Here is a 144,179-nt window from a genome sequence, read left to right as displayed (position 1 = left end):
CCTTGCGTCAATGAGATGCAAGGTAGGCGTTCCTATCTAAAAAATGGTGCTAACCCCATGGACCCATATTTATCCCCCATGCTAACATGACACAGAGGTGGGAGGAGGGGCTAAATAATGGTGCAAAGCTTGCTTAGCACCATTATATAATGCCTGGGTCAGACCAGGCCTTAAGAGATCTGTGGACCCATTTCTACTGTTAAACCACATGGAATAGGTCGGTAGGTGCCCTCCTCAAGCCACAGGAACACCCCCACCCACACCAGAGGGACACCGGAGGATGGGGGACCTCATCCCAGGTAAGTAGGGTAAGAATAGGTAAGTATTTTGTTTTTTATTAACTTGCCATCGGGGGCCCAACTTGGGGCCCCCTGCATGGCACAAGGTGCAATGGCCATGCCCAGGGGACACTGGTCCCCGGTGCTGGCCATTTGGGTGGTGGGCATGACTCCTGTCTTTTCTAAGACAGGAGTCATGTGATTTATATGGTTTTGCATCAGAAAATGACACTAGGCTGGTTAGAGTCATATTTTTTTACTCTAACCAGCCTGACGTCATTTTTTGGTGCAAAATCCCTTCTTCCATACCTCCAGCCCTACTCGGCTAACATAATTTTTTTTTACACTAGCCCACCCTTTGCACCGGCTTGCGCCATTCCTTAAATATGGCGGCAGGCTGGTACTCCGGAATGGCGCAAGCCGGTGCTAAACGTTTTGGTGCAAAACTGCATTAGTTCATTTTTGCACCAAAAGTATAAATATACCCCTGAGAATCCACGTAGACGAAACACTCTATATTCATTTTTTTCCAGGAATACCCCAAATTTCATAGTTTGAAAGGCAGTTTTAGTTTGAATATAAGGTGGCTTTCATTGCATTCTGTCCATCAAGTTTCACTCTTCAAATAGACAGTGTAGGGACCTGTTATAATAACTCCTTTGTGAAAAACGATAGCTAGAGCAGTATAGGTTTTTCCAGCAACTGAAATGTGTCCAGCTTTGAAGTTTGTAATTTCGTTTTCCAATTTTGATCCATCTGCTCTGCAGTGTTGTTACATTAGTATATGATATTTTCAGTTTCTTTGTGGATGCAATGTAGACACAACATCTGATCTACAAATTTGGCAGCTCATATTTTTGCTTGCATTTTTAATCAATCTGTCAAAACACTCTTTTCATATCCAGAAATGTTAAATACAGAAATTGCTCAGAATTTAGATGAGTACCAGATGTAAAAGAACAACCTTCATAGTCATGGATTCATTTGTAAGTTAATCAAATAAGTCATCAATATTTACTTCTTATTTTTCTAATAAGCACGGATGACCGTTATAAAGTCGTGTGCATCTTGTTGACTGTTGGGAGTAAACACTATAGATTAATGTATCTACGAGGTCTTGAATGCTTGAAGCAGAACTGATTATGGTCCTATCAGTCAGTAAACGTAACAAATGATATAGGGGGTCATTACAACCCTGGCGGACGGCGCAAAAGCGGCGGTAAGACCGCCAACAGGCTGGTGGTCAAATGTTTGCGATTATGACCATGGCGGTTACCGCCATGGTCATCCGCCGCTTCTCCGTTCCGCCCGCCAGGGCGGAGAAGACCGCTGGGCTGGAGACCTAGGTCTCCAGCCCGGCGATCATCACTATACCGCCGGCGGTATTTGGACCCGGCTGACCGCCATGGATTTCATGCGGTTTGGAACCGCCATGAAATCCATGGCGGTAAGCACTATCAGTGCCAGGGAATCCCTTCCATCGCACTGATAGGGGTCTCCCCCACCCCGACTCCATCCCCTACCCCCCCACCTCCCCTGCCACCCCCCAAAGGTGGCAGGACCCCCCTCCCCACCTCGACACCCAACATAACATCACTCATACACACACGACACGCACGCAGGCACCACCAACACACATACACGCACTCACCGACATACATGCCAACATCCACACACACAGTCAGACACGCACACCCACATTCAGACATACATGCACACATCCATACAGACATACCTACAGACATACACGCACTCATTCCCAAACACACAACACCCCCGCAAGCATACACGCACTCACACACCGCCTCTACATATACACACACACCCCCCCATGTACTCACACAACACCCCCCCAACCCCTCCCCTAACGGACGATCGACTTACCTGGTCCTTCGATCCTCCAGGAGGGGACGGGATACATGGGGGCTGCTCCGCCGACACCACACCGTCAACAGAACACCGCCACACCGAATCACAGGACGTGATTCGGTGGGCGGTGTTCTGTTGACTTGGCGGTGGAGGTGGAGCAACCTCCACTTCCCCGCCGACCGCCAGTATGGCTGTTGGTGGCTCTCCGGCCGAAAAAGGACGGAGAGCTGCCAACAGTCATAATACGCTGAGCGGAAAACCGCCACCACTGGCGGTCTTCAGCACGGCGGTCCCTCGGCGGTCTTGACAAAAGACCGCCGAGGTCAGAATGACCTCCATAGTACAGAACACAGGGGGTCATTCTGACCCTGGCGGTCTTGGACCGCCAGGGCGCAGAATGACGGAAGCACCGCCAACAGGCTGGCGGTGCTTCAGAGCCCATTCTGACTGCGGCGGTAAAGCCGCGGTCGGAAAACCGGGGCCGGCGGTTTCCCACCGTTTTTGCCCCGGCTGGGCGAATCTGCCAGGGCAGCGCTGCAAGCAGCGCTGCCCTGGGGATTCTCACCCCCTTACTGCCAGCCTGTTTCTGGTGGTTTTCACTGCCAGGAAGAGGCTGGCGGTAAGGGGTGTGCTGGGGCCCCTGGGGGCCCCTGCACTGCCCATGCCGCTGGCATGGGCAGTGCAGGGGTCCCCTAACAGGGCCCCGGCCAGCTTTTCACTGTCTGCCTAGCAGACAGTGAAAAGCGCGACGGATGCAACTGCACCCGTCGCACGGCCGCAACACCGCCGGCTCCATTCGGAGCCGGCTTCTGTGTTGCGGCCTCATTCCCGCCGGCCCAGCGGGAATGTTGGAATGCCGGCAGCGGTCTTTTGGCCGCATGGCGGCGATTGGCGGTTCCCGACTGGCGGGCGGCTACCGCCGCCCGCCAATGTTGGAATCAGGGCCACAATTCCTTATCTGTATTTTGTTGGATTTAATTCACAAGATGCTGTAAATGAAAGAGTGCATTGAGAACAACATTTCAACAGCAGTTGACACTTGGGGCCTGATTACAACTTTGTAAGGAGGAGGTGTTAATCCGTCCCAAAAGTGACGGTAAAGTGACGGATATACCATCAGCCGTATTACGAGTCCATTATATCCTATGGAATTCGTAATACGGCTGGTGGTATATCCGTCACTTTACCGTCACTTTTGGGACGGATTAACACCTCCTCCAAAGTTGTAATCAGGCCCTTAAATCTGTTTTCCAACTGGTATCCTACAATATCTCCTTAATTTTCCACTTTTTTCTTCTTAACACCTTTCTAGCTTGTCGTAGTTTTTCTTCTTTTCCTTAACATCTGTTGACTCTAAGGCCAATATTTATACTTTTTAGTGCTGCATTTGCGTAATTTTTTGACGCAATAGCAGCGCAAACTTACAAAATATAATTGTATTTTGCAAGTTTGCGCCACTTTTGCATCAAAAAGCGGAACAAATGCGGCGCTAAAGAAGTATAAATGTGGGTCTTAGTTTTGATTTGGACAGATCATCCTTTTCTCATACATAGGGTATTAACCTAAATGAGGAGCACATAGACTTCCTAATCAATTGCACACTCTTACACAGCTGACTTCAGCACTAATTTTCCTATCAACTAAATCAACCAAAAGCAAACCAGAAAATGTTCTAATGCGAGATAATGCTGCACATGACATACCTTCTTTAAATACTGTACTTCCAAAATCAATAAAAGCTGGACTACACTTCGGCCCTCATTATGAACATGGCAGCAATCACAGCTCCACAGGTGGTGGCGGTAACTACCGCCAACAGGCTGGTGGTCCGGACCGCCAAATAATGAAGCACATGAAAAACAAGTAGTGGTCCATCCACACACCACCAGCAGTGGAGTGGCGTGGAAACGCTGTACCGGCCCACCAAATAATGAAGCACAAGACCGCCGTCAGATGCGGGGCAGGAACCACTGTCATGGAAAATGTGGCAGAAACAAACCAAATTAAAGGGAACACTCACCGTAGGCACACACAACACACCAAAGAAGAGATGGAGAGAGAGTTGCAAATAATGCCAGTGCTGCTCCTTGCAATATACCTCCACGACCGTGACTGCCGACAAAGACAATGACGGTAAGTACTGCAACTGAGTACACATGGGAACAAAGGGCACAGTTACACACCCACCCTGCAACGCACTCCCAACCCCTCCCACCATCCCACACCATACACACCAGAATAAGGGGTACTCACCAGACACAAGGCAACAAAGACCTGCACCAAAGTACACACATGTGCACACCACACCCCCTCAATGAAACAATGAACCATGTCACCATATTGTGCCAACAGCACCACTGGGCACACAAACTTTAATAGAACATTTTTTTTTAAATGTCCAAATAAGGCCATTGGCCAGTCCGTGAGAAATAACCTGAAGGGCCCAAATAGGCCGGACTTGACTCCCACATGTGCACAGGCTACTCCACTGTAAAGGGACATCAATTGGGCAGCCAGGCACCTCAGGGAACAGGGGCAGGGGGTGGCGGGTGGGGACCTACACCTGGAAGGGGGGGCTTGGGCTTACTTTTGGGAGGTGGAGGGGGTTTAGGCTTGCCCTTGGAAGGTGGGGAAGTGGGCTTGGGCCGGCAGTGACAGAGGGACCTGGTGCAGCACAGGGCTTCTTCCTCTCTGGGGAAGGGGCATGGGAATAGGAAGGGCAGACAGGGGCGGACTTGGACGAGGAAGGAGTGGACAAGGCAAGTAGATGGGCACATTTAGGGACGAGACAGGGTAGGCCAGTCTGTTCAAACAGGTCAACACGGGAGAGGAAAAAGCTCTTAGTGGCAGTTGGGGTGGATATGGAGGAAGGTGCAGGAGTGGAGGTAGAGGGAGTGTTTGTACCAGGTGTAGGTGTGCTGGACGTGGATGCAGGTGCCGTACAGTATGCTGATGTTAGGTGGATGTGTGTTGAGTGGCTGTCTGTGAATGTTTGAGTGTCTTGGTAGGAGGGGGGTGGACACAGTGGGACAAGACAGGCTGCCAGTATAAATGGATGTTGTAGGGGGTCTGCAGGTCTAGTGAGTGTGCTGCATGTGTCAGTTAACTTAGTTGTGGTGAGTGCAGGTGTGGTGTCTGGGGTGAATGACTGGATGTCAGATGTTGTGGTGACTGCAATAATGGGGCCAGCAGCAGTGACTGAGGGTGCAGTGCTTGTGGGTGTGCATGTTGAGGTAACAGACAGAGAGGAGGGAGAGGTGGACACACTGGGGGAAGTGGATGTTGTTGTGTGTGCCTTTGTATGATGGGTGTGTGTATGCCTGTAGTGGGAAGTGCAGTGCTTGTGTTTCTCTGTGTGCTTCTTGTGTGTTGAAGTGTGTGCATGGCTGTCTGAACGTGTGCTTGGGATGGGTGAAGGGAGTGGGGTGCTGGAAGGGGTAGAGGTGGTTGGTAGTGGGGCGGAAAGACCAGGGACACTGGCTGCCATCAAAGAGGAGGCCAGAGCCTGAAAAAATCTCTGTAGGCCAGAAATGGCACAGTGAATGCCTTCCAGGTATGCATTGCATTGCTGCATTTGGGATGCTAGCTCCTGGATGGCATTCATGATGGTTGTCTGCCCTACTGAGGTGGTCATCAGGAGGTTAATCGCCTCCTCTGTGAGGGCAGCAGGGCTGACTTGGGCAGGGGATGAGGTGCCTGGGGCGAAGGAGATGCCCACCCTTCTGGGTGAGCGTGCAAGGGCAACTGGGTGGGGAGCAACTGGGAGAGTGGTGATGGCATGGCGTGGAAGATGACAAAGAATGGGTGACCCTCTAGGGTCCACCACCACCAGGGAGCTGCCATCGGAGGAGGTATCAGAGTCACTACCTCCATTGGTAGTTGCCTCCCCGTGGTACTCCCCTCGCCCTCCAACCCACTGGTCCCCTTGGGCTCCACTGACTCTGCCTCCTTGGAACCATGCGCTGCTGCATCCCACTGGCCAGTGCCACTGCTCCCTTGCCAGATGATGCTGATGTACACAAAGAACACAAGAGCACAGGGGTGGGGAGACAAAACATGAGAGAAATCTGTAAATACCAGAATGAATGTACATAGTTGGTGCACACACAACCACATCCAGCTCACACACCTACACCCAGCACCTACAACAATAGTCATGACTATGCCTCTGACTAGTGGCCACTACCCCAGCATACAACTCATTTCCCACATGAAACACGGACCTGATGAACTGTGTGGACTACACACATGTGGGACCAAGACCAGCCAATGCACCCCCTAGTCTATGGGCCCACTACCCCCATGGGCCTATTTGGACCATTGAAACCTGCCCCACACCATTTCCGTGTCCATGTGGGTCAGGACTGCAGGAACACACCTGTCAGAGTGCCAGGCACTAGACAGCATACATACCACAGCACCCAAATACATCCATCAAAGTGGTATTAAACAGTTATGGTACTCACCCCCTTGTGGCTGCTGTGCTGCCTTCAAGCACCCATCCAAATTCGAATAGGCCACTGCCACAATGCGGGCCATTAGGGGGTCATGGTCCGACGAGCACCCCTTCCTCATTGGGAGGCCTTCCCTAGCTGGGCCTCGCAGGTCTTCCTGGCCCAGTGCCTCAGACCCTCCCACTGCTTCCTGCAGTGGGTGCTTCACCGGTTGTAGACCCTCAGGGTCCACACCTCCTTAGCGATGGCTTCCCACAGGTTTTTCTTTTGATGGGTACTGACCTGTATGGGACGCACAGAGAAGACAAACAGACGTCAGGATATGGCCATCTGATACAGCTGACATGTTGTCCCCTATGGGACGGAAACTTCACAGGATCATTTTACCAACTCACTAACAGTACATGCCACACAATCTACTCCTGAGCAGTTAAAAATCAAGCACACATGCATACAGGCATCTGCCCCCATCACACACATCCAAGCAAGACAACCGCCAAATCACCTGCTCCTCTGGTCGCCCATATAACTTAGCATACAGGGGTAGGACCCCTTCCCCCAGCTTCTCAAGCTCCTTCATGAAGGCCAGGGCCTGCTCCCCTGTGATTCGTTCCACTGGAGTAACCAGAGTCAGGACACAGCAGCACACTCAATGGAGTACTTGCATGCACAGGAATCAGAAGTCAAGTGAAATTGGTGTGCCGACATGGCGTACGCTCCGCGGCGGTGTGCAACGTCACCGCCGGCGGCGATCATGATAGGCCCAGTTTCCCCATTGACAACCATGCAAACCAATGAATGGGTGCACGGCGGTGAACACCGGCTTCCACCATGACAACTACCGCCAGCGGAATGATGTCACTTCCACTCCCTCAGACCTGGATGGCAGGAGGCTGCCATTTTGCTAGCACCATGTACATATTTCCTGGTCAGGGGCCTCATCTAGGGCCTACAAATCCCAGCCCTTATTCGCATGCTCACATGAGTGACTGATCCTCACATTCACACATCTCATGAAATGTATCCACACTCGTTTGCCATTAGACCAGAGGTATCTCTGCATACATGTGCCTAACGTTGTACATAATAAATAGCTTGTTTGTGTAACCTACGTATTGCAAACCAGTTGTTCATTCACAACATGTTTTGCACATGTATGTGTGTCCCTCATATGTGTTCTTTCCTTCCCCATAGGTACAGACCCATGTGGCAAGGGAGGGCCCCATCTGTGTACAGACTTCTTGTTGATTTGGATACCATGTAGGAACGTAACATCATTGTTACCTACAGACTCAATCATTTAATAATCCATGACCAATGTGGTTTACTGGATCCTGTACTGAGACTGGCTAATCGGAATCAGCATGTCATCCAGACTGAAGTGCAAGTGCTATCTGTACTCCATTTTTTGGCTACGGGCTCATTTCAGGTGGTAGTAGGCATGGGTGCTGGGTTCTCACAGCCAATGTTTATCCTCGTCCTGTTCAAATTCCTGGATGCATTTGTACAACACATGCAAACATATGTCCAGTTTCCCCAAAGGGCTGAACTCCCTGCCATCAAGTCTGGATTTTATGCCTTTGCTAACATCCTCCATGTGATAGGTGCCATTGATGGAACCCACATAGTTCTCATCCCCCCAAGAATGAATGAACAGATGTACAGGAACAGAAAGAACTTCCACTCAATGAACATACAATTTGGTGTGTACTGCTGATGAGTACATATCACATGTGAAGGCCAGGTTTCCAGAATCAGTCCATGATTCCTTTGTCCTGAGGAAAAGCAGTGTACCACAATTGAAGGGACAACTACAAGGGGACAGAGGGTGGCTCACAGGTGAGTGTGTCTTACACTGTATCTGTACATAGCTGACAACCTGCCTGTATGCAAGTTATGGCATTATGTTAAGGTCCTCTGTCGCTCATTTTTTCAGGTGATTCTGGGCACCCCAACTTGCAATGGATCCTGACACCTATGAGCGCACTATAGGTCTCCTGAAGGCTAGATTCGGTTGCCTCCATCTCTCTGGGAGATCCCTGTTCTATGGCCCTGAGAAGGTGTGTAGAATAGTGGTGGCCTGCTGCATGCTGCACACCTTGGCTGTGAGGAGAACTATCCCCTTCTAGAGGAGGAAGGTGCTGTACATCCAGACCTGAAAACTCTGAGAGGGGATGAAAGTGATGGTGAGGATGAAGAGGGGGAAGATGTCAACTCCAGGAACCAGCTGATCCGACTATACTTCCAGTGACTATTAGGTACTGTTCACTGATGCTGTTGTCTGCACTGCATACTATTAGTCTGACTCATTTGCTTGGGGATGTGGTGTCTGTAGTCATTGACAGTGTTACCTGAAGACTGAGGTGGCATGTGTCATGGTAACATACATGGTGTACATTTTGACTTACTTCAGACACTGTTGTGCTTGGGGTGTCATTCCTGAAATTTAAATATGATTATGGAATTGACTGGCTAATGCATACACACTAACAATTGTATACTCATAATGAAAGGGACATGTGGTTTGGTGTAGATGTGTTTTATTATGTGTTACAATTTCATAGGTGTGCTGTACAGTGATAGGGAGTGGGCTCATGGTGCATATCCATCCCAGGTACATGGGCTCAGCAATTGGTGGCAGTGGGTATTGGTACATATGTCCCTTGCTAGTTTGTATTTTGGTATTGGCGGGTCAAGATGATAGCACAGTGACACACTTGGGAGACAGTTCACGGCAGAGTCACTTCTTAGCGGGGGCCTTGGTCTTAGCAGGTGTTCCAGTGCCATATCTGGGTCTGAGGTCACGTTTGTGTGACTGGTGCTGAGCTGCAGGGCTAGGGGTGTTGGTCTCCTGTGTGTCCTCATGCAGTGCCACCAGTCCAGTAGCTGTTGCAGGTGTGGATGGCAGGTCTGCCTCCTGGGCAGTGGTAAGGGCTTTCATGTGTGTGGGGGTCTCAGGCTCGCTGGGGTAGTGGTACTGCAGCACCCCTGCAATGGTGGCCATGGTGGCATTGAGCTGCTTCCATTGCTCCATGGCCTCTTGGTGTTGTGCTATCTGCAGCCTTTGATTCTGCTCCAGGGTGGCCAGGATCTGGCCCACCCGGTTTTGGGTATGGTGGTATGCTCCTAGGACCGCAGAGATTTCCTCCTGGGCTGGCTGCAGCATCCATCCTTTGGCCTCCCCCTGGGCCACTGATGCCCTCCCACTGGCCCTAGCACCCTGTGCCTGTGTACCCTATACAGTTCTGGCAATCCCACTTGCACTGGGGCCATCATCATCCTGCCTGTTGGTTGGTGGAGACTCTGTCCCCTGTACATGTGGTCCACCAGTCTGTGGCCTGGAGACACTGGTGAGGGGTCGTATGGGCAGAGCTGATGTTGGTGGTTGGGTGGTAGGGGTGTCAGTGGTATCTTCGGGGGCTGCTGGAGGGTGACAGACCAAGACTGTGTGACAGTCTGGGTATTCCCCACTGTCCATACATCCCTCTCCAGTCTCCTGAGTGGGGCTTCTATCTCCATTTGGGGCACTGGCACTCCCTGGCCTTTCCGTCCGGGTGGCATAGGTGGTGGTAGGTGACTGTGCATAGGGGGAGGGATGTGAGCCTATTAGTGGATTTGTGTTCATGCAGGGTGACTGGATGTGGATGTTGTGGCCTGGGTGGGGATGTGGTCCTGGTGGTAGTTGGAGTGGTGGGGTGGTAACTGCATTACAGGTGTGGTTGATATGAAGTAATTGTAGATGACGTACCCGAGTCCAGTTCGGCAGTGAGTCAAGTGAGGCCCTCCAGGTGCAGGATAGCCAGTACCTTCTCCTCCCAGTCGTTGTAGTCAGGGGGTGTAGGTGGGGGTCCTGCCCCAGTCTTCTGTACCGCAATGTTGTGCCTTGATGCTCTTGCCCTCACCTTCCCGTGCAGGTCATTCCATCTCTTGCGGATGTCAATCCTTGTGTGTGGATGGTTTCCCACTGTGTTGACCTTATTAACAATCGTCTGCCATAACTCTATCTTCCTGGCGATGGGTGTGTGCTGCACCTGTGCTCCGAAGAGTTGTGGCTCGACCTTCAGTATTTAGTCCACCATGGTCCTAAGCTCCCTATCTGTGAAGCGTGGGTGCTTAGGGGGTGCCGTGGTGTGTGTTATGGGTGTGGTTTTCTGGGTCTATTGGTGAAGGTGCTTTTGTGTATATGTGTGTGTGACTTTTGTTATGTTGTGGCAAGTGCATGCGTGTAGTGTTGTCAGTCTAATTCATGCTATTGGTGTTGCAAAGGATTGTTGGGGTGTGTATGTGAGTGTTTTATAGTGTTGTGGATGTATGTCAGGTATGTGGGTTTCGAACTTGCAAATGTGTGCATTTCTTGGTATTGGGTCCCATTGCAGGTGGTGGCGGTCATACCGCCAATGGTCGTTCGACATCCACCATCCGCCACAGTGATTTGTGCATCATTATTTGGTGGGAGGAGGATTTGTCAGCTTGGCGGTGGCGGGGTGGGGTGTACAGCCTTTCTGGCATCATGGGTCCTGGCGGTGGCTGGAGGTTGCAGGATTTTTGGAGGTTTCTGATTATGGCATCATTATATGGTAGCGTGCTGTTCACCGGCACTGGCGGTTTCCTGTTCACCGTCACCACAGGAGTCAGCGGTGTTTCCCGCCATGTTCATAATGACCACCTTAATCCTTGAGATTTATTGATAGTTACAGCATATGCTCAAGAGAGTGGGAACTGTTGCTGCTTGATATATGAATCTTTTACAAGCCAAAAACATAAAATACACCGTCCAATCTGCTCCACATCATCAATCTGATAAAATTTTATAGCCAAATATTCTGCCTCCTCTCTAACTGGAAAATCTGTGAAATCAATAATTTTCCTTATTGCACCATTTACTAGTCCTTCCTAAACATTTAAATTATACTGCAAAGTTACTTGACAGTTATTGCGCATGCTTAAAAGCTTTTCTAATCCTACAGTTTTGGATACAGATTTCTATAAATAATACCATTTTGCGTGTAGTTGTTCTGTAGGCAGTACTGTCACTCCAAGATCTTCTATTTTATCAATAGCTGTAATTTCCAAACTATCTTGTTTCTCCAGTTTCCATAGTTGTTCACTGAAGTTGGAGCACTCTTCAAGCATTAAGCAGACTATCGATTTCTCCTCTTTATTGAAATTGTACATTACCTCTGATGCTGTTATGTTAAATGGAGATAGTTTCTTGATCAGTCAATTTTCTGAAGCAGATTTTCTTTCTTTTATCAGAACTCCTACTTGAATGTCCGTAAGAATATTTCCATATTCTACAACAGATGCTTGATGTATATTTTTCACTTGTTCCTTATATTTGAAGTTTAACCAAATATTTATGTTGAGAATCCTCTTGTTTCATTGTGGAGAAGTGTTTTGGAAACAGGTAGTCCCTTTACAGGGATTAGTTTCAATAGGTCACTGAACATACTTAAGTGTTTTCCTAAAAAAAGTACATCATAGTATGTTCTTAAAATCTGCTGCATTCTTAAGTGTATGAAGGCAAGCATTAAGTTCAATACCATGCTCAATGAATAAAAGCTTCAGTTTTTGCAGTACTCTTGACACCTCATGATAAGCTTCACTAGATAATTTCTGTTATTCTGGTTTATTGTCATTTTCAATAGCTAGCATAAACAGTTGATGTTAAGTAATTCCTTTAATGTTATGTACTGCTAATCCTGTTGGTGTTGTTACTACACCTGACAAATTTCATACCTTTCAGTCCTCTGTAGATAAGTGGTAAGAACTTTAAATAGAAAACGTTTCCCAGTGCCGGTTTGACCACTGATGTATAGTAGTATTAGTATAAATGAAGAACATCCACATTGTTTCTTTTCATGCCGAAATCCATGAGCTATTTTATCTTGTACTTCAATATAAATGTCTTTCTGTTGATCAATTAGTTATGTTACTAAGAGGCTAATTACGAGTTTGGTGGGTGGAAAAGACCGCCTGCCAAACTTCTGCGTTCCGGGGATCACCAGGGCAGTCTCCTTCCTGCTGGCCCTATTATGAGTTTCCTGCTGGGTTAGCAGGCGGAAACACAGTTTTCGCCCGATGGCCCAGTGGGAAATGCACAACAACATTGACGCTGGCTTGTAATACGGCTGTTGTGCATCGGGTACACCAGCAACCAAAGCAGACAGTGATTTGCGTGACAGGTCTGGGCAGGGGGACCCCCAAACTGCCCATACCAAGTGCATGAGAAGTGTTGCCCCCCCGGCCCCTGGCACCTTGTCTCCCAGCATTTACATGGCTGTCAAAATGTTATATAAACAGCGGAGAAAGGGGTCTTAATCCTGCAGGCAGTGCTGCCTGGTGGATTGGGAACGTCAGCACTGCCAGGCCGTCGGGTGGGCAAAAAGTGGTGGTGCTGGCAGTCCTACCGAGGCAGAACCTCCACGGTCCCAGGACTGCCAGACTCATAATTAGGGCCTAAGTGTTAGAAACTGTGAGAAGCTGGCCTGGTTGGTAGTAGGTACCACACCTTATACCAGGCCCAGTGATTCACCTTAGTGAAATGTAGGCAGTGTCTAACAGCTTAGGCTGTCTAGAGGTAGCTGTAGCAGAGCAGCCAAGGCTGAAGTAGGAGACATGCAAAGCTCTTGCAATACCACCATAGTCACACAGTACTGATACACAAGAAAGACAATACTCAGTGGTACCAAAAATAAAGGTACTTTATTTTAGTGACACAATGCCAACAATATTTTAGAGGCAATCCTACTTCTGGAGATATGTATTATACACAATATATACACTAGTAACCAAAATCAGGTAAGTAAACAATCATAGAATATTGCAAACAGTGAAAAACATAATAGGTTGCAATAGGCCTAGGGGCAACATAAACCATATACTAAAATAGTGGAATGCGAATGTTGGTTTCACCCTAGGCGAGTGTAGTATGCAGAGGGGCACTGGGAGTGTAAGAAAACACCAAAGGTAAGTTATGTACCCCTCCCCAGAGCCCAGGAAAGCACGAGTAAAGTACAGCAGGTTTCCTCAGAACATACTAGAAGTTGTGGTAAGGGATTAGGTAAAAACCAAGGAAGGCTACAAAACACCAGTGATGGATTCTTGGACCTTAAGACCTGCACAGAGAGGAAACCAAGTCTAGAAGTTGATGAAGAGTTCCATGGAGAACAGGAGCCTCTGCTAACCTGGATGAAGGTACAAAAGAGGATTCTCCTGTTGGATGAAGAAGTCGGGAATGCACCAAAGAAGACAGCTGTGGGCGTCTGCTTGGTGGAAGAGATGTCCCACATCGAGTCATTGGATGCTGGCTGGTTTTCATCATTTGATTACGCCAACAAGCCTTGGCTCACGCAAATGTCGGGGTTGGAGGGAAAAGGCGCTTCTTTGGCCCAGGAGGGACCTGGGCGTTTCAACTCAGACTGAGGAAACAGAGGGGACTGTCAGCACTTTAAAGAGCCCTCAGAGGACCAGGCATCACCCACAGGAATCCAAGAACACGGGGACAAAGGAGTTGCAGAATGCAGTCAGCACAACACTACGCAAAAGGATCCCATGCCGCTTGAGAGCAACTCAGGGAGCTGAGCGTTGCAGGATAGAGTGCTGGGAACCTGGGCTATGCTGAGCATGAAGGATTCCTGGAAGAAGTGCATAGAAGCCCAAGGAGCTGCAGAACAAGTGGTGCACAGGGGTACTGTCTGGCACGGGGAGGCAAGCCCTTACATCCACCATGTTTGGACAGCTGGATGTTTGGGCAGTCAGGATCACTTCGGTTCACCACCTGTGCTCCAGGGATCACGCTTGTGAATAGGAGAGGAGTCCCAGAGTACCATGTGTCATTGCAGAGTGGTGCCTGCTGAAGCAGGGAAGTGACTCAGTAAGTCATCTGGAGATTCTTTCGGTCCTTTATCCCCCATCCTACCTGCATGCCATCACAAACAACAACCCCTATCAACCCAGCACCTCACATATACCCCACTATCAGAACCCACCCATCCCAATACCAAGCTCTGCATGCAACACCATTGTATGAAACCCCAATCACAGACCTGCATGGACACCCATCACCACAGCATGCACACTAGTGACAATCAATTAGCCAAACCAATCACAACTCACACAAGCCAAAGCTGCCTTACTTATAACAACCATAGAGGGAAACATACACATGCACAAGATGGCACATGCAGAAACAATAACACTGCATTTACATCCCCACAGGACCCCCACTCAACTTCACTAGAGAGGAGGTGCCAGCCACAGCCAGTCCCCCCCCCAGAACATAAGTATTTGTAAAGCGCACGTTCACCCGCAGGCATCTTGGCGCTGAATAACAGATGTTTATTGTTACCCAATTCAATGGTACTCATTTTATCGACCTCAGAATTTTGGATGAAAGGCTGAGTGAACCTGCTGGGATTTGAACCTGTGACCATGAGGTCAAACACAGGCCCCTACAGCAGACGCATTAGTCCACTAAGCCACCAGACCCACAGTGATCACAGCAGCTCTACACGCCTGGATCATGATGACCAACCTGGCCCATCAGGGTCCTCTGGACAGTCGGTTACCCAGGCACAGTCAAAGCCCACCACAGAGCCTCCTCCCTCAGGGAACACCACCACAGCACCCACCCAGTGGGCCCATCCTTCTGTCCCCAGGGTATGTCAATCAGCAGTATGTGCACCATTACAGTGATCGCAGGCAACCCCACAAACACAGGATGATCAGGGACCTAGGGTCAGTGGCAGTGGGCACACAGTTCAGGGGACAGAGGCACAGGACAACAGGGAAGCTGGAAGGACTGCTGTGTAACAGGGGGAGGACATGCCCAGGGAACCAACTCTCCATGAGGCACTCATCAACATCCTGGGAGTATACCATCATTCCCAGGAGACCATGGGCCTGATACTGGCCAATTTGCAGGAGACCCAGCGGCTGCAGGAGGGATAGTACCTGGGAATCAGGGAGGACCGTAGGGACCGCCACACCACCCTGGTCACCATTGCAGGGGTGCTGGCAGGCATGGGCAACAGCATGAGGGAGGCAGTGGCACACCAACAGGCCCCAGACACTAGCCACATCAAAGAACAGCCCTCCACCTCCTCCGACGCTAGTGGACAGAAGGCCCGCCACAGGAATAACAGGCCACCAGTACCCCACGCCCTGCAGAAGGAAAGGCACTCCACAAACGGTCCCTGCGATCCAGGCAGAAGCCAGAGAACATTGCCAAACCCCCGCCAGGAAATAAGACTCTCCTGATTGTCGCCCTTGTGTCCCACTCTGTCACCCTTTCCACCTTTAACTACCATTGCTCCACTTCCTATACCCCCTTGAACAATGCACCTGTGATACCAATAGACTGGACTCGACCCTGGACTTTCCTCCATCAGCAACCCAGCCCATTGCAATACCCCCTCCACTTATAAGCACCTAAATAAACACCCTTGGAACAAATTCAAATATGGAGTCTGTCAATTGTTTGACATATGTATTATTTTCACAAACTGTAAACATTGCAATTCAAATGCACTGTAATATTTACATAGGTATGACCTGTAGTGGACAGCAGGAAACACACCAGGAGCCAGAGTGGGGCACAGAGATCTGAAAATAGAGATGCCAAAGGGTACAGCAAATGGGCATAGAAATAGGGAAATCAGGTTGCCACGTTCAATGTCAAACACAAAACTGCAATGGAAGGTGAAGTTACACTGTCTTATCTGTGTGTCACTGGAAGTACTGTTGAATTAGTGTAGTTCTGTTGTCCACATCTTCTTCCTCTGCCTCCTCTTCATCACTGTCCACAGGCTCCACCACTGCTGCACGACCATCCCCAGGCTCATCCTCCTGCAGAAAAGGCACCTGGAGTCTCAAGGCCAGGTTGTGCAACATGCAACATGCAACGATGATCTGGCACACCTTCTTGGGTGAGTAAAACAGGGATCCACCTGTCAGATGGAGGCAGCGGAATCTGGCCTTCAGGGGGACAAAGGTTTGCTCAATGATCCTCCTTGTTCGCCCATGTGCCTCATTGTAACGTTCCTCTGCCCTTGTCCTGGCATTCCTCACTGGGGTCAGTAGCCATGAGAGGTTCGGGTAACCAGAGCCACCTGCAAATACCGAGGGATACCTGTTAGCCACAAACTTACCCTTCGGGCCAAACCCACACCCATATACCTACATCAACTGGGTGGGGACCATGGGCTCACCTATTAGCCACACTGGAGTTGAGACATCACATATGAGATGCTGCTATTCCTCAAGATAAAGGCATCATGCAGAGAGCCAGGATACTTTGCATTGACATGGGAGATGTACTAGTCCACCAAACACACCATCTGCACATTCAGAGAGTGAAGGCTTTTTCTATTTCTTAACACTTGCAATATGTGTACCATCAATGGCACCAATGATGTTGGGGGTGTGTCCCAGTGCAAATAGTCAGCCTTCACTGTGGCCACATCCTCCACCTGGGGAAATACGATGTAGCTGCACATGTGTTTCAGCAGAGCAGACAACAGTCTGGTCAGCACGTTTGAGAACATAGGCTGTGACATCCCTGATGCCATGGCCACTGTAGCTTTGAAGGAACCACTTTCCAGGAAATGGAGCACTGACACAACCTGCACTAGAATGGGGGATCCCAGTGGGGTGAGGGTTAGCAGATATCAGGTCTGGCTCCAATTGGGCACACAGTTCTTGGATTGTGACCCTATCAAGTCTGTAGGTCAGGATAATGTGCCTGTCTTCCATTGTCGCCACGTCCACCAGGGGACTGTACATGGGGGATGTCTCCATCTCATATTCATCCTCATGGGGTGAACTCTAAAGTGAAAAACGGTGAGCAGAAGGTCATATTCACACATATATTTAAACATTAACATGTAATTTTTGCTTTACAGAAACAATATGTGAACTCGTAAGTCAGTTGATGTGCCAATGTCCGCTGTGACGCAGTTAGGTACCATGGCCTGTGCCCACCTGAAATGGCAGCTGACTGACCTGTGAGGAGGGACAAGTGGAAATGAGGTAATTCCGCTGGCGTTGTGCACCGTTGCGGTCGGTGGTCGACAACCGCAGTGCAACACCACATTGGTTATCATTGGGGCCTATGGGTTCCAGGAGCCAATGGCGATGTACGCCGGTGGTGACGGTAAGCACCGCCGCAGACGTAACCGCCATTTTCTATCTGCTTACTCACCTGTTACCTGACCTTCAACAGGAGAGGACCTACACTGCAAGTGCTGCTGTGACCTGTGTCTGAAAGCGACAATGGCTGAAGTGTCTGGGGAAAGGGCCCCTGCCTTCACTTCGGAGGAGTTGGAGAGACTGGTGGATGGCGTCCTACCCCAGTACCCTTTACTCTAAAGTCGTCCAGAAAAACAGGTGAGTACACTGTAAGCATGATGCGTGGGGCACAAATGTATGGATTGCTATGTGTGTAAGCCTCGTGTGGGGGGGGGGGTGAGTGGTCCTGGACAGAGTGCTGCATGTATGGTGGTCAATGTATGTGCGTAAGGGGATGGGGGATATGTTGGGCCATGAGTATAACAGTCTAGACGGTATGACTAATACCTTTTCTGCTGTATCTTTTTCTGCTGGTCAGAGCCCATCAGAAAAAGGGTATTTGGTGTGCAATCACCAAGGAGGTGCGGACCCTGGAGGTCTTTGACAGGCAGAGCACCCACTGCCGCAAACAGTGGGAGGACCTGTGCAGCTGGGCAAGGTAGGCGACGGAGGCCCAGCTGGGGCTAGCCTCCCAACGAGGAAGGGGTGCCTGTCATACCCTGATCCCCCTGATGATCCGCATCCTGGCGGTGGCCTATCCAGAGTTGGAATGGGCGCTTGAAGGCATCACAGCAGTCACAAGGAGTTGACTACAGATTCCTGTATTACCTGGGTGGGGGATGTGGGTTGTGGGTGACCCTCGGCCAGGGCGAACATGGCAGGGTATGTTCAATGATGGGCAAGCTCAGATGCACTCCAACCCCAATAATGTTAGTGGGCATCTACTACTGGGCAGGGTCCTGTGGGTTTCAGGTGTGCAGCTAATGGTGTTAGGCATTGTTCCCCATGGACAGGTGAAAAGCATTGTAACTGGTAGAGCATGGCCTAGTGCATAGGGCTGTTCCCTGTGAGTTGTGTACACCAACGGTAGTGTTTTTGCTGGCATTGACCAAGTATATCCTCTGTCTCTACACCCCTTTTTGTTTTGTCACCCTGTCCTTGTGTGCATTAGCATCATCTGGCGGAGGAGCAGAGGCGCCGGCAACGGAGGGAGCTGCGTCCCACATGGGCCTGGAGGCCGAATCCACCGACGGTGGGAGCACCAGTGGGACGGAGGGCGAGGGGAGCACCACGACGGAGACAGGAGGGGACAGTACCGACAGCAACACCTCCTTTGAGGGCAGTGCCCTGGCAGTGACGGACACCGCTGTGCCCACCCCAACAATAGGTACAGCCACTACCCCACATACCAGCACGGCCCTCGCAGCAGCCCCTCAGTGGGTTTCCCGTGCCCGCTCACCCAGGAGGTTGGGCATCTTCTTCGCCCCAGGCACCTCAGGCGCTGCCCTAGTCAGCCATGTTGCCCTCAGTGAGGAGGCTATTGACCTCCTGAGATCCCTCTCTGTTGGGCAGTCAACCATACTGAATGCCATCCAGGGTGTAGGAAATTACCATCTTGCCTGGCATGTTACCCTCAATTTTACTTGTATGTATGTTTGTTTTTGCCTGTGTCACTGGGATCCTGCTAGCCAGGACCCCAGTGCTCATAACTTGTGCCCTGTATGTGTTCCCTGTGTGGTGCCTACATGGATCACTGAGGCTCTGCTTACCAGAACCTCAGTGTTTATAATCTCTCTGCTTTTTAAATTGTCACAGCAGGCTAGTGACCATTTACACCAATTCTGATTGGCACACTGGAACACCCTTATAATTCCCTAGTATATGGTACCTCGGTACCCAGGGTATTGGGGTCCCAGGAGATCCCTATGGGCTGCAGCTTTTCTTTTGACACCCATAGGGAGCTCAGACAATTCTTACACAGGACTGCCACTGCAGTCTGAGTGAAATAAAGTCCACATTATTTCACAGCCATTTTACACTGCACTTAAGTAACTTATAAGTCACCTATATGTCTAGCCCCCACTTAGTGAAGGTTAGGTGCAAAGTTACTAAGTGTGAGGGCACCCTGGCACCCACATTGTTCAGGGCAATTTCCCTGGACTTTGTGAGTGCGGGGACACCATTACATGCATGAACTACATATAGGTCAATACCTATGTGTAGCTTCACAATGGAAACTCTGAACATGGCCATGTAACATGTCTAAGATTATGGAATAGTCCCCTCAAGCCAAATCTGTTATTGGTGTGCCAATCCCATGCATCCCCGGGGCTCCAGCATGGACCCCGGTTACTGCCAAACTAGCTCTCTGGGGTTTTCTCTGCAGCTACCGCTGCTGCCAACCCTCAGACAGGTTTCTGCCCCTGTGAGAAAGTAGCCTCTTTCTAGCCTTGTTACCCCCACTTTTGGCCTGTTTGTGAGTATATGTCAGGGTGTTTTCACTGTTTCACTGGGATCCTGCTAGCCAGGGCCCAGTTCTCATGGTGAAAACCCTATGTTGTCAGTATGTTTGTTATGTGTCACTGGGACCCTGCTAGCCAGGACCCCAGTGCTCATAAGTTTGTGGCCAATATGTATGTGTTCCCTGTGCGATGCCTAACTGTCTCACTGAGGCTCTGCTAACCAGAACCTCAGTGGTTATGCTCTCTCTGCTTTCCAAATTGTCACTAACAGGCTAGTGACCAATTTCACCAATTCACATTGGCATACTGGAACACCCTTATAATTCCCTAGTATATGGTACTGAGGTACCCAGGGTATTGGGGTTCCACGAGATCCCTATGGGCTGCAGCGTTTCTTTTGCCACCCATAGGGAAATCTGACAATTCTTACAAAGGCCTGCCAGAGCAGCCTGAGTGAAATAACGTCCACGTTATTTCACAGCCATTTACCACTGCACTTAAGTAATTTATAAGTCACCTATATGTCTAACCTTCACCTGGTGAAGGTCGGGTGCTTAGTTGCCTAGTGTGATGGCACCCTTGCACTAGCCAAGGTGCCCCCACATCGTTCAGGGCAAATTACCCGGACTTTGTGAGTGCGGGGACACCATTACACGTGTGCACTGTACATAGGTCTCTATCTATGTACAGCGTCACAATGGTAACTCCAAACATGGCCATGTAATATGTCTAGGATCATGGAATTGTCACCCCAATGCCATTCTGGCATTGGGGGGACAATTCCATGATCCCCCGGGTCTCTAGCACAGAACCCGGGTACTGCCAAACTTCCTTTCCCGGGGTTTCACTGCAGCTGCTGCCAACCCCTCAGACAGGTTTCTGCCCTCCTGGGGTCAAGCCAGGCCTGGCCCAGGAAGGCAGAACAAAGGACTTCCTCAGAGAGAGGGTGTTACACCCTCTCCCTTTGGAAATAGGTGTCAGGGCTGGGGAGGAGTAGCCTCCCCTAGCCTCTGGAAATGCTTTGATTGGCACAGATGCTGTCCATCTCTGCATAAGCCAGTCTACACCGGTTTAGGGATCCCCCAGCCCTGCTCTGGCACGAAACTGGACAAAGGAAAGGGGAGTGACCACTCCCCTGACCTGCACCTCCCAGGGGAGGTGCCCAAAGCTCCTCTAGTGTGCCCCAGACCTCTGCCATAATGGAAACAGAGGTGTTGCTGGCACACTGGACTGCTCTGAGTCGCCAGTGCCATCAGGTGATGTCAGAGACTCCTTCTGATAGGCTCTTACCTTTCTTACTAGCCTATCCTCCTTCCAAGGTAGCCAAACCTCCTATTCTGGCTATTTAGAGTCTCTGCTTTGGGGAATTCTTCAGATAGCGAATGCAAGAGCTCATCAGAGTTCCTCTGCATCTCCCTCTTCAACTTCTGCCAAAGGATCGACCGCTGACTGCTCAGGACGCCTGCAAAACAGCAACAAAGTAGCAAAGACGACTACTGCAACCTTGTATCGCTTCATCCTGCCGGCTTTCTCACCTGTTTCCTGGTAGTGCATGCTCTGGGGGTAGCCTGCCTCCTTCTTGCACCAGGAGTGCTGAAGAAATCTCCCGTGGGTCGACGGAATCTTCCCCATACAACCGCAGGCAACAAAAGACTGCATCACCGGTCCTCTGGGTCCCCTCTCAGCACGACGAGCGTAGTCCCTGGAACTCAGCAACTCTGTCCAAGTGACTCCCACAGTCCAGTGACTCTTCAGTCCAAGTTTGGTGGAGGTAAGTCCTTGCCTCCCCACGCTAGACTGCATTGCTGGGTACCGCGTGATTTGCAGCTGCTCCGGCTCCTGTGCACTCTTCCAGGATTTTCTTGTGCACAGCCAAGCCTGGGTCCCCGACACTCTAACCTGCAGTGCACAACCTTCTGAGTTGTCCTCCGGCGTCATGGGACTCCCTTTTCTGATTTCGGGTGGACTCCGGTTCACTCCTCTTCCAAGTGCCTGTTCCGGTACTTCTGCGGGTGCTGCCTGCTTCTGTGAGGGCTCCCTGACTTGCTGGGTGCCCCCTCTGTCTCCTCATCCAAATGGCGACATTCTGGCCCCTCCTGGGCCACAGCAGCATCCAAAAACCCTAACCGCAACCCTTGCAGCTAGCAAGGCTTGTTTGCGGTCTTTCTGAGTGGGAACACCTCTGTAAGCTTCTTCACGACGTGGGACATCCATCTTCCAAAGGGGAACTTCCTAGTCCTCTTCGTTCTTGCAGAACACCAAGCTTCTTCCACCCAGTGGCAGCTTCCTTGCATCCTCAGCTGGCATTTCCTGTGCATCTGCCCACTCTTGACACTGTTGCGACTCTTGGACTTGGTCCCCTTATCTTACAGGTACTCAGGTCCGGAAATCCACTGTTGTTGCTTTGCTGGTGTTGGTCTTCCTTGCAGAATCCCCCTATCACGACTTCTGTGCTCTCTGGGGGTTGTAGGTGCACTTTACACCTCCCTTTCAGGGTCTTGGGGTGGGCTATTTTTCTAACCCTCACTGTTTTTTTGCAGTCCCAGCGACCCTCTACAAGCTCACATAGGTTTGGGGTCCATTCGTGGTTCGCATTCCACTTTTGGAGTATATGGTTTGTGTTGCCCCTATACCTATGTGCTCCTATTGCAATCTACTGTAACTTTACATTGCTTGCATTACTTCCCTTTGCTATTACTGCATATTTTTTTTATTGTGTACATATATCTTGTGTATATTTGGCATCCTCATACTGAGGCTACTCACTGAGATACTTTTGGCGTATTGTCATAAAAATAAAGTACCTTTATTTTTAGTATATCTGTGTATTGTGTTTTCTTATGATATTGTGCATATGACACCAGTGGTCTAGTATGAGCTTTGCATGTCTCCTAGTTCAGCCTAAGCTGCTCTGCTATAGCTACCTTCCATCAGCATAAGCTGCTAGAAACACCTCTTCTACACTAATAAGGGATAACTGGACCTGGTACAGAGTGTAAGTACCCCTTGGTACCCACTACAAGCCAGGCCAGCCTCCTACAGCCCCCTTGCGGCCTGGGCGGCCCAGTCCCAGGAAGGCAGAACAAAGGATTTCCTCTGAGAGAGGGTGTTACACCCACTCCCTTTGGAAATAGGTGTTAAGGGCCTCAGAGGAGTGGCCTCTCCTGGCCTCTGGAAATGCTTTGAAGGGCACAGATGGTGCCCTCCTTGCATAAACCAGTCTACACCAGTTCAGGGATCCTCCAGTCCCTGCTCTGGCATGAAACTGGACAAAGGAAAGGGGAGTGACTACTCCCCTGTCCATCACCACCCCAGGGGTGCTGCCCAGAGCTCCTCCAGTGTGTACCAGACCTCTGCCATCTTGAATGCAGAGGTGTGAGGGCACAATGGAGACCTCTGAGTGGCCACTGCCAGCAGGTGACGTCAAAGACCCCTAAGGATAGGTTCTTACCTGGTTAGGTAGCCAATCCTCCTCTGAGGGCTATTTAGGGTCTCTCCTGTGGGTTTCTCATCAGATAACGAATGCAAGAGCTCACCAGAGTTCCTCTGCACTTCTCTCTTCGACTTCTGCCAAGGATCGAACTCTGACTGCTCCAGGATGCCTGCAAAACTGCAACAAGGTAGCAAGAAAACTACCAGCAACATTGTAGCGCCTAATCCTGCCGGTTTTCTCAACTGTTTCCTGGTGGTGCATGATCTGAGGGCTGTCTGTCTTCACCCTGCACTGGAAGCCAAGAAGAAATCTCCTGTGGGTCAATGGAATCTTCCCCCTGCTAATTCAGGCACCAAACTTCTGCATCACCAGTCCTCTGGGTCCCCTCTCATCTTGACGAGCGTGGATCTTGGAACACAGGAGCTACATCCAAGGGACCCCAACAGTCCAGTGGTCATTCTGTCCAAATTTGGTGGAGGTAAGTCCTTGTCTCCCCATGCCATACAGTAATCCTCTGTAGTGCATGATCTGCAGCTGTTAGGGCTTCTGTGCACTTTTGCAAGGATTCCTTCATGCACAGCACAGCCCAAGTCCCCAGCACTCCGTCCGACATTGCTAAACTCACTGAGTTGACCTCTGACTTCGTGGAACCCTCTTTTGTTGTGCTGAGACGACCGCCATGCTCAGATTTCTTGAACGCCTGTTCAAGTGCTTCTGTGGGAGCTGCCTGCTTCTGCATTGGTTCTCTCTGTTGCTGAGCAACCCCTCTGTCTCCTCCTCCAAGGGACGGCCTCCTGGTCCTTCCTGAGCCCTGGCAGCACCCATTATCTTTAACCGTGACCCTTGCAGCTAGCAAGGCTTGTTTGCGTTTTTTCTGCGAGAAAACCACTCTGCACCCTCCAGCACGCCGTGTGACATCTTCTGACCAAAGGAGAAGTTCCTGGCACCTTCCGTTGTTGAGGAATCTTCGGCTTCTTCCACCCGGAGGCAGCCCTTTTGCACCTTCATCTCGGTATTAGTGGGCTCCTGCCCCTCCAGACACTTGCGTGACTCTTGGACTTGGTCCCCTTCCTTTACAGGTCCTCAGGTCCAGGAATCCCTCTTCAGTGTTTTTTAGTCAGTTGTTGTTTTTGCAGAATCCCCTATCTTGACTTTACTGTCTTTCTGGGGTAGTAGGGCAACTTTACTTCTACTTTTCAGGGTCTTGGGGTGGTGTATCTTGGACACCCTTAGTGTTTTCTTACACTCCCTGCAACCCTCTACACACTACACTAGGTCTGGGTTCCATTTGTGGTTCGCATTTCACTTTTGGAGTAAACGGTTTGTGTTGCCCCTAGGCCTATTGCATCCTATTGTGTTCTATAGTGTTTGCACTAATTTTCTAACAGTTTACTTACCTGATTTTGGTTTGTGTGTATATTTTGTGTATTTTACTTCCCTCCTAAGGAAGTATATCCTCTGAGATATTTTTGGCATATTGGTGGTCATTCTAACCCTGGCGGTAAAAACCGCCAGGGCGACTGACCGCGGTTGCACCGCCAACAGGCTGGCGGTGCACCGCTGGGCATTCTGACCGCGGCGGTTCAGCCGCGGTCAGAAGCGGAAAGTCGGCGGTGTACCGCCGACTTTCCGCTGCCCGTCAGAGTCCTCCATGGCGGCGGAGCGCGCTCCGCCGCCATGGGGATTCTGACACCCCCTACCGCCATCCTGTTCATGGCGGTTCACCCGCCATAAACAGGATGGCGGTAGGGGGTGCCGCAGGGGCCCCAGTAAGAGGGCCCCAAAAAGTATTTCAGTGTCTGCCTAGCAGACACTGAAATACGCGACGGGTGCAACTGCACCCATCGCACCTTCCCACTCCGCCGGCTCAATTCTGAGCCGGCATCCTAGTGGGAAGGTTGATTTGCCCTGGGCTGGCGGGCGGTCTTTTGGCGGCCGCCCGCCAGCCCAGGGCAAATGTCAGAATCACCGCCGCGGTCTTTCGACCGCAGTGCGGTGTTCTGACGGCGGTACCTTGGCGGACGGCCTCCGCCGTCCGCCAAGGTCAGAATGACCGCCATTGTAACTAAAATAAAGTACCTTTAATTTTAGTAACTCTGAGTATTGTGTTTCTTGTGATATGGTACCTATATGATATAAGTGGTATAGTAGGGGCTTTGAATGTCTCCTAGTTCAGCCTAAGCTGCTCTGCTATAGCTACCTCTATCAACCTAAGCTGCTAGAACACTACTAATCTACTAATAAGGGATAACTGGACCTGGCACAAGCTGTAAGTACCACAAGGTACCCACTATAAGCCAGGCCAGCCTCCTACACAGGGTGTCCCAGGGCATTCGCAACAAACAAACGTATACCTGGAGGGCATTCACTCTGGCGTGGTGGCCCAACAGAGAGCATTCCAGGCTCTGGCCAATTCACTGATGGCAGCCATTGTCCCTGTCTCCAGCCTCCCCCCTCCAACTTCCTCTACCCAGTCCCCTCAACCCCATCCCAAACCAACAACACACCTTCAGACCAGCAATCACCCAAATCCACACACAGAAGTGGCTCAGGCAAACACATGCACCACACTTCAGCTTACAGGCACTCACACAAGCATCATCCACATGCAGACACACCAAAGTCCACTGCCTCCACTGTGTCCCCCTCCTCCTCCCCGTCTACCTCCCTCCCAGTAGCGTGTCCACTCACACCTGCATGCACTACATCCTCATCCACTACCTCCATCATCAGCACGCCTATCAGTACATGCCCCTCACTGGCAGTCACCACCCCCAAATCCATGCAAACGTCCCCTGTGTCCTCTCCCACTATATCTGTGACCCCTCCTCCCAAAGTACACAAACGCAGGCACACACCCTCTCAACAGCCTTCCACCTCACAACAGCCTCCAGCCCATGCACCTTCACCCAAACTCAGCAGACATACACCTCCTACAACCAATACCACACCCCCTCCATCTTCCCGTCCCAGTGTGTCTAAAAAACTTTTCCTGGCTAACATTGACCTCTTCCCTACGCCTCCCCCCGTCCTTCCCCGAGGGCCAGAATGTCTAGATCCCAGGCCAGCCCCTCAGCCACAAACTCGGCATCCGCTGTGGTCTCTGCAAGTCTGAGAGGATCGAAGAGGGCACCCGTCAGGGCTGGCAGTGTGCCACATACAGATGCTGAAGACCACCCGATTCCGCCACCTGCCAAGGTTAAGAAGAGGCCGTCATGCAGCACGGACAGGCAACAAAAGCCACCCAGCAAGGCCTCATGCTAGACAAAAGAGGACAGTGCCAAGGTCCCAGCAGCGTCTAGCAAGGTAGGGACACAAAGGCAAGGGCAAGTCACTTCAGGGCTCAGAGCCTCCAGGTGAGGGACTGGTGATCACCATTTGTCCTGACAGGCCCGCAACCAGTACCACGGTGAGCACCACTGCAACGACCACCACCTGCTCCGCCATCTGCACCACCCCCTGAACCACCGCTGCCACAATGACAGTCACCAGCATCAACCCAAGTGGGCAGCCATCTGAGGCTGCTGGAGATGGCATGGTGTCTCCCTCCACTACTGCAAGCACCTGCACCACGGGCAGCACCGGCAGCATCTCCACCGCAGACACCGCCGCAAGCACCGCCACCTGCACCATCATCTGCACTGCCACATGCTCTGCTGGTGCCACAACATTGGACATCAGCAGCAACCCCAGTGGGCAGCCTTCTGAGGCTGCAGAAAATGTCCTAGACCCTACACCCACCAATTGTGGCACCGCCACCAGCACTGGCACTACCAGCAGTTTGAAGCCTAAGTCGTCCCCAGGGTGGAGTGTGGCTCTGCCTCCATGGAGTATCATGCTACCTGTTCCCTGCATGAAGGAATGTGAACTGCCATACCCCAGGTGCTGCATCACTGGGCATAAGGCCCCCTCTAGTACCAGTGGAGAAATGCATCCACTATCACTATCCTTGGCAGGATGAAGCTTACTGGGCACAAAGCCCCCTCCAGAACCAGTGGAAAAATGCATCAACTCCCCCTATCCTTGGCAGGATAAATCTCACTGGGCACAAAGCCCCCTCCAGAACCAGTGGAGAAATGCATCCATTCCCCCTATCCTTGGCAGGATGAAGCAGACTGGGCACAAGGCCTCCTCCAGAAGCAGTGGAGAAATGCATCCACTATCACCATCCTTGGCAGGATGAAGCCCACTGGGCACAAAGCCCCATCCAGAACCAGTGGAGAAATGCATCCACTATCACTATCCTTGGCAGGATGAAGCTCACTGGGCACAAAGCCCCCTCCAGAACCAGTGGAGAAATGCATCTCCTCCCCTATCCTTGGCAGGATGAAGCAGACTGGACACAAGGCCCACTCACCCATTTGAGAGACTGTGGCTTTGCACTCTCCAGGACCAAACAGTGGGTTAACCACCCACTAGAGAGACTGGCTTTGCACTCCCCAGGAGCAAGCAGTGGGCAAACCACCCACTTGAGAGACTGCGGCTTTGCACTCCCCAGGAGCAAGCAGTGGGCAAACCACCCACTTGAGAAACTGTGGCTTTGCACTCCTCAGGACCAAGCAATGGGCAAACCACCCACTTGAGAGACTGTGGCTTTGCACTCCCCAGGACCAAGCAGTGGGCAAACCACCCACTTGAGAGTCTTGAGAGACTGTGGCTTTGCAGTCCCCAGGACCAACCAGTGGGCAAACCACCCACTTGAGAGACTGTGGCTTTGCACTCCCTAGGACATCGCTGTGGGCATGTAGCCCCCTCCAGGAGCAGTGGTGTAGTACCATCTTCCGGCTGACTGGCCACCCTTCCCCTTCCTCCTGAGGTGCCTGTGTGTTTTCGTCCTGATGCCCCTGCAGTGTTCTCTCCATTTTGAGGCAGGTGTCAAGTGTGGGCTTCGCCGATTATTTTTTTGCCCAGTGGGCCATGGACATTTGCAAAGGACAGTGTACGGCCTTCTGTACATATTGTAAATATTTGTGTATACTGGTTTTTCACATTGTTTACTTTCTCTGACCATTTCTAATATATGAAAGATTTGACTCAATTCCTTTTGTTGTTGCGTTCTTCCAGGGTGTTACAGGGGATAACTGTACTGTTGTTGCATGTTTTTGTATGGTGTTGTGGGTGAGGGTAGGGGGTGGGGTTGTTGCGTGTCACTCTCTTTTTCCTCGCCCCCTCCCCTGTGTGCTAGGTGCAGTACTCACCGTTGTCGTCGCCGCCTTCTTTCAAATTCCTGGTGTATTAGTAGATATACCAGCATGGGGAGGACCTGCAGCTCGGGCTCCATGGCGTCCTGGTTCTTTGTTGAGTGTCGAAAGGTGAGTGGTTCTCCTTCAGTATGCTGTTTCTGCCGTGCTTTTGATGTTGTTGGTACCACCCCGGAAAAACTGGCGGATTGGTGCCTTGTAATACGGTGGGCAGTACATTGTCTTCCACCTGTCTGTTGGCGGTGACCACAGCAGTGTTTGTTGCTACCGCCCTGGCGGTCGGAGTGTTAAAGTGGCTGTCTATGATGGCGGTTTCCGCTGCGGTCATGATCCAATTTTTTGGTCCGCCAGCCTGTTCGCTGACTTATTGCCGCTTTATCTCCGACCGCCAGGTTGTAACGAGGGCCTCTATCTATTCAGAATTTACATACTCTTATATTGAATATATTAAGCATTTAACTGCCAACATAATATTGTTGTGTTATTATATTATAGGTACCCTTACTCTTAATTTTCATGTTTATGTCACCACGTCTCTCACTCAGTCAGCATATGCATTAGTTTCTCCCTGAGTATACTACCATATTCATTACTGTGTTCCTGTGTATCTACCTATGTTTAAACGACTATGACTGAATGGGTCACTACGTTTTGTCAATATTTGGCTATATATTTGAGTGAGTGTATGAGTTCCTTTGTAGAAGTGCTATCAGATGTTTAAGTAAGTATGCCAGCAAATGACTGTCTCTGTAAGTAACTTTATTTGTTTCTAAAAATCTATGTAAGTGGTTGAATGAATACCTTGGTGCCAGTGGTGGTGAATACATGACTATGTACATGTGTCTCTAACCACCTTTAATATTATTGGATGTATAACTAATTTCTGAGTATTTGAATAAATGCATAAGTGCCTTTATCAATGTATCACTGGTTGAGTGACAGGTTCTATGCATTTAAAAACATGTATGAGAGTTGCATTACTGGTGGTATAGTCTACTTAGTACTGTGTATAGGGGTCTGTAAGTGTACGACTAACATTGAAACTCAAAAGGACATCTGTTACATTTTAAGCAAAAAGCACTTATCTTTATGTTATACCTACAGCCTACCTGAGAGATCAGTTATGTTGACTAAAAGGTGGATTTAAGGCTTGACAAATTTATTTTTCATGCTAATGTGAGTTGGCAGCAAAACTGCACATACATCCTCTGCAGTAGTAGGTCGCATCCATGTTTAAAGGATTACTTGTCTGAATCAGTGACTAGGTTATGCGAATACTTGACCACATATCTAAATGACTGTACCAGTTGCCAACTGGCTCTAATACTGTAGTATCCAAACATGCTGTTTGGATGCGTGCATGAATGCATAAGTGGCTCTTTCACTGTCTGACTGTGTGTCTGAGTGCTTCTGTCCTTCTGTAAATAGGTATGGGAGTTGCAGTATCGGTGGGACACTGCATATATAACTGGGCATAGGGGTCTAAAAGTGCACATCTAACTCAGTAAAACTGAGAAGCACATCTCATCCTTTAATCACAAAGGACCCTGGTCTATAGCCTACCCACAGCTGAGGGGTAAGTCGTCTCTATTGAAATTACAGTTTAAGAGTTTTCTGTCAGGTTTTCTATTACCAAGTCAAGCTGACAACAAAACTACACACTCATGCTCAGTGGTAGTATGCCCAAGCCATGTTTTACGGACTACTTCTCTGGTTTGGAAACTAGGTTGTGTTCGTACTTGACTACATGTATGAGTGATTATATCAGTTGCCAACTGGCTCTGATACTGCAATTTACACACCGGATGTCTGGATGTGTGTATAAATATATATGTTGCTTTTTCACTAACTGCATGTCTGAGTGCTTCTATCCTTTTATCAATAGGTATATGAGTTGCAGTATGTGTGGGACACAGCATATATAACTGGCATAGTTGTCTACAAGTGCACATCTAACTCAGTAAAACGGAGAAGCACGTTTCACTTTTTAATCACAAAGGATCCTGCTCTATGGCCTACCTACAGCCTGGGTGAGGAGTGAGTGTTCTATAGTAAAAGTACAGTTTAATAGTTATCAAGCAGATTTTCTAATGTCAAGTCGAGCTAACATTTAAGCTACATACTCAAGCTCATCAGAAGTAGGACTAAGCCATGTTTAAAGTGTTACTTCTCTGGATGGAACACTAGGGTTTGTCAGTACCTGACTACAAAGCTGAGTGACTGTCTCAATTGCCAATTGGCTCTGATACTGAAGTATACACACCTGAAGTCTGGATGTGTATATGAATGTATACTTGGCTCTCTCACTGACTGTGTGTCTGAGTGCTTAAATCCTATTATAACTAGGTATATGAGTTGCAGTATGGGTGAGACACTGCATATATAACTGGGAATAGGGGTCTACAAGTGCACATTTAACTCAGTATAACTGAGAAGCATACGTCTCACGTTTTAATCACAAAGGGCCCTGTTCTATAGCCTACCTACAACCTTGCTGAGGTGTGAGTTTTCTGTAGTAGAAGAATAGTTTAAAAGTTATCAAACAGGTTTTCTACTATCAAGTCTAGCTGACATTAAAACTACACAATAGGGCTCAGCAGGAGTAGGCCCAAGCCACCTTCTCTGTACAGGTGAATAGGTTCTGTCACATCTGAGTGAGTTTAGGTGTCTCTCTATAGGAGTGCCATCTGATATTTAAGTAAATATGCCAGTATGACTGTCTCTTTTACCAACTCTATGGGTGTCTAAATGTGTATTTAAGAGCCTGGATGAATAGATTATTGCCTGTGTTGGTGAGTACAGTGTGTCTGCAACTGCCTTTCATACTGCTGAATACATGACTAGTTTCTGAATATGTGAGTGAATGTATAACTACCTCTGTCACGGTTTGACTGTGTAAAAGAGAGGCTCTATGCCTTTGAAAACCTGTATGTGAGTTCAGTTCATGGTGCTATACTGTATGTAGTACTTAGCATAAGGGTCTGCAAGTGGCAGTAGTTGGGTGTATATCTAAATGCAGTATATGTACGTGGCATATATGCATATCCCTGAATATCTACATAGTTATGTCTGTCTCTCATAGGCTAGGTGAATAAGATGGCTTTTCTACTTATCTATATAAACTGGATATTTAACTATGGGTAGGGATATCAAAAATCATATGTGACTCAGAATTATTTAAAAAGGCATGCTTTACTATCTAAGCACATTCAAGCCTCCCATACAACATACCTGCATCCTATCTAAAGGGTATGTAGTACACAGGTTGCACGTTTCATATTTGAATGCGTGCTAAACTGTTCCACTATAGTATTTTTACTATGAATTTTGGAACATGTAGCATTCATTATAATGGAATAAAGGAGTCTACAAGTGCCAGCATTCAAAATCATACCTTATTCTAGATAATCACATCACACATGGACCTGTGATATATGTAAACACAGTCAGTCAACCACTGACAGATAACTATATTTCATGGTAATTGTTATAAACCTGAGATATATATATAGATTTTAAATTGCATTATAGTTAGGAAACTTTTTTTTTTTTTTAAACACTTGTGCCCTAATGTAACTATAACTTGTGCTCTCACCAGGCACAGTTTTTTAATGAAATATTTTACTGCAAATATTACATTCGTTTTATCAGTGATGTTATGGAAGATGCCATGATTGCAGTAATTTGTGCAGTAATTAGCACTGCATATTGAGGTTGTGAGTTATAGTTACCTTAGAGCATGAGTTATAGTTACTTGAGATAATTCTAACTATAACAGGTGAATTTCTATGGTTTTGTATGTTTAAATTGTAAGCCTAACTGTGACAACCCTGTAACCTCTGTTAATTCTATTTCCTAGCTATAATGTTCTTGTAAGCTTTATTTTTTTTCAGTGAATGACTATGGTGGTCATTACAACCCTGGCGGACGGTGTTAAAGCGGCGGTAAGACCGCCAAAAGGCTGGCGGTAAAAAAATTGGAATTCTGACCGTGGTGGAAACCGCCAACAAAGACAGCCACTTTAACACTCCGACCGCCACGGCGGTATGAACAAACAGCGCGGCGGTCACCGCCAACAGACAGGCGGGAGACAAAGTACTGCCCACAGTATCACAACCTACCAATCCGCCACCTTTTCCGGGGCGGATTCACCACAGATAAAAACACGGTGGAAACAGCCATTTCAAAGGGAAAACGCTCACCTCTACACACTCCACGAGGAAGGAGGGCACCATGGAGCCTGAACTCCATATTCTTCCTGCACTAGTCTTCCTGCTCCTATACGACGATCATCAATGCCGGCGGGGAAGACAACAGTAAGTACTGCACCTACAACATAGGAGAGGGGGAGGCAAAAGACAGGGACTCACACAGGCAACACCCCCACCCCGACCCTTACCCACTACAACACACACACCAATGCATATCCAAACATTACAGTAACAACCCCCAACCCACCCCGGAAGAATGCAAAGACCAAAGGAAATGAGTGGAACCATTGTAATATATCAAAATACAGGAACCAAATATCTACATATATATATATATATATATATATATATATATATATATATATATATATATATATATATATATATATATACATATATATATATATATACATATATATATATATATATATATATATATATATATATATATATATATACATTCAACAAAATATAAACCACGATTAGTAGTGCAGGTAATGCACAAGTCATTGTCTGTGGACCACTGGGCCCAAAATGCATGGGCGAGGCCCACAACAGATACCTGATCAAAACGGAGAGAACACTGCAGGGGCATCAGATACAAATACAACAGGCACCTCAGGGGGAAGGGAAGGGGGGGCACCTCAGCCGGATAAGTGCACCACGCCAGATCCACGATGGGGCTCCATGCCCATTGATGTATCCTGGGGAGTGCAAAGCCACAGTCTCTCAAGTCTCTACAGTGGGTGGGTTGCCCACTGTACCATCCTGGGGAGTGCAAAGCCACAGTCTCTCAAGTCTCTACAGTGGGTGATTTGCCCACTGTACCATCCTGGGGAGTGCAAAGCCACAGTCTCTCAAGTGGATAACAGTCTCCACTGGTTCTGGAGGTGGACTGGTGCCCAGAGTGCTTCATCCTGTGCAGGACAGACGGAGTGGATGCATGTCTCCACTGGTTCTGGAGGGGGACTGGTGCCCAGAGTGCTTCATCCTGTGCAGGACAGACGGAGGGATGCATGTCTCCACTGGTTCTGGAGGGGGACTGGTGCCCAGAGTGCATCTCTCACCCTGTGACGGTCCCAGTTGCGTCACTGCCCCTGCCGCTCATGGGCTAGCAGTGCTTGAGTTGGCAGTCCTAGCCCTGTTCGGCGGTGCTTGCCCTGTTCAGCGGTGCATGCCCTATTCAGCGGTGCTTGCCATGGCGGTCTTTGCCCTGTTCAGCGCTGCTTGAGTTTGCAGTTTCTGGCCCTGTTCAGCGGTGCTTGAGTTTGCAGTTTCTGCCTGTTCAGCGGTGCTTGCCATGGCGGTCTTTGCCCTGTTCAGCGGTGCTTGAGTTTGCAGTTTCTGACCTGTTCAGCGGTGCTTGCCATGGCGGTCTTTGCCCTGTTCAGCGGTGCTTGCCATGGCGGTCTTCGCCCTGTTCAGTGGTGCTTGAGTTTGCAGTTTCTGACCTGTTTAGCGGTGCTTGCCATGGCGGTCTTTGCCCTGTTCAGCGGTGCTTGCCCTGTTCAGCGGAGCTTGCCATGGCGGTCTTTGCCCTGTTCAGCGGTGCTTGAGTTTGCAGTTTCTGACCTGTTCAGCGGTGCTTGCCCTGTTCAGCGGTGCTTGCCATGGCGGTCCTTCATTGCCCAGCTGGGCTGGGGCTGGCGGTCCTTCATTGGGCAGCTGGGCTGTGGCTGCCGGGGCCCTCCTGGGCAGCTGGGCTGTGGCTGGTGGTGGCCTCCTGGGCACAGACTCTGGCGGTGGCCTCCTGGCCACTGACGATCGGGCTGCCCTCCTGGGCACTGACTCTGGCGGTGGCCTCCTGGGCACTGATACTGGCGGTGGCCTCCTGGCCACTGACGATCGGGCTGCCCTCCTGGGCACTGACTCTGGCGGTGGCCTCCCGGCCAGTGACAATCAGGCTGACCTCCTGGGCACTGACTCTGGCGGTGGCCTCCCGACGACTGACGATCGGGCTGCCCTCCTGGGCACTGACTCTGGCGGTGGCCTCCCGGCCACTGACGATCGGGCTGCCCTCCTGGGCACTGACTCTGGCGGTGGCCTCCGGGCCACTGACGATTGGGCTGGCGGTGGCCTCCTGGGCAGCGGGGATGATGGCGGTCTTCTCCGCCGTGCTGCTCCTCCCAGACTTTGGCAATTTCTTCTGCCCCTTCCCTACCTTGGGAGGAGTCACAGCTGAGTGGACACTCCCACGGGGACCCTTGTGAGCGGCTTTGCTGGCTGGAGTCTTCCCCCTCTCCCGCCGGGCACTGTCCAACTTCTGGTGCTTCACAAGGGGGGGACTGGCTGTGCTGTGGCTCCGTGTCACACTGGCTGCCCTTGTGCCCGCTGCACTCCACATACCTCTAACAACAGGCACCACTGGTCCCAGAGATTTTTTGGCTGAGGTGCTAGTACGGGACCTATGAATTGGAGGAGGGGGGGAAGAGGTCAAGCTTGGTCAGGAAAAGTTTCTTAGGAACACTGGGACGGGTAGCTGGAGGGGGTCTGGGAGTGGAGGAAGAGGAGGTGGTTGTAGGAGGTGTAACTTTTGTGGCTTTGGGTGCAGGAGCATGCGCTGGAGGCTGTCGTGAGGTGGATGTATGTTGGGTGGGTGTGTCCCTGCGTTTGTGTACTTTGGGAGGGGGCGTCACAGACACACTGGGAGAGGACACAGGGGACGTGTAAATGGTAGTGGGGGTGGTGACTGCACGTGAAGTGGGTGTGGTGGTGGGTGTGCTGGTGCGGGAGCTAGTGGCTGTAGAGGTAGTGCATACAGGCGAGAGTGTAGACGAGACTGGGAGGGAGGAGGGAGATGACGAGGAGGGGGACACAGTGGAGGCAGTGGATGTTGGTGTGTCTGTATGTGTGTGATGCTTGCGTGAGTGCCTGTGGGATGTGTGGTGCCTATGTTTGCCTGAGCTTCCCTTGTGTGGTGAGGTGTGTGCATGCTTGTCTGATGGTGTGCTTGGGATAGGCTGGGGTACAGGGGATTGGGTCTGGGTGGAGGAAGTTGTAGGGGGGAGGCTAGACACAGGGACAATGGCTGCGATCAGTGCTGAGGCCAGAGTTTGCAGGGTTCGATGAAGGGCAGCGTGTCCAGAATGAAAGCCCTCCAGGAATGCCTTTGTGTGTTGCAATTCCCTTTCTACACCCTGAATGGCATTCAAAATGGTAGACTGCCCAACAGTGAGGGACCTGAGGAGGTCAATGGCCTCCTCACTGAGGGCAGCAGAGGTGACAGGGGCAGGGGCTGAGGTGCCTGGGGCGAAGGTGATGCCCACCCTCCTGGGTGAGCGGGCACAGGGCGAAGGCTGAGGGGCTGCTGGGAGGGTGGTGGTGGTAGGGGGGTGGCGGCTGTACCTGTAGAAGTGGGGGGCACAGATTTTGCCGCCACCACAAGGGAGCTCCCATCGGAGGACGAGTCCGTGTCGCTGGTTGCAGATCCTGTGACCGCCGTGAAGCTCCCCTCGCCCTCAGTCCCACTGGTGTATTTAGAGTCCGTGGTGTGGCCCTCCATGGCCATGTGGGATGCAGCTCCCTTGTGCTCCGGTGCCACTGTACCTCCGCCTGATGATGCTGATGCACACAAGAACAGGGAGACCACAAAAAGGGGGGGGCGACAGAAGAAAGACATGTTGAGTGCATGGCTTACCGCTACCGTTGGCAGATAATACAGACACAGCAGCCCCCTGCACGATGCTGCGCTTTTGGGCTCTACAGATGCAGTTCCTGGGATATGGCCTACATGGCTATGGTCGACATCTGCACACATAGATGACACAGGGGCATGTATACCTGTAGTTGGCACTCTACAGAGGTGGGGTGGAGTGCCACATGGCCAGCATTACGGAGGGGCCTAGCCTACGGAACTCACCCTGGCCTAGGGGAACCCACAGCCCTCCTCCCCCACCCAGACACCTTCACTGCACGCAAAGTCCGCAGAATGATGTTGTACTCACCCCCTTGTGTCTGCTGTGATGCCCTCAAGCGCCCATCCAACTCAGGGTAGGCCACCGCCAGGATCCGGAACATCAGGGGGGTCATGGTGCGACGGGCACCCCTCCCACATTGGGAGGCCATCCACAGCTGAGCCTCCGCTGTCTTCTTGCTCCAGTGGCGAATGTCCTCCCATCTTTTATGGCAGTGGGTGCTCCGTCTGTGGTGGACACCCAGGGTCCGCGCGTCCTTGGTGATGGCACGCCAAATATCCTTCTTCTGGTGGGCGCTGACCTAAATGAAATGTACAGGGGAAGAAGAGAAGTCATTAGCAACTGCACCGTCGAAGTGAGTGGCCCACATCCCTACCCTTGCCATGTGGCACATGCATTCACAGTCCTTCATGCACACAGAACTGTGTCCCCTTCATTCTTACAATTAGACCTCTCCACTCAGACATAGCCCATACAACGTACTCCCTGTGTACTTACCTGTTGCTCTAGAGGACCATTGAGTAGCGTGTACTGGGGGAGGACCCCGTCCATGAGCTTCTCCAACTCCTGTGCAGTGAAGGCAGGGGCCCTTTCCCCAGACGCACAAGCCATTGTCTCTTCCAGACCGAGGTCACAGCAGCACTTGCAGTGTAGGTCCTCTCCTGTCGAAGATAAGGTATCGAGTGATTGAACAGATAGAAAATGGTGGTCACGTCCGCGGCGGTGACGTCCGCGGCGGTGCGTACCATCACCGCCGGCGCACTTCGCCATTGGCTCCTGGGACCCATAGGGGCCAATGTTCACCAATGCCGCATTCCACCGTGGTCTTCAACCGCCTACCGCGACGGTGTACAACGCCAGCGCAGTTACCTCACATCCCATTGTCCCAGTTTAGAGGTCAGGCAGCCGCCACTTCAGGGGTCCACATGGGTTCATTTTTAAGTGCGTCACACATACCTAGCCGTAGACTCAACACACCTACAGGCAACTTTTTGGATTATGATTCGTGTTCTGTGTAGACTGTGGATACATACCTCTGAGTTGTTTGACTCTGTGGTCGCTGTTGTCCTTCCTAGGCACCGTCCGCTGGGACATGTGAGGAGATGGCGGAATCCTCCGGTTTACCGACCGCTGATGGACCTGTTGACAATGGAGGAGTGACATTTAATCATCACCTACAGGTTTGACCGTGCCACAATCCAGGAACTGTGTGCCCAAGTGGAGCCTGACCTGATGTCAGCAATCCGCCATCCCACAGGAATCCCCCCTCAAGTGCAGGTGCTATCAGTGCTCCATTTCCTTGCAAGTGGATCATTTTAAACAACAGTGGCCATGGCATCAGGGATGTCCCAGTCTATGTTTTCCAACGTGTTGTCCAGAGTGTTGTCTGCCCTGCTGAAACACATGCGGAGCTACATCATTTTCCCTCAGGTGGAGGATTTGCCTACGGTGAAAGGTGACTTCTATGCCCTTGGCCATATCCCCAACATCATAGGTGCCATTGATGGGACCCATGTAGCTCTGCCCCCCCCCCCCCCCACAGGAGTGAATAGGTGTACAGGAACCTGAAGAGCTATAATTCCATGAATGTACAGATGGTATGTTTGGCAGACCAGTACATCTCCCAGGTAAATGCTATGTTCCCTGGCTCAGTGCATGACGCCTACATCCTGCGGAATAGCAGCATCCCTTATGTGATGGGTCAACTCCAGAGGCACCGGGTGTGGGTATTAGGGGACTCTGGTTACCCCAACCTGTCATGGCTACTGATCCCAGTGAGGAATCCCAGGACCAGGGCAGAGGAACGCTACAATGAGGCCCATGGGCGGACTAGGAGGGTGATCGTACGCACCTTCAGCCTCCTGAAGGCCAGGTTCAGGTGCCTCCATATGACAGGTGGTTTCCTATTCTACTCACCAAGGAAGGTGTGCCAGATCATCGTGGCCTGCTGTATGCTTCACAATTTGGCTTTGCGACGACAGGTACCTTTTCTGCAGGAGGATGGTCTAGATGACGGTGTTGTGACAGCTGTGGAGCCTGTGGACAGTGATGAGGAGGAAGCAGAGGAAGAAGACATTGACAACAGGGACTCAGTTATCCAGCAATATTTCCAGTGACACACAGGTGAGAATACATTCCTGCCTACTACAAGTACTTTCACACTTCTACCTCTATCCTGTCTGTCAATTTCAATCAGTATATGGTAACTGAGTTGTACATTTCCATTACGGTTTCACAGGTGTGGTTTCCAACGTGTGTCATCTGCTTAGATTCCTCATGGACTTGAGATGTGTGACATAGGTATGTTGACATTACATTTGAGAACGCATTTTGTCACTGTCATTGCTGTATGTATGTATGTATGGAGGTATTTGTAGAGCGCATTCCGGGCCAGAGGGCATCGAATCGCTGACTAAGGGAGAGCGGCAATGTCAGAGAAAGAACTCAGACAATTATCGAGGAAACAGCCAAGTCTTGACCCGTTTCCTAAAGATCAGATAGTTTTGCTCTTTCCTCAGCTCCATTGCTAATACACATTTTCAAAATCACAGACTAACTCCAGGTTGTTTTGTGCTTCAAGGGTGTTTATTGCAGTGCTAAATATTGGAGGGGGGTTGTAAAATGGTGAGGGGTGATGATGGAGGAATGTCCATGGCAGAGTCCAGTCTATTAGTCTCACAGGTGCATTGCCTATATGGGCATAGGAAGTGGAGCTGGGGCAGTTCCAATATGGACAGGGTTACAAAGTGGGACAGTAGGATGACAATCAGGGTGGCCTTATTTCTTGGCAGGGGTCTTGGCATCGTGCTCTGTCTTGTTCCTGGTTCTCAGGGACCGCTTGAGGGGTGGTTCTCTGTCTGCAGGGGGGGTGCTGGTGTGGTGGTCCTGTGGCGGTGCCTCCTGTCCACTAGCGCCGGTGGAGGTGGTGGGCAGTTCATCGTCCAGGCTAGTGTCAGGGGCCCCTTGGAGTGCCACAGTGTCCCTCCTGGTGTTCAGTATCTCCTTTAGCACCCCTACGATGGTGCCCAGGGTGGTGCTGATGGTTCTGAGTTCCTCCCTGAAGCCCAAATACTGTTCCTCCTGCAGGCGCTGGGTCTCCTGAAACTTGGCCAGTACCATTGCCATCGTCTCCTGGGAATGGTGGTAGGCTCCCATGATGTTGGAGAGGGCCTCGTGGATAGTGGGTTCCCTTGGCCTGTCCGCCCCCTGTCGCACAGCAGCCCTCCTAGTTCCCCTGTGTTCCTGTGTCTATGTCCCCTGGACCGTGTGCCCACTACCACTGCCCCCAGGTCCCTGTTGTTGTTGGGGTGGTGGGTTATCCTGGGTTCCCTGTAGTGGTGGATACACAGCTGATTGACGTGTCCTGGGGACGGAGGTATGGGCCCGCTGGGTGGGTGCTGTGCTGGTGTTACCAGAGGGTGGAAGGTCTGTGGTGGGCTGTGCCTGTGTGAGGGGAACCGACTGTCCCGAGGCCCACAATGGTCCGGGATGGTCATCTAGATCCAGGTGGACAGAGCTGCTGTCATCACTGTGGGCCTCTTCTGTGGGTTTGGTGGAGATGTCTGGACCCTCCTGTCTGGTGACATTGGGTAGTGGTCCTGCAGGGGTGTAAAGGCATGATTATTGCATCTGTGTGTTTCATGGTGTGCAATGGGCGGGTGACCGTGTACCCCCGTGCTAGCATTCCTGTGTGTGGGCTTGTGTGATGATGGTTAAGGGGGGTATCATGGGTATGTGCAGTGGGCATGCTTTAGTGATGGGTGTCCATGCTTTGTTTTTGCCTGTAGGGCTTGGTGTTGGGATGGGTGGTTTGTGATATTGGTACATTTGTGAGGAGTTGGAGTGATAGGGGTGGGGGTCTGTGATAGCATGCAGGTAGGATGGGGGATATGATAGTTAAGATTTGACTTACCAGAGTCCATTCCTCCACCGACTCCTGCGAGGCCTTCAGGATGCAGAATCGCCAAGACCTGCTCCTCCCATGTTGTTAGTTGTGGGGGAGGAGGTGGGGGTCCGCCGCCAGTCTGCTGTACTGCGATGTTGTGTCTGGAGACCACGGAACGCACTTTACCCCGTAGGTCGTTCCACCTCTTCCTGATGTCGTCCCAATTTCTTGGGTGCTGTCCCACTGCGTTGACCCTGTCGACTATTCTTCGCCATAGCTCCATCTTCCTAGCTATGGAGGTGTGCTGCACCTGTGAGCCAAATTGCTGTGGCTCTACCCGTACGATTTCCTCCACCATGACCCTGAGCTCCTCCTCGCAGAACCTGGGGTGTCTTTGCCGTGCTATGGGGTGGTGTAGGTGATGTGTGGGGTGGTGTATGTGGTGATAAGTGTGGTGATATGTAGTGGTGTGTGATGTTTTGTGCGTGGAAGTTGTGTGGGTGATGGTGTTGAGTGTCTGTGGCTGCTAGTTTGTGGATGGTGGTGTCTCTCTCTGTGCTTCGTTCTCAATTGTTGTCATAGGGGTTTGTGGGTGATGTGGGGGTGTGTTTTATATAGTATTGAGTGTGTGGGTGTGGTGTGTGTATGTGTCTCAGGTGTGTGTATTTCGAATTGTCCAATGTGGTGGTGTCTTGGAGATGTGTGTGTATTTTGAGCGCGGCGGTGTGTACCGCCAATGGAATACCGCGGTTGAAAGACCGCCGCGTGGATTCGTGGGTCGCGATAGCATGGGCGTATTTCTGTTGGCATGACGGTGGAGGTTTTGCTTTCGCCAGTTTATCAGTGACCTTTGGTGTGGCGGACTTGTGTGGGTGTCTGAATTTTGTCGGATTTCGGGATGTGGGTCATAATAGCTGTGGCAGATTTCCGCGGCCACGGCTTTGTGTTGGCGGTCTTCTGCACGGCGGTAAGCGGCTTTTACCGCCAATGTTGTAATGACACCCTATGTTTTTTAACATAAACTCATTTTCATTATTATACATTAATCCAACCGCAGCCTCATACAGCATTCAGCTGTGTTGACGGTGGCCAGCCCCTGCAGCCAACCTCCCCCTAACCACCCAACCCCATGCTGCGCACAGCCTTTGGCCATGTGCAGCAGGAGCTGGCCGCAGGTCTGTGTGGCCCACTTACCACAGCTGATTTCAGCCCCAGGAACCCCATCTCCCAGGACTTGGCCTTCTAAAATTATTATTTTTGTAGTGAGGGGCCTGGGAGGCCTCCCCCTCCAATGACCAATTTTGGCCCCAGGGGACCCCATCCCCCAGGAGCCACATTAATGTATTTATTTCTTTGGGTGAGGGGGGGCTATATTCACCCCCCTCCCCGGGCTGATCTCAAACCCAGGGAACCCCATTCCCTAAGACGCAGCCCAAACATAAATTTTTCTGTGGGGTGGGGGACCGTGCAGCCCTCCTCCCCAGGCTGATCTGGGATCCAGGGACCTCTGATGATCTAGCCATGTGACCTGGGTGCCCCCTAGGGCACCAAGTAATAATGTTGGGGGGAGCCTGAAGACCCCTGTGGTCCCAGTAAGCTCCCCACCTCTTGTGGGAACCGGAATTGCTGCCACAGAGAGCAATGTTTTCTCTGTTTCCTTGCCTGCATCTCCACGGACAGGGAAACAGAGGAAAACCCAGCTCACAGCGAGGGAGAGTTGTTTGATAGCTCTCCCTCACTTTGAGCAGAGTGTTTATTCTGATTTTGTGGGAGCTGACAGCTCCCACCAAGTCAAAACAAACAGCTTTGTCCTGGGGTGGGCACCTCAGGACATAGCAAAAGTCTGTCCTGGGGGTGGCACACCCTAGGGCTATCAGAGCCTCCTCAAGGGGAGCCACGCACCCCCCTCCAGCTTTACAATTTAGCCCCAGTCAGTTAGTGATCCCCTGGGCAGAGAGGGGCTGCACGGCCCCCCTTAATTTAAATTAGTTGCCTAGGAGTGATGCTGTGGGCGACTGTACGGCCACCTGCATCAATTTAATTAATAGCCCAATGTGGTGGGGATCCATGGGGCTGTGGGGTGCCGTGTAGCCCCCTCAATTTCTGCCCAGGGGTGGTGGCAGTCCCTGGGGCTGTGGAGGGTCAAGGCAACCCCCCTCACATTTGTTTACATATTGTGTACTTGGGAGGTGGTGGTTCCTGGGGCTGTGAGGGAACGGTGTGCCCCCGCATTTGTTTACATATTCTGCCCCAGAGAGGTGGGGGTACCCCAGGTAACAATAAGCCCGGAGGAGGGCTGTGATCCCTTTTCCTAATTTCCAGTATGTTCCCAGGACCTGACCCACCTAGAAGCATGTGGTTGCTGGCGCTTGGTATTTATTTTATGTTTTTGCTGCAAATCTACAAATTATGAGAATTTGTGGCTAAACATTTTTAAAAACATGATTTTTGTCTTTCTGGGGTCCCTCTGGGACCTCATGTACAAGGCTTGGGGTCAGGGTATTCCTACCATGGACCCTTTTCTTTTTTTCACTCTTTTAGAGGGACTTGTCCTAAGGTGGTTGCCAAAATTTCCTGGTTGAAGTGTTTGCAGCCAATCAGAGCTGAGCATTTCTCTGCAAAAGCTTGTCATCATTCACAAGTCATCTGGGAGTATCCATAGACCTAGATATTCAAATTTGTTTTCCCTTTAGTAGTTCCAAAACTACCTGACAGATTTATACCAAATAAGCAAAAGTGTAAGCTGTGTACCGAAAGCTAGCTTTCTGCCAAATTAGGTGTAATTCTGTCCAGGGGTTCGGGCTGTAGTTTTCTGATGAATGATTTTGTTGAAAATATTTTAGTGATAAGATCAAAGATGCTATAGAATGTATCATCAGTGATATAAAATGTGGAGTAATTAACTGCTCATGGCAAAGTTGCAAGTTGTAGTTACCTTAGGGAATCAGTTATAATTACTTGAAATAATTCTAACTATGACTACAGAATTTCCAAGGTTTTGTGTGACTAAACTCAGAATGTAACTATAACATCCCTGTAACCTTTGTTTTTTTCAGTGAATTTCTGTGTGTTTTTTTAGCACTCACAGATGTGAATTCAAGCAGCGCTGCATATGGCCTTTGGCCATGCACAGTGGAGTTTGGTCACAGGGCCTGGCCTGCATGCATGTCAACCCAAGCTGTGCACTGCCTTTGGCCATGTGCAGCATGAGTTTCAATACAGTGGGTAGGTTTTTCTTTCAATTTTTCCCTAGATTGGCCAATCCTCAAGTGGATTCGCAAATCCGTGATTTGTAGATCCATCGGACAAAAGCAATAATAATTGGGTAATTTATGCCCACTATGTGTCCTAAGGGGTCAGGATACCTGTATCCTGACCTCTCATGAGTTCTTTCTCTCTTCTCTTCCCACCCTGAGCCGATGCGATAAGCAATCAATTAATCATCTATTTTAGAGCGCACTACTCACCCATAGGGTCTCAAGGCGCTGAGGGGTGTATCCTCAGAGATCAGTTGAAGAGCCAGGTCATGAGGTCTTTCCTGAACTGAGGCAGCGATGGCGACTGTCGGAGGTAATGTGTTCCAACATTTTGCTGCCAGGTATGAGGATGATCTTCCGCCAGCTGAGGACTTCTTTATGTGTGGTACGTTGGAGAGTGACTTCTGGGGTGGCCGAGAAGTCTGGAAGGGGAATACCAGGTGATTGGGTGGTTGAGGTAGCTGGGTCCGGTGTTGTGGAGTACTTTGTTTGCATGTACGAAGAGTTTGAAGTTGATCCTCTTCTCGACGGGGAGCCAGTGGAGGTTTTTTCAGGTGTTATGTGATGTGTTCTCAGCAGGTGATGTCTGGCGGTGGCATTTTGAATTTGTTGCCGCTTGCTCAGGTTCTTCAAGTCTGCTTGTGATTTGGGTTTGTGTCACGGTTTTCTGGTAGTCGGTTCGTATCCATCTGAAGATGTTCCATAGGAGTAGGAGGGTGTGGTAGAAGGTGGAGGCAACAAGGTTGACCTGTCTGGTCATGGTGAGCGTTGAGTTGAGGATGATGCTGAGGTTTCATGCGTGGTCTGTAGGGGTGGGTGGCCTGCCGAGTGTTGGGGGCCACCAGAAGTTGTCCCAGGCTGATGAGAAGAATCCCAGGATGAGGATCTCGGTTTTGTCGGAGTTCAGCTTGAGGCAGTTCTCCCTCAACCAGGTGGCGACTGCTTTCATCCGGTTCCTGAAATTCTTCTTGGGTGTTGAAGGGTTCTCAGTCAGGGAGATGAACAGCTGGGTGTAATCAGCATAGAAGACAATATTCATACCGTAGTTCCTGATGATCCGGGCAAGTGGGATCATATAGATGTTGAACAGTGCAGGACTCAGCAATGATCCTTGGGGAACTCCACAGCTGATGTCAGTGGGTTCTGACAGGTATGGTGGGAGCCTGACTTTCTGTTTTCTGCTGTCAGGAAGGAATGCACCCATCGAAGGGACTTGCTGCATATGCCAGCTGTGTGGAGTCTGGCAGATAGTGTACGGTGAGACACTGTATCAAAGGCAGCTGCAAGATCAAGTAGGATGAGGGCAGCTGTTTGTCCATGATCAAGGAAGGAGTGGCTATCGTCATTAACGGTGAGCAGGGTGGTTTCAGTACTGTGGTTAGTTCTGAATCCTGATTGGAAGACCAACATGCTGGCGTGGCTGAGTGTTGATTGCTTTCTCCCTGGGAAGGGCGGCAGCGAGATGGCACAGTAGTTCTTGAGGTCAGTTGGGTCAGCTGTGGGGGTTTTCAGAAGTGGGCAGATCTCAGCATGCTTCCAGTCTTCGGAGTAGGTTGGTGACTCTAGGGAGCAGTTGATGGTCTTGCAGGGTTCAGGTGCGATTGAGACGCTGGCCTTGTTGAAGATGTAGTATGGGCAGGGGTTGGTCGGGGCTCTAGAGTGGATGCTCCTCATGATGGAGTTGGTCTCATCCATTTTTAGAGGGGTCCAGGCATGCAGGAGTTGTGGGGTTCAGCAGTACCTGGCAGGGGAGTTGTTGGTGAGCTCAGAGAGTCTTGGGGTCCAAAACTCTTTTAGATGTCTTTGATCTTCCAGTGAAAGAAGGTGGCCAGTTTGTTGCAGAGATCATGAGATGAAGGGATATGGTGGTCTAGGCTTCTGGTTTGGCAAATTCTTTGATGACTTTTAAGAGTTTTTTTGTGTTGTGTGTGATGGAGCTGCTGCGGTCCTGCAAGGCCGATTTCCTTGTGGACCTGATAAGGCTGTGGTGGGATCATGTGGTGGATTTGAAGGTTGCAAGGTCTTGTGGGGATTTTCTGTTTCTCCACTTCTTCTCCAACCTCCTGCATGAACACTTTGATAGCTGGCTTTCTTAGAAGAATGTGTCCCTGTGGTTGTCCAGAGAGGGGCTAGGGTGTCGGCGCAGTCAGAGAGCCATTTGTGGAGGTGGCGAGCAGAGGTGTTGGCATTTGTTGTGTCTGGGGGGGTGAGTTGCTGAGGGTGTTGGTGAGTTCCTTCTCTGAGATCTGGTTCCATTTCTTATAGGTGGGGTGCATTGAATGAGAGAGCGCTGTGGGTGTGGAGATGGAAAAGTGGATGATGTGGTGTGCTTTCCAGTGTAGCAGGGTCGAGTCAGCAATGGGGATGCTGCTGGTGGGGAAAAAATGGGGTCAAGAGTGTGTCTGGTGGTGTGCCTTGGTGAGGTGACCAGTTGCTTGAGCCCGAGTTGTCCAGGTTCTCGAGTACTATTGCGATGTTGTGGTCACTGAGATAATTGAAATGGAAGTTGAGGTTGCGAAGGAGAATGTAGTTGCTGGAGGTGAGTGCGTGGGGGGCTATGAAGTCGATGATGGTGTCCCTGAATGCTGGGCGTGGTCCGGGTGGTCTATAGATGAGGGTGCCATGGGGGGTGGTATTAGGGGTTGTGTGCACTTGGAAGTGAAGTTGCTTCATGATGGGGTGAATTCCTGTGTGTTTATTGTCAGTTAGAGGATGGTCTTGAGGGCAATGGCTATGCCGCCTCTTGGTCGGGATTGACAGTCCTTGCGTAGCAGCTTGTAGTCTCTGGGGATGGCAATACCTGGTCCAGATATTGTGTTAGTCCATGTCTCAGTTAAGAAAGCGATGTCCAGGTGGGTGGTGTCTATCAGATCCCAAATCTCAATAACATGTTTGTGCAGGGAGTGGACGTTAAGGAGGATGCACTTGAGGTGCTCTGGAAGTGGTTCTGACACCGTGTGTCACGCCGTGGTGGCCGCGGCAGCCGCGGCCGCAAGCATGGGCCACCGCGGCACGGCATTTGGTAAACACCGCGGCCTGCATCCAAGATGCGGGGGAAGCCACGGCTTGCAGGCGGGCCAAGGGGGAAGCCGTGAGTCCGGCCAGGGGTCGCAGCACTCGCCGCGCCCCCTTCTTTTGTTTCTGCCGCAAGGGCAGACGCGGCAGGAGATGAGACCCCGAGTTGGGTCTCGAACCTGCCGCGCATAGCGCATTTAGTGCGCTTAACATTCTGGCATGTGGGAAACCTTCTTCTTCACCACTTACCGGTCACAACAGGCAAAAGCCGGATACCTGCACATGGTTGTGTTTTTATGCATGCCTTTTCCCTTTCCCAGAATGCTGCTCACTTCCTCTCTTCCCAGCATGCATTGTTTCTCTTTGTTTGGACGCATGTTCATTATTCATTGTTATACTCTCTTCCCCAATCCAAGATGGTGGTGTTCCTACTTCCTGTTTCCTACTTCCTGTCTAGGGGTATATAAGGGGAATTCAGCTTCTTGCTCATTGCGTTGCAACACTCCTTTGGTGGTAGTCACGGCTGGTTTCTCCTTGTGGATCCAGTTATTCCTGACCTGTCTTCGTCTCCAGTTTTCCTGTGCTCTCGGATCTTCAGTTCCAACGTCCTTGTGTCCTCCCTCTGTTTCAGGGAGTTCCTGTTGGAGGTTTTTTACCCTTTTGGGGTTTTTTACTCTGGGACTCCTTCTGGAGGGCACGGACTGTAGTGGCTTGCTATTGTCAAACAGCACCGTGGCTACCGGAAGGGGTCGCCCCTACCTCAGCCAGAGCAGAACCTGCCGGAATCGGGGTCGTTCCCCAACCCTCATCAACTTCGACGGTAAGCCCAGTGAAAACCGTGACAGATTGCAACGCCCAAAAATCCAGTTGCAGTCCAGAACCATGGATAATCCAGTGGCAAATACGGAACCCACCAGCCAGACCCTGCTCATGACTATACAACAACAGGCTCAAGAACTCCAACAACTACGTACTGAAAACACCGTCTATCGACAAGCCTTTGCATCCAGGACCACTGACGTCCCCTCAGTATCTGCCACTACACCTCGTTTCTCCGGGGATCCTAACAACTTGAGAGAATTCCTGGATGCCTTGACGGTTTATTTTGCCTTTTGCCCCTCACAATTTGTGCAAGACAAGACCAAGGTGGGGTATTTGATTAGCGCTTTATCGGGGCCAGCCTTGGCTTGGGCCACTCCTTTAGTGACAAAAAATGATCCCTGCCTGTCTAATTATTCCAACTTTGTCACTACCTTTAAACAGATGTTTGAGCGCCCTGGACTCGAGTCTTCAGCAGAAAAAGCTCTCTGCGATATCCAACAAGGAAATCAAGATGTATTACAATACATCACCCGTTTCAGACAATTAGCAGCAGAAACATCCTGGGTGGAGCGTACCTTAGTGACCCTGTTCCGCAGGGGTCTCAGAGAGGACATTAAGGACGAACTGGTGCACTCTGCTAGAATAGAGAACCTTAAAGGATTGATGGATCAGACCCTGATGATAGAATATTGATTGAATGAGCGAAAAATGGACAAAAGAAGAGTCGTTTGCCATCACATTCAGTAACGTCTCGCACCTTCCCTCATTGTACCGAAGAAGTCCGTCCTGAACCTAAGGGGGTTACCGAGGAAGAGCTGATGCAAATTGATATGACTCGAGGACCTTTATCAGCTAGTGAAAGAGAAAACAGACGAAAGAAGGGACTTTGTCTGTATTGTGGTGCAGCTGGTCACCTGATTCGCACCTGTCCCGTTCGTCCAGCCAAGCCTTTGGGAAACGCCAACTCCCATCCTCAGTGAGAAGGGTGAGGACGGGATATCGTGAAATACCTTCCATTTGCTCTTCCAGGGAGGAAGAAACTGCTCTTTTCCTTTTACCAGTTATCCTTCACTTAACTGATGGCCGGGAAGAAAGAACCCTAGCTTTATTAGACTGCGGAGCCAGTGGCATCTATTTAGATGAAGCATGGGCCAAGGAACAACAGATGACACAAATACCTAAGGAAGTACCAGAACAAGTCCACACGGTGGATGGATCACTCTTGGCCTCAGGACCCGTACAGTAGACCTCCCCTACTTTCTGTCTACAGTTTGGAAAACACCAAGAAAATCTTTCGTTTGATTTGATTTCATCACCACACCACGTCATGATCCTGGGAATTCCATGGCTCACACGGTACAACCCTTACATCAACTGGGAAACAAGAACTATTTCTTTATCCTCTCACTTTTGCCAACACCACTGCTACCTAGAAGGGGATTATTGGTCCCCAAAAGGTCTCTTAGCAGCATCCCCTAAGGTGGGATGCTCTATTAACTTCCTACAGGGAGTTCCCAGGCATTATCATGAATATGCCGATGTATTCCAGAAGCCAGAAAAACCTGAGCTGCCACCCCATAGGTGAATACAATTGCGCGATTCCTTTAGAACCAGATACAGTGGTTCCTTTCGGGCGAATGTACTCTCTAACAGAACCTGAGAAGCAGATTCTTAGGGAATACCTTGATGAGAACCTACAGAGCGGATTGATTGCTCCTTCCTCTTCACCTGCAGGGCCTCCTCTCTTCTTTGTGCCTAAGAAGACAAAAGATTTGCGTCCCTGTATTGATTTCAGAGGATTAAACAAGATAACTATTAAGGATCAGTACCCGTTACCCCTCATTAAGGACATCCTGGAAGCAGTCAGAGGGGCAAAGAGATTCACCAAGCTGGATCTCAGAGGAGCCTACCATCTTTTAAGGATCAAAGAAGGTGATGAGTTGAAGACCGCTTTTAGAACACCTTTTGGTCATTACGAATATCGAGTAATGCCATTCGGACTCACCAATGCCCCTTCCATTTTTCAAAGGTTCATGGATACTATCTTTTCCGATCTTTTGCAACAAACAGTGGTGGTTTATCTCAACGACATTTTTATCTTTTCAGTCCACCCAGAGGAACACTTTAAGCATGTTCGCCAAGTTCTAGAGAGACTCCGACAACACCATTTATTCTGCAAACCCGAAAAGTGCGAGTTTGATCATACAGAAGTAAAATACTTGGGATATTGCATTAACCAAACTGGAGTCGCCATGGATTCAGACAAGGTGCAAGCTATATTGGATTGGCCATCTCCTTCTTCCATCAAGGAGACTCAGGGGGTCATTCTGACTCCCGCCGGCCGCGGTAACCGCGGTGCCGGCGGGAGCCGCCAGAATACCGCTGCGCGGTCAGAAGACCGCCACGGTTATTCTGTGTTTCCCGCTGGGCTGGCGGGCGACCGCCAGAAGGCCGCCCGCCAGCCCAGCGGGAAACCCCTTCCCACGAGGAAGCCGGCTCCGAACGGAGCCGGCGGAGTGGGAAGGGTGCGACGGGTGCAGTAGCACCCGTCGCGCTTTTCAGTGTCTGCATGGCAGACACTGAAAATCTTTTAGGGGCCCTCTTACGGGGGCCCCTGCAGTGCCCATGCCATTGGCATGGGCACTGCAGGGTCCCCCAGGGGCCCCACGACACCCCTCACCGCCATCCTGTGCCAGGAACAGGATGGCGGTGAGGGGGTCGGAATCCCCAGGGAGGATTCCTCAGGGCAGCAGAAAACCGGCGGGAGACCGCCGGTTTTCCGTTTCTGACAGCGGCCATACCGCCGCGGTCAGAATGCCCTTGGGAGCACCGCCAGCCTGTTGGCGGTGCTCCCGCGGTCGTTGACCCTGGCGGTCAATGACCGCCAGGGTCAGAATGACCCCCTCAGTGTTTTTTGGGATTAGCCAATTTCTATTGACAATTTATAGCAGACTTTGCCCAGAGAACCAGCTACATTACTAAAACCCTTAAAAAAGACCATCTAAAGAAGGGCTTTTGTTGGACATAAGATTCAGAGTTAGCCTTTCAAGACTTAAAGAAAGCCTTTATTCAAGCCCCCATTCTACGACACCCAGACACCAGCAAACAATTAATTGTTGTCGCAGACGCATCTGAAAGAGCCATTGGGGCTGCCTTATTGCAAAAACAAGACGATGATGAATTAGAGCACCCTGTATTCTACCTGTCACACATTTTATCTGATTCAGAATGGAACTATTCCGTGCTAGAACGTGAATTACTCGCCTTAAAGACCGCATGCACAGAATGGAGACACTTTCTGATGGGCTCAAAAGAACCCTTTAAAGCCCGGACAGACCACAGAAATCTACAATGCTTAAGAAATTTTCAGTGTCAAAATAGCCGGCAGGCCCGATGGGCTTTCTTTTTCAGCCAATATGACTTTTATATCACATACATCCCTGGTTCTCAGAACATCCTGGCGGATGCCTTGTCCCGACGTTACCCTGAGTGCAGCGATTCTCCTGTACAGAACCTATTTGACAATAACAAGATCATTGGTTTAGTACAGACCTTTTTAGACCAAGTCAAGTCCGAATATGCCCGTCTAGAAGATACAGAGCTGAATAAGTTGCGTCCGCAACTTCATATAGATCAAGGGTATTATTATCATGATGAGGCCCTGTTCTTACCCACTAAACTAGTACAGACTGAAGCCTTACGTATGTGCCATGATTCCCCCATCGCAGGGCATCGAGGAATGAAAGCTACCCAAGAACTTCTGCTTCGCTCCTTCTGGTGGCCAACTCTCAAGACAGATACTGAAGATTATGTATCATCCTGTCCTATATGTGCTCAAGCCAAGACACCCCGTACTAAACCAGTAGGATTACTTCGCCCACTACCAGTTCCCCCAGGTCCATGGCACACTATCTCCACAGATTTCATTTGCTCATTACCCTCTTCAATGGGAAATCACGTAATTATGGTAACCGTGGACTCCTTCACTAAAATTGCTCACTTCACGGCCTTAAGAAAGTTACCAACGGTAAAAGAATTAGGTCAAATCTTTCCACAAGAAATCTTTCGACTTCATGGATTACCTCAGGTCATTATATCGGATAGGGGTCCTCAATATATCTCCCGATTCTGGAGACAATTCTGTAAGACCTTGGGAATCAAAGTGGCCTTATCATCAGGGTTCCATCCTCAAACTAACGGACAAACAGAACGACTTAATCAAGGCCTCAAACAATATTTACGTAGTTTCTGCAATGCTACGCAGAGTAATTGGTCTACCTATTTACCACTTGCAGAATTCTCATACAACAACTCCATACACAGTGCCTCGAAAGTCTCCCCTTTCTATGGTTCTTACGGTTTCCATCCTAGGGCCTTCCCGACTCCCCTGAAAGATACCTCCAATCTTCCTGCCATCTCCACTTATGTTCGACAGCTACGGGGTGTCCAACGTGTTATCCATTCAAACCTTGTGGCCACTAAGTCACGCATGAAAATGATGGCTGATAAGAGACGTTGTGAGGCTCCTCTCTATCAGGTCCATGATAAAGTTTGGCTTTCCTCTAGATTTCTGCCTCTCCGTCTTACTCAGAACAAATTTAAACCCCGTTATTATGGTCCCTTCCTGATTCTCAAAAAGATTAACCCAGTGTCTGTGCGTCTTCGCCTGCCCCAGACTTGGAAGATACACCCTGTATTCCATGTCTCTCAACTCAAACCTTACCGCCCTGATCCTTTTCGCAGACAATTCTCCTGTCCTCCCCCTCTGTTGATTGATGATGTGCCTGAGTACGAGGTCCAGGAGATCTGTGACTCTCCGTTTTTCCATGGCCGCCTCCAATACCTTATTCATTGCAAGGGCTACCCTACGAGTGACTGTTCCTGGGAGGATGCCCATTCGGTTCATGCCCTCTTTTGGTCCGTCGCTTTTTTCGGCTTTTCCCTCACAAACCTTGGGCCTCGGGGGGACCTACTGTCACGCCGTGGCGGCCTGCATCCAAGCCGTGGGGGAAACCGCAAGTCCGGCCAGGGGTCGCGGCACTCGCCGCGCCCCCTTCTTTCGTTTCTGCCGCAAGGGCAGACGCGGCAGGAGATGAGACCCCGAGTTGGGTCTCGAACCTGCCGCGCATAGCACATTTAGTGCGCTTAACATTCTGCCATGTAGGAAACCTTCTTCTTCACCACACCGGTCACAACAGGCAAAAGCCAGATACCTGCACATGGTGGTGTTTTTATGCATTCCTTTTCCCTTTCCCAGCATGCTGCTCACTTCCTCTCTTCCCAGCATGCATTGTTTCTCTTTGTTTGGACGCATGTTCTTTATTCATTGTTATACTCTCTTCCCCAATCCAAGATGGTGGTGTTCCTACTTCCTGTTTCCTACTTCCTGTCTAGGGGTACATAAGGGGAATTCAGATTCTTGCTCATTGCGTTGCAACACTCCTTTGGTGGTAGACACGCTCCGGCTGGTTTCTTCTTGTGGATCCAGTTATTCCTGACCTGTCTTTGTCTCCAGTTTTCCTGTACTCTCGGATCTTCAGTTCTAACGTCCTTGTGTCCTCCCTCTGTTTCAAGGAGTTCCTGTTGGAGGTTTTTTACCCTTTTGGGGTTTTTCCTCTGGGACTCCTTCTGGAGGGCACGGACTGTAGTGGCTTGCTATTGTCAAACAGCACCGTGGCTACCGGAAGAGGTCACCCCTACCTCGGCCAGAGCAGAACCTGCCGGAATCAGGGTCGTTCCCCAACCCTCATCAACTTCGACGGTAAGCCCAGTGAAAACCGTGACACTGTGAGTTCTGGTGTTTGGTGTGCAGAGAAGGGAAGGTGGCTTTGGCAGCAGGAGAAAGGTCCGTGGGTGTGCTTGGGGGAAGAAGGGTGACAGGTGCTCTGGCGTCCAGGGTTCAAAGAGTGGAGGGTCCTGGTATTGTATGGATGGGTGGTGCGATATCCAGGGTCCGTAGTGCCGAGCACGGTCCAGGCGCAAACGGGCGCAGATGGACGAAGATGGGCTTGCCTTTGACGCACCTTCAGAGTGCCATCAGCGCGGCCTCACAGCAGCCACCCTTAAGAAGGGGAGGCGTGATTGGTCAGCTGGGAGGGAAGGAAGTACTATGATGGTGGTGGTGCGGGTCCACGGAGGCAGCAGCAGCAGGGGGCTGGGAAAGTACGAGAGCAGAAAAAGGGTAAAAGGAGAGAAAAAGAGAGAAAAAAGTTAAAGTACAGAAAAAAGAATGATAGGGATAAAAGGCAGAAAGACCTGACAGATGCAGATGGCCACTAGGCCACCAGGGATGAGGCACAGGCTGGTGCCTGTGGGCAGAGGCGGGCATCATACACAGAGCCAGTAGACTCTGTGAGGAGACCGCAGTAGCAGTTGCCACGCAGGAGGGAGCGACGGGGCCAGCCAAAAGGTCAGTAAAGTCACCCTTCACTACGCAGTGGCCACTCTTAAGAAGGGGAGGGCGGATTGGTCAGCTGGGAGGCAGGAGGGTGGGAAGTACTACAAGCATGGGGGCAGGGCCACAGGTGCTGCAGGGAGCAGGGAAAGTGCAGGAGCACGAAAAGGGTGAAAGCAAAGAAAAAGAGAGAAAAAGGCAAAGTACAGAAAAAAGAATGAAAAAGGGAAAATGCAGACAGACCTGACAGACACAGATGGCCACTAGGTCACCAGGGATGAGGTACAGGCGGGTGCCTGCAGGAGGAGACAGCAGCAGCAGTGGCAACACAGGAAGGAGTGACAGAAGCTGACCAAAATGGAGGCTCCAACTTTTCTGTCAGGTTGTGGCCAGTCAATCAGGGCCTTGCTTTTCTTAGTATGAATCTGAATCCGAACCTGGATCCGTTGAGCTAGATATCTATATTTTTTAGACTCTAATATCTCAGAAACTACTAAACAGATTTACACCAACCAAAAAGAAAGTGTGATCTGAGGACAGAATATAGCTTCATGCCAAATTTGGTGTAATTCCATACAGCAGCTCGGGTTGTAGGAGTGTCTAAAGAATTGAAAACTCCATAGTCACAGAAAGAATAAAAAGACTCCCCATTTATTTCAGACCCCGATTTACGGATCACCCTGAAACTCTAAGGACAGCAGCTGAACTGACCAAAGTATAAGTTGTGCTAATCTCATAAAGTTATTGGCAAGAAAAAAAAAGCTCCATCTATGGAACTACCTACTGGTATATATATATATATATATATATATATATATATATATATATATATCTTTCAGGTTTGTAGTGCTGTATAAATTATGCAAAAAAGAAGCAGAGAACTCTTGGTAGTTGGGGAAGTAGTTGGTGGGCAGCTCCTGTACAGAGCACCCTACAATACCAGGGGCACTCTAAGATTGCTCCTAAAATTGCTCACATCGAATGTTTGTTTTTCTAGCAAAATGTGTGTATGTTTTTATAAGCATACAACAGGATTTATGTGATTTTTTTAACGCCATATATTATGTATAAGATGTACTACTTTAAAATGTGTATGTATTAAAAAGTATTTTTGTATGTTTTTGGACGATATTTGTGTCAAGAATATGTTTTTCAGATATTTTTGTAGTTACCATCATAAGTAAAGAAACACAATATTTTTGACACAATATATTGGTAAATGGGTTATTAGCGAGGGCAGGTAGACACTGGCACCTAGTAACCGGCCACAATAATACACTAAGGGGGTCATTAGAACATTGGCGGTAAAAGCTGCTTACCGCTGTGCAGAAGACCGCCATCACACCACCGCGGCCGCGGAATTCCGCCATGGTCATTATGACCCACAGCTCGGAATCTGCCAAAATCCGGACACCCACGCAAGTCCGCCACACCAAAGGTCAGTGATAAACTGGCGATAACAAAACCTCCACCGTCACGCCAACAGGAATATGCCCACACTATCACGACCCATGAATCCACGCAGCGGTCTTTCAACTGCGGTATTCCATTGGAGGTACACACCGCAGCGCTTAAAATACACACACATTTACAAAACACTACCACATTGGACAATTCCAAATACACACACCTGATACACATACAAACACCACTCCCACACACCCAATACAATATAAAACACACACCCACATCACCCACAAACCCTTACAACCACAATTGCGACAGAAGGCCAGAGAGAGACACCACCTGAAGAACAATAACATCCACATGCACCCTACACCATCACTCACACAGCATCCACGCACCTCACACAACACACCTCTAGATATCACCCCTCACATCACAACACACACCACCCCATGGCCCCGCAAAGACACCCCAGGTTCTCTGAGGCGGAGCTCAGGGTCATGGTGGAGGAAATCATCCAGGTAGAGCCACAGCTATTCGGATCACAGGTGCAGCACACCATCATAGCTAGGAAGATGGAGCTATATGCAGAATCGTGGACAGGGTCAACACAGTGGGACAGCACCCAAGAACTAGGGATGACATCAGGAAGAGGTGGAACGACCTACGGGGGAATGTGCGTTCCGTGGTCTCAAGACACCACATCGCGGTATAGAGGACTGGCGGCGGACCCCCACCTCCTCCCCACAACTAACAACATGGGAGGAGCAGGTCTTGGCTATACTGCATCCTGAGGGCCTCACAGGAGTAGCTGGAGGAATGGACTCTGGTAAGTCAAATCTTTCATTACTTCATCCCCCACCCACCTGCATGCTATCACATACCCCCACCCTTGCCCTCGCCCCATCACTCCAACTTCTCACGTATATCCCAATATCACAAACCACACATCCCAAACCCAACCCCTGCATGTAACACCAAAGCATGGCACCCATCACCAAAGCATGGCCACTGCACATACCCATACACCCCCCTTAACCATTATTACACAAGGTCCTACACAGGAATGCAAGCACTGCGGTACAGGGTCACCCATCTATTGCACACCATGGCACACACCAATGCCATAATTATGCCTTTACACCCCTGCAGGACCCCTACCCAACATCACCGGACAGGAAGGTCAAGACATGTCCACTCCACCCACAGAAGAGGCCCACAGTGATGACAGCAGCTCTGTCCAACTGGATCCAGATGACCAGCCCGGGCTATCTGGGACCTCGGGACAGTCGGTTCCCCTCACACTGGCACAGGCCACCACAGAGCCTCCCCCTCTGGAAACACCAGCACAGCACCCACCCAGCAGGCCCATACCTCTGTCCCCAGGACACGTCAATCAGCAGTGTGTCCACCACCACAGGGAACCCAGGCTAACCCACCACTCTAACAACACCAGGGACCTGGGGGCAGTGGCAGTGGGCACACGGTTCAGGGGACAGAGGCCCAGGGAAACAGGGGAACTGGGAGGGCTGCTCTGTGACAGGGGGAGGACAGGCCCAGGGAACCCACTCTCCACGAGGCCCTCTCCAACATCATGGTAGCCTACCACCATTCGCAGGAGATGATGGCAATGGTACTGGCCAAGTTTCAGGAGACCCAGCGGCTGCAGGAGGAACAGTATTTGGGGTTCAGGGAGGAACTCAAATCCATCAATTCCACCCTGGGCACCATTGTAGGGGTGCTGAAGGAACTCGTCAACACCAGGAGGGATACTGTGGCACAACAAGGGGCCCCTGACACTAGCCTGGACGATGAACTGCCCACCACCTCCGCCGGCGCTAGTGGACAGGAGGCACCGCCACAGGACCACCACACCAGCACCCCACCCCCTGCAGATTGTGAACCACCCCGCAAGCGGTCCCTGAGATCCAGGACAAAGACATAGAACAATGCCAAGACCCCCGCCAAGAAATGAGACCACCCTGATATCATCCTTCTGTCCCACTTTATCACCCTGTCCATCCTTAAACTGCCCCAGCTCCACTTCCTATGCCCCTTTGGACAATGCACCTGTGAGACTAATAGACTGGACTCTGCCACGGACATTCCTCCACCATCACCCCTGACCATTTTACAACCCCCTCCACTATTTAGCATTTAAATAAACATCCTTAAATCACAAAACTATCTGGAGTCAGTCTGTGATTTCAAAAATGTGTATTTGCAATAATTGTGGAAAAATGCTATATCCTATGTATTGTCAACATACCTATGTCACACAGCTCTAGTCCATGAGGAATCAAAGCAGATTTCACACAGTGGGACCCACATCTGTGAAATTGAAAGGGAAGGTGACAAACCAAGGTCCATACACTGTGCGAAAATGACAGACAGATGAGAGGTAGAAGGATCAAACCGATGTAGCAGGGAGTGTTGTCTTCTTACCTGTGTCTCACTGGAAGTATTGTTGGATCACCGTGTTTCTGTTGTCTATGTCCTCTTCTTCTGCTTCCTCATCTTCACTTTCCACAGGCTCCACAGCTGCCACAACACTTCCATCTGGACCATCCTCCTGCAGAAAAGGCACCTGTCATAGCAAAGCCAAGTTGTGAAGCATACAGCAGGCCACGATGATCTGGCACACCTTCTTTGGTGAGTAGAATAGGGAACCACCTGTCATACGAAGGCACCTGAACCTGGCCTTCAGGAGGCCGACGGTCCTCTCTATAATCCTCCTAGTTCCACCATGTGCCTCATTGTAGTGTTCCTCTGCCCTTGTCCTGGGATTCCTCACTGGGGTCAGTAGCCATGACAGGTTGGGGTAGCCTGAGTCACCTGCAAATGTTGAGGGACAACTATTAGACACACACTAACTCTTAGGGACATCCCCAGACCCAGACACCTAGTCACGCTGTATTGGGTCCATGTCCTCACCTAATAGCCACACACAGTGCCTCTGGAGTTGCCCCATCACATAAGGGATGCTGCTATTTCGCAGAATGTAAGCGTCATGCACTGAGCTAGGAAATTTGGCATTCACACGGGAGATGCACTGGTAGGCCAAACACACCATCTGCACATTCATTGAATGGTAACTCTTCCGGTTTCTGTACACCCGTTCACTCCTGCGTGGGGGGACCAAGGCCACATGTGTCCCATCAATGGCACCTATGATGTTGGGGATATGTCCCAGGACATAGAAGTCGCCTTTCACTGTAGGCAAATCCTCCACCTGAGGGAAAACGATGTAGCTCCGAATGTGTTTCAGCAGGGCAGACAACACTCTGGACAACACGTTGGAAAACATAGGCTGGGACATCCCTGATGCTATGGCCACTGTTGTTTGAAAAGACCCACTTGCCAGGCAATGGAATACTGACAGCACCTGCACTAGACGGGAAATTCCTGTGGGATGGCAGATAGCTGACATCAGGTCTGGCTCCAACTGGGCACACAGTTCCTGGATTGTGGCACGATCAAGTCTGTAGGTGATGATCACATGTCGCTCCTCCATTGTCGACAGGTCCACCAGTGGTCTGTACACCGGAGGATGCTGCCATCTCCTCACCTGCCCCAGCGGACGTGCTCTATGGAGGAGAACAGCGAGCAGAGAGTCAACCAACACTGAGGTACGTAAACACAACTTTATATGAACATTTTCCAAAATCGACATATGGCTGCCTTGGTGTATAATCAAGGCCTATATATGTGTGACACATTTAAAATTAATGCCATGTGGCCCCCTGAAATGGCGGCTGCCTGACCTGTAAGGTGGGACAAGGGGATATGAGGTAATTGTGCTGAGCTTGTACACCGTCGCGGTAGGCGGTCGAAGACCGTGGCGCGCACCTGCATTGGTTAACATTGGACCCTATGGATCCCAGGAGCCAATGACGACGTACGCCGGGGGTGACGGTACGCATTGCTGTGGATGTGACTACCATTTTCTCTCTGTTCAATCACTTGATACCTGATCTTCGACAGGAAAGGACCTACACTGCAAGTGCTGCTGTGACCTGAGTCTGGAAGAGACATTGGCTCATGTGTCTGGGGAAAGGGCCCCTGCCTTCAGCACGGAGGAGTTGGAGAAACTAGTAGATGGGGTTCTCCCCCAGTACACGGTACTCTACGGTCCTCCAGACAAACATGTGAGTACACTCTGAGCATGCTGTATGGGCAATGGCTGTTTGGAGTGGTGTGGATGAAAAATGGTGGGGGGAGAATGAGGCGTGCTTGAAACGACGGTGCGTGCATGTGAGACATGGCAAGGGTAGGGATGCGGGCCAATGACTGTGACGGTGCGGGCGCTTATATCTTCTCCTTTTCCCCTGTACTATTCGTGTAGGTCAGCGCCCACCAGAAGAAGGATTTTTGGCGTGCCATCGCCAAGGAAGTCCAGTCCCTGGGGGTCTACCACAGATGGAGCACCCACTGCGGGAAAAGATGGGAGGACATTCGCTGCTGGAGCAAGAAGACGGCCGGAGGCCCAGCTGGGGATGGCCTCCCAACGTGGGTTGGGTGCCCGTCGCACCAAGACACCCCTGATGTTCCAGATCCTGGCAGTGGCGTACCAGGAGTTGGACGGGCGCTCGAGGGCATCACAGCCACCACAAGGGGGTGAGTACACTCTCATTCAGCTGATTCAGCGCGCAGTCGAGGTGTCTGGGTGGGGGAGGTGGGCTGTGGGTTCCCCTAGGCCAGGGCGAGTTTAGTAGGCAGGGTCCCTTCTTAAGGCAGGTCCTGTGGCACCCCACCCTACCTGTGTGCAGAGCCAACTACACCTAGTCAGGCTCTTGTGACATCCATGTGTGCAGCAATCGGGCATAGCCTTGTGAACCATGTCCCTGGGATTTATTAGGGAACTCCAAGTGCATGGCGTAGTGCAGGGGGCTTCTGTGTCTATAGTGTCTGCCAACGGTAGCGGTATTGCATGCACTCAACATGTCTTTCTTCTGTTTCCCCGCACTTTTTGTGGTCTCCCTGTGCTTGTGTGCATTAGCATCATCAGGCGGAGGAGCCTTGGCACCGCAGCTGCATCCCACATGGCCCTGGAGGGCAAGACAATGGAGTCAGATGCCACCAGTGGGACGGAGGGTGAGGGGAGCTCCACGGCATGGACAGGAGCTGAGACCAGCGATACAGACTCCTCCTCTGATGGGAGCTCCCTTACGGTGGTGGGCCCCTCTGTGCCCCCTGCATCTACAGGTACAACCACCACCCCCCCTACCAGCACCACCCTCCCAGCAGCCCCTCAGTGCGTGTCCCGTGGCCGCTCACCCTGGAGGGTGGGCATCTCCTTCGCCCCAGGCACCTCATCCCCTGCCCCTGTCACCCCTGCTGCCCTCAGTGAGGAGGCCATTGACCTCCTCAGGTCCCTCACTGTTGGGCAGTCTTCCATTTTGAATGCCATCCAGGGTGTAGAGAGGCAGTTGCATCAAACCAATGCATACCTGGAGGCCATTCATTCTGGTCAGGCAGTCCATCAGCGAGCTTTTCAGAATCTGGCCTCTGCACTAATGGCAACCATTGTCCCTGTCTCTAGCCTCCCCCCTCCAACTTCATCCACCCAGACCCAAACCCCTGTACCTCAGCCTATCCCAAGCACACCCTCAGACCAGCATGCATACACCTCAACACACAAGGGAAGCGCAGGCAAACAAAAGCGCCACACATCCCACAGGCACTCATGCAAGCATCATAAACATGCAGGCATACCAACAACCACTGTCTCCACTGTGTCCCCCTCCTCCTCGTCTCCCTCCTCCCTCCCAGTCTCGTCTCCACTCACACCTGCATGCACTACATCGTCAGCCACTACCTCCATCACCAGCACACCCACCACCACACCCCGCTCACGTGCAGTCACCACCCCCACTACCATTCACACATCCCCTCTGTCCTCTCCCAGTGTGTGTGAGCCCACCTCCCAAGGTACACAAATGCAGCCACACTCCCACCCAACAGCCATCCACCTCACGACAGCCTCCAGCCCATGCACCTTCACCCAAAGTCACCAAACGTACACCTCCTACAACCACTACCTCTTCCTCCACTCCCAAACCCCCTCCATCTACCCGTCTCAGTGTGTCTAAAAAACTTTACCTGTCCAACCTTGACCTCTTTCCCTCACCTCTCCCACCCCGTCAGTTTCCTAGGGCCCGCCTCTCCATGTCCCACCCTAGTGCCTCAGCCACAACATCAGTGGGAGCAGTGGTGCCCGTAGTGACCGGCTTCTGGAGTGCGCCAGTCAGCAGGGCAGCCAGTGTGCCAAGGAGCCAGAGCACGGACAGTCCCCCACCTCAAAAACACCAAAAGTTGGCCAGTGCCCAGCGGGAGAGAGGAAAAAAATCTTCATACAAAGCCGCTCGCGGGGGTACAGGTGGTAGTGTGGATCCAGCTGCGCCACCATCCAAGGTGGGGAAGGGGCACACTAAAACTGGCAAGTCTGGGAAAATGTGCACGGCGGACAAGACCGCCACAAGCACCGTTGCCAAGTACACCGCCGCCCCCAGCACCGCTGCCAAGGTCACCGCCGCCATCAGCACCGTTGAACAGGACACCGCCGCCACCAGCACCGCTGCCAAGGACACCGCCGCCACCAGCACCGCTGAACAGGACACCTTCGCCACCAGCACCGCTGCCAAGGACACCGCCGCCACCAGCACCCCTGCCAAGGACACCGCTGCCACCAGCACCGCTGAACAGGACACCGCCGCCACAAACACCGCTGCCAAGACACTGCCGCCACCAGCACCGCTACCAAGGACACACCTGCCGCCAGCACTGCTGCCAATGACACTGCCGCCACCAGCACCGCTGCCAAGGACACCGCCGCCACCAGCACCGCTGAACAGGACACCACTGCCACCAGCACTGCTGGCCACTGAGCGCCAAAGATTCCAATGCTACTGAGGCTGAAGGATGAAGCACTCTGGGCACCAAGCCCCCTCCAGAACCAGTGAAGAATGACATCCACTACCTCTGTCCTTGGCAGGATGAAGCACTCTGGGCACAAAGCCCCCTCCAGAACCAGTGGAGAATGACATCCACTACCTCTGTCCTTAGCAGGATGAAGCACTCTGGGCACAAAGCCCCCTCCAGAACCAGTGGAGAATGATATCCACTACCTCTGTCCTTGGCAGGATGAAGCACTCTGGGCACAGCGCCCCCTCCAGAACCAGTGGAGACTGTTATCCAATTGAGAGACTGTGGCTTTGCACTCCCCAGGATAAAGCAGTGGGCAACCCACCCACTGTAGAGACTTGAGAGACTGTGGATTGGCACTCCCCAGGATGCAGCATTGGGCAAACCACCCACTGTAGAGACTTGAGAGACTGTGGCTTTACACTCCCCAGGATGCAGCAGTGGGCAAACCACCTTCTGTAGAGACTTGAGAGACTGTGGCTTTGCACTCCCCAGGATACATCAATAGGCATGAAGCCCCCTCGTGGATATGGCGTCATGCACTCATCCGGCTGAGGTGCCCCTCTTCCCATCCCCTTGAGGTGCCTGTTTTATTTCTATCTGATGCCCCAGCAGTGTTCCCTCCGTCTTGTTCGGGTATCTTGTGTGGGACTCGCCCATGCATTTTGGGCACAGTGGTCCACGGACTATGATGGTGGAATCCCTTGGACTTGTATTCTTGGTGTATGTATTTGTTTATAGTGTGAATATCTTTATATATGTATATATTTTTGATTCATGTATTTGAATATATTACAATTATTCAACTCATTTCCTTTTGTCCTTGCATTCTTCCAGGGGGTTTGCGGGGTGTAACTGTAATGTATCATGATGTATTAGTGTGTGTGTTGTAGTGGGTGAGGGTGGGGGTGGTGGTGTTGCGTCTTGCGTGTGAGTATCACTCTCTTCCCCCCCTCCCCTGTGTCGTAGGAGCAGTACTCATTGTGGTCTTCGCCGCCGGCGTTCGTGCTACTGGTAGAGGAGCAGGAAGACAAAGGCAGGTAGAATCTGAAGTTCCGGTTCCATGGCGTCCTAGTTCCTCGTGGGGTGTGTAGAGGTGAGTGTTTTCCCTAACAAGTCCTGTTTCTGCCATCTTTTTGTTCGCGGTGAATCTGCCCTGGAAAAGGTGGCGGATTGGATAGTTGTAATTTTGTGGGCTGTACATTGTCCTCCGCCTGTCTGTTGGCGGTTACCGCTGCGGTGTTTGTTTGTACTGCCTTGGCGGTCGGAGTGTTAAACTGGCTGTCTATGTTGGCGGTTTCCGCCACAGTCGTGATTCCAAATTGTTTTCCGCCGGACTGTTGGCGGTTTTACCACCGCTTTAACACTGACCGCCAGGGTTGTAATGACCACCTAAGTCCAGTCAAGATCTCAATAAATGTATGTCTTCTCGACCTTTGGTAACTTGGCCCACAAAAGTTAGGCTTAACTTAGAAGACAGATGTTTAAAGCATTTGACATCAACAAAACCATACATCAGTGAAACAAAGCACACAATAAATTTTAACACCAATTTGAAAAAATAAGAACCAACCACGATGGAGCCCAAGTCAGATAAACTGAGCTGTAGGCCTAGTTCAAAATTTTACCCTCTGACTCAGGGTCTCAGTTTGAGTTTGGTGGACAGAAAAGCCCATCCACTAAACTCCTGATAAGGTTGGCTGCCACCATAGTGGCAATCACCCTGCTGGACCTATTAGGTGTTTCACCTCTAGGCTGACGGGCAGAAACCCTGGTTTCCACCCATCAGGCTAGTGGGAAACAGGCAGCAGCATTGTCTTTAGGTTTAAATCGAGCCGGCTGCAATATTGTCACCTGCAGGGTGCACTAGCACCCTCTCAATGTTCACTGTCTGCACAGCAGATAGGGAACTTTGAAAGGGTGTTGGGCAGGGGTTTCCCTGCACTGCCCAAGCCAAGTGCATGGGCAGTGGAGAGGCCCCCCTGTGGCCTGCTGCACCTATTCTCTGCCAGTCTTTTCATGGTGGTAAAACCGCCATAAAAAGGGTGGCGGAGAGCAAGGTCGTAATCTGTAGGGCAACGCTGCATGCAGCGCTGCCCTGGCAGATTATGACCTCCACCCTCTGTCAAACCATCGGGATCACCGATCCCAGCAGAGACGGCTGAACCCTGGTGGTCTGACCGCAAGGGTCTTTATGTGGCGGGCTGACCACCACAGCAGCAGTGGTCTTAAGACCGACAACCTCATAATGAGGCCAATAGTCTCTTTTTTGGAGCATTTTCTCTTGTCATCAATCGAGGCTCCTCTTCTGGCTGACTTGTGATGCCACGTTGTTGGCTTGGCTCTGTGTGAGTTCCTAGTCAACTTGTCCAGAGCTTCAGCTGGATGAACCTGAAATTCAGGCTGGGTTGTGGTTTGACGTCACTGGCTTGATTCTCGTCTATGGCTCTGTCACCTTATGAATTTTTTTCACAAAGTTGCTCCAAACGTCCCCAAATTTCTTGATCTTCTTCCAGAAGACCTTTTTGGGTCCTTGAAGTGTCCACAAACTTGATGCAAGGTTTCAAAAGCTCTGAGTTGATCTTTGGAATCTGAGACTACAGTTCCCAAATGGACCTGTTCAGAATCCTCAAATGGTCTCTGGACGATGTTCAGCGTGGCTCTTTTTGCAGGGCTTGATGCAGAGGTCTCTGGTTAGCTCCCTTGTACCTGGTACAGACCAGGGGTTCAGCAGGGCAGTCCTTCTTCTCCAGCATCTTCTTCAGCAGGGATCTGAGTTGCTGGACAGTGCTGTCATATTTATCCTTGGTCCTGGCTTGGCAAGCGGGGGGGGGGCTCTGACCAATGGGATGCAGGGTGCCACCCTCTGGGGTGATCACTTCCTGCAAACTGTGGCAAAATTCAGTCCCAGAAGCCAACACTCATTAAAATTCCAACATGGAGAAAATCTCTCCTTGAAGGTTACATCTGGCTGAGCCCACCCACTAGTCGACTAAGTTACCCTTAACACACTTACAGTCCCTCTCCTAATCTAATTACTGGGGCTCCTATCTGTCTGAGGGAGCAGCAAATGGGGAAGGTCTAGTTTGTGTCCCAGGTGGCTTTTTGTTGTATGAAAATCAGTTAGCCACTCTATCCCCCTTCCTGCTTTGCCATCTGCTACAGCAATTCTCCTCCCTCCAGATGCTTCCTTTGTTTCAGCCCAGGCCACTTCACACCTCATTAAGGTAGCTTGGTTCAGGCTGCCAGAGGCTGACCAATCAGAAAAGGGCACTACAGGGCTAATTTAGGTAACTTTTAGAAAGGGTTCTAAAACTGTTTCTCTGTACTAGTTAAAATAAATCCAACATTGGAAGGTCTTTCTAACTTTTAATTTGATATCAAACATGATATATTTAGCTCTTTTCTAGTGGAAATAAGACTTTGTTATTTTTAAATAAAGCCTCCCAGTGTTAGCCTATGGAGCCAATGCCCTACAATGGAAAAAAATGAGTTTCACTGTTTTGCGGACGTGACAGCCATTTCCTAACTGTTAAATCACTTGCTACCTGACCTTCAACAGGAGAGGACCTACACTGCAAGTGCTGCTGTGACCTGTGTCTGGAAGCGACATTGGCTCGAGTGGCTGGGGAGGGGCCCCTGCCTTCACTTCGGAGGAGTTGGAGAAACTATGGTCCTCCAGACAAACAGGTGAGTACACTGTGAGCATGATGCGTGGGGCATGAATGTATTGATTGCTGTGTGTGTAAGCCTTATGTGGGGGGAGTCGGAGGGGTCCTGGGCATAGTGCTGCATGTATGGTGGGCAATGCATGTGCGTAAGGGGATGGGGGACATGTTGGGCCATGAGTATAACAATCCTGATGGTCTGACTAATACCTTTTCTGCTGCATTTTTTCAGCAGGTCAGCGCCCATCAGAAAAAGGGTATTTGGTGTGCCATCGCCAAGGAGGTGCAGACCCTGGGGGTCTTTGACAGGCAGAGCACCCACTGCTGTAAACGGTGGGAGGACTTGCGCCGCTGGTCAAGGAAGATGGCAAAGGCTCAGCTGGGGCTGGCCTCCCAACGAGGAAGGGGTGCCCACCTGATTTTCTGCATCCTGGCGGTGGCCTATCCGGAGTTGGATGGGCGCTTGAAGGCATCACAGCAGCCATAAGGGGGTGGGTACAGATTCAGAATCATGACTTTGCATGCGTTAAGGTATTACCTGGGTGAGAATGTGGGCTGTGGGAGCCCTTAGGCCAGGGCGAACATGGCAGGGTATGTTCAATGATGGGCAAGCTCAGATACACGCCAACGCAAATAATGTTATTGGGCATCTACTACTGGGCAGGGTCCTGTGGGTTTCAGGTGTGCATCTAATGGCATTAGGCATGGTACCCCATGGGCTGGTGACTAGCATTGTAACTGGTAGTGCATGGCCTAGTGCATAGGGCTGGTCCCTGTGAGTTGTTTACGCCAATGGTAGTGTTGTTGCTGGCATTGACCAAAAGTATCCTTTGTCTCTCCCCCCCTTTTTGTTTTGTCACCCTGTCCTTGTGTGCATTAGCATCATCTGGCGGAGGAGCAGAGGCACTGGTGACGGAGGGAGCTGCATCCCACATGGGCCTGGAGGCCGAATCCACTGACGGTGAGGGCACCAGTGGGACGGAGGGTGAGGGGAGCACCACGACGGAGACAGGAGGGGACACTACCGACAGCGACACCTCCACCAATGGCAGCTCCCTGGCGGTGATGCACACCTCTGTGGCCACCCTAACTACAGGTACATCCACCACCCCCTTAACGGCACCGCCCTCCCAGCAGCCCCTCAGCCAGTTTCTCGTGCCCGTTCACCCAGGAGGGTGGGCATCTCCTTCGCCCCAGACACCTCAGCCCAACAGAGAGCATTCCAGGCTCTGGCCAACGCACTGATGGCAGCCATTGTCCCTGTCCCCAGCCTCCCCCTCCAACTTCCTCTACCCTGTCCCAATCCCCTCAACCCCAGTCTATCCCAAGCACACCTTCAGACCAGCAATCACCCAAATCAACACACAGAAGTGGCTCTGGCAAACACAAGCACCACACTTCATCTCACAAGCACTCACAGAAGCACCATCCGCATGCAGACACACCAATATCCACTGCCTCCACTGTGTCCCCCCCTCCTCCTCATCCACCTCCCTTCCAGTAGCGTTTCCACTCACACTTGCATGCACTACATCCTCATCCACTACCTCCATCACCAGCAGGCCTATAACTTGATGCCCCTCACTGGCAGTCACATCCATGCACAGGTCCCCTGTGTCCTGTCTGACTGTGTCTGTGACCCCTCCTCCCAAAGTACACAAACACAAGCACACAGTCACCCAACAACCATCCACCTCATAACAGCATCCAGCCCATGCACCTGCACCTAAACACAGCAGACTGACACCTCCTACAACCACTCCCTCTTCCTCCACTCCCAAACCTTCACCCAGTGTCCCTAAGAAGCTTTTCCTTGCCAACATTGACCTATTCCCTACCCCTCCCCCCGTCATTCACCTCGGGCCAGGGTGGCCAGAACCCAGCCCAGCACCTTAGCCACCCAGTCCACGCCCACTGTGGTTTCTGCAGCAACTGCAGGTGTGAGAGGCTCCAAGGAGTCACCCGTCAGCCCAGCCAGTGTGCCAGCATCACCTGCCAAGGCCAAGAAGGGTCCGCCACCTAGCAAGGGCAAGAAGGGGATACCAGCCAGCAAGGGCAAGAAAAAGACACCCGCTGGCAGAAGCAAGGAGGCACCACCATCTGCCAAGGGCAGGAAGGTGCACTCAACAACAGCCATGGCACTTCAGCTGTTTACCACCACCGCGTCCCGCACCACCACATGCACAGCCGCCAGCAGCAACACTGCCAGCAGCAGCAGCCCCAATGGGCAGCTCTCTGAGGCTTCAGGTGAAGGCCTGGAGGGTACCACCACCACTGCCAGCACCGCCACCTGCACCGTGGCCAGCACCGCCACCTGCACCCCATCAACCACCACCACATGCACCGCCTCCAGCAGCACCACTGACAGCAGCAGTTGCCCCAGTGGGCAGCAGTCCGAGGCTGCAGGTGAAGGCCTGGAACCTACCACCACTACTGCCAGCACCGCCATCTGCAGCGCAGCTGGTATTCACTGATCAGCTGTCACTGCCAGCGAGCAGTGTGTAGTGGTGACTGCATGGGCTGCAGTGCATCCTGGCCCCTGCAACACCTGTCGGTGTGACACACAGGTGAGAGATTGTGACCTTGCCCCATCCAGGATGAAGCACACTGGGCACAACGCCCCCTCCAGAACCAGTGGAGGAAGCCATCCACTCAGCAGTTCCTCATTGCCAGGATGAAGCACACTGGGCACAAAACCCCCTCCAGAACCAGTGGAAGAAGGCATCCACTCAGCCCCTCCTTGGCAGGATGAAGCACACTGGGCACAAGGACCCCTCCAGAACCAGTGGTAGAAAACATCCGCTTGAGAGACTGTGGCTTTGCATTGCCCAGAACCAAGCAGTGGGCAACCCACCTATTTGAGAGACTGTGGCTTTGCACACCCCAGGACAAAGCAGTGGGCAAACCACCCACTTGAGAGACTGTGGCTTTGCACTCCCCAGGACCAAGCAGTGGGCAACCCACCCACTTGAGAGACTGTGGCTTTGCACTCCCCAGGACCAAGCAGTGGGCAACCCACCTATTTGAGAGACTGTGGCTTTGCACTCCCCAGGACCAAGCAGTGGGCAAACCACCCACTTGAGAGACTGTGGCTTTGCACTCCCCAGGACCAAGCAGTGGGCATGGAGCCCCTTCCAGGCAGTGGCGTTGTACCATCTTCCGGCTGAGGTACCCCCCCATTCCCCATCCCCCTGAGGTGCCTGTGTGTTTACGACCTGATGCCCCTGTAGTATTCTCTCCGTATCAAGGCAGGAGTCAAGTGTGGCCTTGGCCTTTGTTTTTTCGCCCAGTGGCCCATGGACATTTTGAAGTGGACATCGTCCCTCCTTTTGTAGATATTGTACATACTGTTTATTGCTTTAAGAACATATTTTACTAAATTTATAATATTGCACTCAATTTCATCAATTCCTTTTGTCCTTCAGTTATTCCTGAGGGTTACGGGTGTGTATGTAATGTTGTTGCATCTGTTTGTGTGTATGGTGTTGGGGATGTGGGTGTTGCATGTTGCGTGTGTGTGTCACTCTCTTTTCCTCCCCCCTCCCTTGTGTGCTAGGTGGAGTACTCACAGTAGTCGTCTTCGCCGGCGTTTGTGTTCCTGGTGCATGCCACCATCATCACCATCCGCCTGGGACGACTCCTGGTGGCCCCCCGCCCTGGGAGCCACCCCCAAGCCAACGGACCACGCTCGCAACCTAGGCTTCATCCTGGACTCCTCCCTCTCGATGACGAGACAAGTCAACGCCGTCTCATCTTCATGCTTCAACACCCTGCGCATGCTTCGAAAGATCTTCCGGTGGATCCCCACCGAGACCAGGAAGACGGTCACCCAGGCCCTCGTCACCAGTCGGCTGGACTACGGGAACGCCCTCTACGCCGGCACCGCCGCCAAACTCCAGAAGAAACTCCAACGGATCCAGAACGCCTCAGCACGACTCATCCTGGACATCCCCCGACACAGCCACATCTCCGAACACCTGAGAGACCTGCACTGGCTCCCCGTCAACAAAAGAATCACGTTCCGACTCCTCACCCACGCACACAAGGCCCTCCACGACCTGGGCCCCAAGCTCCTCAACAGCCGCCTGACCTTCCACAAGCCCACCCGCCAGCTCCACTCCGCCAGCCTCGCTCTCGCCACCGTCCCCCGCATCCGCAGAGCCACCGCCGGAGGAAGATCCTTCTCCTACCTGGCAGCCAAGACATGGAACTCCCTCCCCGTCCACCTCCGGACAACGCAAGACCATCTCGCCTTCAGGAAGCAACTCAAGACCTGGCTGTTCGAGCAGTAGCGTTCCCCCCCCCCAGCGCCTTGAGACCCTCCGGGTGAGCAGTGCGCTATACAAATGCCTTTGATTGATTGATTGATTGAGAAGGCACACCAGCATTGGGAAAAAGTGCAGCTTGGGCTCCATGGCATTGTGGTTCTTCCTTAAGTGTCGAGAGGTGAGTCGTTTCCTTTCAGAGTTCTGTTTTCGGCGTTGGTACCACCCCGGAAGAGCTAGCGGATAGGCATGTTGTAATGCAGTAGGCGGTACATTGTCTTCCGCCTGGCTGTTGGCAGTTACTGCCGCGGTGTTTGTTGATACCGCCATGGTGGTCGGTGTGTTAAAGTGGCTGTTTGTGTTAGCGGTTTCTGCCGTGGTCATGATTCCAATTTTTTTTACCACCGGCCTGTTGGTGGTGTTACCGTTGCTTTCTCTCCGAGCGCCAGGGTTGTAATGAGGGGCTATATTTGTTTTAACTGTTGCTAGTCTCCCCAGACATGATATAGACAAGGATAGCTACGCTTTCACATCTTCCTGTTTATTCTCTGCTATGATGGTTATCTAGGCAAACACTAAACAATGTGGCTGGAGAGTTGGTGAAGTTAATCCCAAATAATAAATGTCCATATCTGCCCAATTGAAGGGAAATGCTGATTACAGGTTTGCTCTCTTGATAAGGGGTTCATCCCTGACACCTCTATATGTGGTCTTATTGTAACTGCCAAAGCTACTTTTAACAAGGTGAAATAAGTGGCAACAAGATAGCAATATTGTGTTCCCGTAAAAGGTGGCATTCTTCTGCACAGCTGCTATTGGATTATTAAAGTTGGCAAAGATCTAGCTGCAGAACCTATGCCTCAATCCAATTCTGGAGGAAACCAATCTAAAAAATTCAGAAACTGCCATTTATGAGTGAGAGATATTACCTGTGAAAAATAGGCTAGCCGTATTCCTCCCACAGGCAAAGTCTCCAAACAATGAGAATGGCTGTCCATCAAATGGTGCGTGGCTATTTCAAAATTGGACGAAGGGAAACCGATACTAAGGTTCGGAATGGACAAGACAATAGACAAGTGCAAGTGCAGAGGTGGCAAACAATCATTTTCCTATTTTCTGAGCAGAAAACAGTAACAATGGATTCATGAATCTTCATGAAAGTTTTACCAAAAATGTGTATCCACTGTGGCTCCTTCAGTTTTACTCTGATCTGTCAAATGAGTGCCAAGAGGAGGGTGGGGTTCCCATAACATTTATTTTCCATGCCAATTCCCATACGGCAAATTGCTCTGTGACACAGCAAATATGGATGAACAGAAGTATACCACATGTGGCAAAAAGTTGGCATTTCACGCAAAAAGTGAGATTTTTGTGATTTAGTGTAAATTTGTTCAGTTGTTTTCGAGAAAGTATCATTTAAAGATGTGCCCCAGGGTGGAACTGGAGAGGTTAACTAGCAAGGTATATTGCACAGGAGTCCAGAGGAACTGAAAATTTGAAAGATAGATCTTTCTGAGTGGCTGAGAGACCTTGTTCTCCTGTCATCCAATTTGGTAATGAGATACCACTACTTGAGGAACCTTGTATGGTACTGCAGTACAAAGGAGGTGTATCTTGAACAGCACTCCTGCGGGAGTATTCTGATACTTAAAATGTAGAAAAGAAAAAGGATTGTTAGTTGGGTGCCTGTGGGAGATTTGGGCAACTTTGGGAGGTATGCATTGGGACTGGATATAGGTGGTCATTCTGACCCTGGCGGTCTTTGACCGCCAGGGCGGAGGACCGCGGGAGCACCGCCGACAGGCCGGCGGTGCTCCAATGGGGATTCCGACCGCGGCGGTAAAGCCGCGGTCGGACCGGCACCACTGGCGGGGTCCCGCCAGTGTACCGCGGCCCCATTGAATCCTCCGCGGCGGCGCAGCTTGCTGCACCGCCGCGGGGATTCCGACCCCCCCTACCGCCATCCAGATCCCGGCGGTCGGACCGCCGAGATCCGGATGGCGGTAGGGGGGGTCGCGGGGCCCCTGGGGGCCCCTGCAGTGCCCATGCCACTGGCATGGGCATTGCAGGGGCCCCCGTAAGAGGGCCCCTACAAGTATTTCACTGTCTGCTGCGCAGACAGTGAAATACGCGACGGGTGCAACTGCACCCGTCGCACAGCTTCCACTCCGCCGGCTCGATTCCGAGCCGGCTTCCTCGTGGAAGCCTCTTTCCCGCTGGGCTGGCTGGCGGTCTGAAGGCGACCGCCCGCCAGCCCAGCGGGAAAGTCAGAATTACCGCCGCGGTCTTTCGACCGCGGAACGGTAACCTGACGGCGGGACTTTGGCGGGCGGCCTCCGCCGCCCGCCAAGGTCAGAATGAGGGCCATACTGTTCTGCCATATGGAGCGCAATGCAGCCGACTTTCAGCTTAACACAGCCTTCATCATTTAAGAAGTCATCACTGATGCCATCAATGATTTCATGTGACATGGTGTGTGTGATATAATTTGTGAAGTCTTTAGTAGTGCATGGTATGGGTGCAAGTTATAGCTTGTTCAATAAACTATAACATGTGAATTTCATTGTTGGTTTTTAAACATTAGTTTTTGTCTTATTTCAATACCTAATGATAAGGGCACGTTCTTCCTGAGCCAAGATCTTATAGGCAGGGTTGTAGTCTGTGACTGACCTCTTTGAAGGGATTAGCCTTCTGGGAGTTGACAGGAACAGCTGGCAAATGCGATGTGGGGCTGCCCCACCTGTTTTCCCTGGGTTCCACTACATTCTTTAGTACAAATACCAGAAGGGCGTAGAAGCAGTTTGAATCCTGACATAGAGGAAGATGCATCAGCCAAAAGGGGAATAGTTTTAGATAGAACCAGAGATCCCTATTGATAAGAAGGGTTCAGCCATCTTAAATTTGTGTTTTCTTCAAATCTTCACAATAAAGCGAAAATGAAGTAGTAGGTTGGGAGGTGAGCGTTATGTGAGAAAGTAACCAGGATTGGGTGAGGAATATTTCCCACTCCCTCCCTAGTGCACAGGATGAGACTGCCACTTCACCACTACCTCCTAAGAACATTTCTTGAGTTGTGGAAGAAGACCTTCTTGGCAATAAAGCTCCTTAATTGTGCCAGGCACCTATTGACTGGTACTTCTCTGAAATAGCCAGGTAGCTTACTTTCTATTTCTCTGCTAATGGAATCTAAAAAGCAGAAGGACCCCTCACTCCAACAAGACCCATTTGACCACAGAGGAAGGATCCCTACAGGAGCCCTGTTTGGGGAGAAAGTAGGGGCTTGATTTAGAGGCTGGTAGATGGGTTACTTTGTCACTAATAAGATGACTATGCTGGACACCTATATTAGGATATAATGCACTTGTAATCATGCAGCTTACATATCTGTCACGTTTATGACAGTGCAACCCATCTTCTGAATCTGGTCCCAGGTACCTAGAAGATTGGCCTGAGACCAGTGGTCTGCATGAATGACCAGAAAGAAAATTCTCAGCAGTTGGAGAAAAGTGGGACTTCATCATGTGTTCCACCTCCAGGGGACTGGGTCATGGCACTGAGCTTTGCCCAGGGAAGCCAGAACAAAGAAGTCTAGCTTTATGAGACTGAGAGTTTTTGTTGCATGGGAAAAATGTACAACAAGACACTGTGACAAATGTTTCGGGTTTTGTAGAGCCTTTCCTGGTGATAGCTTCAAGGTGTACAATGCTGCTATGTTTTGAGAACCAGAAAAGTGACTACTGCAATGGAAAACCTTATAGCAGGGTCATGCCTTGGGAGGAACCACTTCACCTCAATGTATTCTCTTGTGCTTGGTACAGAATATCGCACATGTATGCACAGTTTTGCCTAGTTTACTGACAGGCTATTACTCATGTTTCGGTGGATGAATTAATTAAAAGTTTTAGGGACAGTCATAATGACTCTATTTATAATATGGTTAATACCAGCTATATGAATGAATTCTTGGTATACCATTTCAATTTTATAAAAAGGAAAATGCGTTTAAGCATGTTGCAGTCATTAGGATGACACCTGCCCTTTAAATATATGTTTAATCTTGTGTTCAATTGTCTTTATTAAGTGTAGGATACACAGGCTTGTATAAACAATAAAGAAATTTGTGTTTAAGTGAAACCTATCTGGCACAGATGAGTTAAAGGTACCAGAAGGTGTAGTAAGTGTGAACTGAAATTTGCCAAGTGCAGCAAAAAAGAAGCAAGATGATGCTGATGAGAGGTAATATAAATAGTGCACTGTATGTTATATAATCCCACGGCATTGTAAAGTTTATAGCCTGCATAGCCAGAGAAATAAGGAGAGAGAATCAATAACTAAAACATTTAAGATAAGGAAATATAAGAGCATACCCAGTCACCCTAGGACCTGGCTAAAGTAAATAGTAGCACACAATCAGTCTTGAAGGGGGAAGTATATACCTAGACTTCCACATCAATGATTTAGACTACACCTCACATTGATAGGGTAGGATATAAAACAAATTTATGATTTAAAAAAAAATGTTGTTAATCAGACATCACTTTTGCATCAAAATGTGATCAGTTCATAAGCATAGTTTCTCCCAAAGGTGATGTGTTGCAGTGCAAGTCAATAGCAAATTGCACGGAATCAAAACATATACAAATGCCTTATGTCAGCATAAAGGGTAAAATCAAGCAACAATCACAATATGAATGTGTTGAAATCTTTTAAGAAGCTTCTTCCAAGAACCAGTTGGATAACTGACCCCCCAAGACACATCTCACCATTAGGAGCACCTACATTTATGAACTAATAGAATTTTCTTAGTGAGTCAATTTTCGTGACACAATGGGGGCACAAACCTTGAAACCATGTCTTTGAGTTCCCAAGCAACACCCATGGATTTTGATGCATCATCAAATTTACAAGACTTTGCAAACCTGGAAATGTGCCAAAAACATACACTTTCCCAGGGTATACACAACAAGGAAAAATATCTTAATTTTTCCTAATTGTTTCCTTTTTCTCTGTGTGCTGCATTCTGCAGCATACATAAAAAGAAGAGAAGCTTCCCAGGACTGTTTTTGTGCAGGAAGGCACACCTTCCTGCACAAAAACAATACTACTTACAATGCAGAAACCCTTGCACCATGGCCCAAGGGTGCCTGCATACGTGCTAGGCTGCCAAAATGGTGCCGGCCGAGTGGGAAAGGACAAGAATGTACTGTATGCCATACAAACAGTGCATTTCTGATCTTTACCTTTAATGCAGGGCAGCACAGTAAAGTGACTTGTTCCACTGTCCTGCATCAAACGTCCATCAATATGGGCCCTAGTTTGCCTTGTTGCCAAGTTGCTTTGGGGTATATTTGCTGTTACGTGGACTTTGGGTGACTGAAATCCCAGGAACTCTACCAAGCCTAGACATTTATGAAAACTGGAGACACAAGGAAATATAGGGTGCTGTGGCTTGTGTTGGACCCAGAATGTTTTCTTACACATAATGCCATGTGAACATCAAACGTTGGATCAGAAGACACAATTCTCTCTTGCTTCATATAACAGAAAGGTCAGTCCCTTCCAGCTAAAAGTTTAATTGAGTGAAGAATATCAATGCAGGAAAGTAGGACTTTGTGTCTTGTCTGCAAGTTCTAGTATTTTCTGTCACTTTACCTATACTGTGTAATTAATATAGTATTTTTGGTATGCATAGGTGGGGAGATCCACAGAAACTTCACCATCTTTGATTTTCCTCTATGAGTTTTCATAAATGTTTGATGGTGGTAAATTTCTCCGGCTGTCAGCCAAACCTCAGCCCATTGCTTTACCAGGTCTCTACTTTCCCAATTGTCAGGGGTTAGAAGGTTTTCTGTATCCCTAATACATATGGTTATGCACATCCAAATACATGATGTTGGTTTCAAGCAAAAATTAATGTCATTTCCATGGTGCATTAAAGTGCATTCCTGGCCCAAGAAAAAAGCCCAACTGCACATGTTGAGCATTGCTTTAATTGGGGGAATTGGGGGACACCTAATAGGTGGACGTTTGTCTCACAGAAATGACAGGAAGTCCTCTTATTGTAGCTAATGTTTGACAGAAGTAGAACTACTACAAAAACTAAAAAAAGGCTAGAGTAATCCATGCAAGCCACATAACCACAAACCTTCCTGCTGTCTATTGTTTTTTAGAAATGTCTGGTAGGTTTCCATGGGTGCTGACTGACCCTGGGCCCAAATACCACAGCATCGCACATGTCCAGCATGGCTGAAATTCAAAGAAAAAAACTTGATGTTTAGATGTTTCATTTTACAGTCTTCACTCTCACGAGTGACAGGTCTACCCACACAATGAGATACATTTTTATCTAGAGAAGAGTGGGAACACTGGCCACAGGGCTTTTGTCAACACATGCACATTGCAGATTGGTACCTCAATAAATGTCAGAAATTTCTGTGATCACACCCAGTGTTTGAAGGTTCTGGGTAACAAAAAGCTGTGAGAGTCACCTAAGCCATCCCACTTAATATCCTGGTGTGAGAAACTGGAGTGTTAGTTATAATAATCACAAACCTTGTCGAGTTGAATCATTAAAGTGACTACATTAGCCTCAGCCCAACTCCAGGGAACTATGGAACCTAGCAGATATGCCTCACTTAGAGGCAATATGTAAATCATGAATGCAGTACCAAAACAGTAAAACAGAACAATACAAAAGCAGTTCAGAAAACAGCAAATTGACAAAAAAAACCATTAGGAGGAACCAAAGAGAAGCAATTTTAATTTTTTGAATAAAAATAGCTCCAAAAACTGTTAAGGGTCAACTGGTTGTGGTAAACAAGGCCAGAATTGAGATTTGAGGTTGACTGAGATGGATTAGGTTGGCTACTGAAACCTGTCTTGACCCACTCAGGAGTTTTACCTTAGGACCTCTGAAATGGAAATCCAGACTCTTCAGTGGTTCAAGGCAGGAGGCTGAGGCCAAGGACAGCTCCATGAGTTTGGATAGCCATTGGTTGAGGTCCCACTGAAGCTGTTGCGTTTTGGCCAGAAAAATAAAAGTGGTAAAATTTGACTCCCCCCCCCCAAGGAAGGTCCCTCACCTGCTGGATCCTCCTACACCTCCCCCGATGAAGATTTATATGTTTGCACCTAGATTCTTCCAACAGAGTAAGGCTGTAGGGTTTTATGCAAGAGGGCTCCAAAAGGCCTAAAACCTTCACAGTGAGATCGATTTGAATTGGATTTGCTGCTGTAGAAAACCTCTGAACTGAGGAACCCTGAATCGTCAGCCAGGCAGCAATGCACCTTGGTTAGATCAGCTTGGCAGGCTTGTCTGGATCCTCCAAAGAAGAGGCATTTGAAGCCAAAAGGTTTCTAAGTACTAGGGCCCATATTTATACTTTTTTAGCGCCGCATTTGCGCCGCTTTTTGATGCAAAAACGGTGCAGACTTACAAAATACAATAGTATTTTGCAAGTTTACACCATTTCTGCGTCAAAAAATGACGCAAATGCGGTGCTACAAAAGTATAAATATGGGCCTAGGTTTCTCAGGATGTTAGGAGAAGTAAACTTTGGCATAGCCCAGGGCACTAGGATCTCTGGAACATCACTTGGGGATCTAAACTCACTCCAGCAGCTGACACCAGCATGATCAGGGCATATCCAGTTGCAACTGGTCAGCTGAACTGTTGCAGGAAAGAACTTGTGTAGCTTGGTGTGTCCCTGTAGCTTGCAAAGGTCAGCCTAATGAGCTTTGGAGTCCATCTTTTTGTCCTGGGTACACAAGGGAGAGAAATTCCAGTTATTCAGGTTCTTCTCATGTATCTGACTGCAGGTTCATTCCTTTTCTGATGTTTCACAGGTACCACAGGTTTTTAGGAGTGTACTGGGAATGCCACTCTCATCCTGACCCATCTCTAATCAATAGTTTAAAAGTATATAGGAGTGACCCTTCTGACTTTTGCAGCACCTGCTATGCACCCTGTTAGAAATGGGGTCTTTGGTTGACAGTCAGGTCACCCCCTGTTCAAGCAAGGACCCTCACTCTAGTCAGGGTAAAAGAGAATCACCCTCAGCTAACCCCTGATTACCCCCTTGGTAGCTTGGTAGAGCAGTAGGCTTAACTTCAGAGTGCTAGGTGTAAAGTATTTGTACCAACACACACAGTAACTCATTGAAAACACTACACAATGACACAACACCAGTTTAGAAAAATAGGAAATATTTATCTAAACAAAACAAGACCAAATGACAAAAATCCAGCATTCACAAGTCAAGTTATGAATTTTTAGAGATTAAACTCAAAAATAGCACTTAGAAACAAAAATGCTTAGATGAGATGTTAACACGGCGTCGTGACGGAGTCATTCCCAACAAGCCGACACCAGCGGTGCCGGACACGGAGTTGTGTAGACCCCCAAGTACAGTATGTTTGGTGAAGAGTGAAAACAAGCCGATGCGCGAAGTCGGGGATCGCGGCGTCTGTGCGAAACGTTGAATCCGTGCACTTCGAGCAACATCGGTCACGACGTGGTGCGGCGACTTCCACAGAGTCGTGAACTTCAGAGAGGCTGCAGCGGCCTCGGGCCTGCGAAGAGGGTCGCGTTCCAGCGAAGGTCACGGCGTCGGGGGCAGGCGGTGTCACCGTATTCAGCAGCAGCGTCGGTCCGAAGTCGTCCAAAGTCGATTTCCTTGGATTTCCACCAGCTTTCCTTTCAAGGGCCCAGGGACTGGATAGGGCACCACTTGTCAGAGCAGGAGTCTCTCCAGAGACTCCAGGTGCTGGCAGAGAGAAGTCTTTGCTGTCCCTGAGACTTCAAACAACAGGAGGCAAGCTCTAAATCAAGCCCTTGGAGATTTCTTCACAAGATGGAAGGCACACAAAGTCCAGTCTTTGCCCTCTTACTCTGGCAGAAGCAGCACAGCAGGAAAGCTCCACAAAGCACAGTCACAGGCAGGGCAGCCCTTCTTCCTCAGATGTTCAACTCTTCTCCAGGCAGAGGTTCCACTTGGTTCCAGAAGTGTTTCTAAAGTCTGGAGATTTGGGTGCCCTTCTTATACCCATTTTAGTCTTTGAAGTCTGAAGTTTCTTCAAAGGGGACTCACACCTACATGTGAAATCCTTCCTTGCCCAGGCAAGGCCTCAGATACACACCAGAGGGTTGGAGTCTGCATTGTCAGAGGCAGGCACAGCCCTTTCAGATGAGAGTGACTACTCCACCCCTCCCTCCTAGCAGAGATGGCTAATTAGGAAATGCAGGTTACACCCCAGCTCCCTTTGTGTCACTGTCTAGTGTGTGGTGAAAAACAACCCAACTGTCAACTGACCAAGACAGGGAATCCACAAACAAGCAGAGTCACAGAAATGGTATAAGCAAGAAAATGCTCACTTTCTAAAAGTGGTATTTTCAAACGCACAATCTTAAAATCAACTTTACTAAGAGGTGTATTTTTAAATTGTGAGTTCAGGGACCCCAAACTCCACATGTCCATCTACTCTCTAGGGGAATCTTCACTTTAATCATATTTAAAGGTAGCCCCCATATTATCCTATGAGAGAGACAGGTCTTGCAACAGTGAAAAACGAAGTTGGCAGTATTTCACTGTCAGGACATATAAACCACATTACTATATGTCCTACCTTATCCAAACACTGCACCCCGCCCTTGGGGCTACCTAGGGCCTACCTTAGGGGTGTCTGATATGTAAGAAAAGGGACGGTTTAGGCCTGGCAAGTGGGTACACTTGCCAAGTCGAATTTACTGTTAAAACTGAACACACAGACACTGCAGTGGCAGGTCTGAGACACTTACAGAGCTACTTATGTGGGTGGCACAACCAGTGCTGCCGGCCCACTAGTAGCATTTGATTTACACGCCCTGGGCACCTCTAGTGCACTGTACTAAGGACTTACTAATAAATCAAATATGCCAATCATGGATAAGCCAATTACATACAATTTACACAGAGAGCATATGCACTTTAGCACTGGTTAGCAGTGGTAAAGTGCTCAGAGTTCAAAAGCCAACAGCACCAGGTCAGAAAAAAAATAGGAGGCAGGAGGCAAAAAGATTGGGGATGACCCTGCATACGCTAAAAAGTCCAACACACCCCATTGCAAACAATTCCACAGTGCTCTTTCCTGCTGAACTCCAGAGTGGTGAAAGTCTTCTCTTCTTGTTCATAGCCTGTGCGCCCACCCCAAAGATGTGGTCATGGAAACAAATAAACCTTTGTCTGTGATCACCTGTTACCAGTTCTGGTGGTAGCTCCCTCCTAACTGTGATTGGATCTTGGCTACTGGGGGGGGGAAAGGAAGAAGCAGGTCCAGGTGTCATCTGACATCTATCTGGAGCAGAGAAGTCCCCTTTGAAGTCAATTAAGTTACTGGACACAGCCTAACTGGTCATCCTATCAGGGGAACAAAAACACCATCCACACCCAGGCCTTTGAAGGATTGAGGTATAGAAAAAGGTACATTTCTAAAAGTACCTTGTCTTTAATATTTCATTAATTATATATATCAAAATTCAGATTTCACCATTAAACTGATATATTATGTAATATTGATTTGTATCTCACACTAATCAATTACAAGCAGTTCTTAAATTAGGTTTTTAGTTTCCTTGCCAAAGATAGCATTACTTACTTTAATAGTTCATCCTTGTGTTTCTCCTTGGAACAGCCAGACTTGTTACAGCAAAAACTGCTTTTTAGGTGCTTATTGCAGTAAGGATGTTTAACATTAACTTTCAACATATCCTACTTTAAATTACCATTCAAACTATCTTATGGGAAGTCTGGCCTCATATTTAAAAAGAGGATTTGATATGTCAAAAGGGTTTATTTCTATTGACAGTTCATATTGCCCTTTTTATACTGCTATAGTAAGGCTACAGTGTTAGGCATGAACCCAGGTTAGCACTTTCATTGCAGTGGGTGTTATAGTCTACTAATGACATTTAACTTACAGGTCCTGGGCCCACCTTGTACCATATACAAGAGATTTATAGGTAAGTTAAGTATGCCAATTGGAAGTATACCAAGTCAACCATGTATAAAAGTGGAGCATATGCACATTACTATGGGATAGCGGTGTAAAGAGCACCCAGTTTGAAAACCAGCAAAAACAGACCGAGCAAGAATCTGGGGGTACACCACGCAAAAGAAGGTAGCTCCCTATTCCAAGCATTAACACAGTCAGGGTAATCAAGTCCTCATAGCTAGAAAAAACTTGAAAATATGAGAGAGCAGAAGTTGTAAGTCGACTATAATAAACATAGGTTGATACTTCTTCTGAAGCCCAAGTACCTATTGTGGCTTCATTTATCTGAGACCATTGAGTGACCATGAACTCAAACTGATAATATCAGAGGCAGCTGGAACTTCAGTAATGTTGCCTCAGTTTAATATATCAGAGAGTCATCTTGATTTATACTCTAAAAAAAATACTTTGATTGATAGGTTTTACTTATACAATGCTTTTCTGGTTTTTTAGGAGTCATTGGGTTCCCTGTTCTGGAATTAGAAAGACATCTTTTAACACATCATTGTTTGAGTGAATGTTAGAAATGGGCAAGTCTTCCATTCTCGAGGATTCAGAGACCATAATCTCTTCCGCATGCAAGGTTCTTTTATTATGTTTTGTAACACATTAGTTATTTATAGTTTCTTCCTTAGCTATCTTATTTTCCTCACTGCTTTCCATGGGTTGATCTTCTATCACTTCCTTTACTGGAAGTCAGATGCTTTCATTTTCCATGTTTTTAGTTTCACAATTGTGATGATGTAGTTATGTGATTTTCTCTGTCTTTTAAATAGGAGTTGTGAAACTTAAGCCTGGAATTTACCTGGGTTGCCGCTTGTATTTTTTTCATCAGAGTCACACCTTACTGTTGCCTTTATTGTGGTTGGAGTTCCTAGATCTGAGAGATTAATTACATCAAATGATTTGTGTATTGGACAGCATGAAATAGGCAGAATTATCTGGCTTCACTTCTGTTTTGTTTATTTTCAGACTTTTTGGATTGATATTTTTATCTCAGTTGTTAGTTAGTTTATTATCTCATGTAATGAGAAAAGTTCATCAAAAATTGTTGCATCAAATTGTTGTATCAAAATTTGCATGATTTAAACTTTACTACCATTTCGTTTCTTGCCCAGTGAAGTAAGATGTTTCATTTTCCAAGTTTCTTACTGGATACCACTTTAATTTGTAGCAAGTCAATTTGTAGCTCTGATTTATTTGATTTATAATTTAGAGCCCTGACTGTCTTATTTAGTGTTTTCAATCAATCAATCAATCAAGATTTATAAAGTGAAGTAATCACCCAATAGGGTATTCATGAGCTTGCTTGTCTGGGAGGCATATTTGAACAGCCTGGTCTTGAGGGCTATTCAGAATTCTGGAAGTGAGGTGAAGGTCCAGAGGTGTGTGGTGAGGGTGTTCCAGGTTTTTGCTCCAATGTGAGGGACGGAGCTACCCCTACATCTGTTTTGCTAGATGTCGGGAACATGGGAAAGTACAAGTAAGGCAGAATGTAGTCTTCTTGACAAATTGGTGGAACTTCAGGTGGTGTTTAATGTACATGGGTCCTTGATTGTGTAGAGCCTTGTGTGTATGGGTCAGCAGCTTGAACTGGCATCTCTTTTGTATGGGATGCCAGTGGAGCTGCCTTATGTGGGATGTGAAGTGGGTTTGTTGGGGAAGGCAGAGGATGAGTCTAGCTGTGGTGTCTTTATGGTCTGAAGTCTCTGTAGAAGGTGTGCAGTGATTTCTATGCAGAGGGCGTTGCCATAGTCCAGTCGGCTGGTGATGGAGGCCTGTGTCACAGTGCATCTCGTGTGTAGGGGTAGTCACTTGAAGATCTTATGTAGCATGCACAAAGTGAGGAAGCAGGTGGAGACAGTGTTGATCTGTGATTTCATGGTGAGCTTATTGTCAATGATGATTCTGAGGATTCTGGTGTGGTTGGAGGGATTGGGTGCAGTTCCTAGGTCCGATGGCCACCAGGAGTCATTCATTCTGTTGCTGCTATTGCCAAAGATCAGTACTTCCATCTTGTCTGTGTTCAGCTGCAGGCAGTTTCTTCTTTATCCAATCAGCAACGCTTGTCATGCATCTGTGGAAGTTGGTTTTGGTTTTGGAGGGGTCATCGGTGAGTGAGATTGTGAGCTGGGTGTCATCTGCGTAGGGAATTATATTGAGACCGTAGGATCTGGTGATGATGGCCAGCGGGGTCATACATGTGTTGAGAGCATGTGGGTTGAGGGATGTGCCTTGGGTGACACTGCAGTTCATCTCCTTGGGTTCAGAGGTGAAAGGAGGGAGTTGGATCCTCTGGGTTCTTCCGTTGAGGAAGGAGGTGCTCCATCTGAGTGTGTCCCCTTGGATGCTGATGTGGTGGAGTATATTGATTAGCAAGTGGTGGGAAATGGTATCAAAGACTACAGAGAGGTTGAGGAGAATAAAAGCGGCTGTTTCTTCTTATTCTAGGAGGGTTCAGATGTCGTCAGTAGCTGTTATCAGGGAAGTTTTGGTGCTGTGATTGCTGTGGAAGCTGGATTGGGAGACGTCAAGCTGCTGGATCCGCTCCAAGAATGTCATGAGTTGCTTGTTGATGATCTTTCCCAGTACCTTCACTGGGAATGGGAGCAGGGAGATTAGCTGGTAGTTCTTGGGTTCGCTGGGGTCGGGGGAAGGTTTTTTGACTAGTGATCTAACTTATCACGTATTTCCAGGCATCACAAAATGTTGCAGTGGTGACAGAGGTTTTGAGCAGGCCAATCTATTAGTTTCCAAGGTTGAAGATGAGGTGCAGGCATGGATCTGTGGGAGCTCCCAAGTGGATGGATGTCATGGTGGAGGTGATGTCTTGTGTGAAGAGTGTGTTCCAAGTGGTCAGTGTATGGTAACAAAAACTGACCCTATGTTTTCTGATGTCTGTACCTCTAGGTTTTGGACCCTAGCTCAGTTGACACCTTGATAAACCTGCCAACATGTACATTTTTTTAAATCAGACACGTAGGGAAATCCAGGATGGGCTGACTTGCATGGCTCTCACCAATTTGTTTACCCATAATACCTTGCAAACTTCAAACTTTGACAAAAAAAACACATTGTCCTCAAATTTCTGTGATAGAAAGTTCAGGAGTATATGAGGAACCACAAACTTACTTCCACTCAGCATTCCCCCAAGTCTCCCAATAAAAATGTTTCCTCATTTGTGGGGATAGACCTAGTGCCCGCAACAAGAAATGGCACAAAACGCAACATGCCCCTTGAGGGGCAGATTGGTGATAATAACCCTGTTATGCCCCCACAGGGGTGTAGAAAGATATTCCTATTTGTAAAGGGCAGTGGGGCATTGGCTTGCACATTGTGGGCAGCAGCCACCCCTCTTTTATAAAAACAATTCCCTGGTCTTTATTGGGCTTTCTGCTCCCTTGGGGGATACAGAAAGACTGTTCACATTTGTGACTTGAGGGTAATGGAGTATTGGCATGGCAATTTTGGGCAGCCCTACACATCTTTTATAATAAATACATTTCTTGTGTCTAGTGGGTTTACTGCCCCCTAGTGGGCAGATCAAGGGCAATAATTCCCATTCACCCATCAGGGAGGCAGAAAGACTGTGTCCATTTGTTTTTGGTGGAGTAGGGGCTGTGGAATGCACATTTTGGGCTTCCCCCACCCCAAGGTTACAAAAAAGTAGTCCTTGGTGCCTAGTATACTTTCTGACCATCGGGCAGGAGATCATGGGCTACTACCCCCATTTGCCCTTCAGGGAGGGGCAAAAAGATTTTAGTGCCCATTTATTTAGGGTAGGGCATGGCCATGCCCATTGTGGTAAGGCCTCACCCCTTTATTAAAAAAATGTAAAAAAATCCCTAGGCCCAGGTTTAAGAGGTCCTACAGCCTCCTTGTGCCACATTAGCATCATTTTGTTTCACTCTAATGTGGCCTAACGAGTAAAAATTCACCAAACCAGATTTACAAAGTGGCACAATGCATGCATTGTAACACTTTGGAACCCCTTGCACCACATTATGTTGGCACCAGGCATAATGTATGCAAGGGGGACATTCCCCCATTAGGATGGCTGAAAAATGGCGCAAAGGAATCTAAAAGATGTCTTTGCACCATATATTTGGCATTTTTAATGCCGGCTCAGAGCAGGCATTAAAAGGGGACACACCATTGGTTGTAATGGGCCTCTATGTACTGTTCAGGGTTAGTGCCAAAATGTTGGCACTAACCCTGAACAGTACATGTATAGCGTAAAAAAAATTGATGCTATTGCCCCCTACCCTGTGCCATGGTGCACTGTGTTTTAAATACTGTGCACACATGGTGTCACTCTTAAATCTACCCCTAGTGTCTAGTGGACTTTCTGTATCCCGGGGGTCAGAAAAACTGAATACTCTAAAAACACATGCTTGGAGGGAGCAAAAGCCCTTGCTCAAGGGGGCGCTCCCACCCTCCCTGGTGTCTAGTGGTGGATTTTGGCTTGAGGATTTCTCTCCCTATGCTGGAATCCAATAAGGAGAGTAACCATTGGAAAGGGGAGATTTTCCTCTTTCCAATGATACCTTTCCCGTCTGCCTTGGTGCTTGGTGGGGCTGAGATAAATCCCCAAGCACTGAGGCAGTGAAAGTGAAAGAGACGATCAGCTCATTTCACTTTTGTTTTCAGTGAAATTATGCCAGAGAGCCATGCATGCTGATTGTCATTTCAGTGAGAACCATAACAGCTTCAGGAGCTTGGGAAACTATTTCCCAGCTCCAAAGGGTGTATTTTGGCAGAAGGAAATGCTTTTACTGTGTGTGTGCATGGCCGGGAGCCGTCCTGCACACATAAGCGTTGTGTGCATGGTTGGGTCCTAGCTGTCATGCGCACACAAGGGGTTAAAATGAAAGCTATTCATTTTGGGAGGGGTATTCCAGTCTCAACAGCAGTCTCAATTCCTATACTACTCATGGAATTATGGGCTTATTTGAGCTACCTTTTGTCATGACACCGACCTCCTTGTGTTCTCACTCCTCCTGTACGCTGTAGATGGAGGGGCTTGTGGGATAAAGCAAGTTTATCAGTGCCTACCTAGCTGTTCATGTGACTCATTACCCGGTAGGCTTAACATTGTTCTTGGCATGGTCATTTTCCCACTCTAGGCCACCAAGCCATGACACACCAAAGTACAAACAGTAACATCCCCCAAGGCCTTCAGGCTGACTCATCCTGACTACAATGATATTTGGGCTGACTCATAGACACATGACTATGGAGATATTTGGGCTGACTCATAGGCACATGACAATCTTTAGGATTTGGAAACTGTGCTAGTGGGTAAGACAAGTCAGTGCTTGTCTTACCTTGTCTTACCCACTGGATGAAGTGCTTGTCTTACCCACTGGATGAAGATGACGTATCCTTTTTTAGTGATCCCACTTACCGAAATATGTCTATGAGCCAGCCGAGTATCTTCTGCACTGTAGTTCTCCTGCAAATCTCCAACGCTGCAGATGTCTTCTCCCCTGCAAATCCAGCAATGCAGCAACATCCATCCCTACAATGCAGCACTACTATCGTGCGAACCTCCGATGCTGCAGACATCTTCACCCCTGCAAATCCAGAGACACAGTGAGCACCATCCCTGCAATGCTCCTGCTACAAAATAAATAGAGAAAACATGGTTAAATACCATCCTTAAGGTTAGTACACTAACAGAACACGTATCAACCAAATACATGTTTTTATGAGGCTGAAAATCAGAAAACAGGACAACTCTTGAACATTGAGACATTGTGGGCATTACTTAACATGCATACTGAAGCCTTGGTATTAGCAACCATTGACTCTCTGATGTGTCATCTTTTATTATACTGTAGTCTGTGAAATCTAAAAGCACACACTTGAGTGCCTTTTGCCTAGTGTTGAACAAACAAGGTACACTTTAGTGTGTGATGTGAAAACCATATAGAGCTTCTGCGAGAGTGCTGCAATTCCAAGGGTAAAAGTTGATTATTGGAAGTTTAAGCAGCAATAGACTCTTTATCGTGTGAGTGACTGTTAGTGGACATGTCGAAAGGTGGGAGGGAATATTTCAGAAATCCTCATTTGATGAATAACCTCTCTACCTTTACTTGCAGTACAGCTCACTATGCACATTACATACATATCATGATGATGCTCTCCAGGACTGGGAAGAGACATATGTACGACTCCAAGAAGATGGTGGCTCATCTCGAAAGTATGCAAGTCTCTATGTTTGTTATTTTGTCCCAACCTCCCTTTCCTTCTGAGATGACAGTTGATTCACAGTTACAATTTTCTGATCAGATGCCACCCTAGGAGAGATAGAAGTTCCAGCATTGTCTCTGCGGATAAGAGTCAGGTGAGTGACATGAAATTAAGCCAAACCTCATACACTCTTGCACACTCAGACTAGATGAACATGCACTACCAGTTTAGCATTCACCACCTAAATCAGGGGCTTACAGAGGATGTCCCTAGTACATAAGAACTGGCTAACTTTCACTACAAATTTCAGTCCATACAACTAGAAATCTTGTTGCTAAAAAATAAATTGGTAAGGTATTGCATCACCAATCCCCTTGGTTACCTGATACAGGATGTGTGCCTAAAGGTGCATGTCCGGTTTTGCAATCTGCTCAGCTTGAAGTGACTGGGCAGATAGCAGCACAGGCCATAAGTTCCTCAAACCGGGAAGGAGGTCACCCGGTCAACATCACTTTCAGCACACCCACACCTGTTCCAATTACTTCGCCTGAGCACAAAATTCGATGGATTCTGGAGTCACTGCCAGTTGCTCCTTCTGTGCAAACTTGCAGTATTGCCCTCTGATACTGCTAGAATTGCCTTCATCACTTGTTATCTAGGAAGCACTGCTGCAAATTGGGCCATCCCAGTCATTGAAAATGATGACCTTGTATTGCATGATTTTGGAAGGTTGAAGGCGACGATGCATTCTCTCCTTGCTCCACAAACCTTTCTTCTGGCAAGCGATAATGAGCTGCTGAACCTGCAACAAGGAAGTAAAGATGTACTTTACATTATATCATTCAGGAGGTTAGTCACAGAAACTCAGTGGCCAGAGGAGAAGAGAACCTCAATCATTTATAAAGGCCTAAGGGATGAGCACAAGGACTCTTTGGCCCACATTTTGGATCTCCCTTTGGATTGTTCTGAATTTATTGATTTAGTTGTGCACGTAAAACCTAGGTTATCTGTGTGAAGAGGTGAACGGCCTTGTGGACCCTAAGCTAATAATGGATCTGTCAGAATGAAATGAATCAGATCCCAAAAGTCGTGACACTCCAAGCCCATGCAAATCTGAGGACTCTGTGGTCCTTTGAGCGCCAAGGAAAAAGAGCACAGAAGCAAACTATATTTCTGCCTCTATCATGGCAAGGAGGGAAATTTTTCTAAAGGATGTTCTGCAAAACCAAGACAATTTTATAAATTTGTAGCAACCACCACTGATTCACTACAGGAAAATGAAGAGACACAGCTAAAGTAGTAGTCAACTAGTCGAGGTCGTATCTAGATAAGATCTCACACTATTTAACAAATCCCTTAAGTAATATCCCATAGCACCTAACCATACCTGTAACAATGATTATCTCTCAACAACAGCAGAAAATGTTGCCCATGCTCCTCAACACCGTGGCAACTGGAAATGTTTAAACCTCACCCTTGTTAGCTCCTTGAAGATTCCTGGGTTTAAAAAGGCAGAACCTGTTAGAGTGGTGGATGGCTCCAAACTCTCTTCTTCTGGCAAGATTGTATACCAGATAGCACCCATAGGTTTAGTATGTGAGACGGACATGCCAGACTCTGACCTTGGACCTGATAGGAGTACCCTGGATCCAGCTCCTGATATTAATTAGGCCTTGACTCTGGGGTCACACTATTGTCAAACGCATTGCCATGCCACAGCACAGGAATCACCCCTGATTTGTTCTGCAATTGAATAAGGAGCTGTAGCTTCCCTACTCATTGAATATCAGGACTTTCTGGATGTATTCAATGAACAAAAGGCCACACAATTATCCCAACTTCAAGAATTTGACTGTTGTATAGATTTGCTGCCAGGCGCCGTCCTCCTCTGTAGTCGCATCTATGTTTTGTCAGATCCTGCGACCATGCATCTAAAGCATTACCTGGATAGGCTACTTACATCAGGGTTCATTATATTTTCCAGCTCTCCTGCATCCTTGCCACTGTTCTTGGTTCCTTAAAAAGAACTGTGAGTTGTGGGACTGCATTGGCTACAGGGCACTGAATAAAGTAACATTAAAAAAATAAGTACCTTTTGCCTTTAATCCCTGTCTTACTGAAACAGGTTCATGACTCTACAGTATACACTAAACTCGATTTGTGTGGGGCATATCACCTCATTAGGGTGGAGGAGGAGGAGAATGGAAGACGGCTTTTCAAACCAAGTTTGGTTTACTCAAATATACCTTCATGCCATTCAGCCTGTGTAAGTCCCCTGCTACATTTCAATTCTTTATAAATTAGGTCCTACTCGATCTGCTGGATTTATGTGTCATTGTGTACATTGACAACATCCTAAAACATGACTGATTATAATGTTCATGTACGAACAGTCTTACAGCACCTCCGGGACCATGCCTTATTCTCAAAGGTAGAGACATGCACATTTCACACTCACAAAGTTGAGTTTCAGGCTACATCCTGGCACCTGAAGACATAATTATGGACACATCCAGGCAATTCTAGATTAGCCAGCTCCAACCTCCATTAAGGATGTGCAGAGTTTCTTTGGCTTTGCCAATTTTTACAGGAGGTTCATCACTCGCTTCTCTGACACTATAAGCCCCATTACAAATTATTGAGAAAGAAAGAATACTTTATTTGGTCACAGGAGGTTGAACAAGCCTTCTGCTCATTGAAACAGGAATTCATGTTAGCCTGGATACTGAAACACCCTGATACAACACATCCTTATGTCTACGGGGCACTTGCAGCCCAGAATTACACAATGGCTGAATGCAACTTGCTCACCATTAAACTCTGCTTTCAGGAATGGCTACAGTACATATTTGGAGCACAACACAATGTCATCATACACACGGATCATACAAAACTTCAGTTTCAGGTCCTTGAAGGCCTTGATCTCCGACAAATCAGGTGGCTCATATTCTTTATTCAGTTCAGTTTTGTGATCATGGTCAGACCTCGGGCCCAATAGACTAAAGCAAATTTACTATCACAATTTGGACATGACGGCCAGGGCACGGTTGAGACAACTCCACAAAACATTCTAGTTCTTTCCACACATCATTTGGCTATGCGACCAAGACCCATTTCTAGAAAAGCTCCGCCAATGCACTAAACAAGCAGACATATACAAGTGGGTGAACAAAGAGAACTATTACACGTGCAATGGGTTGCTTTATCATGGCACTACATTGTTTATCCCCACTAAGTATCTGAGACAGGAAGCCTTGACCTGGTGTGGTGCCACTCCATTAGCAGGGCACCGTGGGATACAAAAAACACTAGCAAACTGAAAACAGGGGTTTTGGTGGCCAAAGTTGTCCAAAGACATGCACAATCCTGGTCAAACATGCCCCATGTATACCCAGAATAAAGCTTTGCACTGCAGGTTTATTGTGCTCATTGCTAGTGCCCCCAAAACCATGGCATACCATCAGCATGGACTTTCCCACTGATTTACCTTCATGACACCTTTCCCAATGTCTTCTTTCAAAATAACTTAGGGGCACATTTACAAGCCCCTTGCACCTCCTTGCACCATCCTAGAATCTTTTTTTATGCTAAGGTGGCGTTAAGGAGGCCTTTCTCTCATGCTGTATTCACAAAGTGGTGTAAGGCTGGCATTTTGACAATTTGTAATCCTTTGCCCACATTATGCCTAACTCAAACATAATGGCCCTCATTATGAACACGGAGGTAACAACCGCCGTGTACATGCTGGCAGTCAAAACACTGACCGCCAGCATCCCCGTATCCCGCCGGCTGCATAATGAACCTTCCTTTGGGCCGGCGGGCAGAAACATTGTTTCCACCCGCAAGCCCATAGGAAGGCCTGGCCGGGACATTGATGGCGGCTCCACTTGGAGCCGACGCCAATGCCTTTGCATTGCGGATGCAGCTGCACCCGTCACGTAGATCAGTGCCCAAAAACCGGGCAGTGATCTGCACGATGGGGCACTGCACCGGGCCCCTGCACTGCCCATGCCAAGTGCATGGGCAGTGCAGGGGCCCCCATGGGTGCCCCAGTGCACCCCTTCCACCAGCCTTTCCCTGGCTTCTCACCCAAACATACAAGGCCATACACAACGCAGGACCAGCCTACCTGAACCACTGCATCTCCTTCCACACCCCCACCAGATCCCTCCACTCCACCCAGATGGCCCTGGCCACTGTCCCTCGCATCCACAAAACCACTGTCGGAGTCCGATCTTTCACCTACACTGCAATAAAGAGATTGAACAACCTCCTACTGCACCTCAGACAAAGCTCATTACTCACCATCTTCAGGAAGAACCTCAAGACATGGCTCTTCGGATGAGGACCTTCCCCGCCCCCCCCAGTACCTTGAAAGCCTCACAGGTAATTGGCCATGCTTTACAAACATTGATTGATTGATTGAATGAGGTATCATCACTGCTGCATGAAGAAAATTACTGCATTTTCGCTACTGTGTGTTCCCATCACTGTCTTTGGAATGAATTTCATAGAGATGTCTGGACACTGTATGAAAGAGTCACCTGTGGCCTAGTGGTTAAGGTCTCTGACCCTCACACAGAAGGTTGAGGATTCCAATCTAGAGGTGTCAGTTGTCATTTCTCAGCTTTAACTTATTTTCAACTTCAAATATTTAAGGTACATACAGAAAGGTGATAACTCTTTTTCAATTTGTCAGAACATTTCTCATTTTATGTGGTGTGGCATTTAACCTATGCCGTGCACAACCAAAGGGCATGTGTGACGCATGGTTGGGTGGTTACAGGAGGTTGGCTGCAGGGTCTAGCCGTAGGTCACGTCCTGCAGCAAACCTCTCTTGCGTATGGCTGAAGGCGGTATGTGGCAGGGGTAGGATTAATGTATAACAATTAAAATTACTTTATGTTTCAAAATCCATTGAAATTCACTGAAAAAGTAAGGGTTACCGGGAAAATTATACTTAGGAAATTGCATTAAGAAACAGAAATTCAATTTAAAAAAACATGGTTGCAGGAACCTTATAGTTAGGATCTGAATTTACTCGCACAAAACCATAGAAATTCAGCAGTTATAGTTATAGCTAGCACAAGTAACTATAACTCGTACCTTAAGGTGACTATAATTCGCACATTTGCCATGCACTGCTAATTACCACACATATTACATCACTCATGACATCTTTGATAACATCATTGATAATGTCAATCCAACACTTGAAGCAATAATATTTAGGAGAAAATTGTGCATGGTGAGGGCACAAATTGTATGTACCTTAGGGCAGGAGTTATAGTTACTTGAGCTACTTAAGATAGCCAAAACTATAACTGCTCCTATGATTTTGTGTGAGTAAATTCAGATCTGAATGTCCCTGTGACCTTTTTTTAAGGATATATATGTGTGTGTGTGTGTGTGTGTATGTGTCCAAATGTCTATCCTAGAAGTGGTATAGTGCCGGATAGAGGAAAAAGTCTATGCGTTTTGTATGTTCAGTTACAACCTTATTCACACTAGTGAGCACCATTTCTCTTACCACTTATATCTTGTAACATGGAATAAACTATGAAAACAAAGGAACAGCAGCATTGTAATCAGTTCATTATAATCACGATCTTATAACATGTCAGATTCATTCAATTATTGCTCATATGAAAACAATACATTCTGTATAGCAATACAGTCATTAAACATAAATTAAGCATCATGGCGAAATTGGGCAATCTTGCCAAATGTTGCTGCATTCATTAATAGTCACCATCATATCACTGTGTTCAATATATACAGTCCCTGCTCACTGCAGGTATCCAACTTTCTGTGCGTACAGTGAAACTATTCAATGTATGGGTCCATTGTAAGAAAAAGTTATTGATAGACAGCAAGTGCCAGTATGTCTACAGACAATAACAGATTCCTAGGTATGAGAGCTTCCATCAATGGAGGACTGCAGATAAAGTATGGAGTCACAGATGCCTTTAGTATCACAATCCAAGCATTCCCAAGTGGGATCATTACAATGAGCCTGATAATCTGTCTGACTTTTAAAATGCCCAATACAAAACTAAGAATTGACAATAAATACTTAAGAAACCCTAATGAGGCACCAGGGAGTTCAGATATATATTAACCATCTGTGCTCTACCCTAACCAGGTAATAAAACACTGTTTACATATCCCAAGTGGGTATATAAGTGGGAAATTGACCAGAATTCTATAAACAAAACAAACAATAACCCTACTGGATTCTTGAGAAATACTAAATTTCCAGCATGACCTTACTAAATAATATGTGCTCCACAGTGCTGAAAAGAAAAATACATTTTAAATACATGTCATATTGAAAAACAATTAGTGTGGAACAATATCGCACTCTTGAAATGTGCATAGGGAAATCAGACATTATCCTAGACATGTATACATTATTCATCTATATTATATCCATGTGGCTCCTTGCTGTCTAGCTCCAATATGAAATGTGTTTCCAAACTACGGTGTTCTTTTTCTCCATGCCACCCTCTTTTTCTCTTAGGGGCATGTGCCTGGTAGCTGTATTTCAAATCTGTGGGGTTGTTATGGTGAACCTTCTCAAAATGGTGAGCCTCAGGGTAACTATGATCATTGTTTGTAATTGCTCTGATGTGCTATAATTTGTGTTTATGTACTAGTAAGGTAGTACTACCCACATATAGTTTGGCACAAGGGCTTCTAAGAACATATTCAAGAAGGTTAGTCCTACATGTGAGGTTCCCCTTGACTTTGATAGTTTTCTTAAAGGGAGACTGAATTGTAGACATGTTTTCTCAATTTTTGAAAAGAAAAAGCTTTACATTTTGTACGGAAAGCCCTCCTTTGGAGCAAGCCACATTTGTTTTTATGTTGTGCCTCTATGGGTCTCATTCTCAGATAATGCTGTGTAGCTCTCAACCCATATTGGTGTCTTTTGGACCTGGCCCTTTTTGCAAGGTCATCCCAAAACGTTTTGCCTCCTTCCTCCTATTTTTTCTGACCAGTTTTCGTTGGCTTTAGGACCAGTGCTAAAGTGTATATGCTCTTTGTGTAAACTTTATTGGTGATTGGTTTATCCCTGATTGGCATATTTCTTTTACTAGTAAGTCCTAAGTAAAGTGCACTACAGGAGCCCAGGGACTGTAAATCAAATGCTACTAGTGGGCTTGCAGCATTGATTGTGCCACGCACATGAGTAGCCCTGCAAACCTGACTTAGACCTGCCAATGCAGTGTCAGTGTGCAGTTTTAAACTGCCAATTCAACCTGGCATGTGTGCTGACTTTCAATACACATGGAGAGAGTATGTGGGAGAAAAGGATTTAAAGGGAACACAACCGTACTCAACTCCCAATATAACTGAAAACACACAAAAAGGAGTACGGGGTTCTTCTATTGCAATGAGGGGCAGACCTCTGGTGCACCAATTGTGCCCCAGGTTCCTCGTGGTCCTCTAATGGAGGATGGGTATCAGTGTGAGGTGGGACAGCAGTGGGTCTGGAGAACAAGGGGGGAATTTCCTTTACGGACTAGGTGGTCTCACACACTATATAGTGTCATGCTTCATCATATGACCACCTAGCCCCACCCAGGTAGGACAGTGCCACCTGGGCGGACTCAACCTCACTGTTAAAAGAACAGGAGGGAGTGCGTAAATCAGTTCTAGGTCTGGAAAGAACGGGATCCAGCTAATCTAGGGGATAAAAACACCTAAACAGATACCTGTGTGAGTTTTTTAATAGTAGGATCGGTTTGGTGTGATTAAAAATGAAGATTGGGACACCTCTGTGAGAACAAGGACTCACAGGGTCACCTATCTAAAGAGTGATAGCCAACATGTTTCTGCCCTCAGTAGTGAGCATAGGAAGGTCTCGGGGCATTCATCAGGGCAAAGGATCCCTAAGACTCACGCTAGGAGTAAAAGAAAACACTGTCCGGTAGTTAACAGTACAAGAAAAGGAAACAAAAAAGGGGGGCCTACCTTACCAAGGAACTACCTAGAGGGGGCCTGTAGGGTATGAAATAGACCGACAATGAAGGCAACATTGTGACACAGCACTGCACAGCAAACCAACAACACACGTGAGGCAAATAATCATGCAAGGAACAATTATACTGAGTGCGAAAACTAATCACATGTAAACTCATGGACAGTAATGCTAAGAAGGGTAAGTGGATAAAGTTCTTACCCTATCCCTAGAGGCTAATGGCCTCTGGTATCCAGGAGAGGGAGGGTCCCCTTATAGTCAGACACTAAGGTTCAAAAGAAGGGAAGATAGAGAAGCACATAAAAAGAAAATACACCATAAAAAATCGAATAGCCTCTAGAATCCAAAGGTGAGGGCTGGTTGCACAAATGTCCACCTGAAAGAGGTGCAGTTAATAATAGCGAATTAGCTAGAGAGCGTAACACAGGGGGGGAAAAAGATGGGGAACAGGAAAGGAAATGGCAAAAAGAAGAAAGAAGCGCAGGAGAATCTTATCTGTGTGTCCCGGTGTTGCCGAATTACTCACTGCATCAAAGAGGGCGCTTGCTGTGCGCCTATACCGTCCTCGCACTCGAATTTTCACACTCAGCCTAATTGTTCCTTGCATAATTATTTGCCTCACGTGTGTTGTTGGTTTGCTGTGCAGTGCTGTGGCACAATGTTGCCTTCATTGTCGGTCTATTTCATACCCTACAGGCCTCCTCCAGGTAGTTCCTTGGTAAGGTAGGCCCCCCTTTTTTGTTTCCTTTTCTTGTACTGTTAACTACCGGACAGTGTTTTCTGTTACTCCTAGCATGAGTCTTAGGGATCCTTTGCCCTGATGAATGCCCCGAGACCTTCCTAGGCTCACTACTGAGGGCAGAAACATGTCGGCTATCACTCTTTAGATAGGTGACCCTGTGAGTCCTTGTTCTCACAGAGGTGTCCCATTCTTCGTTTTTAATCACACCAAACAGACCCTACTATAAAAAAACTCACACAGGTATCTGTTTAGGTGTTTTTATCCCCTAGATTAGCTGGATCACAATCTTTCCAGACCTAGAACTGATTTACGCACTCCCTCCTGTTCTTTTAACAGTGAGGTTGAGTCCGCCCAGGTGGCACTGTCCTACCTGGGTGGGGCTAGGTGGTCATATGATGAAGCATGACACTATATAGTGTGTGAGAACACCTAGTGTGTAAAGGAAATTCCCCCCTTGTTCTCCAGACCCACTGCTGTCCCACCTCACACTGATACCCCTCCTCCATTAGAGGACCACGAGGAACCTGGGGCACAATTGGTGCACCAGAGGTCTGCCCCTCGTTGCAATAGAAGAACCTGTGCTCCTTTTTGTGTGTTTTCATGTGTGCTGACTTACCAGGCCCAAACATTCCCTTTATATACATGTAAGGCACCCCTAAGGTAGGCCCTAGGTAGTCCCCTGGGAAGCCTGCAGTGTGTGTTGAAGGTATGACATATACTTTTGTGTTTTACATGTCCTGACAATGAAATATTGCCAAATTAGGTTAACATGGGGGCCGGCTTTAAATATCTTTTAAGTGCAGAGTTCCTTTGGGATCCAACAGATATAGGGAGTTTGGGGTCTCTGATCTCACAATTTGAAAACACATCTTTTAGAAAAGTTGGTTTTTAGATTGTCAGTTTGAAAATGCCACTTTTAGAAAGTGGGCATTTTCTTGCTTAACCAATCTGTGCCTCTGCCTGATTGTGTATTCCATGTCTGGGTCAGGCTGCCATTTTGGCTGTTTGTGAATCTCCACTAGACCGCTACACAAAGGGAACTGGGGTGTAGCATGCATAATCTGATGGGCCATGCGGGCTAGAGTGGAGGGAGGAGGTCGACACTTACAACTAAATGGGCTGTGTCTGTGATCACAAAATGTAGTCTCCAACCCCGTGGTGTGAGTCTGGAGGCAGGCCTGGGCAATGCAGGATCTTGTGAAAAGCAGAGACTTTCCTTTGAAATTTGCCTACTTCAAAAGCAGAAAGAGGAATAAGTAGTTGACACAAAGGCCCAGATTTCTACATTACTTTTGCCAAGGAGAAGGCTGTGACTGTGCATTGCTGGGTTGGCGTGCAGTTGCTGTTTCTGCCTGAAAGAGGACAAACATAGGACTTTGTGTATATTCCTGCTTGTGAAGTGTCTCCAAGGGGTTGGACTGTGCATGCCTCCTGTCTTGAAGTTTCAAGGCAATCAAAGTCTTCCTCTGCCAGCACCTGGACTCTCTGCTGAGACTCCTGCCCTGCCAAGTGGTGCACTATGCAGTCCCTGGGCCTTGAAAGGTGAAGCTGGTAGAACAAGGGCTGAAATGCACGCACAGGAAACCGTGAAGGGAAAATTACTACCCACCATGTGCAACACAGCTGTAAAAATGATGTGCCTCTCTCCTTGTGGCTGAAATTGACACACCACCTGCATCGCGGCTGGGAAATCGAAGTATCATCTGCATCGCAGCTGTAGAAATGATGCAACACCCACTTGCGGCTGCTAAATTCAATGCAAACCCCATGAAGTGCGGTTTTCCATCACTGTGTGGTCAGATTTTGCATGCGTCATCGCTGGGCATCAAAATCAATGTGAACTTGCGCAGATCTGAGGTGCCTCATCGGGAAATCAACGCATCGCTCTCTTGCGGGAGAAAAAAACTATGCATCACCTGCCCAACCGGAGAAGAAACGATGCAAGTAGGGAATCAATGCAACGCTGACTTTTCCGACACAGGCTCGCCTGTGCAGCTTTTTGATGCAAACCAGGTACTTTGTGTAGCAATGTTTTAATTGTTTTCTATGGGGTGTTTCGATTATTTTGAAAATTCATATCTTGATTTCTGTATGTGGGATTTTTGTAATTTTGGTCTTGTTTAATTTAGATAAATTTTGGCTATTTTTCTAAACTGGTGTGGTGTTCATTTTGTAGTGTTTTCACTGTATTACTGTTTGCGTTGGTACAAATACTTTATGCATTGCCTTTGAGATAAGCCTGACTGCTTGTGCCAAACTACCAAGGGGTGAGCAGGGGTTGTCTTAGGAGTGTAACTCCCCTACCCTGACTCTACTGAGGGTCCCTGCTTGACATAGTGTAAACTGACTGCCATCCAGGGACACCATTTCTAACAGTGTCTTATACTAGTGTATAGAGTGGATAAATTGAGAGTAATTAAAAGCATATTGTTCTTCCATTTGGCATCAAACACGTTATAATGTGAAGCAACAATGGGCCTTCACAGTGGTATCACATCTTTGTAAATATTTTGTATTACATAAAGTGCTGGTAGATTGGAATGTTCTTGTTCTAAGAAGCTGTATTCATCCCAGCTCAAAAGTTCCTGATCTTTCCAATGATTCAATCTGCCCATAAATGTCCCCTTCACTTGTAGATATTCTTCTTTAGTGGTGCGTTTATAGCAGTTTGTGTCATTTAATTGGGAATATGTTTCCCTGAAGTATATTTACTGTCCCATTAAAACAATGTTTCCCCCCGTCTGAGGGTTTCACAATTATGTTGTCTATTTTCTTCAGTTTATCCAAAGTTGCAAATAGCATTTGTTCTTTGTTATCTCTAAATTTCCACTTTCTACTAGATGTTACATTTAATCTCGCAAGTCTCTTAGCAAGATCTCTGAAAATATGCCAATGTTATCTTTTGTAGTCGGCGGTATGTATCTGGATTAAGGGCGGAATGGTGTGGCTCCTCCAGCTTGCGTGTCCACCATGGCCAATTCGTAGTCCAATCATGTGGATACTGATTCTTGAGTCATCTCAAAATTCCCTTCTCCTTCTAATTTCAATAGATTTTCCATAAATTTGATGTCTGATATCAAAACGTTAAAAGAACTTTGGTTTCTTGATTTAAATTATTTTCACGCTGGCTCATCTCTTTCATTTTATGGATTTTAGTCAATTTCAGTTTATGTTTAAATTTGTATAGGTCTATTCTACTTTTGGGATAGTTAAATTGACACTCATGGCAATAGGAGAGTCTTGGTTCAAAAGTCTCTGTATCTTCTTTTGTGATTGAGATATTGCGCAGAATAGCAATAGTCTTTTTTTCTTCTTCATTCGTTACTTGGGGTTGGATCGAGTTGACTGCCTGGAGAATTCTCCTTGTTGTTCTTTTCCTTCATTGACCTCCCCTTCTTTTTTTCAGCCACTTCAAGGTCTTCCTAGCTCTGTTTGGAGTCTGTTATCTGATCTTTGATTTATTTTTAAACGACGCATTTAGTCAGTTACAGAGAAATGTATCTTTCCTTCTTCAACACTCCTTAGAGCTTCTTGATCCACTTCAAAACCAGTATTAGAGCTGAAGTCTCTACAGGAACCATTTTGTTGTGTCTTAATTATAGCCTGAATTTTTTTGTCTTCTGATTGTGTTGAATCTCTTAGTAAAAGTATGTATTTGGTCCCTTTGGTAATCTAAGCAGTCATGCAGGAATTTGTTTGCTTTTTTTATTATTCTTTGTTCTGTTTTAAATTTAGACAATTTTTCTTAATTGCTGTCTTTCTATAATGGGGCTAAAATCATTATTCTTTGTAGTACTTCAGTTCTTTCTATTGCTGCATATTTAATTAGAATATGCAACATTCCCATGGAGCTTGGACATTGTGTTCAGCTCAATCTTTTAAAAGGTCAGGGTGGGGATTCTTATATGTTGGTGTGATCATAATGCGTAGTCCCCTTGGTATGCGTCCCACGTTCCTATTGTTTTAGGGATACACTCTCCCATCAGCATGACATTTTTATTTTTTTCAATCTTTCAAACAACTGGAGGTTTTCCCACAAGTCATTACTGACCAATGATTGTTCAAGAGTTGCCCCTATTAGTGTTTCCAGTTTCCATAAATAGTTACAGAGCCTCCTGCTCTCTCGCTGCACATTCCCCATCACTCATAGTCAAACGTTCAACATAGGGTCCACTCACACTGCAGCAAATCTAAGCCTTCAATGTCAGATAGGGTTACTGTAGCTGAGCCAGGCTACCGTCCCACGCTTAGCATGCCACTTGCCTGGGAGAAAAACTGCTGTGCTGTCAGGAATCCTCCAATCCCAGCCTCGCAACCCTTTCACCTTCGATCTTCAGGCACCAGTGGAAGTAGCAGGGTGCACATTAGTCAAAGAATACCGTCACTCCAACATTGATGCTGGCGTGCTGCCAAAGTGCAGGTGCACGTATACTCAATTCTCATCTTCATATATAGAAAAACAGAGAGCGGCACTCCAAACGTGGACTTCAGAAATCGTTTAATGCAGAATAGAGCGAAAAGTATACGCGTTTTGGTTATTCAGTTACAACCTTGTTCACGTCAGTGAGTGCCATTGCTCTTAATATCATGTCACTTTGCATAAACTGTGAAAACAAAGTAATAGTGTCATTAAAAACAGTCCCTTACAATCGCCATATTGTAACATGTTAGACCATTCAATTCAATTATTGCTTTAATGAAAACAGTACATTCGGGACAGCAATACATTCATTAAATATAAATTAATCCTTATGGCGAAACTGGCCAATCATGCCAAACTTTTCCACATTCATTAATAATCAATTTCATATCAAGTTATGGATTGTTAAAGAAGATATGATCTGTAACCTCTTACTCTTTCTAAGATTGCCATTGTTTAAATATCAAATCTGCCCCAAAAGCAAATATAAGAGGCGACAGATTGCTACTTGGGAACTATAAAAAAAAATCATCTGATTGGTGTCTATAGAAGCAGATTTGTGAATAATTGTTTTTCCTCAGGAAGGTGAATGGAAACACTTGGGCCACCCAGACTCTGTGCTGACTAATTAACAAAAGATTACTGTTGACACTGAGCACAATATTTTGAGGGAAAAATATTTCACATAACATAGTTTGCATCATAGTACAGCCTATTGTCAAGATGCTAAATTAGAGGTGTGTGAAAATATCCCTTTTTGTGAGGTTACCCCCATTCTATGCTGAATATTATTGTTGGATTGTAGGCTGCACATCTGGACATGACTGTTCAGGGCCGAGTTTATGTGTTTTATATTTCCTGACAGTGAAATACTGCCAGAATTGGGTTTCAATGTTGCAAGGCATATCTCTCTCATAGGTTAACATGGGGGCTACCTTTAAATATGATTGAAGTGTAGCTTCCCTTTGGGAGCAGATGGACAAGTGGAGTTTGGGATCTCTGAACTCACAATTTAAAAACACATCTTTTAGTGAAGTTGGTTTTGAGATTGTGTGTTTGAAAATGCCACTTTTAGAAAATAGGCATTTTCTTGCTTAAACCATTCTGTCACTCTGCCTGTTTGTGGATTCCTTATCTGGGTTAGTTTGACAGTTGGGCTGCTTGCACCTCTCTCTCTACACAGTGACACAAAGGGAGATGAAGTGTAGCCTGCATATCCTGATGAGCCATCTGTGGTAGTAGGGAGGTGAGGAGTGGTCACTTACACCTAAAAGGGCTGTGCCTGCCCTCCCACAATGCAGTCTCCAGCCCCCTCGTGTGTGTCTGGGGCCTGGCCTGGGCAAGGCAGGATCTCACAAACAAGTTAGACTTTCCATTGAATTAGGCCTACTCCAAATGCCAAAATGGGTATAAGAAGAGCACAAAACCCCTGAAAAATGAGATCACTTCTGGAAATCAAGTGGAACCTCTGCCATGAGAAGAGCTGAAGAGCTGAGAAGTGCTGCCCTGCCTGAGACTGTGCTTTGTGGAGCTATCCTGCAGCTGCTGCTTCTGCCTGTACAAGGGGACAAAGACTGGACTTTGTTGTGCATTCCTGCTTGTGAAGAAATCTCTAAGAGCTTGTCCTGAGCATGCCTCCTGTTGTTGAAGTCTCAGGGCCATCAAAGACTTCCCCTGCCAGCACATGGACTCTCTGCTGAGACTCCTGCCCTGCCAAGCGGAGCCTTATCCAGTTCCTGGGGCCTTTAAATGTGAAGCTGGCAGACGAAGACCGCCGTCCGGGGAAATTTTCGACGCACCTTCCGAAATGCGGCTAAAAAATGACACACCGCCGGCTTCACACTGAAATCAAATCTCAAACTGCATTTGGGTTGGAAGTTCAACCCAAGTGGCAGGAGAAACGACACGCAACACCAGCTGACAGAGGCTTATTATGTCACATGACGTAGTTTTTCTGAAACTGTGCTGCAGGATTTTCATTGCACACCTCGCTGGGCCTGGAAAAACGACGCAAAGCCTGCCCTGACCTGAGGTGCTTGTCCAGATTGACGCATCGCTCTCCTTCGGAGTGGAAAAATGACACACGCCGACCCGACTGGAGGAAGAACAGCGCACGGTCTCGCTTGCAAGTGAGAAATCAACACGACGCTGGCCTTTTCCGACACACACTTGCCCGTGCGGTGTTATTTTGATGCAACCCAGGTCTTTTTCACGCTAACAGTGTTAGCACTGTTTTCTAAGGATTTAAAACTCTTTTTGCTTTTTAATTCATAAATTGACTTGTGCATGGTGGGTTTTTGTCGTTTTGGTCTTGTTTTGTTTAGATAAATATTACCTATTTTTCTAAACCTGTGTTGTGCCATTTTGAAGTGCTTTCACTGGGTTACTGTTTGTGTTGGTACAAATACTTTACACCTAGACTCTGAAGTTAAGCATGCCTGCTTTTGCCAAGCTACCAAGGGGTGAGCGGGGTTAACTGAGGGTGATTCTCCTTTACCCTGACTAAAGTGAGGGTCCTTGCTTGGACAGGGGGAAATTTGACTGCCAACCAAAGACCCCATTTCTAACACTGTCTCTCAGGTTTGTGATCAGCTACAAAGATAATCTAACAACTCTATTTTATATTTAATATAAGCCTGAATCAATGGTGAAGTAGCATTGTTAATAAAATATTTAAGAAAAGGGAGTTTTAAAAAGTTGCTTTTTCTCTACCTGAAGCTCCTGATGGCAAATATACATCGGTTTTTCATCGGCTGTCAATCGAGTGCTTGAAAGTGGCCTGCCATGCCACAAGTAAATATGAGCTGATGTTTGGAAAAGCCCAGCCTTTGACTCCATAGTCAGGCTGACACCAAACCCAGTGGAAGGAGAGGTACTGTACAACTGACCACAGAGGAAGGGACTGCTCATTATTCTGACCACACCTCTGGGCAGACCCTCAGGCTTTGCACAAATGGAGCAGGGTTTCCACATCTTGCATTTTAGGAATCAGGTGAACTGTGGGATTGTTTGCAGTAGGAAAACAGTTACCTCTACAAAAGTGGGTTGAGTTGCCACTGGAACGTTTCTCCCCATTAGTTAGGAAAGCCAAGAGTCATTCTCACCTACTAGCTGGTGCCAGACATAAATGTGGCATAACAAGACACCTAATGTGAATACGTTATCAACCTGTGAAAGTGCCCAACTGCCCAGCAGCAGATGGACCAGGACTGGATGGACCCTGCTGTTGGCATCCGCCTGTCACCCTGAGATTCTCTATGTACCTACCCTGTAGTCCTGTGGACAAGTGTACTTATGTGGCTGTTTAGCACCAGAAAATTGCCTGGGATCTTTAGTAAACTTTTCCTCCAGAACTTCAGCGGGACCCAGCTGAAAAAGTATCTGAACAACAGTTTCAAGATGTGTGATTGCATTTCAACTATATCATTCTCAAACATTCCACACTTCTGAAAAGAACGAATAAGGCCCTGATTTATACCTTTTTGTGCAAAACTGCACTAATGCAGTTTTGCACCAAAGCGTTGTCACCGGCTTGCACCATTTCTGTGCACCAGCCAGGCACCATATTTATTGAATGGTGCAGGCCGGTGAAAAGGGTGGGCTAGCATAAAAACAAATGACGTAAGTCGGGTGGGACTGGCGCTATGCAAGAAGGGGGGTTTTGAACCAGAAAATGATGTTTGGCAGGTTAGAGTAAAAAACAAAATGACTCTAACCTGCCTATAGCCATTTTGTGATGCAAAACCATCCATACCACATGACTCCTGTCTTGGAAAAGACAGGAGTCATGCCCACCACCCCAAAGGCCAGCACAGGGGACCAGGTGACCAAGATCCCCTGTGCAGGGCCATTGCACCCACTTACATGTAGGGGGCCATTTTCAGGGCCCCCTATGGCACTTAAAAAAATAAAATGCAATACTGTATTTACTTGGGATTGGGTCCCCCATCCTCTGCAGTCCCTCTGGTGTGGGCGGTATCCCTGGGGCCTGGGGAGGGCACCTGTGGGCTTATTGCATGGTGTTCCAACATGGAAAAAAGCCCAGAGGTCCCCTAACTCCTGCACTGACCCAGGTGTTAAAAAATGGGGTAAAGCAAGCTTTGCACCATTTTTTGACCCCTCCTCCCTTCCATGCACCATTTTTGCATGGGAGTATAAATATGGCGTTAAGGCCATAGAGTCATTTTTTGCACGGAATCTCCTACCTTGCATCTCATTAAGGCAAGGTAGGTTTCCACTTCCGAAAAACGACTTTAACTCCATAAATTTGGCACTAGACGGGTCTAGCGCCAAGGTACAATATGGAGTTAGTTTTGCACCGAATTAGAGTTTTAAAAAAATGACGCTAATTTGGTGCAAACAGAGTATAAATATTCCCTTAAGTCCCATAGATCTCATTATGCATTGGGAGTTACACTTTTTCTCAGCAAGAAATCTCAAAACCTCGAGGCATCTGGTGGGCCAACTTGCTTTGGTTATCAGGCATTAGGTTCTACGGCAGTGGCTATAGTTTCAGCAGCAACCTGTTTGGGAGGATTTTCATTGTCAAAAAATAACAAAGTCCTATTCTGAAGGTGGTCTTAAAACCTTTTTCAACTTTTTTACTTCCAGACACTCACCATGACTAAGCCACTAGGCTACATGTCAGTTGGTATGAAATTGCACCCTGGTCTCAATCTACCATACCTATTGACTTGCATTTGGCACATGAACTTTCATTTATTTTTAAATACATTCATAGCCCTGTAGGAAAGTACCATCTTGCCTGGCATGTTACCCCCATATTTCATTGTATATATGTTGTTTTAGTCTATGTGTCACTGGGACCCTGCCAGGCAGGGCCCCAGTGCTCATAAGTATGTGCCCTGTATGTGTTCCCTGTGTGATGACTAACTGTCTCACTGAGGCTCTGTTAACCAGAACCTCAGTGGTTATGCTCTCTTTCTAAATTGTCACTAACAGGCTAGTGACCAATTTCACCAATTCACATTGGCATACTGGAACACCCTTATAATTCCCTAGTATATGGTACTGAGGAACCCAGGGTATTGGGGTTCCAGGAGATCCCTATGGGCTGCAGCATTTCTTTTGCCACCCACAGGGAGATCTGACCTGCCAGTGCAGCCTGAGTGAAATAACGTCCACGTTATTTCACAGCCATTTACCACTGCACTTAAGTAACTTATAAGTCACCTATATGTCTAACCTTCACCTGGTGAAGGTTGGGTGCAACGTTACTCCCCACATCGTTCAGGGCAAATTCCCCGGACTTTGTGAGTGCGGGGACACCATTACACGTGTGCACTATACATAGGTCACTACCTATGTATAGCGTCACAATGGTAACTCCGAACATGGCCATGTAACATGTCTAAGATCGTGGAATTGTAACCCCATTGGGGAGACAATTCCATGATTCCCTGGGTCTCTAGCACAGAACCCGGGTACTGCCAAACTGCCTTTCCGGGGTTTCCACTGCAGCTGCTGCCAACCCCTCAGACAGGTTTCTGCCCTCCTGGGGTCCAGGCAGCCCTGGCCCAGGAAGGCAGAACAAAGGACTTCCTCTGAGAGAGGGTGTTACACCCTCTCCCTTTGGAAATACTGTAGGTGTCAGGGCTGGGGAGGAGAAGCCTCCCCCAGCCTCTGGAAATGCTTTGATGGGCACAGATGGTGCCCATCTCTGCAAAAGCCAGTCTACACTGGTTGAAGGATCCCCCAGCCCTGCTCTGGTGCGAAGCTGGGCAAAGGAAAGGGGAGTGACCACTCCCCTGACCTGCACCTCCCAGGGGAGGTGCCCAGGGCTCCTCAAGCATGCCCCAGACCTCTGCCATCTTGGATTCAGAGGTGTACTGGCACACTGGACTGCTCTGAGTGGCCAGGGCCAGCAGGTGACGTCAGAGACTCCTTCTGATAGGCTCTTACCTCTCTTAGTAGCCAATCCTCCTTCCTAGGTAGCCAAACCTCCTTTTCTGGCTATTTAGGGTCTCTGCTTTTGGGAATTCTTCAGATTCCGAATGCAAGAGCTCACCAGAGTTCCTCTGCTTCTCCCTCTTCACCTTCTGCCAAAGGATCGACCGCTGACTGCTCAGGACGCTTGCAAAACCGCAACAAAGTAGCAACAACGACTACTGCAACCTTGTATCGTTTCATCCTGCCGGCTTTCTCGACTGTTTCCTGGGGGTACATGCTCTGGGGGTAGCCTGCCTCCTTTCTGCACCAGGAGCTCTGAAGAAATCTCCTGTGGGTCAACGGAATCTTCCCCCAGCAACCGCAGGCAACAAAAAACTGTATCACCGGTCCACTGGGCCCCCTCTCAGCACAACAAGCATGGTTCCTGGAACTCAGCAACTCTGTCCAAGTGACTCCCACAGTCCAGTGACTCTTCAGTCCAAGTTTGGTGGAGGTAAGTCCTTGCCTCCCCACGCTAGACTGCATTGCTGGGTACCACGTGATTTGCAGCTGCTCCGGCTCCTGTGCACTCTTCCAGGATTTCCTTTTTGCACAGCCAAGCCTGGGTCCCCGACACTCTAACCTGCAGTGCACAACCTTCTGAGTTGTCCTCCGGCGTCGTGGGACTGCCTTTTCTGACTTTGGGTGGACTCCGGTTCACTCCTCTTCTAAGTGCCTGTTCTAGTACTTCTGCGGGTGCTGTCTGCTTCTGTGAGGGCTCCCTGACTTGCTTGGCGCCCCTTTGTCTCCTCATCCAAGTGGCGATATCCTAATCTCTTCTGGGACACAGCAACATCCAAAAACCCTAACCGCGACCCTTGCAGCTAGCAAGGCTTGTTTGCAGTCTTTCTGCATGGGAATACCTCTGCAAGCTTCTTCACGACGTGGGACATCCATGCTCCAAAGGGGAAGTTCCTAGTCCTCTTCGTTCTTGCAAAACAGCAAGCTTCTTCCATCCGGTGGCAGCTTCCTTGCACCCTCAGCTGGCATTTCCTGGGCTCCTGCCCAATCTCGAAACTGTTGCGACTCTTGGACTTGGTCCCCTTGTCTTACAGGTACTCAGGTCCAGAAATCCACTGTTGTTGCATTGCTGGTGTTGGTTTTCCTTGCAGAATCCCCCTATCACGACTTCTGTGCTCTCTGGGGATTGTAGGTGCAATTTACACCTACCTTACAGGGTCTTGGGTTGGGCTATTTTTCTAACCCTCACTGTTATCTTACAGTCCCAGTGACCCTCTACAAGCTCACATAGGTTTGGGGTCCATTCGTGGTTCGCATTCCACTTTTGGAGTGTATGGTTTGTGTTGCCCTTATACCTATGTGCTCCTATTGCAATCTATTGTAACTTTACACTGCTTGCATTACTTCCTTTTGCTATTACTGCATATTTTTGGTATTGTGTACATATATCTTGTGTATATTTCTCATCCTCATACTGAGGGTACTCACTGAGATACTTTTGGCATATTGTCATAAAAATAAAGTACCTTTATTTTTAGTATATCTGTGTATTGTGTTTTCTTATGATATTGTGCATATGACACCAGTGGTATAGTAGGAGCTTTACATGTCTCCTAGTTCAGACTAAGCTGCTTTGCCATAGCTACCTTCTATCAGCCTAAGCTGCTAGAAACACCTCTTCTACACTAATAAGGGATAACTGGACCTGGCACAAGGTGTACCTTGGTACCCACTACAAGCCAGGCCAGCCTCCTACAAGCTCTGATTTTTCCGATTAGATTTTTGTCATTTTGGTATTGGTATGCTTATTACATTTTCCTCTGTTGTGTTCTTGTTTTGAAGTATCTTCAATGTTTTAATTGCTTTTGCACTTCTAAATGCTTTACACAGTTACTTTAAGTAAGCCTGTGTGCTCTGTAAAACAGCTCCGGTTTAAATTACTGAAACCTTTGAAGGGACCTAATAAGGTAGCAACTTTATAATGATTAGTAATTCATTTTTTTACATTGACATTTAGCAGTGGGATGCCGAATTTGACTTCAGACTTTGGGATATGATCTTTTAGTGGGTATTTTTTATTTTTTTACTAAAGTATGTTTGAGTCCACCTTCTGCTCTTTAAGCCATTTTGGGAACATGGAGGGTGAGTTGTCTACCATGGAGCCTTAGCATGGCAGAGCTAAGCAGCATGTATATGCAGAGATGGCTGAATTTAGCAGGGAATTGAAGGATTGGGTGATTTACACAGAGCTTTCTGGACCTGACAAGAGGTCTGCAGGCTACAGTCCACTCCGATGGAAAACAGAAAGTTTAAGGACATCCGAGAAGAGAAGAGGAGAGGACTGGGGATCATTTACCTCAAAATGAGTTCTTCTATCAACATTCCAGGGATGAGATTATGCTGACTCCAACAGACTAAACCCTTCTGAGCTGTCAGACTGCCAAATGGAGTACCATGACAAGAAGTTAGAAAGGGAGCTGCAGGCCAAACTGACAGTCATGGCCTTTGAAGAAAAGAAGGTAGCACTGGAGAAAAGTCAAGAATGGCACTCCTGCGCTCCAAGGAAGATGATTGCAGCACTTATCTACAGGAAAAGTCACACACCCCTCACTAGCCCAACATTGTTGTGCCAGGCTTTGTGGTTGGGATGACACTGGCAAATGATTTGCCTTCTATGAAAGGGTATTGAGAATCTGCAGTGTAGATACACAACACTTCTTGTGGGAGGCAATATGAACAATGAGGAGAGATACACTAGTAGTCAAGAAGAAGTGGTAGCTGCCCCATACAAATACATGAAATAGGCCCGGGTGCAGAAGGTTGGTTTTAAACTTGAAGAGAACTGAAATACGTGCTGGGACACACACAAAGAAGCACAACTTTACTGGGTAGATTTTATAGATGCCTCACTGAAAGCCCTGGAGGCTGATCGAAGGTAATACAATGGAAACTGCTGATAGGCTGACCAGCCCCAGAAAGCTTAGAAAGGGAGTTGATCTGTGAATATGCATTCAGGTGCTCAAATGTTCCTGAGGAGGGGGGCAGGCCTACACCAGGGAAAGGAGGGACCAATATGTCAGAAGACGAAAAGTCCTTAGGGCCCCAAACTTCTTAATATGGCAAAGAGGCCCAACCCAATTCTGAAAAAGGGAGAAGTGTGGATCCAGGAGTAAAGAAATCCTCTGGGAGAAGTAGGTATCTTGACTACCGGCAGCCACTGGACCGAAAGAGATCTTCCCCATTCCCCAACGAAAAGATTAGGTACTAGTGGGCATGCTAGAAGAGTGTCTAGTATAGCTTTGGGGGGAGATACCCAGAGGAGGCCCTCACATCCCTAGCTGAGAGGTAGACATAGAGGGTGTGCTGGTGATCCATGAGGGTGGTTGAAATCACTTCTTCTACATCACAGTGAATGGGATCCTTGTCACTGCTCTGCAGGATACCAATACCCCACAGACTATGGTGGTGGAAAGGATGGTTTCCCGAAAACAGTATCTTCCAGGACATATTTGCAGGCTCAAGAATGTCCATGTGTGGGAGTCTTTCTGCTCTATGATCAGGGTATCTTTAGAATGTGAGGTGGTACCTGCCCAGAGTAGCTTATTTGTCAGTCCCTAAATCCCCATAGACTGCATCCTTGACAGTGAGTTCCCATAGTTGTGAAAAGAGCTGGAAAGGGTTGCCTCCCAGGGCACTCTTAAAACACAGACTTCTAAGGGTACTGCCCCGAGGCATGGGGTAAAGAGGCCCTGAAAGAGTAAAAGATATCAGGTGTATGCCATCCATGCTAGGAAGATCAGAGAGCCAGGAGCTACCCGATCCGTCAGGAGAAGATCTCTAGAGTGGCACTAATCTGCCTGAACCATCACTGCAGGAAGAGTAAGGGCCTGAAAGACTCACTCAGGACAAAGAGAGAGGGGGCCTGTGTGCCCATCCAGAAGTCTTGGACTGCCAGGCACATGCTCAATCTCAGGGTACAGATGTGAAATGTCATAGGTGACAGTGAAAGGCGGGTATCTGCAGCCTGAGGATGTTGCTTCCCACTCTCAGAACCCTAGGAGACCAAGGTGAGCACAGAAGCAAGTAGGTAACTCCTTACCAGACCAAAGGGTGGATGTGAGGCCTACTCCAGGCACCAGATTGAAGTCTCCACCTGTCAGTGGATAGCTAGGGGCATTCTCCCTGACAATGACAGCTGTCAGTCAGTGGTCTCTCTTGGCTGATTTGCTGTTTCTTACTCCCCTTTCAAACATGATTAGGCCTATACTTAATCGAAACCCATGAATATGTTGCAGGCAATCATGAAATGAACATATTTCTTTGCCACTCAAAGTACAAAGTGACTCAGTTTATCAATAAAACGAGGCTGAATCGATAATCCTAGGCTTTAAAAAGGTGGTTAGTTTACTAGAATAGACAATAGTCTAAAATGTAAGGTAAGCAGTGACAGTGTAGACCAAAAACTATTTCTCCTAAACAATACAATTCAAAACTGCACACAAACTTTATTTTGAAATAATCTAGACAATTGACCCTCCAGCATTTTGTCACACAACAAACAGTGGTAAAAATGGAGATATGCGGGGGAATAAGAAATTAATATGAATAGTAATGTGAGCCAATAGCTGTGCATCTGAATCCAAATTCATATATTCTATATTAGGTCCCCAGTTGCCTTTGTACTCTGATGATTTTGCTTGTGCTAGGAGTAATATATTCACTTTAGAGAGTAAACACCAAGGTTTACATTTTTTAATATTATGCTAAAAATGTGCTCATTGTCTTTGTGTAAATTATACCTTATTGGAACGTGGGAGCCAAAAGGCCAAGAGGCAATGTTTCCAACAAACAGATTTCCCAAATGAAGCTTCAGCAAATAAGCAAATAAAATATTATTTGCTTTAGTTTGCTTAACTGTTTCACAATTTTCCAATTTTAATATAGTTTTCTTGTGATACGATTTGATGCATGTAAATGGTCAATGGGACAGGTTTTAAAAGTTATAGGTGGGGTTTCAGTCCAAATATTGTTTACTTCGATTCCTAATTTCAATTTAAGCCAAACATAATTTTAATATAAAGATCACACTACCAATTGGGTGAGGGTGCTCTGTATAACTAAATCAATTGATATAATAGACTAAGGGCCGAATTTCTATTTTGGGGATGTGTATTGCTGGATTGTAGGATGCACATCTGGACATGACTGTTCAGGGCCGACTTTATGTGTTTTATATTTCCTGACAGTGAAATACTGCCAAATTTGGTTTTCACTGTTACAAGGCATATCTCTCTCATAGGTTAACATGGGGGCTACCTTTAAATATGATTGAAGTGTAGCTTCCCTTTGGGAGCAGATGGACAAGTGGAGTTTGGGATCTCTGATCTCACAATTTAAAAACACATCTTTTAGTGAAGTTGGTTTTGAGATTGTGTGTTTGAAAATGCCACTTTTAGAAAGTAGGCATTTTCTTGCTTAAACCATTCTGTCACTCTGCCTGTTTGTGGATTCCCTATCTGGGTTAGTTTGACAGTTGGGCTGTTTGCACCTCTCTTTCTACAAAGTGACACAAAGGGAGCTGAAGTGTAGCCTGCATATCCTGATGAGCCATCTGTGGTAGGAGGGAGGTGAGGAGTGGTCACTTACACCTAAAAGGGCTGTGCCTGCCCTCACACAATGCAGTCTCCAACCCCCTGGTGTGTGTCTAGGGCCTGGCCTGGGCAAGGCAGGATCTCACAAACAAGTTAGACTTTCCTTTGAATTAGGCCTACTCCAAAGGCCAAAATGGGTATAAGAAGAGCACCCAAACCCCTGAAAAATGTGATCACTTCTGGAAATCAAGAGGAACCTGCGCCATGAGAAGAGCTGAAGAGCTGAGAAGTGCTGCACTGCCTGAGACTGTGCTTTGTGGAGCTATCCTGCAGCTGCTGCTTCTGCCTGTACAAGGGGACAAAGACTGGACTTTGTTGTGCATTCCTGCTTGTGAAGAAATCTTTAAGGGCTTGTCCTGAGCATGCCTCCTGTTGTTGAAGTCTCAGGGCCATCAAAGACTTCCCCTGCCAGCACATGGACTCTCTGCTGAGACTCCTGCCCTGCCAAGTGGAGCCCTATCCAGTTCCTGTGGACATTAAATGTGAAGCTGGCTGACGAAGACCACCATCCGGGGGAATTTTCAACGCACCTTCCGAGATGCGGCTAAAAAATGACACACCGCCGGCTTCGCAGCTGAAATCAAATCTCCACCTGCATTGCGACTGGAAGATCAACCCACGTGGCAGGAGAAACGACACGCAACACCAGCTGACAGAGGCTGATTACGTCGCATGGCGCGGTTTTTCTGATACTATGCAGCAGGATTTTCAACGCAAACCTCGCTGGGCCTGGAAAAACGACACAAAGCCTACCCAGACCCATGGTGCTTGTCCAGATTGACGCATCGCTCTCCTTCATAGTGGAAAAACGACAAACGCCGACCCGACTGGAGGAAGAACAACACACGGTCTCGCTTGCAAGTGAGAAATCGACACATCGCTGGCCTTTTCTGATGCACACTCGCCTGTGCGGTGTTATTTTGAAGGAAACCCAGGTCTTTTTCACGCTAACATTGTTAGCACTGTTTTCTAAGGATTTAAAACTCTTTTTGCTTTTTAATTCATAAATTGACTTGTGTATGGTGGATTTTTTTGTTTTGGTCTTGTTTTGTTTAGATAAATATTACCTATTTTTCTAAACCTGTGTTGTGCCATTTTGTAGTGCTTTCACTGGGTTACTGTTTGTGTTGGTACAAATACTTTACACCTAGACTCTGAAGTTAAGCATGCCTGCTTGTGCCAAGCTGCCAAGGGGTGAGCTGGGGTTAACTGAGGGTGATTCTCCTTTACCCTGACTAGAGTGAGGGTCCTTGCTTGGACAGGTGGAAATCTGACTGCCAACCAAAGACCCCATTTCTAACACTGTCTTTCAGGTTTGTGATCACCTACAAAGATAATCTAACAATTCTATTTTATATTTATTATAAGCCTGAATGAATGGTGAATTAGCATTGTTAATAAAATATTTAAGAAAAGGGAGTTTTAAAAATTTGCTTTTTCTCTACCTGAAGCTCCTGATGGCGAATATACATCGGTTTTTCATCGGCTGTCAATCGAGTGCTTGAAAGTGGCCTGCCATGCCACAAGTAAATATGAGCTGAGATTTGGAAAAGCCCAGTCTTTGACTCCATAGTCAGGCTGACACCAAACCCAGTGGAAGGAGGGCTACTGTACAACTGACCACAGAGGATGGGACTGCTCATTATTCTGACCACACCTTTGGGCAGACACACAGGCTTTGCACAAATGGAGAAAGGTTTCCACATCTTGCATTTTAGGAATCAGGTGCACTGTGGGATTGTTTGCAGTAGGAAAACAGGAACCTCTACAAAAGTGGGTTGAGTTGCCCCTGAAACGTTTCTCCCCATGAGTTAGGAAAGCCAAGAGTCATTCTCACCTAATAGCTGGTGCCAGACATAAATGTGGCATAACAAGACACCTAATGAGAATACTTTATCAACCTGTGAAAGTGCCCAACTGACCAGCAGCAGCTGGACCAGGACTGGATGGACCCTGCTGTTGGCATCTGCCTGTCACCCTGAGATTCTCTATGTGCCTACCCTGTAGTCCTGGGGACAAGTGTAGTCATGTGGCTGTTTAGCACCAGAAAATTGCCTGGGATCTTTAGTAAACTTTTCCTCCATAACTCCAGTGGGACCCAGCTGAAAAAGTATCTGAACAACAGTTTCAAGATGTGTGATTGGATTTCAACTATATCCTTCTCAAACCTTCCACACTTCTGAAAAGAACGAATAAGGCCCTGATTTATACTTTTTTGTGCAAAACTGCACTAATGCAGTTTTGCACCAAAACGTTGTCCACGGCTTGCACCATTTCTGTGCACCAGCCAGGCACCATATTTATGGAATGGTGCAAGCCGGTAAAAAGGGTGGGCTAGCATTAAAAAAATGACGTAAGTCGGGTGGGGCTGGCGCTATGCAAGAAGGGGTTTTTCGCACCAGAAAATTATGTTAGGCACGTTAGAGTAAAAAACAAAATGACTCTAACCTTCCTAGAGTCATTTTGTGATGCAAAACCATCCATACCACATGACTCCTGTCTTGGAACAGACAGGAGTCATGCCCACCACCCCAATGGCCAGCACAGGGGATAAGGGTCCCCTCGGCAGGGCCATTGCACCCAGTTCCATGTAGGGGGCCTATTTCAGGGCCCCTTCTGGCACTTTAAAAAATAAAATGCAATACTTACCTGTACTTACTTGGGATGGGGTCCCCAATCCTCTGCAGTCCCTCTTGTGGAGGGGTGTCCCTGGGGCCTGGGGAGGGCACCTGTGGGCTTATTGCATGGTGTTCCACCATGGAAATAGGCCCACAGGTTCCATAACTCCTGCCCTGACCCAGGCGTTAAAAAATGGGGTAAAGCAAGCTCTGCACCATTTTTTGACCCCTCCTCCCTTCCATGCACCATTTTTGCACAGGAGTATAAATATGGCGTAAAGGCCATAGAGTCATTTTTTGCACGGGATCTCCTACCTTGCATCTCATTAAGGCAAGGTAGGTTTCCTCTTCCAAAAAATGACTTTAACTCCATAAACTTGGCGCTAGACGGGTCTAGCGCCAAGGTACAATATGGAGTTAGTTTTGCACCGAATTAGAGTTTAAAAAAATGAAGCTTATTTGGTGCAAACAGAGAATAAATATGCCCTTAAGTCCCATTGATGTCCTTATGCATTGGGAGTTGGACTTTTTTCAGCAAGAAATCTCCAAACCTCGAGGCATCTGGTGGACCAACTTTCTTTGGTTATCAGGCATTAGGTTCTACGGCAGTGGCTATAGTTTCAGCAGCAACCTGTTTGGGAGGATTTTTGTTGTCAAAAACTGACAAAGTCCTATTCTGAAGTGGGTCTTAAAACCTTATTCAACTTTTTTGCTTCCAGACATTCACCACGACTAAGCCACTAGGTTGCATGTCAGTGGGCCTGAAATTGCACCCTGGTCTCAATCTACCATACCCATTGACTTGCATTTGGCACATGAATTTTATTTTATTTTTTAAAAAATTCATAGCTCTGATTCTTCCTATTAGATTTTTGTCATTTTGGTATTGGTATGCTTATTACATTTTCCCCTGTTGTGTTTTTGTTTTGAAGTATCTTCAACGTTTTAACTGCTTTTGCACTTCTAAATGCTTTACACAGTTACTTTAAGTAAGCCTGTGTGCTCTGTAAAACAGCTCCGGTTTAAATTACTGAAACCTTTGAAGGGACCTAATAAGGTAGCAACTTTATAACGATTAGTAATTCATTTTTTTACATTGACATTCAGCAGTGGGATGCCGAATTTGACTTCAGACTGTGGGATATGATCTTTTAGTGAGTATTTTTTTTTTTTTTTTTACTGACGTATGTTTGAGTCCACCTTCTGCTCTTTAAGCCATTTTGGGAACATGGAGGGTGAGTTGTCTACCATGGAGGTTTAGCATGGCAGAGCTAAGCAGCATGTATATGCAGAGATGGCTGAATTTAGCAGGTAATTCAAGGATTGGGTGATTTCCACAGAGCTTTCTGGACCTGACAAGAGGTCTGCAGGCTACAGTCCACTCCGATGGAAAACAGAAAGATTAAGGAGATCCGAGAAGAGGAGAGGACTGGGGATCATTTGCCTCAAAATGAGTTCTTCCATCAACATTCCAGGGATGAGGTTATGCAGGCTCCGACAGACTAAGCCCTTCTGAGCTGTCAGACTGCCAAATGGGGTACCATGACAAGAAGTTAGAAAGGGAGCTGCAGGCCAAACTGACAGCCATGGCCTTTGAAGAAAAGAAGGTAGCACTGGAGAAAAGTCCAGAATAGCACTCCTGCACTCCAAGGAAGATGATTGTAGCACTTATCTACAGGAAAGGTCACACACCCCTCACTAGCCCAACATTGTTGTGCCAGGCTTTGTGGTTGGGATGACACTGGCAAATGATTTGTCTCCTATGAAAGGGTATTGAAAATCTGCAGTGTAGATATACAAAACTTCTTCTGGGAGGCAATATGAACAATTAGGAGAGATACACTGAGTAGTCAAGAAGAAGTGGTAGCTGCCCCATACAAATACATGAAAAAGGCCCGGGTGCAGAAAGTTGGTTTTAAATTTGAAGAGAATTGAAATACGTGCTGGGACACACACAAAGAAGCACAACATTTCTGGGTAGATTTTATAGATGCCTCACTGAAAGCCCTGGAGGCTGATCGAAGGTAATACAATGGAAACTGCTGATAGGCTGACCAGCCCCAGAAAGCTTAGGAAGGCAGTTGATCTGTGAATATGCATTTAGGTGCTCAAATGTTCCTGAGGAGGGGGGCAGGCCTACACCAGGGAAAGGAGGGACACATATTTCAGAAGATGAAAAGTCCTTAGGGCCCTAAACTTCTTAATGTGGCAAAGAGGCCCAACCCACTACTGAAAAAGAGGGAAGTGTGGATCCAGGAGTAAAGAAATCCTCTGGGAGAAGTAGGTATCTTTACTACCTGCAGCCACTGGACCGAAAGAGATATTCCCCATGCCCCAACAAAAAGATTAGGTACTAGTGGGCATGCTACAAGAGTGACTAATATAGCTTTGGGGGGAGATACCCAGAGGAGGCCCTCACATCCCTAGCTGAGAGGTAGACATAGAGGGTGTGCTGGTGATCCCTGAGGGTGGTAGAAATCACTTCTTCTACATCACAGTGAATGGGCTCCTTGTCACTGCTCTGCAGGATACCAGTACCCCACAGACTATAGTGGTGGAAAGGATGGTTTCCCGAAAACAGTATCTTCCGGGACATATTTGCAGGCTCAAGGATGTCTATGTGTGGGAATCTTTCTGCTCTATGACCAGGGTATCTTTAGAATGTGAGGTGGTACCTGCCCAGAGTAGCTTATTTGTCAGTCCCTTAATCCCCATAGACTGCATCCTTGGCAGTGAGTTCCCATAGTTGTGAAAAGAGCTGGAGCAATCTCATGGTACAGATGTGAAATGTCATAGGTGAGAGTGAAAGGCGGGTATCTGCAGCCTGAGGATGTTGCTTCCCACTCTCAGAAACCTAAGAGACCAAGGAGAGCACAGAAGCAAGTAGGTAATTCCTTACCAGACCAAATGGTGGATGTGAAGCCTACTCCAGGCACCAGATTGAAGTCTCCACCTGTCAGTGGATAGCTAGGGGCATTCTCCCTGACAATGACAGCTGTCAGTCAGTGGTCTCTCTTGGCTGATTTGCTGTTTCTTACTCCCCTTTCAAACATGATTAGTCCTATACTTAATCAGAACCCATGAATATATGTTGCAGGCAAACATGGAATGAACATATTTCTTTGCCACTCATAGTACAAAGTGACTCAATTTTTCAATAAAACGAGGCTGAATCGATAATCCTAGGCTTTAAAAATGTGGTTAGTTTACTAGAATACCAATAGTCTAAAATGTAAGGTAAACAGTGACAGTTTAGACCAAAAACTATTTCTCCTAAACAATACAATTCAAAATTGCACACAAACTTTTTTTGAAATAATCTAGACAATTGACCCTCCAGCATTTTGTCGCACAACAAACAGTGGTAAAAATGGAGAAATGAGGGGGGAATAAGAAATTAATATGACTAGTAATGTGTGTCAATAGCTGTGCATCTGAATCCAAATTCATGTATTCTATATTTGGCTCCCAGTTGTCTTTGTACTCTGATGATGGTGCTTGTGCTAGGAGTAATATATTCACTTTAGAGGGTAAACACCAAGGTTTATATTTTCTAATATTATGCTAAAAATGTGCTTATTGTCTTTGTGTAATTTATACCTTCTTGGAACGTCGGAGCGTAAAGGCAAAGAGGCAATGTTTCCAACAAACAGATTTCCCAAATGAAGCTTCAGCAAATAAGCAAATAAAATATTCTTTGCTTTAGTTTGCTTAACTGTTTCACAATTTTCTAATTTTAATATCGTTTTCTTGTGATGCGATCTGATGCATGTAAACAGTCAATGGGACAGGTTTTAAAAGTTATAGGTGGAGTTTCAGTCCAAATATTGTTTACTTCGATTCCAAATTTCAATTTAAGCCAAACATAATTGAGTGAGGGTGCTCTGTATAACTAAACCAATTGATATAATAGACTAAGGGCCTAATTTCTATGTTGGGGATATGTATACTCCTTTACCACAGCATCTGAGTATACATACCACCCACATGATGGTTAGCCTGCTCAAATTAAATGTGGATGGCCATTCAGTTTGGCTGCAGCAGTGACTACTCAGTAGCCCACACTATCAGGATGGTCAGACATGTAGCTGCCCTGGCAAGCAAACCCTGAAGGTGAGGGGCTGTAGAAAGTAAAAACCAATAATACCCTCCCTTCCATGGGAGATGCATAAATTCCCATTTTGGGGGGTTCATTTTGAAAGTTAAAAGAAAGAATTCTGTTTGGTGCAGTGCTGACACAGCACTGCACCAAACAGTGTATTGCATTTCCAGGAACCACTGTGACGACAGTTCCTGCTAAAGTTTGGCAATTGACAGCCAGCTTGCTGGTCATTTATAAATTTAATGGTTTGGGCAAGGTGACAGAGGTATTTACTCAGTCACCCTGATGAAACTATAGCCTGATCTTCAACCATAAATTAACCCCTTAGGGCCAGATTTAAGTGCAGCACCACATTTCTTGCACCCCTTAGCACCCCACTAATGCTGTATCTAAGATTTGGCACACCATGGCGTTAGTTAGGGAACTAGTGTCAGAATGTTTTACACTAGTTCGGAGCTTTTCAGGATTAACATAAAAAATGTTGACGCTAATCCTGCAAAGACCTTTGATGCCATTGTAAACAATTGTGTACCTGCTTTTAATGCCTGCTCTGAGCAGGCATTAAACGTGCTGAAAAAAATGATGCAAAGAAATCGCTTAGATTTCTTTACGTCATTTTTTCTCCCCCCCCCACCCAATGGGGGAACGCACCCCTTTAAATAAATTATGCCTAAGTATAATGTAGCGCAAAGGGTTACAAAGTGCAGCAATGCATGCATTGCACCACTTTGTAGATTTGGAGCACCAATTTTGTTCTCGTTGGCCCACATTACATTAAAAAAAAGACTCTAATGTGGCGCAAGGATGCACTAGTGGCTCTTAAATCTGCCCCTTAGTATGTGGTGAACAAAGATGTTCTCCTTTCTTTGAATATCAATGAGTAGAATATCCACATGAAATTAAAACAAAACACATAATATTTAGTTAATCTTAGCACATAATGAAAGGTTTTTTTGATTAGATAAAAATTAGCTTTATTTTCTGGCACTCATTAACTCACAAACTGATCTTTGTAGGAGGCTGGCCTGGCTTATAGTGGGTACCTGATGGTACTTACACCTTCTGCCAGGTCCAGTTATCCCTTATTATTAGTAGATTGGTAGTGTCCTAGCAGCTTAGGTTGATAGAGGTTGCTATAGCAGAGCCGTTTAGGCTGAACTAGGAGACATGCAAAGCTCCTACTATACCACTTATAACATAGCAATATATCATACAAATCACAATTCTAAGAGTTACTGAAAATAAAGGTACTTTATTTTAGCGACAATAAGCCAAAAATATCTCAGAGGATATACTCCCTTAGGAGGTAAGTAAAATACACAAAATATACACACAAACCACAATCAGGTAAGTAAACAGTTAGAAAAGTAGTGCAAACACTTTAGAATACAATAGGATGCAATAGGCCTAGGGGCAACACAAACCATATACTAAGAAAGTGGAATGCAAACCACTTAGGTACCCCAGGCCTAGTGTAGTGTGTAGAGGGTCGCTTGGAGTGTAAGGAAACACTAAGGGTGTCCAAGATACCCCACCCCAAAACCCTGAAAAGTAGGAGTAAAGTTGTCCCACTTCCCCAGAAACACACTAAAGTCATGATAGGAGATTCTGCAAAGACCACAACTGACTGCAAAGCACTGAAGACGGATTCCTGGACCTGAGGACCTCTAAAGGAAGGGGATCAAGTCCAAGAGTCACAAAAGTGTCCAGGGAGGACAGGAGCCCACTAAACCCCGGATGAAGGTGCAAAATGACTGCCACCGGGTGGAAGAAGCTGAAGATTCTGCAACAACGGAAGATGACAGGAACTTCTCCTTTGCACAGATGATGTCCCACGGTGTGCTGGAGGATGCAGAGTTGTTTTCACGCAGAAAGACCGCAAACAAGCCTTGATAGCTGCAAAGGTCACAGTTGAAGAAAATGGGTGCTGTCTGGGCCCAGGAGGTCGCCCCTTGGAGGAGGGTTCAGAAGGGGTGCTCAGCAACACATAGAGCCCCTCCAGAAGAAGGCAGCACCCACAGAAGCACTTGAACACGGGTTCAAGAAAACTGAGCATGGTGGTCATCTCAACACTACAAAGGAGGGTCCCACGAAGCCGGTGGTCAACTCAGCAACTTGAGCAATGCAGGATGGAGTAATGGGGACCTGGGCTGTGCTGTGCGCGAAGAATTCCTTGCAAAAGTGGACAGAAGCCCTAGCAGCTGCAGTTCACACAATACAGAAGATTACTGTCTGGCATGGGGAGGCAAGGACTTACCTCCACCAAATTTGGACAGATGGACCACTGGACTGTCGGGGTCACTTGGATCCAGCTCCTGTGTTCCAGGGACTACGCTCGTCAAGATGAGAGGGGACCCAGGGGACCGGTGAAGCAGAAGTTTGGTACCTGCGTTAGCAGGGGGAAGATTCCATCGGCCCACGGGAGATTTCTTCTTGGCTTCCAGTGCAAGGTGAAGGCAGACATCCCCCAGAGCATGCACCACCAGGAAACAGTCGAGAAAGCCGGCAGGATTAGGTGCTACAATGTCACTGGTAGTCTTTTTGCTACTTTGTTGCAGTTTTCCAGGCGTCCTGGAGCAGTCAGCGGTTGATCCTTGGTAGAAGTCGAAGAGGGAGATGCAGAGGAACTCTGGTGAGCTCTTGCATTCGTTATCTGAAGAGAAGCCCACAGGAGGGACCCTAAATAGCCCTCAGAGGAGGATTGGCTAACTAGTCAGGTAAGCACCTTTCAGGAGGGGTCTCTGACGTCACCTGCTGGCACTGGCCACTGGCCACTCAGAGGCCTCCATAGTGCCCTCACACCTCTGCATTCAAGATGGCAGAGGTCTGGGATACACTGGAGGGGCTCTGGGCACCACCCCTGGGATGGTGATGGACAGGGGAGTGGTCACTCCCCTTTCCTTTGTCCAGTTTCACGCCAGAGCAGGGGCTAGGGGATCCCTAAACCGGTGTAGACTGGTTTATGCAAGAAGGGCACCATCTGTGGTGAAGTGTGGCACAATGGTTAGAGCGGCAGACCCTGATGCCGATATCTGGCTCGGGACCAGAGTTCAATTCCTGCCTCGTGGGTCTTGGGCTCAATTCCCTTGGACGAGATAATTCTCGCCTCAGTGCCTGATCTAATTAATGGGTCCCACTCTGCAACTCTGGGAAATAGCTTGCTTAATCTCCGCAATGGCCCTAACAGCACTTTGATGCCTGGCTTCACCCTGGGGCCGCCCAGCAGTGGGCACCTCACATGGAAAAGCCAGGAGGGGTTCCACAGTGGTATGTGTACAGCGCCTTGAGACACTAATAGGTGAGTAGTTCGCTATACAAATGCAAAGTTTACATTTTTATTAACGTTTTCTGAGCCCTTCAAAGCATTTCCAGAGGTCAGGAGAGGCTACTCCTCTCAGGCCCTAACACCTATTTCCAAAGGGAGAGGGTGTAACACCCTCTCTCAGAGGAAATCCTTTGTTCTGCCTTCCTGGGACTGGGATGCCCAGACCCCAGGAGGGAAGAAGCCTTTCTGTGGGTTGGCAGCAGCAGTAGCTGCAGTGAAAACCCGACAGAGCTGGTTCGGCAGTACCCAGGGTCCATGCTGGAGCCCCGGGGATGCATGGGATTGGCACCCCATTATCTGATTTGGCATGGGGGGACAATTCCATGATCTTAGACTTGTTACACGGCCATATTCGGAGTTACCATTGTGAAGCTACATATAGGTATTGACCTATATGTAGGGCACACGTGTAATGGTGCCCCCGCACTCACAGGGTTCGGTGAAATTGCCCTGAACTATGTGGGGGCACCTTGGCTAGTGCTAGGGTGCCCTCACACTTAGTAACTTTGCACCTAGCCTTCACTAAGTGAGGGTTAGACATAAAGGCGACTTATAAGTTACTTAAGTGCCGTGAAAAATGGCTGTGAAATAATGTGGACATTATTTCACTTAGGCTGCAGTGGCAGTCCTGTGTAATATTAGTCTGAGCTCACTATGGGTGGCACAAGAAATGCTGCAGCCCATAGGGATCTCCTGGAACCCCAATACCCTGGGTACCTAGGTACCAAATATTAGGGAATTATAAGGGTGTTCCAGTGTGCCAATCAGAATTGGTAAAAATGGTCACTAGCCTGCAGTGACAATTTTAAAGACAGAGAGAGCATAAGCACTGAGGTTCTGGTTAGCAGAGCCTCAGTGACACAGTTAGGCACCACACAGGGAGCACATTCAAGCCACAAACTATGAGCACTGGGGTTCTGGCTAGCAGGATCCCAGTGACACAGGCAAAAACAAACTGACACACAAGTAAAAATGGGGGTAACATGCCAGGCAAGATGGCACTTTCCTACAATCTTCATGTGACTATTTGTAAAGCGTAAAAGTAATTTAAGCTGGCTATGGATAGAATAAGAGTATCTTTTTCTGACACTTAAATCAATCTCAAGACTCTAGGTTCAATTACTACTTGTTTGAAAGTTCATTGGGAATGCCATAATCCTGCTATCAAATGCCAACGAAATTTTTAAAGGGGCCTATGACATACGTAAATCAGCAAATTAGGAAGTACCATTTAGGTGTTTTTCCTCTACGTTACTGGTACACAGAGTATGATTGTATTCCTATTCATAAACTGAAGTCAGTTTCAATTTCTTTCAGATCATTTGACAATTCATGTAAGCATTTATTGCGAAAGAGTAGATGTACTAAGGCTGCTCTCTTATCTTCTCTTGCAAGCCTTTGTGAATCGCAGAAACGTCCACCTCCCGATTAGTACAAAAACAGCACAGCATACCCGTAGCCAGGAATATTAGTTTTGGCGGGAACGATCCTGAGTTATGACATGAAGCGAATGGGGTTGTTCTCATGCACAGGGTATTGAGAATATTGTATTAGAATGTCAAGGCCCAAGTATTAAGTATAAACAATGTATTCTTCTAAATATTGTTCATGTTAACATTGCAACACTGGTTTAACAAGTATTAGGGAAGTCAATAGGCTTGGTGTTGGGTCCCAGCCTTTTGGCTTTGTCTGTACCTGTTTTGTCCTGTAAAATGTTATTGCTGAGAGAGCTGCCAGGATCTTGCAAATATATTTTTTTAAACTAATGCATTTTTGGTCTCAAAAACACATACTATAATTGTACTCCCTTCATTGAGGAGGACTACTTTGTGTATATGTGGTTGCTATGAAAAGGCGGAATGCTGACACTCACTTGAATGTCAGACAATGCAGAACTGGGCTGTCCTCTTGCACTATTCTCCATTATGTTATAGTGGGCGGAAGAAAATACTGAATGAAACAACAACTGAGCAATGAATGGAGAGGGCTATCTCCAGACCTAGTAATAGGAAATCATTTTGTAGAAAATATTCAGGCCACTACATTTACGTCAGAGAACATTTTTTATTATTATTCTGACAAGCAATCGTAGTGAGATTTATCCCCTTAAATGTTTTAATAAAATCCTGTTATATCATTGAGTGTTTAAAGCACTCAATGCATTTCCTTTACATTGCTGTATTGTGGAATTAATAATGTAAGTCATATTTGTAAACAGTACACAACAGTGCAATTTTCTTGTTGGGCCCACAAACATGGTCGCTACTAACCTGCACAACCAATCACGTATAGTTATCACTCAGCCCACAAAATCATGGCAATAGCCTTTCGAACACAACTGAAACATATATTAAAAGTCTTGTATCGTAATACAGTTAAGGAACGTGTCCACTTACTTTAAAATGATTCATTGATACCTCTCCACAATTGCTCAATGAAATCAAATTCACTTTTGCTACCCAAAGGAGGTGAATCTGCACTTGTAACCTAATTTAATATACTCCGACAGTTGTCCAGGAGGCATTCTAGTGTGGCAGTACACTGAAATAATTTTGTGAACCCAGAAACATTTGTGATAGTCATTCACAACATAACAATGTATGGAGAGCTAAACCTGTCAAGTGCAGTATGAATCTATTTCCAAATTGGGAATTAAAATGGAAGGGGTGTAAAGAAATAGATTTTTCAATGGGTGAAAATGGTGTCCTTGTTGAAGTTAAGGCTGAAAATTCAAATAAATCACTTTTTCCTCCATTTACTGTTGTAAAATATGTACAATATACATAGGTAGGAATGCAGAAAAGGTTTCCAGCAGAATTCTGAGGCACCTGAGGAAATATGAATTTCTTCAATCATAAATTGGGTGAACCCAGCAGTACATTTTTGAAACTTTAAGATTCAAGCCGTCATTTATTAGTGGCTATGGAAGGTCTGGCGAACATTGTGTTGTTATCAAAATTAAGTCACTGAATTGCAGTACTGCATGAGTAAGACCATAGTGAAGAGGTTAAGTGTGTAATGGTATAATGTTGTACCAGCTTACCCTCCTGAAACAATGTATTAAGGGCTCCTGGCACTCTCTACACTTGGGTATTCATGCTACCACAGCAACTACTCTAAGGACTTATGGGGGCGGCAGCAGTTCTCTTAGGTAGTTAGTGACCCCTCCCCTAGAAAACTGAATCATCTACATGACCAGGCGCATCATCTTCAACCAAAACAAACTTCCTATTGTACCTACCAGAGAAGCTAGCCATCTTGAGGGATAATGCTACACAAAGCAGAGAGTCATTTCCAAACTTGATATAGGAAAATGCAGAAAAAAGAGACCTGAAAAGAACAGAAGGGAAGCCTTATCAATCTATGCACTCATCTGCAACAGACTACCCATTAGCACCCTAATTGCATGTCTGTTCTTGGAACTTTCACTCATTTCTCATCTTTGAAATGTAGGAATGAACTGAAGAATCATCTGTTCATAGGGCTCTATCCCCTCACTGCTAGTTACCCACCTTCTCTTTGCCTCAATATCAACCTTTTCAGAAATGTATCGTGGTTCTTGTCCTTCTGTTCAGCACTCCATTGATTCTCAGTTGTTTTGCACTGCAGAAGTATGGACACATACATACAAATTTATAACAGGTGATCATTTCAAAGAGGAATTAAAGAATGGGCATGGTTATTGACATATTGGTGGTCATTATAATATTGGTGATAAAAACCGCTTACTGCCACGGTGACAGCTGGCAAAATACTGCCACTGCGGCTACCATCCATCTGCCATATTATGAGCACTGCCTGACTTCACCACAATGAGGGCGGAAATCCATCAGTGTTCATGGTGGTGGACGGTGATAAGCTGGTGCTGCTACCATCAGCACCGCCACACCAGTAGAACGCTGCCAACCGTATTATGACCAGTAATACGGCCTGGTGGTGTTCTGCTGGCGGGCGCAGCTGGCCGTAGCAGTGCACCTTCCCTTCCGGAAGACCTCCTCGCCCAAGGTAAGTTGGGCTTCCGACAGGGGAGAGGGTGGGAGGGTGGGGGTGTTGTGTGTGTATGTCTGATTGTGTGCACAGATGTCTGAGTGAGTGTGTGAATGCGTCTGTGTGCATTGTGTTGTATGCGTGTGAGTGAATGTCTGTAAGAATGGTGGAGTGCGTGTCTGCATGTCAGTATGGTCATTGTAAGAACGTGTGTGAGCATGTCTGGATGTATGTGTGTATGAATGCGTGTATGCCAGTGTGTGTATGAATACGTGTATGTCAGTGTGAGTGATTGGGTGGTTGCATGTCTGAGGGTGTGTGCATGTATGGGGGGTGTTTGGATGAGGGGTGGAAGGTGTTAGGTGAGTGTTGGGGGGGAGCTGCCTACCGGTGACAGGGAAGGAATTCCCTGTCACCGGTAGGGCTTACCACCATGGTTTTCTTGGCTTTGCTAACGTCACGAAAACCATTGTGGTAGGCCGGCTCATAATGCCGCTGGCGGTACTATGCTGGCCTCTGGGCTGGAGATGCACATCTCTGGCCCAGCGGCTCATAAGTGGTGGGTTAGCTCTTGCCAACCCGCCAATGTCATAATGTGACGGTATGTACCACCAGCCTGTTGGCGATCATACCGCCACATTAGCACTCACCGCCGGGGTCATAATGACCCCCATAATGGCTGACAGTGAGACATTTCTTTAAAAGTAGTCATTTCTATAAATCTTTCTGTTACCTCAAAATAGGATTTTGTCTGCAAAGGACCAAAACCTGCATCCAGGCATCTGTCCATCTCGTTTCCATCTGTTCATTCCCTTGCTTTCTTTAAACAAATTAGATTGAAGAAATTGTTTATGGACAGGGAAAGTGCTACGGAGAAGAATTAATCAGGCCTTTACCCTCTTTCATCTTGTATCCCCAGTTATGACAAATTAGGACCTGAAGTTGATATTTTGGAGAAAGCAGTCACTGCTAAGGTACAAGGAATGATGAAGGATGTACCTAAGCTGCTTTATAATCTGTTTTATCAGGAGAATGTGGCCTTTAGAAAGCTCTGTGAAAATGACCACATAACTGTAAAGCCATGTGACAAGGGAGGAGCAATTCTATTTCTCAATACTGAGCAATACAAAGACAACATAAAAAAATGAGGTTGGATATACCAGAAACTTAGCAAAATATAAGAGGTACCCTGGAAAAAGAGCCATCAACAAGTTAAGGACTATGAGTGAGGAAGCTGCACATAAAGGTATTATCCACAAGAAAGAATATGTGTTTCTAAATTGAACTCACATGAATACCTGTAATGTAAAGTTTGCAAGACTCATACAAATGTGATGAATCCATCTCTTCACTCAATAGTTTCTGCTATTGGTTCAGTAACTGAACCATTATCCAAATATGTGGACACTTTTTTGAAACACTGGTGAGCAATTTTCTTTGAAAGGGAAGTGTTGGTCATGATGAACATTGAGGCCCTATAAACAAATGTTTCCCAAAAGGAATCCCTTGATCCTGTTAAGAACATACTTACAGGTTCAGGAGATAATGCACACCATGACTTTGTTCTTAAATGTCCTGAGACTGTTATCAATGAGAATTTCTTTGAATTTACTGTGTTCTACATAAACAAACTATGGAAGTTAGAATACAGGTGTCGTGCACTCCCAGCACCAGCTTAGCAGGGCAGGGCAGCCTCAGCTCCAAGGACGAAGCAGCCAGTTCAACAATGAGCACCAAAAAATGTTGAGGCACCAGTCAAGAAACATCCAACTCATGAAGTAAAAAGCAGCTCCGACCAAATCCTTCTGACCCGTGTGACCTGGTAATCACCAACTACATTTCCCATAGTGCACCAAGATATTACATCTTTTTCACTGCAGTACTTAACCTTAATTTTGCTGACATAGCACAAAACATACCGCAGTTCCAGTCCAAGTACTTAATAGAGCACTGATTTGTAGAGCTGTTATCCTTATTGTAATCATTCACAACTGCCAGGACGTTTAGAACTTGTAGAAGAAAGGTAAAACACATCCCCGCCATCCCTTGCTCACCACCATATTTCAATGTCTTGGTTACATGCCATATAGTAAGGAAGCAAGCAGGTAATGTCCCCGTAAATATATTCACACACAAGAGCAAACTTTGCAAGGGGCCACCGACCCTGCAGGGCAGCCTCAGCCCCAAGGATGAAGCATCTAGTTCAACATTAAGCAGCACAGAATGGTGAGGCACCAGTTCAAGAAACATCCAAGCTTTAGTTCATGATGTAAAAAGCAGCTCCCACAAAGTCCTGCTAACGCATTTTGGCTGGAATGCCTTAATTATAGGTAAGTAGTTGCAGATGTCCACAAAGCCAGTGCTTTTAGCTTGTGACACATCTGACTTGATAATCCCTAACTACATTTACCATAGTGCACCATGATATTACATCCTTTTCTCTGCAGTAATCAATCTTAATCATGCTGGTATATCGTAAAAGATACTACAGTTACAGTCCAAGTTATTAATAGTGCACTCATTTGTGGACTTTTCCCCCATTTTTCACTTATGCTGGTGTTTTGCTTACTTTGATGGAGCCCTGGGCACTGCTGAACAGTCCCAGGACCTGTGCTCTGATTACAATGATTATGCAAATTAGGCAAATTATAATTGTCTGTGCCAACCTACCTATAAGTCCCTAGTATATGGTAGCACATGTAGGTTTAGGAACCCCAGCATGGGCAGTGCACCCTAGGTGCTCTGCTGTGGAGCCCATGTTCATTTTAAAGGCACGCCTGCTTTGCTGCCTGCTTTTAAGTTAATGTTAACCTCACATTCGATTTTGAAATTAAAAGTACCTCCAAAGCCTTAACCTACCTTATTTTTACATGTGAATCACCCCTGAGGTGTGCCCTATGTGTCCTCAGGGTTGGGTGCAGTGTAACTATAAGCAGGAACTTTATAAAATAACTATAAAATAAGTTGTATACGTCCCAGTGAGGAAAAAATAGCTACATTTGTTTTCCCCCATTGTAGTGAATAGGCTCCTTTGGCTAACATGGGGATTTTTTTATTTATTAAAGAAGTCTCAAAAAGAGCTAGATGTTTCACATCTGATATCAAACATATTGTTATAATAAATCCAACAGCTTGCCTTTGTTGAATTGAATATAATTAACTCAGGAAAGGATTTTTAGAACTCTACCTTAAAGTTGCCGGTTTCAGCTCTGTCGTGCCCTTTTCTGATTGGCCTGCCTCTGGCAGCCTGTCCAGGTTGCCTTGATGAGGTATGAAGTGGCCTGGGTTGAACACAAAGGAAGTAACTGGGGTAGGGGAACTGCCTCAGCAGATGGTAAAACAGAATGGGGGGAGAGCAGCCAAACTGTACTTCAAAGGAGGAAAGGACATTTGGTCCAGCAAGTGGACATGCCCCATTTCCTGCAAAACCAGCCAGCCAGCTGCCCCCCTGATTAGATTAGGAGAGGGTTGGAGAGAGGTGTGTTAAGGGAACTTAGTCGCACCTGGGTGGGCTCAACCAGACCTAACATCCCAGATTGAATTTCTGCCATTTTGGTTTTGTGAGGAATGTTGCTCCCTGGGATTGATTTTGCCACACTTCCCATGAAGTAGTCATCCAAGAGGATGATGGCCTGCCTGTGACTGGACAGTTGAGCTCCCCCCCTAATTTTCACCCCAGGAGCAAGGATAAATATGGTAGAGCTGCATCCATACTTCAGATCCCTACCAGGAACAAAGACAAGAAGAAGGGCTGTCTTGCTGGACCCCAGACCTGCACCTGGACACTGTACTCTGAAGGACTGCACCATCTGCACACTTGGGCCTCACCGTAAAAAGGACTTTGCCTGTCTTCAACTGGTTCAAGAAGGGACTCCCTGTTTGCTACAGATAGAAAATAGCTGACTAGAGTCCCCTGCATTTAAACCTGTAGAAAAGGACCTGCTCCCAGTGGCTAATGGTCATTTTTGGATTTGAACGAGTTGCATTCTGGGAGTTGGACTCCTAACCCTCAAGGAGCAACTCAGAGCTTCCGGAACCTTCCTAAAGGACCTTCAAAGACCCTCTGGGAGAAGATCCAGAAGTTTGGAGAAGATTAAAGAACTGTTGGAAAAAAGCTCCATAAGTGGACTGACCTGACTTCGTGAGTCAAGCTGGCTTACGTCGACTGCGGACTGACTTGCAGGTTCGCCCAGCTAAAAAGCCCCATACTTCCAGGATTTCACCGGGGCTCCTGGAAAGGCAATCTGATGAAGTTGACTAGAAATCGGCTTTCGGTCACTCAAAATCGGAGAGAAAAAGCTCATTTTCTAAGTCCAAACGTAAAAAGTTGACTGAGGCTTCCTATGCAGCGTATCTGAAGAGGACCCGAGGGAGGTTGGATTCAACTTCATGCTTGGCCCGGACAAAGCTTTCCATCACAAACAGCTGTCTAAGGCTAAGTCTGAAGGTAAAATTCTTCATCGAGGTCTCCTGCGGCTTGTATCTGAAGAGGGCTCCAGCGAGGTTGGATCTGGCTTGCGACACTGTCCCGGTGTTGGATCTGGCTTGCAACACTGTCCCGGTGAAGGAAATCTTCGAAAAAAGACTAAGGCCCTCAACAGGCTGGTGGTAAATATCACCAAATTATAACCATGGCAGAAAGTTCTCAGATAGACAGCCACTTTACTACACCGACCACCGGGGCGGAAAACTACAGCCACCACGGCGGTAGCCACCTACAGCCAGTCAATGTTCCGCCCACCATATTAAGACATGCCAATCTGCCTCCTTTTTTGGGGTGCTACCAATGACATCAAAAGCCTGGCGGAAACAGAGCTCAGAAGTGAAAGGACTCACCATTGGAGACACAGGGAACAACCACGCCGCTGTGGAGCCCAAGCTGCATGTCTTCCCCAAGCTCTTCTACGTGCTGCTCCACCACAAGCACCAACGACGGCGAAGACGATGACGGTGAGTACAGCCGCCTAGCACACAAGGAAGGGGGGAGGAAAAAGAGAGTGACACACACGCACAACAAGCACACACCACCCCCCAACACCATACACACAACCAGATGCACAAGAAAACAAGTTATTCCCCCTAAATCGTCTGAATAATGCAAGGACAAAATGAATTTACTAAATTGAGTGCAATAAGATTAACACAGTATAAAAATAATTTAGCCAATTTTACAGATATATACAATTGTACAGTTCAAGGGATACTGCCCTGTCCTCATTTTGTGTGGCCCACATAGCCACAGGCAAAGTCCAAGGCCCCACTTGTCACCTGCATCAACACGGAGAGAACACTGCAGGGGCATCAATTGGTAAATAGGCAGGCACCTCATGGGGACGGGGTGGGGGAGCACGTCAGCCAGGAGATGGAACAACACCAATAGTTCTGGAGGGGGCAACATGCCCTATGCTTGATCCTGGGGAGTGCAAGGCCACAGTCTCTCAAGTGGGTGACTTTCCCACATGCTCTTGAGGGGGCAACATGCCCTGTGCTTGGTCCTGAGGAGTGCAAGGCCACAGTCTCTCAAGTGGGTGACTTGCCCACTGGTTCTGGAGGGGGCATCATGCCATGTGCTCTTGTTCCTGGGGAGGCTGGGGTTGGTGGGTGTCTTACCCACTGGTTCTAGAGGTCGCATTGTGGCCTGTGCTCTTGGTCCTGGGGAGGCTGGTGTTGGTGGGTGTCATACCCACTGGTTCTGTTGGGGCATTGTGCCCTGTGCTCTTGGTTCTGGGGAGTCTGGGGTTGGTGGCTGTCCTACCCACTGGTTCTGGTGGGGGAATCGTGCCCTGTGCTCTTGGTCCTGGGGATTGCAGGGTCACAGTCTCTCAGGTGGGTGCAATACCCACTGGATTTGCAGGGGGCAGGCCGCACATCAGCAAATGGAGGCAGGACCACATACCGTCCGCAGGTGATGACGGCGTCTCAGTGGTGGAAGTGGTGCTGCTGCAGCCGCTGGTGGGGGGAGGCTCCAGCCCATCCCCTGCAGCCTCAGATGGCCGCCCACTGGTAGTGGCGGTGCTGTTGCTGGTGGTGGGGCGAAGCTCCATCCCATTCCCTGCAGCCTCGGATGGCTGCCCATTGGTGGTGGTGGTGCTGCTGCTGGTGGGGGGAAGTTCCAGCCCATTTCTTTCAGCCTCAGATGGCTGCCCACTGGGGGTGGTAGTGCTGCTGCTGCTAGTGGGGGGAAGCTCCAGCCCATCCCCTGCAGCCTCGGATGGCTGCACAACCATGCTTGGTGGTGGGGGCTCTGTCAGAGTTCCTGCCCCAGGCCACTTTCCCTTCCTGCCTGCTGGTGGTGGTTCCTTGGTCTTCCTGGCAGCAGCTGGGGCTAGTTCCTTGGTCTTCCTGGCAGCAGCTGGGGCAGGCTCCTTGCACTTTATGGCAGCAGTTGGGGCAGGCTCCTTCTTCTTCCTGGCAGCTGCTAGGGCAGGCTCCTTACCCTCAAGGCTGCCTGGTGCAGGCTCCTTCACCATCAGGACATGTGCCCTGGATCCTTTCTCACCACGAGTGGGTGTGCTGACTGCTGGGCCCGTGGAGTGTGTGGCTGAGGTGCTTGGCTGGGTTTATGCCACCCTGGCAAGATGTGCAGAATGGGGGAGGGGTTGGGAAGAGGTCAATGGTGTATAGAAAAAGCTTTTTAGGGCCATTGGGGTGGGAAGAGGGAGAAGGTTTGGGAGTGGAGGAAGAGGGAGTGGTTGTTGGAGGTTTCTGTCTGCTGATTTTGGGTGCAGGTGCATGGGCTGGATGCTGTTGTGAGGTGGATGGCTGCTGGGTGTCTGAGTGCTTGCGTTTGTGCACTTTAGGAGGGGAGACAGACACAGTGGGAGAGGACACAGGGGACGTGTGCATGGCTGTTGTAGAGGTGTCTGCCAGTGACGTGTGTGTTCTGCTTGGTGTGGTGGTGATGCTGGTAGTGGATGAGGATGTAGTGCATGCAGGTGTGAGTGTAGGTGGAACTGAGAGGGAGGTGAAGGAGGAGGGAGAGACAATGGGAACAGTGGATTTGTGTATGTCTGCATCTGGATGGTGTTTGTGTGAGTGCCTGTGGGATGATGTGTGGTGTTTGTGTTTGCCTGGCCACTCCTCTGTGCATGCTGGTCTGCCTGTGTGCTTGGGATAGGCTGGGGTTGAGGGGAATGGGATTGGGTAGACGAAGTTGGAGGGGGAGGCTAGAAACAGGGACAATGGTTGCCATCAGAGAGGAGGCCGGAGCCTGGATTGATCTCTGTTGGGCCGCCATGCCAGAGTGAATGCCCTCCAGGAATGCATTTGTTTGTTGCAAATGGCCTACAAGCCCCTAGAAATCATTCACAATGGTTGACTGCCCAACAGAGATGGATCACTGGAGGTCAATAGCCTCCTCACTCAGGGCAGCAGGGCTAACTATGGCAGGGACTGAGGTGCCTGGGGCGAAGGAGATGCCCACCCTCCTGGGTGAGCGGGCACGGGAAACATGCTGAGGGGCTGCTGGGAGGGAGGTGCTGGTATGAGGGGTGGCGGCTGTACCTGTAGTTGGAGTGGCCACAGAGGTGTCCACCACCACCAGGGAGCTTCCATCGGAGGCGGTATCACTGTCCGCACTGGTCATCCTGTCTCTGTCGTGGTGCTCCCCTCGCCCTCCATCCCACTGGTGCCCTCACCGTCCGTGGACTCCGCCTCCTGGGTCCTGTGGGATGCAGCTCCCTCCGTCGCCAGTCCCTCTGCTTCTACACCAGATGATGCTAATTCACATAAGGACAGGGTGACAAAACAAAATGGTAGGGGGAAGAGACAAGGGATACACTGGGTCAATGGCTGCACCAACACCACCATACACAGCACACTCACACATAGGGTACATACAGGCCTACGCAGTATGCATTGCACTACAGTGATATTGTTATCCAACAAGGCATAGGGAGGGGCACACACCACCAATTCCAGCACACCTGGGACCCATGCAGCCTTGACCAGTAGTGGATGCCTACGACGTGGGTAGCAGAATTATCCCTTCTGGACCCTAGCCACCAGGGGACCTATGCTGCAATGTCTGACCTGGCATGGGGGCACCCACTGACAAACATCCCTCACCTGAATACCACCCTACCATGCATAAGCTGTACTCACCCCCTTGTGGCTGCTGTGATGCCCTCAAGCGCCCATCCAGCTCTGGAAGGCCACCGTCAGTATGCTGGCCATCAGGGTGGTCAGGGTTCGACGGGCACCCATTCCTCACTGGGAGGCCATCTCCAGCTGGGCCTCTGCCGTCTTCTGTGCCCAGTGTCTGACAGTGGGTGCTCCGCCTGCCATAGACTCCCAGGGTCCACACTTCCTTGGAGATAGCACGCTGTATACCCTTCTTTTGATGGGCGCTGACCTGCAGAGGAAACACACAGGAAAATAGTATTAGTCAGACAGTCCTGCCTGTTACACTAATGGCCCACCATACCCCTTCACATCACCATTTACACAGACATGGCCCAGTATACAACCTGTACGCTGCCCCGGGGACATTCACCCACCCCCACAAGGCCTTCACACCCCACTCAATGCATTCATGCCAAATGGATCGTGCCCACAGTGTACTCACCTGTTGGTCTGGGGGCACATACAGCAGTCCGTACTTGGGGAGGACCCCATCCACATGTCTCTCCAACTCCGCCGAAGCGAAGGCAGGGGCCCTTTCTCCAGTCACAAGGGTCATGGTAGGTTCCAGACACAGGTCACAGCAGCACATGCAGTATAGGTCCTCTCCTGTTGAAGGTCAGGTAGCAAGTGAGGAATCAGATAGAAAATGGTGGTCACGTCAGCAGCAGTGCATACCGTCACTGCCGGCATACATCACCATTGGCCACTGTACCCATAGGGTTCAATTATAGCCAATGAGGAGTTGCATGGTGGTTCCTGACCTCCTCCCGCAACGGCGCATAACATCAGCGGAATTATTTCACTTCCACCTGTCCCTCCACACAGGACAGGTGGATGCCATTTCAGTGGGGGGCAGGCCCTGGATAATTACTGCATCACTGTTTAATTTTGGACATACAGGAGAATCCTCACTGACCTATTACAATTTGACAGCATGCATTGTACTATTGTAGCCCCATTGTTCAGTTTGTGACCGGATCCTCACTCTTTTGTCCCTTAGATTGCTACCGTTGTGGATGAATAGTAGACAGAGACATACACCTGTCTACAAACCCCTGGTGGACTTGGCATCAATGGAGGACAGGCACATCATCCTCACCTATAGACTTGACAGAGCCTCAGTCACAGAGCTGTGTGCCCAATTGGAGCCTGACCTGATATCTAATATCCATCACCCCACTGGGATACCATACCCTCTCTTGTGCATGTTCTATCAGTTCTCCATTTCCTGGTAACTGGTTCTTTCCAAGTGACAGTGGGCTTGACAGCAGGAATGTCACAGCCACTGTTCTCGATAGCGCTGACCAGAGTGTTGTCTGCCCTGATTAAACACATGTGCAGCTACATTGTATTTCCCCAGGTGGAAGATTTGGCCACAGTGAAGTCTGACTTCTATGCAATGGGAACAGGTGTACAGAAATCGGAAGAGTTTCCACTCTATGAATGTCCAGCTGGTGTGCTTGGTGGACCAGTACATCTTCCATGTCAATGCTAAGTATCATGGGTTGGTGCATGATGCCTTTGTCCTGAGGAATAGCAGCATCCCAAATGTGATGGCCCAACTACAGAGGGGTGACTAATAGGTGAGCCATGGTCCCCACCCAGTATATGTTGGTGTACAGGTATGATGTGGGCCATATGGGATAGTGTGTGGCTAAATGTTGTCCCTCAGTATTAGCAGGTGACTCTGGTTACCTCAACCTTTCATGGCTACTGACCCCTGTGAGGAATGCCAGGACAAGGGCAGAAGAATGTTATAATGAGGCACATGGGTGAACAAGAAGGATCATAGAAGGAACTTTTGGCCTCCTGAAGGCCAGGTTTCAGTGCCTCCATCTGACAGGTGGATCCCTGTGCTACTCACCCGGGAAGGTCTGACAGATAATAGTGGCATGCTGCATATTGCACAATGTTGCCTTGAGACACCATGTACCTTTTCTGCAGGAGGAGGAGGCTGGAGATGCCAGTGTGGCAGCAGTGGACCCTGTGGACAGTGAGTATGAGGAGGCAGAGGGCAAGGACAACAAAACAGCAGTAATCAGACAGTAATTCCAATGACACACAGGTAAGACAGTGTTACTTCACATTTCATTGTCATTATTTTGAAATTGTTTGGCACTGGCATGCTGTTATTTCCCACTTCAATGCCCACTTACTGTACCCTTTGGCAATTCATTTTACAGATGTTGGTGCCTCACAGTAGTTCCGGGTGTGATCACTGGAGCCAACTACATGCTTTCATATGTGGTCATTTACTGTAAAGTTGATTTGAATTTATTTTACATGGTTAAACGTATTCATACTTAAATAATGTGACATGCTCCATATTTCTAATTGTTTCAAGTGTGTTTATTGAAGTGCTAAGATATTGAGGGGCAAGTGCAATGGGATAGGGTGATGATGGAGGAAATTCCAGGGTAGAGTTCCAGTCTGTAGCACAGGTGCATTGTCCTTAGGGACATAGGAAGGGGAGCAATGGCAGTTGAAGGTGGACAGGGTGACAGAGTGGGACACAAGGGTGACAATCAGGAGAGTCTCATTTCCTTGCGGGGTCTTGGCAATAGTCTCTGGCTTCTGCCTGGAATGCAGGGAACGTTTGCTGGGTGGTTCTCCTTCTGTAGGGGGAAGGGTGCTGGTGGCCTGTTCACTCTGTAGTAGGGCAGAAAAGAGGAGGTTCCACTACCAGCACAAAAATCCTCCCTTCAGATTACGATCCACAAATCACAACAATGGTTCTTGCATGGCAGAAAACCATTGGCGATGTGAACCCTGGCGGTCTCAACTCACATCACACTGGACACAATACCACATTGGATAGTTTTAATACCCCTCACCTAACACACATCCACACAGTTGACACATCTACCCACTCCACTATGTAACACACCCCTACACAACCCACAGCCTTTTATGGACAGAACACCACTCTCAGCCACAGAGGAGGAACAACAATCACAGATTTCTTGAGAAATACTTTTCACACCCATACACATTTCACTATGCATACATACCACACACGCACAATGTACACAACACACTATTTACAGTCACACACAATACACAACAACTGTCACCCACTCACATCACAGCATCACATCACTCACTTTTTTTCAGCTTTTTTCCTTAAACACTACCTCACCATCTTTACCAGCACTACCATGTCACAAAAAAAAAGAAAACAAGTTTCACTGATGATGAGTTGTGGGTCATGGTGGATGAAATTGTCAGGGTAGAGCCACACCTGTTCGGAGCACAAGTACAGCAAACATCAATTGCCAGGAAAATTGAGTTGTGGCAAAGAATAGTTGACAGGGTCAACGCTGTAGGCACCTATTGAGGGCATCAGCAAGAACTGGATTGACCTCAGGAGGAAGGTGCGTTCAATGGCATCTAGGAACCATCTGCAGTACTGGAGACTGACGGTTGGACTCCTCCTACTTTCACATCTTGGGAGGAAAAGGTCTTAGACATACTGCATCCTGAGTGCCTGACAGGAATACCTGGGGAAATGGAGTCTGGTCAGTCATCACAACATTCATGTCACCCAATTGTTTCGTTCTGCATGCTCCCTCACCACTTTAGCCCAACTCAATTACCAAATCACCCACCATCATTCAGTCCAAATGTCCTAATACCTCTCACTGGCATGCCACATGCCCACTAAGGTCATCTAGCACTACAGCCCTTGGGAATGACATGTGAAGTACTGGGAACTGATAGCACTACAACTCCAAAGAGGCAATATCCCATCATTATGAAAACCTGAACAATACACCAAAAGTGAGTTGTCATGCTTGTGAAACTAACTACCAATCTAACCCATCATGAACGTCCAGCTGTGAAACAGTTTATTGCAATGACTGAAATGCAAAGGCCCAATCCCATTATCATTACAAGCAAAACACAGCTACAGCTGAGTGCCCCATCAAACGCCCTTAGAAAAAATATACCTAAGATTGAAATATACTTACCTGGGATGGAAATCTAGATGCTAAAGTGGCTGCACATGCAACACATCCAGATAGAGGTCAATGTCTACTGATTACTCCCATACTGTGTCCCTACTCTGACACTATTGTGCAATGTCCAGTTTTTTTGTGCCATGTATCATGCCAACACTTCACTAGGGGCATAAATGTCAATACCCATGTCAATAGTAAGACAACATGAGATGGTATCAGCAATCTAATGACTACCAACTTAGTTTGATATCTTTAAGAATGGTGTATGGTATTGAAACTATAGAGTCTCCTGTTATACTAAGTAAGATTTTGCAGCAGCTGCATTGTCATTTCTGGGGATCTTGTTAAGGCACTTTGTGCATCTCGCACAATATCACCAATACTCAAAGGGAAACATCACTTGTTATGTTACTTCCTGCAACTCTGTGTTCCACTTCTCCCACAGGTAACCTTGCCATTGCCAACATGGATAGCATACCGGAGACTGCCACTGAAGCTCTGGATGAAGGCCACAGTGAGGATAACACCCATGGATGAGTGGACACTGAGGACAAAGTTGGCCCATCAGGGACACCTGGTCAGTCACCAACTGTTAGCCTCACCCTGCCCAAAATGACTGCTCCCAACCCTGTTGCCTCAACATCACAGGCAATCATTTGCCCCAAACCTGTATCGCACTGACTGTTTCATCTATTGTGTGCCTGCAAGTACAGGTACCTGATTCTCACCCTGTCACCCCTGACAATGATGGTCCTGCCACCAGTGGGAGGAGCACACTGTGACAGGGGAACAGGCATATGGGGGTAGGGTATGTGGAAGGGATGGTGTGAGCCGGGGCGGGGCCTCCAAGCGACAATATTGACCAGGAAACCATCTCCCAAGTCTTGGGAGCCGACCATAACTCCCAAGGCATGATGAGCCAGGTAGTCACCATGATGGGGGAAATCTAACAGCTTTAGAGGGACAACCACCAGGAAGTCAAGCAGCAGTTGCAGGCACAAAATGTCATTCTGGCTTCCATTGCTGGGGTGCTGAGGGACATTAATAGTACACTGAGTAGGTCTGCCACACAACATCAGGCCTTTTACTCTAGTATTGACTCCTCAGGCCCTTTAACATCTGTGGCTACCAGTGGAATGGAGGCCCGGCCAGGGGGACGGACATGCCTCAGACACCTCACCCTTTGTAGCAGATGAACCCCTATGCAAACATGGACATCCTCCCAGACATCAAGGCCAAGACCAAACCCACTGCCAGGAAGTAATTCTCTCCTGACTAGTTTCCCTTATGTGCCACAGATACACCCTGTTGACTGTTCTGAAACCTAACTCCATTTTCCTGTAGTCCAAGAACACTTGTCTTGTGTTTCCTAATGGTGTAGCAGCTACCCTGATGATTTCAGCCACCATGACTGAAACCTTCACTGTTCACTTTGTGTATTTTTTGTTTCTATTCACACATTTATTGTTGTGCACTCCAAATAACACATGATCATAGGCCCTGTGTAAGTGTCATTCATCAACCAGGTGCAACTGTCATGTATGCCAATGATAGTGTCAATATGTCCCTTTTTATTGTGCAACCTTTGTAATGGACATCACACCTGTACTCATTACATTGGGATTGCAACATAGAAAGAAGCCAATATAGCTGTATTCTACATCTCCACACATCCATGTATTTCTAGATTAGCAAAAAGCAGATGAAATAGTACTCCTAGAGACTTATGATTGTCAGCTTAGGTGTCACACACTTCTAACACAGGATAGAGAAGGTATGGACATATCAGTCTTCCTACAAGCCAGGAGGCATACAGATTGGTCCTTTGAAATGCCATATACAGCCTTATCACTTACCCATACCTTAGCTTTCTAATAATCATACCCCATTATACAGACAGAGATCAGCATTGATGTCCCCAGTCCAGGGACATTTCACTTATATTGGTCACATACCTGTAGGCTTGCCACTCACCTATGTTGGTCCACAGAGACATACACATTGGTCTGCAAAGTATGAACACACTAACAGCTAAGTCACATGTACATCACATACGACAGAAACCATAATGATGATAGGGGCTCTGGTTTAACATTTTCACACGTCAGACATGTATGGACACACACACACATGACACCATTTGACCACCTCCAGTACCAAACAGATCTTCTTGGGTAGGAAAACAAAAATCCACCCCAGTGTACTGACAGTCTGGCCATATTAGTTACACTCCACATACTCATGCCAATCAGTACCTGGTTTCATCCTTGTCTACTTCTCATGGCTGCCCGCAATTCCAATCTGCCTCTGACACTGTTTGTGACTTGCCAATGATGAAGAGCCAAACAGAAACTTAGCAAAACTGTGAATGACAAAGATGAGAGATAGGACATAGCTGTACATACATCAATTCTGAGCTACCTAATACCTCATAGATGATAGTAAATAGGAGGGACATTCTAGCCATCAATTCCAGGTTACAAAATTAAGTCTCACCAAGAAGAAGACATCACATACCTTGAGTCAGTTGAATTACTGATTGGTGAGATTTGCCCTGGAGTCTCCAGCTTCATCTTCATCTGGCTGATCATTATTTGGCAAATCTGTATTTCCAACCACAGGTTCTGCTGCCCCCCCCCCCTCATCTGGTATGAATGGTATCTGACGTCTCAGGGCAAGGTTGTGGAGCATGCAGCAGGCAACAATTATTTGACATTCCTTTTGTGAGAGTAGCAGAGGGCTCCTCCAGATATATCCAGGCAGTGAAACCTTGCCTACCGGTGCCCAGAATTCCACTTAACGACAAATCTTGTCATTCCAGGGGCCTCATTGTAGCTGACTTCCCGTGGTGTGGCTAGGTACCTCACTGGTGTCAACGACCAAGGACAGTTTGGATAGGCTGAGAAGAAATAGGTATAACAACACAAACATATATCTGGTACATGCACATTTGTAATAGCAAGAGAGAAATTTAGCAAACACATGTCAAATGTGACTTACCAACCAGCCAGGCCCTCTCTGTGTAGAGTCGTGTCATCGGCAGTGGGATATTGCTTTTGTACAAGATGAAGTAATTATGGACTGACTCTGGATACTTCGGTTAAGGGTCTCCTAGGAACACATAGAAGTACAGTTGGCACCATTAATACACAGGTATGGACATGGTATTGTGTTTAAGGAAATACAACTCACCTATGTTAAGCCTATTGAATGACAGCATATGGTGATGCACATGTGACTGTGTCATATGTGTACCTCTACAGTGGAATATATATCTGTAAGCTGCTGTGTCATCCTTCCCACCTACTGATCCATAATCCGGATATCCTGTTGGTAAGTTGTCCAGCTTCTTGGTCTCAGTCCATTCCTATTCCACTGGATCTAGCTGTATGTGCAACATTGGGTCTGACAGGTTAGAAACAGGCCAAATATTCCTGAGTTGTGAAATAGATGTCAACTTTATGTGAGGGTGTTATCTCATTCAGATATTTTACATAATGTACTTGCTACACTTACTCAAAGGTGTGGGGAAGGGTCACAATTGTTAAGTGTGGACTGTACATTGGCAAATAGGATGTTTTAACAGGGTAGACATCCTACATGATGAAAAACATGGTGATACATATACATTCCTAGTGCAAAACATATCATAGACATGTGAGTTCAGACTATCTGTACCATGTATGTCTTAATGAGAAGGTAAGTGGCTAGCCTGTGATTCACTTAGCCAATGTATTTTATCAATGCTACATAGGGCAGGACATCTCTTTTATAGGTACTACAGCCACAGTTTTCTGCCAAAATCATGTGTACGTTGGTACCTCCTGTAATTTGCAAGAGATTAGATTTTACTTTTGCTATTCTGAATATGTTTTATAGCATTTTAGTATGGATATGCTCATTTAACCATGACTACATAGGGTTGCAGGTGTTGTAGTTGACAGTTACATGTTGGTGGAATGATATATGCTGTTGTCTAATTGATGGGATCTAGGTGTATGTGTCAATCATGGTTACTTTAGAAGTGGTTTATATCAGTGTAACTGTACTCCAAAGAAGTAAGGTGACTCATGTCTAAAAAGTTGAAAGTGATGCTGGTCATTTAATCTGGTCATTTTGAGGTTGCTAATCAGCAAGAATAGTGGAATTGTATGTAGCCTCCATGCACACAACAGGTGTCAATTGTATTGAAGGTGTTGGTATGCTCCCTTTGGTTGTCTGTGGGTATATACTGTATGCTAAGTACACCCCTATTGATGTACATGACTTTGTTTTCTATGTGAGAATGACCATGATGAATAGGTCCTGAATGTCTGTGCAATCCTTTGCAAAACACAGTTGATACATGTGTTGGAGAAATAGTTTGAGAGTCTCTTATATTTCAAAAATTGATATGCCAAATGGTGTAGATGCATCTGAGTCATTTGCCATTGTGAATATTTTAGATACAGCTATATTTTAGAGATGTAATAGCTAAGAAACATACTGTGTTGTAACTGGAATGTGATGAAGGAACTTTCATGGAACATGACATCTAGCAATGGATTGAGCAAGTGTAGATTTTGAGTAGGTATGAATTCGAAATCAAAGTGAACACTGATTTCCATCTATGGTTTGTTGTTTCACAGTGATGCTCTGTATAGGGACCCACTTTTTATGTTGACAAATCATCTTGTGCAGGGATAGTTTGTGTTTTAGCTGTACTGATAGGATGGTGATGTAGTAGCCAGATAGTAGGCTTATGTTGGGTGTGACATTGGTGTCATATCGGGTGGTGGGAAGTATGTTGTTGTGATATGATGTTGGCTCAAAATGGTTCCTACCTGGGGGTGTTTTACACATAGCTGTTATGTTACTGTCGTGTATGGTGTATTGTATGTGTTTGTAAAGAATGTGATAACCCTATCTCTCTTTCTGTTTCCCAGCTTCGCCAGGTGAATGAGACGGTGCACAGCAGAGTGGGGAAGCTACTAGCCATGGGACTTGGAGTGCCGACACCAAGGGTTCCAGCGGCCCAGAGGGCGAGGGGAGTGCCACGGGGGAGGCAGGATCCATATCTTCATCTTTGGAATCCTCCTCCAGTGGACACTCCCTGGCAGTGGCGGGCCCATCTGGGACCACCCCAGCACCATCTAGGTCCGCCACCCTCCTTACTACCACCACCCTTCCTGTTGCTACCCACCCAGTTGACCGTGCCCGCTTACCAAAGAGGGTAGGCGTTTCCTTTTACTGCAGGTACCTCTGCCCCTGTCAGCCCTGCTGCCCTCAGTGACGAGGGTATTGACCTCCTGAGGTCCATTTCTGTGGGTCAGTTGACCATCGTGAATGCCATCCAGGGACTCACAACTCAAATCCAACAGAGTAATGCGTTCCTGGAGGGCATTCATGGTGCACTGGCTGGCCTACAGAGATCCTTTCAGGCTCTGGCCTCCACACCGCTGGCAGCTAATCACCCTTTGTCTCCCATTCACCCTCCACCTTCCTCTTCCCAAACCCCTCTAGCCTGACCTAGCCAATGCTCACAGACAGGCAGACATCCACCTCAACATCCAAGGGTAGCATAGACAAACACAAGCACCAAAAAACATACCACCGACA

The sequence above is a fragment of the Pleurodeles waltl genome, chromosome 2_2, assembly GCF_031143425.1.
Source record: "Pleurodeles waltl isolate 20211129_DDA chromosome 2_2, aPleWal1.hap1.20221129, whole genome shotgun sequence".
NCBI lineage: Eukaryota > Metazoa > Chordata > Amphibia > Caudata > Salamandridae > Pleurodeles > Pleurodeles waltl.
Note: the sequence above shows the minus strand (reverse complement) of the source record.